Raw genomic sequence first — 128955 nt, 5'->3', positions numbered from 1 at the left:
GAAATATTTGGCCTATTACAAAAGTTAGACCTCTCATAATACGAATGAGAATAGTAGGTAAGACATAATTTCCAAAAAAAAATTCTAATTTTCAAAATAAAGAGCGGTGACATTTGGATTTGCAGTTGAATGGTTGCCTATAGGCTATTTCTTCAGAATCAATTAATCAAAGAGAAATATTTGGCCTATTACAAAAGTTACACCTCTCATAATACGAATGAGAATAGTAGGTAAGACATAATTTCCAAAAAAAAATCTAATTTTCAAAATAAAGAGCGGTGACATTTGGATTTGCAGTTGAATGGTTGCCTATAGGCTATTTTTTCAGAATCAATTAATCAAAGAGAAATATTTGGCCTATTACAAAAGTTACACCCCTCATAATACGAATGAGAATAGTAGATAAGACATAATTTTCAAAAATAATTCTAATTTTCAAAATAAAGAGCGGTGACATTTGGATTTGCAGTTGAATGGTTGCCTATAGGCTATTTCTTCAGAATCAACTAATCAAAGAGAAATATTTGGCCTATTACAAAAGTTAGACCTCTCATAATACGAATGAGAATAGTAGGTAAGACATAATTTCCAAAAAAAAATTCTAATTTTCAAAATAAAGAGCGGTGACATTTGGATTTGCAGTTGAATGGTTGCTTATAGGCTATTTCTTCAGAATCAACTAATCAAAGAGAAATATTTGGCCTATTACAAAAGTTACACCCCTCATAATACGAATGAGAATAGTAGATAAGACATAATTTCCAAAAAAAATTCTAATTTTCAAAATAAAGAGCGGTGACATTTGGATTTGCAGTTGAATGGTTGCCTATAGGCTATTTCTTCAGAATCAATTAATCAAAGAGAAATATTTGGCCTATTACAAAAGTTACACCTCTCATAATACGAATGAGAATAGTAGATAAGACATAATTTCCAAAAAAAATTCTAATTTTCAAAATAAAGAGCGGTGACATTTGGATTTGCAGTTGAATGGTTGCCTATAGGCTATTTCTTCAGAATCAATTAATCAAAGAGAAATATTTGGCCTATTACAAAAGTTACACCCCTCATAATACGAATGAGAATAGTAGATAAGACATAATTTCCAAAAAAAATTCTAATTTTCAAAATAAAGAGCGGTGACATTTGGATTTGCAGTTGAATGGTTGCCTATAGGCTATTTCTTCAGAATCAACTAATCAAAGAGAAATATTTGGCCTATTACAAAAGTTACACCTCTCATAATACGAATGAGAATAGTAGGTAAGACATAATTTCCAAAAAAAAATTCTAATTTTCAAAATAAAGAGCGGTGACATTTGGATTTGCAGTTGAATGGTTGCTTATAGGCTATTTCTTCAGAATCAACTAATCAAAGAGAAATATTTGGCCTATTACAAAAGTTACACCCTCATAATACGAATGAGAATAGTAGATAAGACATAATTTCCAAAAAAAATTCTAATTTTCAAAATAAAGAGCGATGACATTTGGATTTGCAGTTGAATGGTTGCCTATAGGCTATTTCTTCAGAATCAATTAAACAAAGAGAAATATTTGGCCTATTACAAAAGTTACACCTCTCATAATACGAATGAGAATAGTAGGTAAGACATAATTTCCAAAAAAAATTCTAATTTTCAAAATAAAGAGTGGTGACATTTGGATTTGCAGTTGAATGGTTGCCTATAGGCTATTTCTTCAGAATCAACTAATCAAAGAGAAATATTTGGCCTATTACAAAAGTTACACCTCTCATAATACGAATGAGAATAGTAGGTAAGACATAATTTCCAAAAAAAATTCTAATTTTCAAAATAAAGAGTGGTGACATTTGGATTTGCAGTTGAATGGTTGCCTATAGGCTATTTCTTCAGAATCAACTAATCAAAGAGAAATAGTTGGCCTATTACAAAAGTTACACCTCTCATAATACGAATGAGAATAGTAGGTAAGACATAATTTCCAAAAAAAAATTCTAATTTTCAAAATAAAGAGCGGTGACATTTGGATTTGCAGTTGAATGGTTGCTTATAGGCTATTTCTTCAGAATCAAGTAATCAAAGAGAAATATTTGGCCTATTACAAAAGTTACACCCCTCATAATACGAATGAGAATAGTAGATAAGACATAATTTCCAAAAAAAAATCTAATTTTCAAAATAAAGAGCGGTGACATTTGGATTTGCAGTTGAATGGTTGCCTATAGGCTATTTCTTCAGAATCAATTAATCAAAGAGAAATATTTGGCCTATTACAAAAGTTACACCTCTCATAATACGAATGAGAATAGTAGGTAAGACCGAATTTCCAAAAAAAATTCTAATTTCCACAATATCGAGTGATGACATAGGTATGTGCAGTTGGATGGTTGCCTATAGGCCATTTGTTAAGAATCAATCAATGAATGAGAAATATTTGGCCTATGTCAAAAGTTGCACCCCCCACAATACGAATGAGAATAGTGGATAAGACCGAATTTCCAAAAAAATTCTAATTTCCAAAATAGCGGGCGGTAACACTTGTATGTGCAGTTGGATGGTTGCCTGTAAACAAAATCAATCAAACAAACAGAAATATTTGGTCTCTTTCAAAAGATATCCCTTCTAAATCAGAATGAGAATAGTAGGTACAACAGAATTTCCAAAAAAACTCAATTCCAAAAAAAGCTAGGGGTGACATTTTTATGTGCAGTTGTGTGGTTGTCTGTAAGTTATTTAAACAAAATCAATCAAAGAAACAGAAATATGTGGTGTCTTACAAAAGTTACACCCCTCCAAATACAAATAAAAATTTTAAGTAAGACCGAATTTCCAAAGAAATTCTTAATTCCAAAATAGCGAGGAGTGATAGGGTTTTCTGTAGACCACATTATTATTAGTAAAATCGAATTTCTAGAACACAATTCCAGTGGAGAGTTTTCTATGGGTCTTTTAAATCAAATCTATTAGAAAACAGCCCCTCTAAATACGAATGGAGGTAATAATCTTCAAGCGAGGGATGGGAGCTTCGAAAGGGTGTGAATAATCCTTTCAAAAGGTGTCTTCAGTTTAAAAAAAATTTTAAAAAATTTAAGATAAGATCGCTTTCATTGAATATCAAAAAGGTTTAATAATCTTATATGGGAGAGTTCAATTTCTTAAGATAGGTCTCATGAGAGTTTCAGTCGTTCATAGAAGGTTTCAAGAAACTTTCTGGGAAAATTTCAAGAGAGTTTTAATCGAGATCCAACAAACTTCAACGTTCTTAAAAGTATATTCAAAAAGGTGTCAAGGATGTTTCAATTGACTTTCGAATGGGTTTCAAGGGAATTTCATCAAGAACGTTTGAAAAGTGTTTGCCGAATTTCTTTTTAAATTATTTAACCTAACTGTTATAGCTAAATTAACTTGAACTTTTTTGAAACTGTACATAACTAAACCTGAGATATTTCGAATAGAAAATCGGGGGTTAAATACAAAACCTAGTTGGTAGGTGGAAATTTGAAATCTCTTACGTATTATAATGGCCAATGATTACTCTAATCTTATCGAGATTATGTGAAATTACAAAGCCTATCGTCCTGCCTCATTTGTACTATACGTTTTTATAAAGTAGAAATGTAATCATTTGATTAATCAGTGAAATAGGTTTGACTTTTAGAAATTATGAAAGGTTACAATTCATCATGCCCTCATTACGTGATTAACGAAAACTAGAACTGGTTGCAGGTTATATTTGCCTTAAATCTTTGTCAGAATTTGGGATAATATTCGACTGTGCCTAATTTCTCTAATGCATGATGTGTCCAAGTTTCATTTTTATTACTAAGCAATGTTGTACCTATTTAAAATGGTGATGACAATAGAACAGCGTTTTGGCTGCCAACCATGACCAATTAACTACTTACCCTTGAACGCTATCGAAGGTCACTTAACCTTGATTAAGATAGCGAACTGCTTCCCTATCAGTCATGCCCCTCCATTCAAAAACAGCCTACAAGATGTAATTGATTGATTAAATGCTATCAGGAATACGTTATTAATTTTATTGGTATAGCTATAGAGGGTGAAAAATGTCACGCGGTTCCCTACCCATAGTCGCTTTAGTTCAACAGTGGGCATCAACCCCTACAAGCTACGGTATTTTGCAACAAAGACGTTTCGAATTCCGAGAATAAGGTGAAAGCGTCAAAACAGAAACCTTTCCCCCTTCCACGCAGTTTGCCAGGTAATATTATTAGCATGGCGGCAAGAAATGCAACACAGTTGGCATAAATTCATTTTAAAAATAAGCGCGCGGTGCAGTGAACTTTTTGTAATTGGCATTTTCGATCGTTCCGGAAGTAGAATTTTACGATTTATGTCCATTATTCTTCAAATGCGTGTATTTTTAGCTCTATTAGTTCCAAATCGAGGCTAGTGGTGTAGTAGGTGACGTCAGTCACACAATGCAAGGCTCTGACCCCAAACGGTACCAGTGGCTACGGGGAAAACCCCCTTAATTGTTTGCCAAATTATGGCAACCGCTGGAAAGCCTTGGAATGACAAAAACACGCGGGTAACTCGTGTTTTTCAAATCGACTTCTTCGAAATTGGCAGACAATTAACCCAACATTGCACCATGGGCAGATTGGCGTCATCTATTTAATAGCTGATCTGAAATTAAATTCGAAGAGGCGTTTCGTATGCGATTGTTAAAAGCTAAGCGAATTCGAAAACGGTTTCTAGGAATCGGATTAGAAATTAGCGGGTCCGTGAAGTGAGCTGGCCATGAAAAGCACAAACAACGGATTTAAGTTTAATCGTTTGTGCTTCGTTTGTGCTCGTTTGTGCCGTATAAAGTAAGTCAGCAAAACCAACCATTCAAAAATTATGGGCAATTCAAAATGGTCAGCTGACTTCACGCTCGAAATTAAAGCACAAACGACGGGTTTAATTGCAATCGTTTGTGCTTCGTTTGTGCTCGTTTGTGCCGTATAAAGTAAGTCAGCAAAACCAACCATTCAAAAATTATGGACAATTCAAAATGGTCAGCTGACTTCACGCACGAAATTAAAGCACAAACGACGGGTTTAATTGCAATCGTTTGTGCTTCGTTTGTGCTCGTTTGTGCCTTATAACAAAAGTCAGCAAAACCAACCATACAAAAATTATGGGCAATTCAAAATGGTCAGCTGACTTCACGCACGAAATTAAAGCACAAACGACGGGTTTAATTGCAATCGTTTGTGCTTCGTTTGTGCTCGTTTGTGCCGTATAACAAAAGTCAGCAAAACCAACCATACAAAAATTATGGGCAATTCAAAATGGTCAGCTGACTTCACGGACGAAAATGAAAGCGCAAACGGGGGCTTCAGGTTCAATTGTTTGAGTTTAGTTTTTGCCGGTATGTCCGATATAATAAGTCTTTAAGAGAACCTGTAATACCTACACAATTATAGATATAATGCATGCACAAAATTGCAGCACACCTAACATAAGATGCACGAATTCAAACAGCTGTAGATTTAACCATAGTGTAAAGACTTACTTATTTAACGTATTTAAGTAATTGTACATAATATATAACTGTATGTAAAGTTTTATGAAGAAATACAATACAATATTTTGCTTTTCCATTAAATAGTGTTAACGATTTATAGGAGTGTAGGTAAAAGAAGTCCTATTTGGGGTTATGCTTAAATTTTCCAAAGGCTGTGCTAAAATGTTCTAATTATTACGATTCTGATAGAGATTTATAATATACGTACCGTCAAATAGTTAAAGTTAATAAGTTGAAACAATACTGCTGTTTAAATGTTTAAACTTATTTAATATATAGTCACAATTTACTGCTTTTCATTTCAGACTTTTACTACATTAGATATGCCAAAATTTTACCACTATTGTTTCAACTTATTAGCTTTAACTATTTGACGGTACTTATATTATAAATCTATAAAACATTTTACCACACCCTGATGATGGCCATAGACCGAAATCGGTAGCTTTAGAAAATATAAGCATAACGCCAAGTTTGATTTCTTATTACCTACACTACACTCCTATAATAAAGAAATAAATTCAAAAAAATATGGAAAACTTTATAAAGAAAAGATGTTAACGATTTCCGACTTAAGGTGGCGCTTACGAAAAGTACAAAAGTACACTTTCGATTTCCTCAATAACAAATTTGTAGAATCGGAGTTCGTGAATTGTCAATGTAGGTCAAAAAAAATAAAGAAGACTTGCATGAAATTCAATATGCGCATGGCTTTAGCCATATAAAACGCAATTCCAAAAGTTGAGCCTAATCGATCAGCATTCACAGTGCCCTTTGCGCATCTCGACCATTTACAAACCGAATTGCAAACTTTCTTATTTATGGAGGTATTTAAATGAAATTTGATACATAGCCACTTGGAATAAAAGCAAATGTAGCGCCAGTTTCCAAATTTGGTTTTGCACATACTATACCTAGTCATACCCAGGACCTCGTTTTCTATATTTGTTTACACGTTTCTTTATTTTTCAAAATAGCTTAGAGTGTGGAACAAACAATTAAAATTATTTAAAAAAACGTTATTAGGATTCTCCGTAGCCTTTACAACAACCACATTTTATCAGTTCATTTGATATCTTTCTTAGTTAAAAAAAATAATACTCAGGCATTGTACGTTTTCCAAGATGTGTAATAACCTTTCCAAAGACGATCAGAAATTGAGTATTGTTTTGTCAGATTCTTAGGTCAGTATGGGTTGTGCATAAGGGGGTTGTTGGCCTGGTGGGTTACTTTAAAAATCAGCCATTTGATATTTAAAGAAACAGTATTTTTTATTTTTTTGATCTCTTTAATAAAAAAAAAGTTTTTAAAGGTCTGCCTTATTGTATATTAAACAGCGGTTATTAATTAGAATGCATTGTTGAAGATATATTCAATTACTTTTTTATTTTCAAATTTGTTAAAGGGCTATTAAATTATACAAAACTAGACGGCGGAAGCACTATTACAAACATTTGAAAAAAAAATTAATTCGAATAGAGTATAGGGACCCTAACGAAACGTTTCCGACTCTCAGGTTATTTTTTTTTGTGTAGTAGATATACATACCTACAAGATGTACACGTTAATTGATTTTAAAATCTTCATTATTAAATAAATGTTATCATATTATATTACGTATAATAAAACGAGGTAGCGTGATTATGATGATCACAATGATAACACTATTAAGAAAATAATTACCGATCTAATAATATTGAAATATAAGAATGAACGTTATCGCACTACTTGTTTCAAAACTTCTGAACGAATACCATGCAAGTTTAGTGGTGAGAAGAAAAACTGTAAAAGCTGGCGTCGACTAGAATCGACGAGTCAACTAGAATGGAATTGCAAAAATCAAAATTAAATTTCAGAATTTTTGCATCAAATTCATGTGTTGGCCATTGAGATAATGCTATTAATTTTGTTTCCAATGATCTTGGTACATGAATAAGAATAACCATTTTCACATGTTTTGATCAAAGTCCATGTGGTCGCCAAACATGCATCAAATTCATGTGTTGGTCATTGAGACGATGCATCATGCTGTTGAACTTTTTCCCATCGATCTCAGTGCAAGAATAACGATTTTGACATGTTTTGATCAAAATCCATGTGGCATCAGAAAAATAATTTAACATCTTTGAATCACACACATGCGGTTATCAAATGTGCACGTGATGTACTCTTTCAGCACCAAGATAATGCGTTTGAAAGCTTTTACAACTCCAAATTCATGTGTAAAGAATAATTTTGGGTACATTTTGTTCTAATATTGAATTATTACACTTCTAAGAGGCATAGGGAATAATCTAGCGAAAGTCCGAACTCGATATAAGTATAACCTAGGGAATGAAGTATGTTGATTTCTATTATATTGAACCCGCAGTTTTTCCTGTTTCCGCTTCACTCGAAGTCCGATAACTGTTGTTCCTGTTGAACCAGCTTTAAGAAAATCAATAGCGTCCATCCTTAATGTCCAAAGTACCCGTACACCACGGACAACAATAAAAAACTATAAAGCTGAGGAGGCTGAGGATTATAAGTTTGTATTTTCATTTTGTTTATCCTTTGAAATTTCCTGTAATAGGCTTTGCTGTTGGAAATAAATTATTATTATTATTTTTTTTATTATTATCCTTAATAATGCAACAATGTTGACAGTGGAAGGTGGAGTATTTATTGAAGATGGATGGTTACTCAAACTGACAGATATACACATTGAAATTTAATTAAAATACTCAAGATTAAGGACACAATTGTTAAAAAATTGTGTGTATGGTTGGTTTTGCTGACTTTTGTTATACGGCACAAACGATTGCAATTAAACCCGTCGTTTGTGCTTTAATTTCGTGCGTGAAGTCAGCTGACCATTTTGAATTGTCCATAATTGTTGTATGGTTGGTTTTGCTGACTTACTTTATACGGCACAAACGAGCACAAACGAAGCACAAACGATTGCAATTAAACCCGTCGTTTGTGCTTTAATTTCGTGCGTGAAGTCAGCTGACCATTTTGAATTGCCCATAATTTTTGAATGGTTGGTTTTGCTGACTTACTTTATACGGCACAAACGAGCACAAACGAAGCACAAACGATTGCAAACCCGTCGTTTGTGCTTTAATTTCGTGCGTGAAGTCAGCTGACCATTTTGAATTGTCCATAATTTTTGAATGGTTGGTTTTGCTGACTTACTTTATACGGCACAAACGAGCACAAACGAAGCACAAAGATTAAACCTAAATCCGTTGTTTGTGCTTTTCATGGTCAGCTCACTTCACGGACCCGAAATTAGCCTACGTGTTTTGTTTTGGCATACATATTTACGCAAATTTGTTATTTTTTTGGAAAATTTAAGAATAAAACAGTAAAGCACCTTTGAACCTAAGAAATTACTTACAAAGTAACTCAATACATTTTTCTCAATCCAGATTGATTTTTCGAAGTAGCTCGCAACAAAATTTAAAAAAATCATCAAGAGTTTAAAGTGTCACAGAAGTGCGTAGGGGCTTTAATAATTTTCCAATAAATCTTCAAGGCAGTTCCAGCAAAATATAAAGAAAGTTTCAAGAAGACCCAAAAGTGTTTTACAGGAAGTCTTGTGAAGATACTTTCAAGAGAATTTGAAGAGCATCTGAAAAGATGATGAAGAAAGTATTAAGACGAGACTCACAAAGGTTTCATAAAATAAACATTACTTTTCATATAAAAGTAGGTACATAACTAAGTTTCTAAAATAAATTAAGTTACTTTAAAAGTAACTTAGTTTCTCCTAAGTTCCTTCTAAGTTACATTTTGTTTAAATGAAAACGAAACATAACTATTTCTATAGTAAAAATGCCAGTAGAAAAAAATATTTATCTTGGAGAGAAACAAGCGCTATAGCCATTTGTCTTTAATAACACTAGCACTAGATTCTAGAATCTATTCATGTCACATGTGATATCCAGTCAGTAGTCAGTCACGTGCCATGTAACTACCTTTTTGTAACTCAAGGTCCTTTCTGTAACTCAAGTTACTTCTGTAACCATAGATACTTTCCTAAAGTAACAGTTACTAGTTACTTCGTAAAAGTAACTAGTTCCAAGAAATTTTTACGTTATTTAAAAAAAGAACTAGTTACAGGTAACTTAAATTAAATTAAGGAACTTAAATAAGTACTAATTACTCTCAGCTGTGCCTCCTTCGCCACCACCCCTCGCGCTATAACGTTTAGTCATAATCCGTTAAAATTAGGAAAAGTTGCAGCCTTTTAACATACAAAAGTGGCCGCCATTTTGTTACAAAATGATGTAAATTAACCAACTTGTTCGAGATATTTAGAGATATTTACACCAACCCATAAAGTTCGGTCAAAATCGGTTCATAATTACGTAAGTTAGTGTTTCTTGGAAGTGATATATAAATGCATAAAAATTCAAATTAATTCACGTCAATTCAGAATAATTCACGTTAGTTTAAATTGATTCAAATTAATTCTCACTAATTCAAATTATTCCGCTTTAATTAAAATTATTTCACGTAAAATTCACGTTAATTCACATTAAGGCTCGATAATTCTGATTAATTTATGTTAATTCAGATTAGTTCACGTTAATTCGAATGAATAAGGGCAATTAAAAAAGTTAATACCGAAGTCCTTTTAAGGCATACACCGCTCAAAATGAGGGCTTTTTAACTTCAACCCGATTCTTCAATTCAGTAGATTGAGTTGATTTCATTGTATTACTAACGAAATTTTCGGGTCACAGGTAAACATTTTTGCTACTTTGGTCCAAAAGCAATAAAAAAACGTAACACTTAAGTCTTTTCAAGGCGTGTACCGCTCAAAGTGAGGGCTTTAACTTCAAGCCGATTAAACTTTCTTCGATTCGTAGATCGATTGGACTTCGCTGAGTTACTCAGCAAATAGCGAAACATTTTTGTTATTTAGGTCCAAAAGAAATTAAAATCTTAATACCTAAGTCCTTTCAAGGCATCAACCGCTCAAAGTGAGGGCCTGAACCCGAAACTACATTTCTGTAGAGTAAGTGGATTTTTATGAAGTTTTGGGGCTGTAGATAAAAATGTTTAGAAATTTGGACCAAAAGCTGCATGTTTATGTTCTTGCGATTCATATGTCGCTCAAAGTAGTGGCTCGAACATCAAACCCCTTCAAATGTTGTTACTTTCCATATAGGATTCAATGGATTTCTAACGAAATTGGAGGCCAAGCCAAACATTTTTGGCATTTTCGTCTTAAGGGCAATATCCATGCTTGTCTTTGCCGAGCACGTACAAAGTAAAGTAATATTCTAAAGAAGAAAAAAAAAGGTTCAAACTACGAAATGTACTTCGTCCAAAGAGAAATACCCTTTACGTGGTCATGTAGCAACATTACAAAGAATTTGGGTATCTAAAAGATCTCCATCTGGTACCGGAAAACCCAGGATTGCCCTGAAACCGTGCTATAACGAAACGCAAAAGAATTCAACAATCTACTGATAACGGCGATAAGAGTTACAAATCTCTTCCACCTCAAGTTTTGTTATCACACGATGACATCATGGAAACACATCTTAATTGTTGTTAAACAAAGTTTATCGATAGCTCTTTATTGCCTGCACTCTGCAAAAACGTAACAAGTTTATGTAGGTACAAGGCACCACAACTATTTGCGTTCTCGGTTAGCACAATTACTGTTTATTTGCCATCAATTATCTATCCAGTTTCTTTGAAATTGGCATAAGTTATTAAGTTGTTAGGAAGGTAATTAGCAGTGGAACGCGGTGCCTTTGCGGCTGTATTACCAACACGCGGGGAGGAGGAGCAAAAGATAAGGAAAAATGAATCTTTTTGTAATAATCTCTTTTGATAAGAGTGTCTGCCGCAAAGTATGAATAAAGTTCACTGGTTACATAAACGGTCAATGTAACATTGGTGACGCACTCGAACCTAACCAGACGAGCTTTCAAAAAACCTACCACTCCTAGAATTTCAGAAACGTTTTTGGAGTAAGGATTTTGAAAACAGTTCCATTTTTGAATCTTAGAAGTCTTAATGGAAATCCTCTCACCTCAGTCCCTTGGTACATAGAGGGTGACAAAAACAGGGTGGGTTCGAGAATATTACGCATCTAAATCAAGCGGAAACTGACCTACCACAAAAAATATTTGTTTAACGCGTATGCTACATATCGACAACTTAGGACTTTCAATATTAAACCAGATAAAGTGAATCGTCCAATTAACCCAAATTGCCTAAACACGCACTAGTTTCGATCAATGTCAAGGTTATCCTCCACGATTATTTTTTTTGATCATTCCAAATTTTCGCATCGCACGTTCTTGGCACGCGAAATCTATTAGACGAAAATCCGTGAGTGTGCGACCTTTGCACTTGACATTTTACATACTACAAATATAGTTCAAGTTTTAGCAAGGACAAATTAATTTGGGTTGATTAGTTTATTGAAATGTACAAGTGCACTTCTGATATTTATCCCTAATCGTAACATTGGACCAATTTCAGCTAATAGATAGAACAGTAAGTGGTTTTCTTACGCCAATTGCATAATTTTAGATGTACGTAGGTAGAGTACCTACACCTTTACACGTGTGGTACCCAAAGTCCATATTTATTCACCAAATTTGAAATCTCTACATAATATTTGTATAACGTTTAGCTTATCCTGTCAACTTCCTCGATGAAATATTTGTCTACCTGTAAAAAAATGACATAGTAGGAGAGTCTGAAGGAGAGGGGCACATTTGGCTACTACAAAGCGAAAACTTCCTATTTCTAAAAAAATAATTTTGTACAGAAAAAGTACACTTCCACACAATTCAAACAAATGCAAACATTTTTTAGACTCAAAAAAGCATAACCCAAAATAATTATGATAGGCAACTTACCATATAGGTACTGTGTATGAAACATACCGGATTGCTTGCTAATTAATTTTGTATCCTACATTGAGATAAGCAATTCTAAGCAATCACCGTTTATCTCCAACTTGAGTTTTGATAAAAAAGTTAGATTACAAAAATTCCATATGCGGCTTTTTTCCTAAAACTATTGGGATAGCAATAAAATTTTCCTTTTAAGATATCAAATAACTTCAGAAATTTTGAATTGAGAGTTGTCTTGTCCTCCTGTCCTGCTTCAAAAATATTTGTTTACTAAAAGCATAGAGTAAATTTACTCTATGCTAAAAGTAAAGTCGATCAAAAAGGGACTTTGGATTCAGTTCGAGTGGAACTAATTTTCGTAATAGATTTTTAGCTGTACGCTACACAAAAGCTGGATTTGTCTCTATCTAAAGACTAAATCAAAAGCAAAAAAATGAATTTTTAATAAATAAAAGTGTATATTCTTCTTGCAAAGTTCATCAAAAGAGGGCGTACTCCCAGATCGACCGGGACTAGTTTTCTAATAGATTTTGATCAAAAGACGCATTTGTACGTTTCTCTTCAATACGCGATAAAAAAAGAGACCTTTTCTCACATCAACCGGAAAATTAATTTTATTGATTGATTTTTACCCCCAGCATACAAAAGTTGTATAAAAAGGTGTGCCAAACTCTTCTTAGCTCAAACTAAAAATCGCGGTTTTGGGAGAGCGTCTTTAAAAAATTGTAAGTGTAAAGATTCTATTTGATCAACTTTTTATTGATCCAATTAGAGAACATGTTGCCAAATTCATAAATCTTCTTAATAACCGATTTTTATATGACTAAAACTGACTAACTCTTTTTAAATTGTTGTAACTATAACAACACAATTCTTTCAAATACGTCTGTCGCCAACACATAGCATCATTAAATGAGCCGCTCCATATGAAGGAAATTTTACATAAATCATTTTTATTACCGCTATTTTCCACATTAATCGGCTATTTATTATTTCTGTTCCGAATTTTATGTGTTATACTCGGACAAAAACGAAACTTACCTTTATTAAATTAAAAAAATGTGGGTAATTTGTAATAAGACCTGACACAATTTTTGTAAGTTGTACAGGGTGGTTCGTGGCTCACCATTGGTCAGAGATACAATGTGGGTTAAAAGTACAAAGTTGCTCCTTTTCGCAAGTAATAAAACGCATTTGAAATTTTTGAAAAATCTTAAAAATAACTATGATATCACCGAAAAACTGAAAATTTCAAATTTCGTTTCCATTTTCCCTAGCTTAAGCGGTCGGAGTTGGACAGTTCCCGTTAGCACCTTCTATATGGGCTCTTTTTCTCGGCGAACCTGAATCTATAACACGCTAGATGTAGAGGTTAGACGATACTACTTTCTTATGTTTCAAAAATCCGTCCCGTTTTTCGTTTCCTCGGAAAATTGTCAATGTACAGATGGATTCTTGTTCTCTAGAAGTTGCTTAAAATGATCTAAAACATCGACATTCATGTCCAAATCGCAAATGATCGCAATAGCCACCTATCTCGAGTTAGGAAGCTAAAAATGAGTTTTTGATAAATAAGTGTAAATCCTTCTCCGTGAAGCCGATCAATAAAGGACGTTGGCTCAGATCGACCCGGACACAAATTTTCTTAATGGATTATGTCCTGAGGGATACTCCGTTGATTGAAAATTGTAAAGGATTGTCGCGATTTAAAAGCTAAATCAAAATTATTCATTGAAAGTATAGTATTTTTTCAGCAAACACACATTTATAAATCTGAGAATCTTAGAATATTCACATTGAAAGCTTCCTAACGTCTTTGAATATAAAATTTTATATTCAAAGCTAACGTGATGAAAACACACGGCGCCATCTTCTGAGAACATTTCTGACACAAATTCAGTAACCTTCTCTCGTAAGTGAAGTTTCTAGGACCACATTGAGCGAGTTCGTTTTTCCAAATGTAGATAGCAACCGCGATTGCGAGAAGGACTAAGAAAACCTCTTCTTTTCCCTCCAGTCATTGAATTAGGGAGTTTTAGTCGAAATTGCAATGGGGAAGTAACGTTTCCATTTCTGCAATGTAACTTGGTAACGTAATGGACTGAGGACTGCCGAATAGAATTAAAATCTGCCAGTTTCGGATTGACCGAAACCGCAACCCCACGTCACGAATTAGAGACATTAGGAAAATCTACTGTACACCCTTATCAGATTTAAAAATCCTTGTTGAGTTATACGACCTGTCGTAAAAAAGCGAGTTAATGTGCCATTAACCGTTGTCGAGGGTTAAGTATAGAGGGTTTAGATAACTTGTTTGAATGTCCTTTTAGCGCATTTCACTGATTTCAAATTTCAATTTCAAATTAATTTTCTTTGTTTGAGTATTGTTAAAGTTCGTTATTCATCAATCGTTGATGTGGAAGTATTTTTTTAACGAACTTATTGTCCACCAAGCTTTTTTGTCTTATTTCTAACATATTTAGTTTTAGCCATAGAGAAAGTTCGGTTCTCAATTTCCGAATAAAACTGCATTTTTTGACACAGATTTATTTGGAGTAATCGCAATATTTTCCTTAGTTTCGACAGAATGACATAAAATTCCCCAATTTGTACTTGCAATGAATAACGGAATTTCATTCAAAATTGGCTTTTTTCCTTTACAATTTTCTTGTCTTAAGTTTCCCCAGTTTTCACATGATATAAGTAACGAATGTCTTATAGAAATTGTTTTTTATTTTCTACATTTTCTGCAGAACTTTATGTAATTTCTTCGTTTAAGATAAATAAGAGGAAGGATTATGTATGTATGTATCTACTAAAGGCTTCCTAAGCCATCTAAAAAAAGCTTCCTCCATTGCTTAAAGATCGCAACACTTATGGAATAAGTAACAAAATTAAATTAAAAATTGCTTTTTATTTTTCAGGTCAAATCCACTAATCTATCCTTACATTTTCCTCCAGAAGTTCGTCTAATTTTTCCGCGTACCTCATATTTCCTAAACGTAATAAATATGGACCTGCTAAAAGGCTTCTTAATCGCCAAATACACTATCCTTAGTTTCCGCAATATTGCATAAAATTCCTAAATTTCTATATGGAAAAATCCGATAACTTGCTGAAAATTGCGAGCTTTCATATATCCTTAAGAACATGTGTACCAATTTTCAAAGCGACCGGACGTTTCTAAACAAAGTTATCATGCACACGGACAAACAGACTGACAATTCGCTGGACAGCAATACAAAATTATAGGTAACGTAATATCACCTATGGAAAATTTATATGGCGCAATGTGATAATTTATAATAATAATAATAGGACTTTATTGGGCACAAAAGTTGCAAAATAAATGGTAACGAGAAAACTTGGTTTTATAAATCAGAGCGTTTGTTGTAAAACGAACTGATATCAAGAAATGTGAGTAATCAATCTAAAACCCTCAAATATATTGAATAAGAAACCAGTCTCGGATAATAACGCGTAGATTTTAATTCATATGCTATCAGTTAGGCCGTGTCCGCGTTTCGGAATGGTTTACGTCACGATTTGAATTGACTGCAATGACTCATTCGACAAAAAAGGTATGACTTTTCTAGATTTTATATGGCATCTAAGCGCCTAGCCTTGGTCAGCAGCGGTGTAGCTGCATTCAAAGGCCAAAAGACCTAGGAAGCGACATTGTTTCCCATTTCTTCTCGAAAATTAAAATTTGACAGTCCAATTTGGACGACTGATTGCGTACTATGCATAGATATAGAGACCTTATAAGGCTGGAGTATAAGAATTAGCTTACGTACGTAGAGGAAGTGCTGCCTGTCGTAAAAAATAGCAAAAACAATGTTAGATATCGTTTGACCATTACAAAATAGGTTATTATTTGTTTGCAGGGAACACTTTATTTGAGAAATTTCCGAATCTTGAGATATTATCCGGATCCCTAAAATCGAACTCAAAAATTCTAACCAGAAACACTCCCTAATATTTATTTACACTTGAAATACAAAAAAGTCTCCTATTTTTTTTATTATACACAAAACTTCATTAGAGAACATTTATAACTGAAAATTCGTTTTGTATTCTTTAAAAACAAAGCAAAACATCCTGCATCTTTCTTATTATATGTCGCCAGCTAAAACCCTCGTAGAGAATTTTCCCGTACTCGACCGTGAACCATAATAAGAACTAAAAAATTCTACCGAGGAAATTTCTGTAGCACTTAGAATACGAGAATATCTCATTTTTCTAATTATAAGGTCCCTCATACACCTCCATTACGGAGAGTTTTAGAACTATTGAAGTCTTGTTCCGAAATTCAGTCCAAACACATACTCCCCAAGAGTTTTTGTGTTTTTTTAGTGCGAAAGTAAAACCCTGCAGTCAGATCTTTATTATAGAAACTTCCAGAACCCTCCAAGGGCTATTCGGAATTCTAAAAAAAACTCAAAAAATCAGTCCTTTGATAGTGTAACCTTAGCCGTTGGTGATGTATTTGGTATTTATTTTTGGTAGAATTGTAAAGTACTGTATAAAGTGTGACATGCTCCTTCAAAGACACTGAAACTTTTTATAATGAAGTTTTATACCCTTATTGCAATGCTTAAAAACTATTTTAGTAGATACAAATAGAAAAAAATACGTATAATTATACATACACTATTCGGAGGCAGTCAATTCTTTCATTTTAACCGGATGCAATGAACAATCCTTTAAAAGCATCGTCAAGCTTTTAGAATCTTTAAAAAAAATGTCTGATTGTTTTTTAATCACTTTACTTTTGAAGCTAAAAACTACGTTAAAAACCATTTTGTAGCCTTATACAAAAGACATAAGGCATTAGTGGCATTAAATCCCTTTAAAAGTTTGGTTTAGTTTCAAAAAGGGTTGAGCTTAAGGGTAAACAAGGTAGTGTTTGTGTATCAATACACGTTTTAACGCCTATATCTCACTTAATTTTTGTCGTACAGAAAATTCCCGCAAAATTTTGGAATGAAAAAAGCTAAAATTTTATACTGTACCATTTTTTACGTACCTCCAGTTGATATGGAGTTATGTGCAGCGGCGCTGCTAGACTTTAGGAAGCCTAAGACAAAATCCGTCGAGGAGGCCTAAAAAAAGTACAAAGTATAAAATATAACGACACTAAAAGAAACTGTTGAACATACTTTCCATTTTACAGGAAATTTGTGCAACAGGTATTCTCGCACGATTAAGGGCCGTGTGTGCGGGTGCACCATCCTGTTGAAAGCAAAAGTTTCCACCTTTAGTTTTTTTGCGTGCCATACATCGTTGTAGTCGTAATAAAAAGTGCTACAGTATGTATTGTTTTACGGGTCATAATAAAAATAAAGTTGATGGTACTTTGTCCGAAACGAAACCCTGTATATTGAAAATCTTTCAACGTTGTCTTGTAGAGCTCTAAAAGTGGCAATGAAATTCAGAATTTATTCAGAAATCTGAGATACTTGGTAACGAAATACCAAAATCTCTAGTTTTAAGATATTCAAATTTAAACATTACGATACACAATTTTTAACTTGAAGAGGTTTTGTGCTTCGGAGAAGTAATAAAATGTAACTTTGTTTTCCCCAAAAATTCGAAACCGTTAGAACATAGAATTGCATTTTTAAATGAAAGAATTGGCTTTTTGTCGAGTTTTTAAGAAGCACTTTTGACTTTGTAAATTTTTCACGCGATTTAATTTATTTCATTCATATTTCATTTTCACGTAATTTCCTTTTAAGTTCCTCCTAAACTTTTCTGAAAAATCCTTTAAATTCTTCTCAAGCTCTTCTCATGTTTTGTAAAAGTTTGCAACGATCTGTGAGTTGTAGCAAAAATTGTAACGTAAATTTCCATACGTGATTTATTTATTTACAATTAATTAATAATAAATATAACAGTCCCTAAATAAATTGATTTATAACATAATTTATTTTATTTAGGTAAATTTATGACATACTAATGATCATTTCGTGTCGGTGTTGGAACTGCACTTAAATAGCAAACGGAAAGTTTCTATAAAAAGTCACAGAACTTTCTCGAAAAAGTCTAGAAGGTGTATCATATTTCAAGGATAGAATGCGTCGGATCCTCTTTCATTCCTTATTGGCGGTGATTAATATTTTATCGACTTCACGGCGCCTGCTGGCACCCTGACGTCTGGGGTATTCGCTACAGTATAACTGAAAACAATTTTTTAATAAATAAAAGCGAATTTATCACAGGTCTAGTGGGAAATCATTTTTTTGTGAATTTTAAAGTGTATAGGGTACACAAAGTTTGTCACTATCCCAAGGATTCATTAAAAGTTTTATCCAAAAAGCATGTAAAGGATGTATAGCGGGAAACTAATTTTCTTGATATTGTTGTAAAATGAACCATACACCAAATTGAAACACCAACATTCTGTAGTTAATCCTGATGCATCGTACTTATACATTGCTAGTTAAAATCTGAGATAAAAGCTTACGTCGCTATGTCCTTAAAACAGTTCTGAAAGAAATTCAGTGACCTTCTCGCAGATAGCGTTTCTAGGTTGGACCAGTGCGTTTTTCAAAATGTAGACAGAATTATGATTCCTGTCAAGGATTGGGAAAGCATTTTCTTTCTCTTCGACGAAATGCCATTGGTAAAATTAACTAACATTTCCAGTACAATTACATCTAAAAATTAGTACTACTTAACCAGAGTACTTTGTGGTGTGAGTTAAAAATGTTAGGTATTCTCAATCCAAATCCTTTCGAAATACATGTGAGTCGAAGTGCTAATCTGAACCTAAAACAGATCAAATTATAGTTAGTGTTATATTTTTTCAACGAGATTAGATGCTATAGATCAAAACTTTGGAGACCTCAGGAGCAACAGGGAAATCTTTTCCGGCCCAAGTAATAATTTGTACTTCAAACCCTTTGTTTAAAATAAAATGACGACGCTTTTACTAGTTTCCGCAAAATTGCAGCTTCTCCAGTTTTCTTATGAAAGTATTACCTTGAAAATTGCATTTTGTTTTTCCTATACTGTTGTCATTTCAACCAAATTTTCAAAAATTTGTCTAATTTCACCACCCCCCTCATGTTTTCTACACGTAAGACGAGAATCTATTAAAATACTTCCTTCAGTGAATATGAGCCGGATTAAAAGTCGTGTTCCCGAATGCGAGCCGAGTGTTAAAAAACTCCCCTATGAAAATCGTATGTGATTCTTCGTACCTTGTTACTTTTTTTCATGATTTAACGCGTAGTAGACAAGATCCTATTTAGGAGTGTAACTCTACCTACACGCGTTTATTATCTTATTAAGGGTGAATCAGCCTAATAGGTATGTCATAAAAATGAAAAACATCCCTCGAATATTACGTTTCCCTACGCCTTTATCTCCCTCCGGAGCTAATTTATATTAAATATAGCTTTTTCCCCCTAAACCACGATCGCGATCGCAATAGTAAAAGTATCTGCGACATTTCGCATTAAACCAAAATTATCCATTAAAAACCTTCATTTACGCTATAAGCGTATTAGTTTTGCGAAATGAAATTAACGTCGCAAATCCTCTATTTTCACGTTTCGCCCTTCAAGAGCGTCCTATTTTAATTACGTTACATCAAAGTGGACTTACCGGGATCTACGCCTGAATAAACATTAAGAGTTTCGATTACATCCTTTGAGTATTATTCAAATTAAGTTTTGCTAATGAATACGCGTGTAAGATTATTTCGTCCAAAACCATTGAAAAAAAAACCATTTCGAAACTGCGAACTAAATTTCTAATTTAGCGAAATGTATACTGCCCCAAAAATACCCACTTTTTACCCATGCCATCAATTTTGTTTGAAAAACGCTAAAGGGCATTCCGGTTATGAAATTAACGTCAACTTGAAGTATTTATGGAATGGCGAGAGAATATTTTCAAATTTTGATCCAAATAGAGAAAATTTTTTAAAACCATTTTTGTATCAATATTGACTTTTTTTATTATATCTTTGAAAAGATTTTAAAATGTTATTTTTTTAGATTAAATTATACAGGGTGTTCCATTTAAACAAATCAGGTTACGTCTGATAAGTTTTTTACTTAACACCGTATACTTACATATTTTGAAAACGGCCAATTATTGAAGCAATTATTATAAACAATCTTCTGTAATAAACATTTTTCTGTTTCCCTTTTAACTAAAAAATATACGATAATTCTAACATGACAATTTTTTGATTTTACCTTGAATCTATTAAGAGAGCGAATTTTGATACTCAAAAAGACCAAAAGACTTTGTATTGAATTTGTTTGAACTTATTTATTGTGTTTTTGAAAAGAGACTAATATCCTTTCAGATTAAACTATTTTGGTATTCTATTAAAAAAATTAGGTTAGGCCCGATAACTTTTTTACATGACCCCACTTAGCTTACACTTAGTTTAAAAACGGTAGATTATTCAACAATCATTATAAGCAATCAATTTCACCATGTTAAGTTCGAACCAAAAGAATTTATGAATTTTTAAAATTTTTTAAATCATTTTTGATTCTTTTTGAATCAATATTGAATTTTTTGAACTTTTTAAATTACATTTTGTAGAGATTTTAGTATGTTATCGTTTTAGATTAAATTAGACAGTATGTCCCAGTTAAACAAATGAGGTTAGGTCTGATAACTTCTTTACTTAACCCCGTATACTTATATATTTTGAAAACAGTATTAAAGTAATCATTATAAACAATCTTTTGTAATAAACCTTTTAACTAAGCAGGCATAGGATCCTCCTAAAATTGGCAATTTTTTTTAAAAGTTCCTCCGTATTTCTTAAGCGAACGAATAACTAAAAAAGTTCTACCCAAAAAGAGCAAAGAATTTATGAGTTTTTATTTTTTTAAAATCATTTTTGAATCTGTTTGAATCAATATTGATTTTTTAAACTTATTTATTATTTTTTTAAATTAAATTAGACAGGGTGCTCCATTTAAAAAATGAGGTCAGGTTCGCCAACTTTTTTTCATGACCCCGTATTCTTATTTTTAAAAGGCAGATTATTCATTAATATCATTATAAAGTGTCTTTTATAAGAAACATTTTTCTTTAAATCCTTTAAATAATAAGATATAGGATAATCCTAAAATTGACATTTTTTTCATTTCATTTATTGTTAAATAATTACATAGTCTTACGATTACTTAGGTACTTACAATGTGTATGATGAGATATATCATATACATAACGTGAAACAAACAAACAACTATTAAAATATAGGTACATATAAATTATAACCATTACCACTATGTATCATATTAGAAAAGAACATTAAGACTAAGGATGTGCAGTAAAAGTGAGAAATTCGTTCACAGTGTAGAAGCAATTATTGAATAGCAAGGTTTTTGAGTTTTGAGTTGGACCCAAAGACAAAAAGAATTTATGCATTTTTAATTTTTTAAAAATTATTTTTGAATCTTTTTCAAGCAAGATTAGATGTTTTCAAATTATTAATTGTATTTTAGAAACTAGACTTTAATATTTTAAGTGTTTCATTTAAACAAATGAGGCTAGGTCTGTTTTGCAAAATTTCTTTACCGTTTTATTTATCAAAGCTGCCATCGTATGGAGCGTTGAATAAGGTAAACCCTGTGTACTAATAGCATTAGCTAATAAATTCTTTTATTTTTCTAATAAAATTCAGGTGAAATCAATATCAGCAGTGGTCGTTACTTTTACTGTCTCCCAAGCCCAATTTCTTCCATCCATACTTCAAAGCTTTCTAACGAATCGTTGAAGTATGAAACTACTTTCACCCAGAATAACGATATTTGTGGTCTAGTCTAGACACATTTTATAATATAAAACAACGCTGCGGGAATACATATGTATTTACAAAAACGAGTGTGATATGTTATTACTTTAGCTAACGGGACGAATGTCGCCCTGTGCGTTGTATCATTTTTTTTAACAAAATAAATTACACATTCATGGGATTTCTTGGTAACGCGTTCCAAATCGTTTTAATGTAAATGCAAGATTTACCAAAACAAATCCTGTTATTTTCGGTGGCAATAATGTTACTCTCGCCTTTGCCATTATCTGTATATTCTCGACAGTTACATGGAAAATAAATCCCTCACACAGCGATTTAAATAACAGGGCCTGTTTCATTCATTCATTATCGATTGCCAATTTTCGAATTCCGGGAAAGTTTCAACGTCGTGTGATATATGGGATGTAAACGCGGGGGTGTGTTACACGTAGTCTATTGAGTCTAAGTTTGAGGGTGGCTATATGAAGATTCGCCCCATTCGTATATTAAAAGTGGGGAACATACCTACGTGGTAAATGTAATTCCATTTGTAGACGATTCTGATTGTGTTTCAATTTAATGTAGCCTGTAAATTTTTTCAATTTTTGTTATTCCTCAATTCCTTGGTTTCAAAAATATCCAAAAAATGGCAAATCATTCCCAGGCACTCCCTGACCATTAAAAATGATGAAAATTTTAAATCTTGTACGTCCAAACATACAGAAATAATAGAGAAAATCTAAGAAATGGTCTATACATATTCAAGATTCCTAAGATACCCAAATATAGAAAGTACCTCAATTTTTCAAACTTGACAAGAAATTAAAATTTGTACCTCTCAAAACCACCAAACCTCTAAAGACACCAATGTTTCTTTTTCTGATGTTTTAACGCCCTGCACTTTCCGCGGCACCATTGGTTGAAGGATGGAACGGTGCACCGGTCAAATCACGAATTCAATTTGCTTTTAAATAATTTTGGAATTCTATTGATGTAAATTGTGCTGCATTATCTGACGTGATTTCCACAGGTAATCCAAATCTGGCAAAACATTCACGTAATTTGTTTATGGTTGCTGCAGTTGTAGTGCTAGTCATCTTCAAACATTCAATCCATTTTGAATGCGCGTCCTGCAACACTATAAAATTATTATTAAAGAATGGACCAAAATAATCGATATGTACACGATACCACGATTCTTTTGGCCATTGATATGGTTTTAAAAATGTTTTTGCAGGTGCTTTGCTACATTTTTGACAGGCCTCACAATTGCGTGCCATCTTTTCAATTTCGTCATTTAACGAGGGCCACCAACAATACGATCTGGCTAACGCCTTCATTTTTACCATCCCCATGTGACTTGAATGTAATTCCGCATTTCTTTACGTAATTTCATTGGAATTATTATTCGATAACCCCACATAAGGCAATTTTGTTCGGTCGTTAGCTCAAGTTTACGATTTGCATATGGTTGTAATTCCTTATCCACTATCTTACATGGCCAACCCATTAATACATAATTAAGAATTTTTGATAATAACGGATCTTTACGAGTATGCAATTTGATTGTTTTCCACGTAATATTAAATTCACTTCCTTCAAAATAGCGTAAATAACTCGTTTCTGCATCTGCGTAATTTCCGTTACTTTCAACCTTAATTCTTGACAAATAATCAGCTTGATTCTTATCAGAACACACATATTGAATCTCATAATCGTACATACTTAATATTTGTGCCCATCTTTGCAATCTACTTGCGGCCATCGCAGGAATGCCTTTTTTCGCTCCAAAAATGGACAATAAAGGTTTGTGATCAGTTACAAGAGTAAATTGCCTACCAGATAAATATTGAGTAAATTTTTTTACTCCAAAAATAATACTAGCTGCTTCTCTATCAATTTGAGAGTATTTTTGTTCAGCGGCATTTAAAACGCGAGAAGCGAATGCAATTGGTCTCTCACTCTTATCTGGATAAACATGTACTATTACAGCCCCTATTGCATTTGCTGATGCGTCGCATATTAGCTTTACCTTTTTATCTGGATCATAATGATCTAAAACTTGCCCTGATAACAGCATTTTCTTAGCTCGATCGAACGCATTTTGACAATCTTCACTCAAATTCCACTTACAGCCTTTTTTTAACAATTGGTACATTGAATACAATATGGTAGACGCCTGTGGTATAAATCTGTAATAAAAATTTATCATACCTAAAAACGACTTTAATTGTGTCACTGTATTTGGAATTGGCGCGTTCTGAATAACGCAAATTCTTTCATTTGACATGTGCAGTCCTTCACTATCAATAATGTGTCCTAAATAACTAATGGAGTTTTGGAAAAATTTACACTTTTCTTTCCGCGCGGTTAATCCGCTTTCCTGCAACTTCTCTAAAACTAAATTGAGCCTCAAAAAATGTTCATGTTCGGTCGTCCCGGTAATTAATAAATCGTCTAAAAAACATACTACTCCCGGAATGCCTGCAATTAAGTTATCCATTAGTTTTTGAAATAACGCCGGTGCATTACAAATTCCAAATGGAAGTCTAGTTACTTTAAATAGCCCCTTATGAGTTGAAATTGTAACTAATTTTTGTGATTCCGGTGATAACCTGACCTGCTGATAAGCATCTGATAAATCAATTTTAGAAAATTGTTTACCGCCCCGCAACTGTTCAAAAATGTACTCAATTCTGGGAAGTGGATAAACGACTTTTTCAAGCACCGGATTTAAAGTTAATCTATGATCCCCGCACAACCGTATTTTATTATTCAGCTTCATTACTACCACGACCGGCGTAGCCCACTCACTATTTTCGACAGGCACTAACACACCCCGATTTTGTAACCTTTCCAGTTCCTCTTCCACTTTACTTTTAAACGCAAACGGTTTTGGTTTAAAATATTTAGGTTGACAGTCACTCTTGATTTTTAAATCAAATTCACCCTTTTTAAATGTTCCTAGTTCGTCCCGAAACACACTTTGAAATTTCACCAAAATATTCTCGACATAAGGTAACGTTAAATTATGAATATTTGCAAATCCCAGCCGCAACAATCTCAACATTTCTCGCCCTACTAGTGGTGGACCTCCATTTCTTACGACGTAAAAATGCACATTTTCAAATGTTTGATTTTTATATGTAACTTTACACCCAATTTTCCCGATAGGTACAATATTATTCCCAACATAATCCTTTAAAATTAAATCGTTTTGGATTAATTTCCGATAAGCAAACAATTATTTATTATACAGATTTTCCGAAATAATCGAATGCTGCGAACCCGAATCAATTTCAAAGTTAACAACTTGGTTATCACATTTCAGTTTAAACAGAACATCTTATCGTCTCGGGCAGTTCTCATTTTAAAGAAAAATTCCTCCTCCGTCACCTGTTCACTTGTATCACTATCACTAGCAACATACTTTTGTGTGGATACCTTCTTTGTCTGGCACATGGAAGCAAGATGACCTTTCACACCACAAATATTACACGTGTAGTTCTTGTATCTACATTTCTGAAATGCGTGATTATTACGGCCACAAACCTTACACTTTAAATTAGTATTTTCTGGAGAATTTTTAGAATTTCCCGTCGGTTGCCGCCGTTTCTGCGATTTCATTTTATGCACCGCCACTTCGGCCTTAGTGGATACACTTGGTTCTTCCGCAGGAACATTCACCTGATCTCTGGTAATTGCTTCTTTATTTTGTGCTATTTTGACCATATCATCCCAAGTAGCACTGGAAGCATCCTCTTCAAATAGGCGCTCCATAATTACACCCGGTTCCAAGCCAATTACAAACTTATCAGTTAGAATTACTGCTAATTCTGTACCGAATCCACATGAAGCAGACAAACTTCTTACCCTAGCTGCCCATTCAGCTACTGCTTCTTTTGAAGTTTTTCGAGCACTGTAGAATTTGTAACGAGCGGCATATAATGCACGCACTGGAGTTAAATGCTTTTTGAATATTTTAATCAAATCGGCATCTGTTTTTGATTCAGGTTGGTCCGGAACACACAAACTTCGAATTAATCTATAAGTGTTTTCCGCAAAACAATTTAACAACACCGCACGTTTGCGTGTGTCACTGCTGATTTCGTTTGCGATGAAAAACTGTTCCAATCGCGACAGAAAAATTGAAAAATCACTACTTTCATGATTAAATTCAGCAACTGTGCCCAACAGTCCGACATTTTGAACAACAGTTTGAACCTTACTTGCTGATGGGTCCGGCATAGTTAATTAATTATGTAATTAACCAGTGTCCAGCACACGATGCACCAAAATCCTCGTCGCCACTGTTATGTATTTGCCAATTAATACTGATAGCACTGCAGAAGAATAACACGTACTCAAGCAATAGTTTATTCAATACTGACTACGTGTAAGTATATTATAATGGCCTTGCTGATAGCAGTCCATAACAGAAATGATCTTCAGTTTTCACACGAAGCGATGCAGGAATAATATATAATATACAGTGTGTCCCAGATCGTGTGGGATTGCATGGGCAACTTTGTTATTATTAAAGATAGAGAATTGGTTGAATGGGCAATGTTTTGCAGTTTTGGATACTTATTTAAAATTTCCTTATGGAAATTCAAAATGTCGCATAGGTTCGACGTAAATTCAAAAAAACTAAAATTGGTCATATCCTTTAATGTCTTATATCATCGAAGTATAAGAGATATAAAAAAAAGTTTTATATAAAAGTTACTGTCTTTGATACGCCTAATTTAGAGTTGATGTCAAAGAAAATTCAAGATGACTACCTTTGAGGAACATTTACCAACTTCCTAAAGTTAAATGGGCGCCATATTGGATTTTTAGATTACTTGATAGATTTTTTAATTCTCTTTTCAACGAGCCATCATAACATAAAATTGAAAATAAGATACCAGTTATATCAACGGTTTTTTATTTTAATCAAGTGGTCTGTGATGAATTAAAAAAAAAACAAAACAAAATCTATTCGAGGCAACAAAACAATGAAAATAATTTACACCAGATGTTTAAAATACTGGCCATTATTAGTGAAACACACTTCAAGACAGTTTAGTTTAGGCAACGTGTTGCCATTGATTATTATTATTATGGTAGTGGTGTAACGTGCTCTTCGGCGCGACAACTCATGGGGTAGGGGTGGGTTACAACAAACTAATGAAATATACACAATAGGTACAATATATGCAGGGCGCCACGCCGGCGAATCTCCGGGGAAGACTAAATCAAAGCAATTATTCGGAAGACACTCGGATACGTTAGCATACATATATATATACATTTAATTAAGTACAAAACATGCGATGGACGACTACAAAATAATATAACAAATCCTGTGATAGCTTACAGACTAACATACAATACAAACACCCTCGCATCCACGCAACCACTCAGCAACGCTCACCCTTATGTTCAGATGGTAGGTATGGTAGAGATGAGATGGTTCCGCTTCCGGTGAGTATCTAGTGTGATTACAGGATGAACTAGATCCTAAGTTGGGGTTGCAGGTGGTGCAGCAGGTACGGGCAAGACGGCCAGGAGCTAGCGAATAATCCCAGTACTCAGTCACGTTGATGGCAGCGTTCGCAAGCCGATGGAGTGGCTGATTTAAACGGTTAGCCAATTTCCAACCGAATAATGACGTATCCCGTAAACCGGACTGTGTAAGAAAGTACGCTTATAGGTTAACCCGCAATACTTTGAATTATAATTAATACTCACGTCTCTATGAGACTCCGTCCCCACAAATCCGAGCCCAATCCTTTCCAGTTTGTGAGGAATGTCAATAATACAGCTATCCGTCTAATATAGGTAATTGCGACTAAATTACTGCTTACTTAATTGCTTGGTAAACGCAATTACACTTCAAATTCAAATACGACGTGCTTGAGTAGACCTCACGTTCAAATAAAATAATCAAAAATGTGTATGCTTTACAATGCCCGCCTGCACTTGGCGATAAGCAATTTAGTTTAGCGAAGTTTTCTTTATGTAAATACAGGCTGTTCCACAATACGCACACCAAATCTTAATTAATAACGTCACAGTGGTAGCTACTTCCACTTGACTTTTATTTTTTAATTAAGTATTTACTTTTATAATTTAATGTACTGCACATAATTCGTGAATTGTGACCTGAGCAGCCAGCTTGTTGGTAAGTAGCATAAACAAAACCTTTCTTTGAAACATATGTTGTCGAGAAAAATCCTTTCAGGATTGGAGAATTTGTAAATAATGGTGAGCAGATCCATCGAAGATTACCGGTGCAACTACATGACTTCCCATTATGCCATAAAACACATTAATTTAAACAAATATTACTTGATTTCGGCGTCAAACTACAACATGTAGGTTTTCCTGTGACGGGTAGTGTTCATTATATCGATTTGAACACTCCGCAGTTAGAAAAATAAGATTCATCTGTCCATACTGGTAAAACTGTTAGTTTCGATATTCTTGCGGATAAACCACCTACAAAATGTTACCTGGGACAATGCATCAATGGTAATACATTGTGTAAAATAAAGCGAAGTGTCTTGAAATGTGTTTAACTGGATAATGGCATGATATTTTTTCGAGGGGATAGTTGGTAGTTATACCACCATTTGTAGGTATGTAAGTATGGATAATAAGATAGTCAATAAGTGATGTTATAAAAATCAAAATTTGTCTAGGCCTACTTATATAAAATTTTGGAGGGAGTTTTAATGCCCAAACCCCCCTCTCATGAGTGCGCCCCTGATTTTTTAAACGTCTGATGTAATTGTTTTCATTGTTTTGTTGCCTCGAATAGATTTTGTTTTTTTTTTTTAATTCATGACAGCCTACTTGATTAAAATATAAAAACCGTTGATATATCTGGTATCTTATTTTCAACTTTATCTTATGATGGCTCGTTGAAAAGAGAATTAAAAAAACTATCAAGTAATTTAAAAATCCCATATGGCGCCTATTTAACATTAGGAAGATGGTAAATGTTCCTCAAAAGTAGCCACCTTTAATTTTTTTTGACATCAATTCTAAATTAAACGTATGAAAGACAGTAACTTTGATATAAAACTTTTTTTTATATCTCTTATACTTTCGATGATATAAGACATTCAAAGAAATGACCAATTTTAGTTTTCTTGAATTTACGTCGAACCTATGCGACATTTGGAATTTCCAAAAGGAAATTTTAAATAAGCATCTAAAACTGAAAAACATTGCCCACTTAACCAATTATCTATCTTTCATAATAACTAAGTTACCCATGCAATCCCACGCGATCTGGGACAAACTGTACATTATATAATAAATACCTAAATAAATAACACGGTAATTTTAAGAGGTTGCCATGGCGCGATTATCTCTTTATTTTGCAACTGTTTACTACGCTAACATAAAGAGGATAAAAGTGGAAAACACGATACCACGACAGCAGAACTATTATAGGAGCGTCGAGCATCATGAAGTTACCGTGTTATTTATTTAGGTATTTATTATATTATATATTATTCCTGCATCGCTTCGTGTAAAAACTGAAGATCATTTCAGTATCATTCAAAGGTAGCCTTTTATATATCGACCCGTATCTCGACAACGGACCGTTGTAGTTCATTGCCGTGTATGGATTTTAGCAATAGATTCGTACTATCAACTTATTCCTACATTACACATTACAAAGCTATTAGTCTGTTACATCACACACCGATGTGGTGGAGGCGAGAATAAAAATGATCCTAACCCTTTATAGTACCTACTCTAGTGATGAAAGTTCGTGACGAAAAGAGCTCCCATCCCCCTCTGTAAGCGATATGTCATGCGACCATTCGCTGGAAAGCCCTCGATGCTGCATCGAATTGTGTCGTCCCGTCCCGATCCCCTTAAGTCTCCTTCGTTTGTTAGAATATCTGAAAGATTTTTTGAGGGATTTTGTTTTTTGTTATGAAATTGTTGTGGAGGCGTTTGTGCCTCTAGGACCTTGTAAGTTCTTTAAAACATTTATTTTTCATTTGCCTATTATATGTCAATTATATCTGTCATATGTGATATATGAAGCAGTCTATTACGCCCAAGGGCATAATGAGAGGGCATAATGGATTGTCATCTCATTATGCCCTCAAACGGCCTGTCAAATTGATTGACGGAGTTATATTATGTCATAAAAAAGATGCAACTTGATTCGTATGGAGCACTTTAATGTTGGGCAAACAATAATCATGACATTTGTATATTGGAAATGCATTCTTTGGAATGATGAAAAATAAAATGTTATATGCACCTCAGGCATTACTCAATATTTAACCCTCGGGTGACTTGACTTACAATCCCTCTGGCCGGAGGCCCTCGGGCTCTGTCGCCCTCGGCATAAATATCGCTTTAATGCCCTTGATGCATAAATAACTATTAAAGGTTCTTGATTCTTCATGCTACATTAATTGAAAAGTGTTTATTGATTTCTAAAATGTTCTACGGTCTTCTCGGGTCTAGTTATGACTCCATTATTCAACTTTATTCAAAGCAAACGACGATTTTACAAATTTCTCATGAACCTAGAGTAGTCGTCTGAAGTGACTCGCAACATACGGACACGGCACAAATGTATCCAGTTGGACGCTTACGGATACCATCGCAAACTGCGGTTAACTGCCCTCCCTCGTCTAACAAAGGTCTTTCCGCACAAGGATTCATCCGACCTGAAAAACGAAAGTCATCCTCTATAACACCCCCATCTAAGCTCCCATTGCCCAATGACTGCATATTGATCCATCGAAAAGCTTTCATTGTAAAACAAGCAAAAAGAGTGCGGATCACGGCATCCGTGCGAGTGACAAGTGTCATAGAATACACATGTCCAGCAAGGTTCATCTTCATACATATCAACCCATATTCCAGAACACTCTTGCCCCGGACAAGGGTCATTACTTGCTGTAATTGGCCAAATGGTAGTCCTGGAATAGTTTAAACCCATGAAACCCATTTGGTGCGATCGAGATACTTACATTTCAGTGGAGGACTTATCCCAAATGATCACCTAGAGAAATAAATAGTCATTTTTTTTTAATTGTGAAAGTTCTCGTGTGAGATCGAAGGGACTTCAGCGCATTTTTGTGTGGCAGGTCAATATTCTCTTAGCCACTTTTGACTCAATCATCAATAAGATCTTGTCGAAGGCTACCACATTCCATTTGTCTTCCGACGTCCTCTTCACCCTCAATTCGAGTTTGAAGTTTTTACTCCACCATCAGTTTTCAGATTGTTTTCAAATTGGTGCCGTTGGAAAGATCTTTTAAGCGGACACAACAACTGCGTGTTTTTTCTGCGAATTTTGTTTCTGAAAGCTCGAATCGCGATCTCTCTTTCTCGTGTCGCTAATAGAGCTATGAGAAGTGCCCCAAAAATTGAGAACTATTTTGTGGAGGGTTTTTAGCAAAATTCATCTAAATGCGAATTGTGGGTGAACGGGACGTCGAAAGCGGGTACCGACTAAGGGAATGTGGTAGCTTGCGACAAGATCTTGTTGATGGTGGCTAATATAATACTGATCTGCCACACAAAAATGCGCTGATCTCCCTTAGATCTCACACGAGGGCTTCGCGTCGTGCCCTTAAACTCGTTGCGCGTGCTTTAAAGACTTGATTATACACTTGCATCTTAATATACTATTCCAACACCTGAGTGAGCTTTGGTGAAAAATCGCAAATCTAATTATTCGAAAATAGTATATTAAGATACAAGTGTATAATAAAGTCTTTAAAGCACGCGCAACGAGTTGCAAGTATATCCTGGATATTGACTTTTACACAATCATAAAGTTTAAGAACCTCATATTATTTTATTACTCTACATAGGAACTTTGCTGGGAAGGAACCAGAAATCTTTGCGGAAAAGGCCTAAAAGACACATAAAAGTCATAGAAGCACGGTCAAGGGTCTAAAACGCTCCTGAAATTCTCAAACAGTTTTATCCAGACTCAGTTTAAAATTTGAATTTAACACCTAAATTCAGACTTGAATCCAGAAGTAAATTTGAAAATTTGGAAATTCGGTGTATAATACCTGGAATTTCAGAGTTGGAAAGCCTCCACGTATGACACACTAAAAAACGCTAGATTAATACTTTAAAATTGAGTCTTTTACAAATGCGAACTTCCAATTCATTTCGAGGCTCTATACAATACAGGCGAAATTCTATAAATAAGTAGACACAATAATTGCACATTTTCGTCGGGGGTGCACTCTTGATTTTGTCACTTAGGAACTGTAAACAACATATCATTTTTTATCCCAAGGCGAAATTCTCTTAAAGTAAATCCTTTGGTGTTTCCCTTGCAGTAATTCATTCTGATAGAGGCGAGAAGATGTTTTGGGGCCGAATTTGCGCGAAGGCGTGATTCCTTGAGGGGGAAATTTCAACATTGTCCCTGAAGTATTATTCGGAACACATGAAATAAGTTAAAAAAGAAAGATTTCTCATTTGAAATTTAATTAGTTAAACGTTCAATGGAAATCATTATCCAAATTCATGTGTCCAATTGGATTCAACATTAAATAAACATTTTTCTGTAAAAATGGTTATGAGGTGTATTTTGTTGTTATTCGATTGTAACGTAAATTAAGAATATTTCATTCGGGTTCATGACTGACAACGACTCACAAATAGCAGAAAATGCACTGACATGAGGACATGAGCAGAGCATGCCTGGAAATCTGTCCGCTATAGAAACCCGATTTGAATCTTTTCCAAAATCTGGCTATAAGGTTTTAAAAAAGAGTTCAGGGGAATTATTTGAAATATTAGAAATGTTCATAGAAATCGATTTGAAATCCTTCTTTATTCTATTACACCTTAAAATCCTATCGAAATTGCTGGGTCTTGCCAGAAAAACCTTGAAAAACGTTTTCGGAATTTTAAGAAAGCGCTTTAGAGATCTTCCTAGAAATCTGAAAAATTCTTAGAGCAATTTTCTGTGAACATTCTTTCGATCTAACTTAAAATTTCATTAGAAATATTTTTCTAAACGGACTTCACTTGGAATCTTTCAGCTGTCTACGGAATTTTTAGAAAGGTTTTTCGCAATCTTCACAGAAGTCTCTTAGAAATCTTATTGAAAAACCTCTTAACAATTTTTTAGGAAACATTCTGCTAATTATGAAATATTTCGATCTTCTTGAAAATATTCTGAACACTTTTTTTAAAATCTCTTGATATTCTTGAAATTTCCATTGAAATCTTTTTAAAACTCTTCCTCGAACTTGAACCTTTCAGCAAATTTTCGATGAAATTTCTTAGAAAAGTTTTTTTGATTTTTTAAATAGTCAAAATTTTTAAAAACGGTAGCTCTCCCGGCAGCCGTAGAAGTTTTAAAAGAACATCTTCAAACAATTCTAGACTCTTTTTTCTTTAGAAATCTTTTTGAAAATATTTCTAATTAACACTTTTTTTAAATTTTGGGTCTTTACTTTTACGAACCCGGATCGAACCAGGGACCCTTTGTACCACAATTGAGGTTCCACATCAGTGCGCCACACAGCAATGCATTTTTCAATTTTCTTGTGGTGCTATAATAAAATTTGTGGGTTTCGAGTAAATCACATCCACATTCTTATTCCTACGGACGCCATATTGGATTTTCATAGTACTCGATAGAGAAAAAAATTATAAAACCAGTGATACAAAACACTTACATTTTGGAATTAATGTTGACTGGAAGAAAACATCGATAAATATAGCTTGCTACTACCTTATAACGCAACCATTTACTAAGCTATTTCGGTTTTAAAAAATGCGCTTTGCACAATTTATACTTGTTTCTACCACATTTACAGGAAAACCCTATGTCATGAGTTATCAAATCGTTCAGGGGAGTTCTCAGCATTGGGACTGAGCATCTGAAGTTTTTTTTGGATGCATTTTTTGTTGTTTGTTAGTTACCACCGTCAACCAATTGTTGCAGCACCACAGCTGACAATACATTTGCTAAATATGCAAAAGGGTATGACATCTGATGAGATTTACTGGTCTTAAGTCTAAAGTGAAACCTCTGAAACAGCAAAAAGTTAAAGTTCTTGGAATTTTCTTTCACAGGTTAAGATTTTTCTTAAACACTTATATCTTTCAAAATGTGCATCGGTCAGAATGTTCTTAGAAACCTAACTTGCGAAAGTTTATGAAATTATCGTTCTAATCCGCAGCAGATGTTATATTCTTTTTAGTTTATAAACGAAGCGCAAGAACAAATCTGGATTGATATGTAGTAGAGATTATTCTAACATCTCAAAACGAAAGTGGGTTTTTAGCTTTCAGATTAAAGGCTGCATCCAGTAAGATTACCAGTTCAGCTCTCAAGTTGTAAATTATAAGCCCTCCCGAGTGCTGCCTTAATTTTAACGCTCACTTCTTGTAAATTTTGGCTTCCTCTTGGGGAAGAGTGAAAGAGCCAGCGTCTTTTTATTCGGGACGAGGGAGCAACCGCCATACCCTCAGTTAACAATGATCTGGAATTCGTGGAAGAATCCTGTTAACTATTCTGGTATTTTGGTTTAAATGTTTCATGCCCTCGCGTATTACAGAAACACGAACTTGTCTGCAATTCAATTATTGCATTGTTTGCTGTGCTGAAGGTCCACATAGTTCCAGATTGCTATTGAGCTTCTTTAAATGCATCAACAGCGACATTCGCCGTGAAAACGTACGATTAGACTCAGCTTATTGATCGAAATCCACAAAAAGCAATTAGTAATGTGCCAATCAGTGACAGCTGAACGATAACTTCCGCCCTCACACCAAACTTTTAGGAAAGAATGCAGCTTATGCGAGAGGGTTAACATCGGTATTTTATTGAAGGTATGGCGGTCTTAAACTTCCGCCCTTTGTGTATTATCCTCAGCGATTTTTACGTTCCTGCCAGACTAACAGACAAAGGTAGTTAAACAAACATCACATTGCTTGTGATGAAACCGTGATTGATGTTTGTTTTAGAAACTAATTAAACATTTCAATAAACCAATAGCTAGTTAATTAAGCAGGCAGGGATGGAAATCTAATTTGAATCAATCAAATTCAACACTTGGTGGTTTGCCGTCTTGGGGGGCGCCTTCATATATGTCATTTTATTGGAATAATAATTCGAATGGCACGTAGGCTGGCGTCACAGGATAAATGGACAGGACATACGTCCTGCGCCCTGCTCGCCACCCCCGCCAAGCTTTTCTACTATATAACCGACGTCGAGCGTCTGCGAAACCCGAAAGCGCACTTCGCTTATGTTAGAGTAACGTACCAGGTTTTTTTTACACCAAAAAAAGTACGTGTTGCTTTAAGCAACAGCCGTTACTACCCTTAGTTTTCTTTTTACACGAGTTAGTAGTATAATGCGGTGCCCTCCCAAGTTTTTGTTTTGCTGTGGAATTCTGTGGTTCCTGCTGTTTGGCGAGGTAAGTGGATTATTATATCGGCAGATAAGCCGGTCAATTAGTGGATAATCTGTGAAGAGCGGCGGCGTCGGGGAGATTTTAATTAGCGATCTAGACTCAGGTAACTATATAAGCGCGAGTAGCTTTTTGTTTTTGCCGTAATAAGGGAGATTAAATACAAAATCCAGTAATTCCCGCTAGTTTACTGTAAATTAAATTTAAATAGCGGTTTTCGAGAAGAATGCAAGCTACTGTGAACTTATCTCGTAGTTTATAACTTTCCGCAATGTAAACTGAAATGTCAGTGTCGCGCTGTGTGAATTTTACAAATTCCAAAAGAGCAATGGTTTGTTTTTAAAAAAAACGGGACGATTCTAATTAAATTTGGGTTATTTTTAATTGTGTTAATGAGGGTTGCGTAACACTTCTGAACAACTTTAATTTTCAAGAAGAGAATTAAGCTTCGAATGTCTTGATATTTTAAAGCATTGTTTGAAGAACTTTGATATGTTTTGTGACCAGGGGGGGGGGGGGGCTCAGAGGCTCAAGCTCTTTTAATTCTGCTCAAGATTTGTTCCTTTGTAAACCATAAAGAGTGCGTTTCTACAATCAAATTGCTCAATTATTGAAATTTTGGCATACACTAGGTTTCAGTTTCTGATTCCACTTTCAATGAATTGCGCTTAAATTAAATGGGAGATCGGGATATTGAAAGCTTTTGATACACATTTATTTGGTTTAATTTTCAACAAGGATAATTTGGTCCCAAATCACCATGCAAAGTAAACAGGTTTTTCTCCCACTAACGTTTCGCTTTTACAAAGTTTGTGATTATCGAAATTTTAACAAACGAGCGATAATCCTCTTAATCTAACACGCAAGCTTTCAGTTTCTAAAGTGCTTAAATTAAATAAGAGAAAGCTTTTGACAGAATTCTAATTTTCAGTCATTTTCACAAAGAAAGCTTGGTCTAGTGTAGAAGTTTTTCCCAGCGACATTCTTATTTCTATTTAACAACATTTTCTGTTATCGAAATTTTGACAAGCAAGGGAAAATTCTCTTAATTTACTTCGCCGGGTTTCCTCTTTCAATGAGAAGTAGTATAACAGACCGATTTATTTCAAATTTGACTGTCCACGGCTAGCTCATTTTATTAAAATTACCTGAATACAATTCCCGTAGTAAAGAATAAATGGACTTATCTACTTTTTACCTGAAACGACCTTCGACCATTTTGTTAGCAAAAGGATACAAATGAATACCGAACGATATTTTTGGCACGATCTTTCTTATATCCTTAAGAACATGACGTGTACCAATTTTCGAAGCGATTGGACGTTTTTAAGCAAAGGTATCGTGCACGCGGACAGGCAGACAGACAGACGGACAGACAAAGGAATACAAAATTATAAACGATCTTGAGAATTTTAGTGTCACTGGTTTGGTAATTTTTTTCTCTATCGAGTGACATAAAAATCTAATAGGAAATAAGAAAGTTGATGTGATTTACTCGAAACACGTTATTTTAGCGCCATCAGAAAGCTGAGAAATAATTACTTAGATTTTGTCGAAACTATTTGTTAATAACTTTGAAAATAAATGAACGCTAGCGCATTTTCAAAAATGTAATCTTTCGGTTTTTTGGCCATAACTTCGTTGTTCGTAGAGCTACAAGAAACTCTGAAAGGGAAACTTAATCTACATATCATTCTGCAATTCTTTGCCCATTTAAGCGACTTTGTATCTCTTACGGTTTACGAGATCCCCATACTAAACCTCGGAAAAAACTCACCCTGTATATAAGAAAACTCAGTTAGAAGATTTTCGGCACTTATTATTGAACTTAAAATAAAAATAAAATAAAAAAACAAAAACAAAATAGACTGTTACCAAAAAATAATTGGACCGAATGTTTAATGATATTTCTACTTATTTTTTGAATGTTAAAATTTGTAACTCATCAAACTTAAAAACGATTTGTACTGAATACAAATACCAAGAATTACGGTTTACCTGTATAATGTGCGAGGAGACGTTTCTGCTCCTAATTGAAGCTTAAGTTGCACGAATTGGCTAGGCATTCTTTATTAGGATAACAGAAAGGATGAATTTCCCAAGCCTTTTTTTGTACATTAGCTTCCGTACTTTTGTATTAGGGGATGTGTTTCTGTTATTAATTGAAGGTTAAGTTGCACGGAACTTCTCACTAGTCAGAATGTGCGCATGGGCCTTCCTTATTTATGTGGGGAATTTAGTATGCTGACTCTTTTCTTACACTTTAACTTTTTCAATTTGCACATACTATGCGAGGAGGTATTTCCTCTCTTAATTGAGGGATAAATTGCATGTAGTTTTTCCATCATAGGAATAAAATGTGCAAAAAAGTCTTTCTTATATTGGGCGATAACCTTATACCCTGCTTTTCGTTTTATACTTCAACTGCCATCATGATTTAAATGAAATTTGTTACGCGTATTTTTTAACAGGAGAACCGAATGCGTAAAGAGATTATCTTCAAATTGGTCGCGTATCTTTTTTGCATTTTAACCTCTATACACTTTAAAAATCTACAAGAGGAGTTTTTTGAGAAGAGAATCCGCGAAGATTTGTTCACGTTCTCTTCTTATAATAGAAGATACTAGCAGATAATATTTTCCGAACACAAATGTTGAAAGGGAGGGGGGGTATGGAGTACCCCACGGTGCTACGTTCTTCTCCCAAAAAATACCACAATAGTTCTGAGAATTGAAGACTGAACATTTTCAGTACGCACCGGGGGGGTCCCCTACATACAAAGGTTTGGTTTCCTTTTTCCGAGGACTATACTTGTACGCCCCCACATTAAATGAGGACTTACCAACTTTTCCCCTAAATTACCCTTTCACTGTCATGGTAGCCTTCGAAAGAAGGTAAACTGAATCTTCGTGTACGGGGGTATTCCATACGCTCCAGCCGCCCCGGCGTTACGTTCTTCTCCAAATATATCACGAAAGTCCTGAGGATTGAGGATTGAACGTTTTATCTAATAGAACTAAACTCTGCCTAACCCTAGCTACCCTAATAAAATTTAACCCTCGGATAAGAACGGCAGGGTTACTGTTAGTACTCGAAATAGGAAATGATATTCAAGTTTTTGTAAAAGCTAATGGAAAAGTTATTCTGAGAAAGAAATTTTTCTCTTTTTAAGAAACCCGGATATGTAATTGATGCGTCACCTTTACAAGAAATCTGTGGTTGTAATGACATTTAGTGCGCCCTGTATCAGTATTAGTGTATTGATCCTTTTGTACGAATTCAACGTAGTTGTCACTGCAATTTCTATCCTCTTATCTCGATCTCGTTAAAAGTGAAAATTCAATTCCCGATTTTCAGTATAGAGTGATCGGCGCATCCGGCATAAAGCTTCAAGAGCGTCTCACGGATAAACGCAGACGTGCAGTACCTATTCACAAAATCAGCTTGGAATGAAACGTGAAAGCAATTAATATATTAAGGTAGTGCTTTTTTGTTGATTAATAATACATTGAATCAAGGGGTAGGAGTATTGATAAGCCTAACACAAGGAAAAGTAATCGGAGACAACCTTTCATTTCTATTTTTAGCTACAATCAGTCCATTTGAGCTTGTAACGTAGATTGCTTTTGTTGTCCATTTTCTAAACGAGCTTTTATGATCATACTTTCTAACAAATGCCGGTGAAAAGCCATTACACGCAAGGAAAGTCAGGAAAGGAGAATGCTTCCGAGGGAAAATTTTAACCAGCGAAATAACCTTCTCTAATGTAGCTGTTTCAATATGGCAAATACAATTAAACTAAAATTATAACGCTCTTCCTTTCGGCATTATAACATTTAGACGAGAAAGCTTCTGTCTGTCCGTCCATTTTATATAAAATGTCATCAATTTTTATCTTTAAAAGGTTTTTTTTTGTATTGAACTTTGGAATGGTATACTGAAATGTCTTCTAAAAGGCAACGAATGCAGGAAATAGAGAAAATATGACAAATCCGTTCAATACCACCGGAAAACGAGCTGTCCACCTACAAAGAGGGCGAGAATTAATTGGCGACTCTGTTGCCTGTTAGAAAATTGCTATTATACCACAAAACGATATAAACTTTATTGTTGAATTGCCTCTTCTTACGATAAGAAGCAATATGTTATATTTCAATGTTGCCAAGTTTTGGTTGATATCAATGTAGTGAGTACTTATTAGTCTGACAGGTAACCTGCAGGCATCAATTACCTCCCCTTTACTGGTTTCAAATACCACTAGCTGGAAACCATGTAAAGGGTTTTCAAATTAAGTTCGTTTGAGTGAAAGTGAAAGTTTTCGAGTTCTAAACGTCCCAATTTAATTAACGGTTAATCAACTAATTCCTTGATAGTTGTTAATCGATTTTTTGCCTCCTTTTTTGAACATGGAGGGCATGTATGACAAATTCCACCCACTGTAATTTCTTCTCCTCTTTCAATTTTGATGAGACACTCGAATAAATGATACCGATCTTTTCTCCCCCATATTACAACACTTGCACTTTTGTCTCCTGATCCGGGTACTTTGGTGTTTTTTACTTTTTTGCAACGCACATGCGATTGATTGAAACAAATTAATTAAATATACGTAACACGGCCCTTGATCTGATCTTAAACTAAAACATTCAGTTTTATAACGACGTATTAAAATCTCTAAACTTTACGAACAGTAAGACTGACTGTATTTAACAAAAAAAACGTTCCTCAAGACTGACTGCCAAACACAAAAAAAGCTTCGTTTAACGTCTGCCTTGTTTATTTAACCACTCTCCTATTTTATTAATTTCACTACTTCTTCCCTGCTGTGTTTACATTCCGCTTATCTAAAACCTAATTAGCTTTTACGGAGATAAATAATTTTTAAAATAACGCAACGCAATTAGCTCCAGATGTTCCTAATCTTTCTGTAACATAATCTACTCTACAAATACAAAGCGATTGTTAAAAAAAATTAAAGTATTTTCATCCCCTGGAAAATCGACAACGTAAAAATTTTTTACAAAGAGTAGGAAAGCGTGAAGTTGATTGCTTTTGAAGGACAGAAAAATGGCCGTATCAGCAATAGTTAAGGAGATATTCGAATGCGAAAAAAACGACTTTTTCCCGTTTTTCTTCTTTTTTCCTTTACAACAATATGTTCTGCGAGTTTCCGGCCAGGGGGACTATGATCCAGTCCAAACCGTAATTTGATTGACTATTAGTGTTACCTTGCTGCTTCCTACTAAATTGTGACCAAGGTGTAAATCCTTTGAAGGGTTCTCTCTCGCTGGTTTCAAGAGTTCCCCAAGCAGGCTATTGGTGAATACCCAGTTTCTCAGCAACGATTGACCTACAGTCGTTCGGAATGGTTGTTTTAGCTGTCATTCTAACCCTTTTGAATAAAGAGGGTTCAGAGCGGTTGCCAATTTGGTAGATAGCAAATACATAAAAAGTACTACCTGTGGCATGGAGGGTGCAATAAGAAACCTCCATACTTTGAAATTGCCCATTCAACTTAATTGAAATTTCCAGTTCGTGACTTGTAAATGTATTAAGCAGATACGCAGATAGCACAGCTAAACCCCCATTCAGTTTGTTGGTAATGGAGTAATAAAATCTTTAGATGCAAGTGCTTACAGATTGTTGGTAATGAACTCGTAAAGCGCAAACTGCACAGTGCACAAACGTAGGAGGCTAACGCTCGTTTAGTTAAATTGAAAATTCTAATTAACCCATTTAAGTTTCCATACAACATTAAATAGCTAATGCAAATAATATCTAATGAATTCTGTGCAATTCAATTACAGTTTTGCTTCGTTAAAATTTCAGGAGTATTAACTTAGCAAGCAATTTCGCTAATCGACACAAAATTTGTAATGATCGTTTCGGTAGAAGCTCGATATTTGCACATTTTGGTAACAAAAATTAATGATACATATTATAAGTTTTTATCGTACCCTCATTTCTCATTCATGTAGCCCCCTTTCATACGTAGGTAAATTACTCCCCCTCCCTTTGCACTATGTATTTTATATTGCCTGGTATGTAAAATGCTGACGTGTGTTTCTTACACTCGAAGTGCCTGCCTACTATTTATAGTAACAGATTCTTAGAATTCGTTTTCTCGGGGTAGCATTGTGCAATTTTCTTTAAAAAATGTTATAGTTTTCTAACGTATCTGATCACTAAAGAGCGAGTTTTCTATAGGTCCTCCAAGTGACATGTGTAGCACCTATTAGCGGATTTTGATTGCTTTTAAGCGAAGGGGTTATTTAATACAAATAATCAAATAAAGAAGGGTTGCTTCTTAAAAAGATTTTTCCAACACCAGCGTTTTTTTTTTCTAAATAAGCTGGGGCTATTGAAAGATTGAACACGTCTCGATGGAGGTGACAAAAATATCTAAGCTAAATTTGGTACTTAGAATTTATTAAAAAATTCAAAAAACCACAATTTTTGGTTCTACTACCGGATTTGGATATCATAAGTTTCATTTCTCAGATTAATTCGTTTGCTCTGACATTTACTAATATCTTTTGAAATATCTTGTGTGAGTGTTCCTAATGAGGGCCAGTACTTCAACCGGCACTAACTTAGTGCGTAGCGAGTACGATGTGTCTAAAATATGGAACAAATTCATTTAAAAATCAGGTGTTGGGTTAAAAAAATATCCTCGCACGTGTCTATCATAATTTTTCTTGCGCATTTTTTGCACTGGAGAGAAAATATACAGGGCGAGTCAAATCCATTTCCTTTCCCACATTGTTCTTATTTTCTTTATTTATTTTATTTTTGTTTTCCTATTAGTTGTTTTTGTGGGAATAAACATTATTATTATTATTATTATTAATTCTGTGTCAAATTCTATGCATAATAAAACTAATTCGAAAATGGATTAAAAAAATTCTGTTCCATTTAAAAAATCCGAGCAGATACGCGCACACAGCCGTTCGTTACATATTTAAAAAATCAACTTTGGTATTAAAATTTACCTTTTGACTCAGCACCCTGTACATTTTTTCTTTAGTGCAAAAAGTGCACAAGGAAACATTATGCTAGACGTGTGGGAGCATTTTTTTTACCCAACATCTGATTTTAAATTTAATTTCCATATTTTAACCGCTCGCTGTATAAAGATTGCACCTTTCATCATGCGCTCAAATGCGCCGTAAACAGAAATGTCTGCGCCAATATACACTTTTAATAGTCCTTTACCGTATATACATGGTGAACATTTTGTCTGAAACATGGGCTATACTCGTATCTTCATAACAAGATTTTTTCAAAGAAACTGATCATGGTATACAAAATTATAAAACGTTTGCTAACTTTCTATGTACTTTAAATGTGTGGTCAGTGGCGTCGGTCGAACGACGGCTTTTCTAAGATCGATCCGAAAAACCTTTTTTCACATAGATAATGGATTCTAGGATTAAAAACTGAGAGTTTTCAAAATTTGTCGACTGCATTAAAAGTTATGGACTGAAACTTATTTTTGAAGAATAGCAAAGAGTCGCTGCACTTAAAACCCGATCCTCAGTTCCAAACAAAGAATTTTTATGATAGATTTTAACCTGCAGAATATAAAAATGCCGAAATTTTGAAAAAGTTTCAAAATTTCCCGATTCCATAAAAAATTAGGAGCAAAAAATTGATTCTCCAAAAAGAGTAAAGAGTAAACTTTCTGTACTTAAAATTAGTGGAAATCCCAAAAAAGAGTAAAAAGTAAACTCTCTAAACTTAAAATCGACCAATAAATGACTTTTCTCAGACCATTCTGAAAATTTTTTTTGTGTAGATTTAGGTCTGCTGAAACGAAAACTACGGGATCTTTGACAATTTGGGCGAAAACCGATTGAAAAAGATCAAAACCCGACTGACATTTCAAAATTTGACAATTGCATCAAAGTTTATGTGCCTTTTTTGAAATCTCAAAATTTGTTTTTGATTTAAATGACATTTTTTACATAGTGATGAAAAATGAAAAATCGTATGAAAAGTGGTACTTTTTTTCACGATTTTTACTATGCGTTTCCATGGAGTTTAGTCCTGTCTAGTGTCTATGAACAATAGCATCCATTTTTGAGTGACAGTTAATCGCGAATGTCAATAAAATTATTCAATTGTGCTATGCACTATGCAAAAAAATTTCGTGTACAACACGGGTTGAAAGTGTCATTTTGCCATGAATTTGCTTGATTAACTCGGGTTTCGCCCTCATTAATCAAACTGTAAATTCATGAAAAAAAGTATCTAGTTGTACAAATAACTATTTATGATTGGTACACAAAATGGTGCAGTTGTGGGCGGGCGACTTGTTTTCCCCAAATTTCCATTCTTTGTACATTGTACAAACGGGTTAAAATCATGGTAATTTCGGTTCGAAATCCATCTAGCTGCTTTTGCTTTAGTTTATTTACTCCTGTTGCTTCCCTCCAAATCTATGTGTATACACTCGCAGATTAATTACACATCGCGTCTTATCTTAATATTAACGCGTCCTTCTCCCTAATGCTTCACAGCTTAAATGGTAATTCCGTAAAGTGGAAAATTAAATTTTTCCCCGAGAAGGTACTTTACATGTCATGAATAATAAGCTCAGTTAAGCGGGAAAATCGTTTACGTGCCCGAAACTGAAGCTACACTCTTTATGTTTTCATTTAATTCCGCTCCCTTTACTTTTTCAAGAGTGTGTACTTTTATAAGCTCACCGTTTTTATGTCCGCGCGCTCGTTATTTGTAGATGACCTGGAAAACTCCTTCAGAAACAAAGGAATTTTTCTTTTAATACGTTATATACGTGGGGCGGCTTACGACGTTTAGTCGTTGATAAAGCATATTGCGCAATCGAGAATGGAAAGACCTTAGGCAAACCCAGAAAGTATAAGCATTTCGACTGATTGCAAGGGAAAGCCCCATCGGGTGGAAGAGATTAATTGAAAGTAAAAGTTTCCTCCTTGCGAACTTTTCAATTTCATATTTAGTGCCACACATTTTTTTAAGATGGAAAGTATGGAAACGCGAAAAGTTCCGTATTTTTATAAGGGAAAATTTATTGGCATGTCGAAAATATCTTCAAATCACCGAGAGGTACAAATAACGCGAAGAAACTTTCGACAATTAAGGTCATTTCTCGAAACTTTGCCGAAGGTGGTATTTTTGATAAAGTAAAGCATTGATAGAATTTATGGATAATTATTTGTTTAAATAAACCGAGTAATTTTCTTTGTAATTACAATCAAATTTCTAAAACGGTTTCCTTGCAACTTATTGGAATTATGAGAGAATTGTTCACATTTCGAGATTAGAAGAAGCTAGATTTCTGAAAAATTTAAAGAATTTTACCGGTAATGGTAATTCTAAATTCCAAAGGTGCCAAGAAAACCGCAAGCAGATTTCCAAACAGTCTAAATAAAATTTTGATTAATGTTTCAAGAGGGTGCCAAATATGTGTTTTTTTCTTATCCAAAATATTTTTAAAAGGCGACGAAAGTAAATGTTACAAGAACTTCTAGTGTTGAAGATTTACTGGTAATTTTAAGAAACATTCCATGAAGTCTCAAACACCCGAAAAATCTTTTTATACGGACCTTTTTGAAATAGTTTTCTGGAATTTTCTTAAAAAGGTTTCCAGAAAATGCTGATTCTCATTGTAATTCATTTAAAAATCTTCTTAACAACCTTTTTGGAAGTCGTAGAAATTTTGAAAAATACATTACGTATTTGCCTTTGCTTTTAGCTTTTTCGTTCGATTTTAGAGCCCAAGCATATTTTTTAAAATCCGTTGGACGGTTCCAACTCTTCTTATAGTAGCGAAATCTCATTTTTTCAATCTCTTCAAAATCAATTAAAAATGTAATTTTTTAGGGCGATTTACCCCACCCTTTTTTGCAGTCGTTTGTTTCCTTTACTCTTTTTGTAGTGACCAGATTTTAGTGATAAGGTTTTTTTTGGGAATCGACAAGTAAAATGCATTACACAATGTTTGTCGATCGACTTTAGGGGTAACACTATCCCCTTGTGTTGAATTAGAATTTTTTGTAGTGGTCTGATACTGATTTTTGATTTTTGAAAAAAAATCCGCTGTTATATTCGTTATGGCTGGCTGTCTGGCTGAGATCTCAGCAAGTAAAATAGCTAGAGAATTTAAAATATTCACTAAAAGCTTTTTGCTATAGTGTAGATGTGCAGGCTCTAGTCTATTTTGAGTTTGCTAATAAAATACTGATCTGCATTACCAAAAATGTGCTTTCATCATGCATATGCTGATTTATAACTTGTTTTATTTAAATAATTGTAAGTTGAGCAGATATTTTGGTTAGACATTTTCCAGTAACATTTAGCTATAGACAATTACGTTTCGGACAATGGTCCGGCATTTTCAAATTTTTAATATAACGCGCATTCTAAATCGGAACGGTCCAGAAGTTGGAAGCTTTCGATGGGTTCAATGAAAAGGACATGTTTCTATACATTGAAACTGATGTTGAGTTTTAATGGATTATTGTGGTAAGTTTAGAATGAAATAAAGTCGCGAGCTCCCTTGTAAAAATGATGAAGATTCTAAACTGCACCCCTTTAAGACCCTCACCCCTACGCATAGCAACAGTTGTCAGATCCCCATCAACGACGCGCTGAAAACTGTTTCGTTCGCGTTTCTTGTTTTTCCCATCGCCTCGTTATACTTTCATATTTTGTTGATTTATCACTTCCGAAACTACATTTTGTTTCATACCCTTACTTGATACCTTTCGTGCAAAACAGGTAGTAAGGGCCCACCCTCAGGCGCCCTTACAGCATGCATGCGTAAACAGAGATTTGTTTACCGATCAAAGTAGGACATTTAATAAACCCCAATCTAATATCACAGTTTGCATCATCGGAGTCTTATATTGGATGAATCCAAATATTAGGATTTCTATATTTGCTTGATGCGGCGAGGCGACTTTTCAAAGCGTACGTGATCGTTAATAAAATCTCTTTCTCTCTTTCTCTTTCTTTCATAAATTTGTGTAGACTGCTCTTTAGTATTTATACGGTCAAGCACAATCTGAAAAAAAAACAGCTTTGCTTGCATAGCATAGCGTATCTGTGAATTTTCACTAATTAGAAGTGAAAGCTTGTTGGGTCGCAGTCAGAATAATTTGGAAAAGTTGGTGGAAAGAAAAAGTTGCACCACTTAAAAAAACTTATTGCAATTCTGAGAAATTTTCCTCCACGATAATGAACACCTATGGTTTTTCACTGCCAATACCGGTGTCGCTCTCAGTTTATTTCTTTCGCCCCTTCTCTTTTCGTACTTTTATTGGACTTTCTCTTCATTTACCTCTCTTATATTTATTATTATTAGGTTGCAGTGTCCTTTGTCATTTCTGCTTTTCAAGTCCTTTGAGACGTTGTAATTGATTTTTTGACAGTTGATGCATTTTAAGAGGTTCTTATCCTTCGCGTGGAAAATATGACGAATATGGCAAAATTAGACATATTTCCAGAGAAAAACACAAGGTAAGTTTGTTGGAAGTGAGAAAAAAATGTAAAGAATGCAAAAAGCAGTTTTTAAGGGAATTTTGTTACTTATTCCACATAGAAATTGGTGAATTTTATGCAATTTTGCGGAAACTAGGAAAATGTAGCGATTTTTGGGTAAGGAATATCTTTAGGTATTATTTTTTTGATTTGTTGTAATTAAACATTGGGGAAATTTAAGACAATGCATTTTTGCGGACGCTAAGGAAAGTGTGAAAAAATCTTGAGTCCCGAACATATGGGGAACACGGAGCCATTACACGAACTTTTGGAGAGGTTTGGGTGAAAATGATAATAAAAAGAAATTTTTGCAGGAATTCTGTTACTGATTTTATACAGAAATTGAAGAACTTTACACAGTCTTGCGAAATGTTCAATTACATATAATACAAAGGTTCAAAAATCGTTATTTAGGTTAAATTCTTTGAGAACGTACCAATTAAATTTTATTTTAGGTACTTCTTCTGTTAAAGCTACAGTTAATTATTAATTATGACACTGGTTCTTAAAGAGATTCAACCATTTAATTTGATATTAATAAAATAGCACTGTACCTCGTAAAACGAACATGTTTGTAGATAAAGGTGTTAAAACAGAATAAGCTCGGAACGGCCTTCTTACATTAACTAGGATATGGAAACTTACTCAGTAGAAAAGTATATTCAGAACCTTCTGAAGACAAACGTCTGTGATATGTATTATTCAATGAAGATTTTTCTTCTGGACTGAATTAGTTTCTCTCTTTTTACGTTACCTACAAGCAAAAGTTTGTTTACTGTCACCAACGGTTAAAACTAACAATTTATTTGAGGGAGAAATTTCCACTATGCACATTTTCATTAACGTTTAACAAATGCAGGCGTTGAAACAGAATTTCTGTTAAAAATTTATATGTCCTATCGTCTTTTGCTGTTTAATCGCGTAACTTAAAGCGGAATGTTAAGACGAGTTTCATGAGTACAATGGTATACTCGTACAATTCATGGGTTTGTTTTATTTAAGTCCACATCATATTTTCTCAACCAAATTTTACTGGAGATCCTCGCGAAATTGAATGCACTTTTAGGGCCGTTCTTGTGCAATCCACTTGCATTTGCAGGTGTAACTAAATAGCACTAATTAAGAAGACCAAATATGATATAATGCCAGACATCTCGGGTCGAAAAATTTCCCAAGCCCATCAAGAAACAAAACTTTTAAATTTCAAAGATTCGCAATCTTTAAATTATTCTACTCTAGGGGAATTTTTTGACACTAAAACTCGCATTCGGAAACATGACTTTTAATCCGGTTCATATTCAATAGTACTGATGGTTGAACTCTTAGAAAAATTGATTGGCGAAGGTTTGATATTGCTGTCTATTTTCGTTGTCGACGGACGGACAAAACCAGGACATAAAGGGGACTTCTTTAAAAAAATTCCCCTAAAAGTGCGAACAGAAAGCAAAGGAAGCTTTGGAGCTTAGCTAGATCGCTAGATGTTATGATCGCTTTCCAAAGACGTCTGGATCCCCTCCAGATATTTTTATGCCTTTATCTGCGCCTTACGGAACGGTTCTAGGTCAAGTACCTATAGCAAGTAAATGTTTTCTAGTGTCTTGCAAATCCCTAGGCACTAACAGGTACTTTTCTGAACTTTATATCGCTTCCGCAGAAACTCCCATCGCCCTTTCAGATGTATTCAGACATTTCAAGGTACCACTCCCTTTTAGCTCCCTTTTAAAGGTTGCACTCCAGGGATTTCTCGATCTTGCAAAGGAGCTCTCTCTAGAGCTTCTGCTGAACTAGCACCGGAGAAGTTCAAGAAGACTCTCTAAATTTCTAGGAAGGCGTGGACATAAACAAACGGGAAAAGGTCAGCAAGTTCTCTAAAACCTTCCAAATCCCTTTCATAGTTCATAAGTGCTTTCCAGGGCAATCAAATCCCTTTTTTGAACCCTTTAGGCTATTTGTGAAGCTTTGTAAATTGTTATTAATGCATTCCTGGAAGTTTTCAAAGATTTCGAGCAGTTTCAGAGCGTGTAGGCCATTTTCGCATCATTTTTTAGTAGTCGTTTCTGATCTCAGAAAGGGATGACGATACATCGCTGCTAGCAGGCGAGTGCTCTCGATAACCTTTGATTGCTTTGGAAAAGGAACTTTTAGGTAGTTCCTTTTTTCGGAATTGGTCGAGTCTAGACAGCTTTAGAACAGACCTAAAATAAACTATAAATCTCTGGCAGACTCTGCAATGCTCTGGACAGGATATAAAAATTTTTTTTGGGTACTGTGGAGTTCTGGACGGCACTCAGTTCTGAGGAGGGTCTAAATTTCCTAAAGAAAATGTCCGGAAACATCGGAAAGTCGCGGGGGTGCTCTGAAAGTATTTAGAAAGCTCTTCCCGGAAATGTTTTCCAAAATAATCCAACACTTTTTGAAACGATCTGAGCTTTTTCTAAATGCGGCAGTTCTTCCATTAACTTTTTCAGACCTCCAAAACACTTTTCTAAAGCGTTCCAAATCCTCCAGTGAGCGCTAGGAAGCTCTCAAGGGCTAAAGTAATTTCTTCAGCATTTCCATCCTTTCTTGGCCAGTTTTTGGTCACTTTTTGAGTTCCATATATCAATTAAAGAATACACGGTGAAATAACAACATTTGTGTTCTCAACTTTCATCTCGAATCTAAAATGGGTTCACCATTTTGCTTCTTCTTAACCATAAATTTGGTTGCATTTGGTGTGGCATTTTGAACCTACACTTTGTACAGGGTAGCTCTAAATAGTTTTCTTCAATAATCGCAATTGAAGTAAGGGACATAGGTAGGTACCCTTTTCAGAAAGAAGAGCACTCGAATCGCGATTTGTACTAAATATGCTGATTTGACACATTTTCCATTACTGAAAATTGCAAATGAACAATGTGTATTTAAATGTGATTTGCATCAACAAACTAAAAATGAGTTTCACCCTAATAAACACGAAACCTGTTGCAAATTCGCTGTCACGTTTCCAACTAATTCAATTTTTCCGCGCTCGCCTGTCTAATTTAAATTTCTCCCAGCTGCCGCACCACTCAAATTTGAATTTTTAATTCTCGCAAAATTATGAGACTCACTTAATTTTTCCTTTCAGATAAAGTCGGAGGATACACCGATATCGTCATGCGAAATCGAAAGACTACTGAAACCGATCCTGTCACCTCCGGAGGATCGCACAATTCAAGCTCAAGCGTTGCGTATGCGGTTGATGAATCTAATTCGACAGGGGTTGGATGAGCAGGTTGATAATGGGCTTGAGGAGAAGGGTTGGGATGATATGGCGACGAAGCGAAGTTTACAGTCGCTTGCGCGCGAGGGGTACCTAAGGCCGAGTGAGGAAAGCGCGGATGATGGCGACTTGAAGAGGAGCATTCAAAGCTTAGCCCGGATGAATCAGTTTCCCGTTCAGAGTGACGACCTGAAGCGCAGCATCTCCTCGTTGGCCAGAAACGGCGAGCTGATCAACAATCGCAGGGAGATGGAGGAGCTGTTGGACGAAATCAATGCGAAAAGAAACATCGGCAGTTTGGCTCGAGATTTCAATTTTCCCTCCTACGGTAAGCGATTCCTCGGCTCTTTGGCTCGCAGCGGAGATCTAAGCCGATTTGAGTCGGGCAAGCGAAACATCGCCTCCATTGTTCGCAACGGCAAACGTAACTTACCGGAGGGTTACGACGATTACAAGAGAAACATCGCGTCTTTAGCGCGAGGCGGCGGTAAATTCGTCGGAAAACGTAACGTCGCGGCTTTACTGCGCCAGGATAATTACGTCAACGAGCAGAATAGGCACGATACCGACAGCACGCATAGTCCCGACGTGGAAGGGGAGGAGGCGACCGAATCCAAGCGGAATTTGCCTTCGATAAAGGCAGGTTATAAGCCCAAGTTTAAACGGTCAACCCCTTACACTGGCGATTATACGTTGAGGAGCAAAAGGGAAACAGACTACTACGACGGGTCTAACGAGGAGTATCTTCAGCCTGTTTATCAAAACCAGAACAGTCGGGAATACGACGAAATTTTGCAGGCACTCGCAGAAGCCTACCCTAACAATGACAAGAGATTTTTAGGTAAGTGTCAATTTCTTCTCCTCTTGGTGTGGTAAGGGTTACTTTATACCGGTTGAGTTCGTGTGGGACTTTAATTTGACCATGTAAAGTAGAAATTCGCGATTTGTGTAGTGCACAAGTTTTGGTGACTGGATTGTGCTTTGTGTTCTGTCAGTTCCAGATTAGTAGGAGATTTGGTTCTAATTTGGATTGTAGGAAGCTCTCGTTTCACAGTTCAGACAACTTGTCAGCTGCCGCTGGGAGAAATGTAAATCTCCAATGGTCTCAAAAAGATTATGTGTCTTCTGGCCGTTTCAATAGAAATTAAATGATATGCTGATTTGTCTTTCCAGGGACACGATTGGAGCAAGGCGCATTTGACAACTTTTTTTTTCAAATTGTCATTGGTTGCGGCAAGAAGTTTTAGAAATAGTGAGTTTATCATAGACAGCTTCCACAACTTTAGTTGGAACTGTCGACGCTGAAAAGATGTTACTTTCCTCCAGGAGGAAGTTCCTGTGCCCTTATATTCTCCTAAAATGTTTAGATTCTACCACACAGTAAACTCCAAAGCCTCCATCCCTAGTAAAAAAATTGGTAAACTAAAATCGATTCATTGGTAATTAACGGATATAAAATTTAATAAGATTACGTATCTTTCTTCCTCCCTGGCAAGAGAGCTTTCGGCGGCAGTGTTAGATATTCCTACAGGAAAGGTTGCAAAATGAGAACACAAAAAACGCACTCCTAGGGCAAATAAGTAAATTCCGAAAAACGAAGCGCTTAGATACCAGGTGTTTAGCAAGACTGGTCGACCGTATATTCACAATCCTGGGTATGAAACTTCAAGGCGGAAAACGGGTGCTTCGTTACAGAGGCGTATTTTCTTATAGAGAATATTTCAGCGGCGAGTTTTCGGGGGTGTTCTTGTCTGATCAGACTAATCATAAGCGAATTTTTTAATACTATGGGCCCTTTCAGCTGCGCCTGTTAACTAGTGGTGAATATTCTTGATGGAGCAGGCGACATCCTACATGATTTTCTGGTCAAATTAGTCAGAATGGGCGATTCTTCCGGCTGTTTTTTTTCGTGTACATGTCTGAGGCGAGCTTTCCTGTGAAAGAATATCTCTGTGGAGTGTGGCGGATACTATTCCTGAGAAAATTAACCAAAATACACGCTTTTCCTGTAGGTACATAGTCTGCGAACGTAAAGAAATTCTCTTTTTGGGTAGAGAGGGTTCAAAAAAGTGCGATTGGGAAGAAATATATCCATTGGTTATGTAAAAAAAAATAAAAGCGAAAACGATGTGTCGGAGAAAATGGTGAAGTCGAAGCAAATATTTGGGAAGCAAAGTGTCGGAAAAGGGTACTCATAAAGGTCAAGGAGAACGTCAGGACGAGACATATCTTTTGGTGATTACAAAACTTTTAGTGCAAATATGTGCAGTAATGTTATAGATATGAATTTGATCTGTTATGGTATTTAAACTAAAGGTCTTCCCGTTTCACACCAAAAATGTTTTCGGATCTTCCTTCAAAAACCGATTATTTATCATTACTGCAGTAATTTATTTAACTTTTTATCACTCGAAAGCAATTTTAAATCGCACTTTAACTACTCGTATTCCTTTTACTGGAAATGCTTGGCGATTAAAAAACGTTCCTCCCGAATTGGAGAAAACTGGAACTTTTTTTTGGTCGATGCTAATTTTCATCAACTTTTTCTGGTTGTCAGAAGATGAATGCCCTTTCCCACTATCCTTAATGACTTAATCCAAAAACAAAATGGCAAATTGCTACTTAATATGGACGCGTTAAAAATTCAATTGGCTCTTGCAACCACTCCCAGCGAATTTATCTCGTGGCCACTAAAGGTACCTTTACACTATAATATATCTCACATGATTTTTTATATGATATGTTATATAACTTCTCTAAATTAAAATGTTCTAAGTTCCAAGATTGGGCTACTAGTTCAAAAGTTACAGCCCTTTGAATTTTCTTTCGAAATTGGTTTCTAGTCTATAACTTTTGATTGAGAAGTCTGATCGAAAAAGTACAAATTGTTTTGGATTCTACGCACCAAAATTAATAAGAAAAAGTGTTTTCCCGAGAAATTTTGGTGCAGTCGATTTTTGGAAAAAAGGAAGGTTATACACTGCCTTTTTTTTGCCCCGAAAAAAAAATTGTCTCAGATCGTCCCGGGAAAAATTTTTCTTATAGAACGTGGCCTGTAGAATTCATAATTTCAAACAGTTCCAAGATTGGGCTACTAGTCCAAAAGTTACAGCTAGGGAATGCAATTCCGCAGCAAAATCTCAATCTCGGTATTTGCGGGATCGTTAGATGTTAATCCCGCGGGAACCCGGTATTTGCGGGATCCCGAAAAATTTTAAATAAATCACAATAAGTATTCAACAAAAAAGTACCTTCAGGCTAACTTAGAACTCAAAAAAATCACCTGTAAAGCACAAATAGGTGAACTTCTAAAGTGCCTCAAAAATCATAGTACATTTTTAACGAAAAAAGTTTAACAATTATTTTAAAAATAATTTCTCCGTTATGCGTTTCATTAACAAAGCAAACAGAGTCGCCCCCTTGGTCGACATTAAGGATGAGTGTACCCTTATTTGAAAGATTACCCCAAACATTCGAAGGGTTAATTACCAATCAAGACACTATTTGACAATGTGTGTCTGAAAACACCACTACAACCAGACAACCAATTACCAATATACTCGTAAATATTTATTGCTCGATTTATTGTTTATGTAATTTATTCTTTCATTAGTATACCTATAATCATTGATTATACACACATATAATCAGTGATATAATCAAAAGTTTACTGGCTTACTCAAGTATTCAGCTTTTTCAGATAAGTACAACAGCAAAATGCGAAAAGTAACCATAAAAGGGCGGGATCACTTGAATATTTAAATGTCATTTGTCATGCAGAAATAGAAACATCCCTATTCCACGATTTACGTATTATTTCCATATTATTTCCTTATGATTTGTCTTATGACAGCCATAATACCAAAAATAGTATAGTGCAAACACAAATCTAAATGCTTGTTACTTATCATATGACAAATCACATGAGAAGTATGATAGTGTAAAGGTACCTTAAGACAGGTAATCCTATCTTGCTTCTAAATACTTTCGTACCATCATTTTAGGGGATTCACCTCGGGATTCACTATCAATCCTCAATAGTTTCATCTAAAAATTTAACTCCGATGTATGCTATGTAATTTTTAATATATAAAAATCCTTTCTAAGGCCGGCCATACACGTGCAGACATGAACAGCGGAGGTTTACCTCTTGAGATCTCATTTTTAGAATGGTTATCATTTTCGAGCATGCACGAACAACCCTAAATACTCTCATACAAAAATTCAACCCCAGTCTGTTTTGAAATTACGTACCTTTTAATTCTAACTTATATACCCAAAGGGATGACACTTTTGTGGAGATAATAAAAATTACATTTTTAGAATTTTCGAATTTAGAATGATCATTTCTAGCTTGGTGCTTATCTACTGCAAGGTTGGCACTTGTGGATATAAAATATTCTCTTTTTTAGAGTGATTTGCTAACAACCCTAATACTTTCATATAAAAATTTAATTCAATCTGCTTTTAAATTGCGTAATTTTTAATTAAATTTATTTGTAACGTGTCACTCATCCTTTGCAAGAGATGACACTTTGGCGGAAATAAAATTTTCTCGTTTTTAGATTGATTATTTTATAGGATCTACTAGCAACCCTTAATACTTTCATATAATAAATATTCCATTTAGAGCAATCGCTAGCAACTCTTTTCATATAAAAATGCAACCCCAATCTGTTTTGAACTTACGTAGCTTTTAATGAAAATACCTTCCAACTTATCCCTTTATCTACGACAAGGGTTGACATTTTTGCTGAGATAAACTATTTTCATTCTTAGAATTATTATCCTTTAAGAGGATCCATCAACCCTAAATACTTTTGTATATATGTACTTGGTTTTTAATGAAAATACTTCATAATACACAGATCAAACAAACAAACATAATAAATACTCCGTTTTAAATAAATCGACGGATTCTATGTAATATTTTCGTATTCTCTACACACTAATCCACAGATTCTAAAAGGTTGATAAAGCTTTCATAATTACTTAACGTAATCTGTAGAATCATTACGGTATTACAGTTTATGATTCTACAGACCCGAAGGACGTAAAGAGATTTTCATTTCGCTTTTATAATTTTTGTAGTTTCCGAATTCTGCAGTTTACACAATCACACAATTTTGCAACGTACACGATTTCAGCCATGACCACTTCACATTCAAAAAATAGTTCGAGGCAAATGCGGGATTTTTGAAAAAAGGGGCCCATTTGGCGGGAGAAGGTAGTCAGGTGAGAGCGAGTTCTCCATTGGCACATATTGCAGTTGTGAATATTCTAGCGACGACTTATCTTGGAAAAGATTCTTTCAGAGTTGAGTTAGGTCCGTGAAGTTGCACGTACGACATGAAGATATTCAAGTCATCCACACGCTATAATTTTGTGCTCATTTTGTGCAATTTTTTTCCGTATAATATAAATTTGGTGCTCAAGCCTGTAACGGAGATATTCTCGATTCTCAGTCTGTACTTCCAACTTCATGTTGTTCATTTCATAGGAGGAGAACAATGCAAGTGCACGTAATTTAAAAACTGTTAACGATACCCACTAAGTTTTATCAAATATTGAAGGGGTGGTTGCTTTTCCCTTGGTGTTCAACATGGGTGGATGAATCGGTTGGCTTGGATTTAAAGGGGTCTGTTATTTTGGGGACGGGGTGTAGGGGCGGATTTTCACGACTCCAATGTTTGTTTTCGATCGTCGAGCAAAGAAGGGCAGAGTAGGTATACACCCAAAACCAAAAAGTTTCTATCAGAAATTGCCGCAAGAATCAGGACGCTAAGGTTTAAAAAATGGAATATCCAAATAAATCCTGATAAATGCCAAGCCAAGGTGTTTACATTACGAAGATTCAACGATACTCCTAGTATTCATGTCAATAGTAAAGTAATATCCTGGATGGACAAAGACTCAGCCGCTAAATATTTAGGAGTACATTTAGACACCCGACTAAGCTGGAAGTACCATATAAACCAAAAATTAATTCAGAGTTATAATAGGCTAAAGCAACTCTACCCGCTAATAAACAGAAAATCAACCCTAAAAATAGAATGTACGGTCTTACTATACAAGAGCTTATTACGACCTTTAGCATTATACGCTTCACCGGTTTGGTGCAACACATCTAAAACAAATATGCAAAAACTGCAGCGATTCCAAAAAAAGGTGCTGCGTACCGCTGTCAACGCACCATGGTATATTAGGAACACCCAGCTACATTTAGAGTTAGGAGTAATGCCTATCCAAGAATATATTAATAAATGTGCCAAAAAGTTTATTACTAACTCAAGTGCGTGCAGTGGTGCGGTGTTCTATGAACTATTTCAACCAAATATCCACACCAGACTCAAACGCAGGTTACCCCAAGACGTTATTTTATCAGGCGACGAAGAAGATTAACTTATTATTGGTTAACTTTCCTAGGGACCGCTACTTAGTCTCTCTAAGTCACGATACACAGTCATACTGAATCTTATCACTGCTATGTATAACAAACTTATGATTGTTGATCTGGCAATAAATTTATTAAAAAAAAAAAAGGACGCTAATGTCTGATATCCTGAATGTTAGGTTTGACAGAGCTATCGATTGACACTTTAGTGACAATTCGAAATTCTCTATTAACTTCGTTGGAAAATCGAGCGGTACACTCCCGTGCTGGTCAGGGTAGCAGTGTTATGCACAGAGTGCATTTTCCACGTTTCTTCGCTCACTATTGTGGCAAATTTGATTGGGTTTTGCCACGCTTAAACTAAAGCTGAAATCTACAACGATCAAAGCGTACTTCTTTTCGATTTATTCTGTCCGTAGCAACCAATTTGTTTGTACCCTTTGTAGCGTTCGTCAGTTCCGTAATACATTTAGCTACAAAGCTGTATTTGTCCATAATTGGAAGTACGCTCTACTGAAAGGTATCCATGGTCCCCCGTCTACTCATTTACGAGCATAATGCATTAGTAAGCGATCAATAGCTCGAGTCACGAAGCGGTACACGTGCCTTTGACATTCAAAATAAAAAACGAAGTTGTTTAATGCTCGTAAAAGTTAAATTAGATCGTACTTTGATGAAAAGTGAATTTATAATTAGGGCACTCGGCCGGAGAATTAAATTAATGTATTTTCAGAAGGGGATGGCCCTCGGGTTGCTCCCAAATTCATATTGAAGGATGTTGTGTAATTTTTAATATTGTTAAAAAGGTTCGGTTGCGAGAAGCGGTTGGCCATCGTCGTTGGTCAGATATAGAAATCCCGATAAAAGGCATATCGGGTCTTTAGCTCGTTTAGGTTGGCTACCCTCATTTCGAAGCGCTAGAAGATTCAACAGATCTGGTAGATCGACTAATTACGAAGAATGCCCCCCGTGCAGGTCAGATGTGTGTGTTTTGTACCGTAGATAGACTGTGCATGAATAGATAGACGAAGCGACTTGGAACCACCCTAGATTCATAACTCATTTTACGTGTAAATCAATAGCCGTTTGATAAATGGCACGATTACCATCTAGAAATGTATTCCATTGTTGTTATACACTACTTTGTGGAGGTAAAAGCATGAACAATGGACTAACTCAATTATAATTTCTAGGGAGACTACCTCAGATGGGGAAGCCGAAGACGACCCCTTCGCCCAAAACGCGGAGAATAAACGATTTCTACTAATTCCAGCCGCCAATCACCTACTTCTACGAAAATTCCCCATGCACACCTTCCACAATTAAAGATAGCAAGAAAAGCCCGTACTATTTTCATACGCCTTACTAACCTACCCACACTTCTGGGCACATATCTACCTTCCATATCATTTTAACTAACCTCCCTCCTTTTCCTCCTCCATCTGAATTCAATCAAGAATATCAAATGAAACATATTCAGTAGGACATATTTTAAGATTAGTATTAGACTAGAGGGTGAACTGTACGAAAAAACTTTGGGCCATTTGATGAATTTGGTTTTTATTTTCTGGTACGCAACCGTGGCGGCTGGATTTAAAGAAACGGTTTTCTAACTTATGACAATATTGGAAGAATATTTGCTGTGTCAGACAATAGTTTTACTTCCGACAATAAATGTTAAACATAGACAATAATGTTATTGACTTTTGTCTTTTAGTATTTAGTGGAAAAATATTAAACTTATATTAAATAAAAAGATGTACGTATACTTAATGTAAGAGAAAGTCTAATAAAATATATTATCAACGCGCCTTTAAATTTATTTCGAGCTTTCTGAGGAGGCGCGCTTTCAGTTCAAAGGTAAGTTGGATGGAAAATTGTGGTTTTTATTTAGTGGAAAATTGAAAGAAATAAAATCTGCATATGAATAAAATTACAGCGCGAAAAAATACCGAAAAAGTTATCCGCAATCGTTAGATTCCTTTCAGACAGTCAAAACTGAAACGTTTTGTTGTATGAGAAAGTTTTCCTTTGTCATTACGTCCCGATTACGACGGAAGCGCTCCTACATATGTATCATGCGTATATATCTCCCCAGCTAAGGGGGTAGCAAAACGAGGTTTCGTTTGATCAATTTGAGATATGGAAAATCGTTACTCCGCACGCATATTAAAAAATTCCGTTTCGCGCCTCCAAATTAAAGCCCCTTCAGACGCGCCCGGCATGTTGTTATTGCAGCTTGGGAATTCTCATATTGTATTCACATAGCTCGGTCTGTAAATGTTGAAGTGCGGAAGTTGGAAGATTGAATATGAAAAGTAAAGCTCTAACTTAATTGGGTTGTTATCTGCCACTATAGAAACTTTTAATTAAGAACCAATAAGGAACCGATGGAAATTTACATGGAAAAGCTCTCCAATATAAATTGAAGGAAGACGGCCTGTAGTCTATGATGCGAATCCTTTCTGTAGTTGACCCCTTCCGTGTTATATTTTTAATTAATTTTGCTTCAATTTCCAATTTTTTTCCAAAACCGATACTACTGAAGTTTCCAATTATATACCTTTTATAACACTTGCATTTTAAATCGTTTCTAAGGTTCATTTGAACTAGTATGTCGTCTCATATCTCCTTTATACAATACTTAAAGTACGCTGCTTAATTTTTCGTACCTATTATAATTTTGTTGATTCTATTACCATGGTTACCACCTACACCTAGCTTGGGAGACATTTTTCTTCCATGCTAGAATATTCGAAGTCGGATAAAATAAACTTTAGTGTTCACTTGAATCTTTTTAGAACATCATCTCTGGTATGTTATATTTTTGAAAAAAGAATTAATACGCCATTTTCTTAGATTAAAATATACAGAGGGTGTTCTGTTCAAAAAATGACGTTAGGTCTGATCGTTTTTTACCGGACTCGTATACATATTCTGAAAACGACCGCGTATTCAACGATCATTATACAGAAACTTCTGTATTTCGTTTATCTAACAAAATATAGTCATTCTGAAATTGACAATTTTTTGATTTGCCGAATCTTTTAAGCGAGAGCACATGAGCACGCCTATACTGCTTTTTTGATAGCACCAACAATGTAATGGCCTACATTTTTATTACAAAATTAATTCCTTTTTACCTTCTACCGGGTGATTCATTAGAAGTGATGATCGCTTGAATTTCGCGCGTAAGGTTTTAGTATTTTTTGCATTATTAGATTGACGGTTTGAATTTCGTTAGTAATCTTTTTCTGACATGAGTGTCATTTAAGAAACCAGTGTCGCCGTTAATTGTTGTGTGCCATTTGCGGTTTATTACATTTTCCATTTTGAACAATTTTTAGAGTTGATGCACTAAAATATGTAAGAAACTTGACTGTATCTAGTGTTAGTTTATAATTTGTGGTAAAACAGAAGCAGTATTTGTAGATTATAAATAAGTAAACGATTTACTGAAAGCACGATGATACACCACTGCAATTAAATAAAAGATCATCAGTTAGTACTAACTTCATAATTTATTTGATTTGCGGGAAATTCAAATTGTCCTCACTTCTAATGAATCACCCGGTATAATGGGGTAGTATTTGAACGTAATTTAAAGTTGAATTATTTGGCAGTGTATTAATTATTAAAGTAGATAAAATTATTCCAGCATGGTAAGCAATGAACTGTATCGCGATCAATTGTGATTTATTAGTCACTAAGTTTGTATAAGGAAAGCATTATTCATTCGCACACAAACTCCGTAAGCGGGTACATGTATTAGTAGCGAGCAATTGCGATTTGTAATTTAGCAATACGAATTGGTGATTTTTTAAGAGTAATACGGGCTAGATGAAGTAAAAAGTCGGGTGGGTGTAAAGAAGAGTACCTATTGAACAACTAACAAAAGCATGGTAATAAAAATGTCCATTCATTGTGATAATAGAAAAAAAAGAAGCGTTTTCACCCACCAGTATTAAATTTTGGAAGAATTTCTACCAAGAAGATAATATTCAGCCGAAAAAGTACAGATATCCCGGGATTCTAAACCGCTACGCAAAATCTTCCCGAAAGCCGATCTGCGGAAATTGTACACCAAGCGTTAAAAATTCCATGTGCTTGAGGTCAGAGATTCGTTACAATTAACAAGGTAAATTTTTTCGTTACTAGCATTTTGCATGTGAACTAATTAACTGATTTATTTTTGTAATCTCATTTCGAACATCTCTTGGTATTAGAAAACTACATTTCCTGGCCGATTTGTTTTTACAAATCTTCTGTATGTCCTGTCGTAACAAGGTCTTAGCAGTTATGACTTTATTGGATTTTACAGGCGAAAACCCATTAGAAAACGTCTATTTTCAGTTTATATCCAACAAAACTACTTCAATTTTAGAGGCAATTTTAAATTTACGATACTTTTCTTCCGGTAAACCTGAAACCAAAGAAATGGGTTTGGTAGCTTTGCCTTTTTTATAGTGATAAGATCTTGACAGATGTGTTTTTGGATTTTACAGACCACTATAGGTACTTAGAGACCGTCTTTTGAAGGAAAGATCTTAGAAATCCCCCTTGAAGCCTGTCTGGGACTGAACCCCTCCCACCCTCACGTTTTTCCGGTGTACCTACCCGCATTTGGCGAAGTTAATCAATTCTATGCAGCGATTTCAACCTCCCTTTCGAATACAAAAGGGTGTTCTGAAATTGTCCAAATCGGGCCCCCTCAACTGGACAACCATTGACTATTTTGTTCTTTGGGCCAAACATTTTTGCAGGAATAGCTTATATTAACAAAGGATATGTACAAGAAGCATATTTAAGTGTATCATTCAAGCTTTTTAGGTTATATGTGGTTCATATGGGGGGTTTTTCGGTTCATCGAGAGCGAATCCCACTCCCTATACTTGGCCCACGTCGACCCGTGCGGTTTATTCTCGACGGACTTGCCGTCGAAGCGCTTAATACATATGTATCATGCTTATATTTCTCCCCCAGCTAAGGGTTATCAAAACGAAGTTTCGTTTGATGAATTTGCGTTATAGAAAACTGGTTATTCCGCGTGTATAATAAAAAAATTCCATCTCGTCCTTTCAAATTAAAGCTCGTCCTTTAAATTATGAAGTGAGGAAATTCAAGGAAGATTCAAATGAGTTTTAATATTCAATTTGAAAAGTAAATATGAAAAATAAAGTTCAAACTTAATGGGGTTGTTATCTGCCACTATAAAAACTTTTAATTAAGAATCAAAGAGATCGATGCAAATTTACATCGAAAAGCTCTCTAATGTAAATTGAAGGAAGATGTCTTGAAGTTTGTGCGACCCCTTTCTATAATTCATTTGTACCCCTTTCCCGTTATATTTTTAATTAATTTTGTTTAAGATTTAAGTTTTCCACCAGATCAGATGGAAAAGGACGAATGTAACAAATTTTGACTGGTAGAATCCACAAAACAAAAAGTGCGAAGGTCCGATCACTACAAATAGAGATGGGCTTATTAAACCCATTTAGGAAAGGCCGTTTTTCTAGTTCTGTACAAACTTTTTTGATCAATTGGTTTTTACAAATCGAGTTGATCGTTCTATTTCTGTTTGTAGTGATTGTGTAGACCAACAATTATCAGAAAATCTCTTTTTTCGTTCGACTACGAAAAAAACTCGTTTTCCTTCATTTACAAAACGCGTTGTTAGCTGTATCTCTATCTTGGTGTTCACGATTTTTTGTATTCTCGGCGTTTATTATAAAGCGCTTTTTTTCTGCAACAAGTTTTTTGTTTGATTATATAGGTAAGATGATAATTCGTGCCTTGTGTACAAATGAGTTGGTCTCTCCTGAACTGATCTTGGCTATGCCCTTTTTTGGATTTTATAGACCAAAACGATTTTTTTTCTGTTCCATGTGTGGACATTTTTCGTTCCCATTTTTCATGCATTCATATTTTGTTGTTGTGGTAACGTAGGTATACGGGGTGTGCCAAAAATGCGTGACAGGAAAAATATTTTTCCTTAGGTAAATAGAAATACACGTACCTATATTGCATTTTCGTATTCTCCAGAAAATTCTAGACATGTTTCATGTAAATGCCTTATATCTATCGTGAACAGTTCACCGTAATTAGGAATATGTTTCCAGAAAATGTTGAAATTGTGCAGGGTGGTTCAAATTCGTGGTTCTCCTTTGGGATCTCCGTAATGGTGATATGTGTCGGTTGCAACGGCACAAAGTTGCCCTTTTTTGTGATTACAAAGACGGATTTTTGAAAAAACTTTAAAAATAACAGATATACCCGAAAAGCTGAAAAGCCCAAATTTCATTTTCTTAAGTTAAGTTTGAACGCTAGGAAATGAATTGTTCCCGTTAGCACCATTTTTCGGAGAATCAGTCTTTGGTATCAGAATGTCATAACACACCAGATCTAGTAGCGCGAGGTTCTTTCTTATGGACGCTCAATTGGATTTTACCGTATGAGATAGAGAACAAAAAGAGAAAAATAATAAAGTGTCTCACTTTATACTTTTACATAAATTTACAAGAAAATTTTCAAAATCAAGTGTTTTACATTCATTTCTCCACAAAACATCTACGGGTAACCAAATCTTGCTTAATCAACATGGCTATATGAAGGCGATGCATTGAAATTTGTATCCTTTACCTCACTCCGTAAAAATCCAATAAGGCGTCCATAAAAATAAGACATTAGTAGCCTGTAGCTTCTAGGTGTAACGTGTAATGGAAATTCTGGAAAGAGATTCTCCAAAAAAAAGTATCCCTGGAAGGTGCTAACGGGAAGTGTTCATTTTTGACGGTTTAAGCTAGGGAAAATGAAAACGAAATTTGACATTTTCAGTTTTTCAGTGATCTCAGTTATCTTTAAAAATTTTTCATAAATTTCAAATGCTTTTTTAGTTACAAAAAGGAGCAACTTTGTCCCCATTTAACCTTACGGAGATCCCAATGGTGAGCCACTTATTTGAACCATCCTGTACAGTAGGAATTTATTTATCATTTGAGGTACTGCAGAGCTGTTCACGGGGGACACTCCTAGCATTTGGTAAAATAATTTCAAAAAACAATTGTAGCAATAAATTGTTATGTTAACATTTGAACGTGACTCTTCCGTGAAGAGTTAAAGATAGGTATAAGGCATTTACCCGGAGCGTCTCCAGAATTTTCTGGAGAATCCGAAAATATACGGGTATCTCTGGAAAACGGTTTTTTTTGGAGCACACTGTATACCCAATGTCAATCCAAAAACAAAATCTACGGGCCCGAGCGTATTGCCGAACACGCCTCCAATTCATTTTTATTGAAATCATAAAGATTCTTAAAATTGCGTTTTCTTTCGTAGAGGTTCTCTAGAAGGTTTGAGGAAAGTTTTTTGATAAAATCACTAAGGGTCTAGAAAGACCTTTAAGATTTTTAAGTGTTCAGGAGTATTTTTCTTGCTGGAAAAAACTTCACCGGTCACGGCCACATACCCTAGAAAACCGGCTCGGGTGGCGCAGTTCAATTGAAGCTGGACTCCTGTACTAAAGGTCCCTGGTTCGAATCCGGGTGTATAGGCGCTAACGGGGTTGACGTAATGATATGAGTGGTGTTACAAAATGGCGAGTATTACTTTATGATAAAAATACAAAGCCTTTTCAGTATCTCATTCCATTAGTTTTTAGAAACCACTTTTAAATGTTCTACAATCTTCAATGAAAGCTATTCAGGAATTTTCTTAAAAATCTGCTTCAAAAAACTATAAACCTCATAATATTTTTTTATGAATATTCCTGCAAATTCTTCTTTGAATACTTTGCTTAGAAATCCTCCATGTAAGAATCATACTAGAAACATTCCCGGGAATCTTCTCAGGAACCATCGAATAACACTTGTAAAAGTTATTATTACTAAAATCATTCGATGTCTTATTTTGGAAATCTATCTATTTAGAAAGGCATGATGTTACTGGAAAACTTCTTAGAAAGGCCTTAGAGATCATCCTAAATGTCTTCATACAAATCCTATCTAGAAATCTTGCTAGAAGTCTTACCAGAGATATATTAAGAATTCCTGCGAACCCTCTCCGAACAAAATATTATTTAAAATATCTCCCTTTTCAGGAATCTATTCTTAAACCCCTTTTAAAATGTTTCTGGAAGTTAAATCTTAGATGACCGAAATCTCAGAAATGTCCTTCAAAATATATCTACAATTATTAATAGAAAGAAACCTTCTTGTAGAATTTTTTTGGAATTTTGAAAATAATCTTTTTAGAGGTCTTCGTAATCTTCCACTTTTTTCGAAATCTTCTCGGTGTTCCTGCTAAATTCACTCTCGATTTGCTTTATTTTTGCCTTAAGCAAATACTTCTTCAAATTAAATTTGAGGAAAAAATCATCTTAAGAAGTTCTCCTTTAAATATGTCTAGGAGAAATCTTCGTGGAAATACTAGGAACCTTCCGTTACAAAGAGGAAAAACTGATCCCTCCCCAGCCTCCCGTTTTTTTATCACTGATCACTTGCATCTGCTGCCTGAAATTATTCAATCCGATTCAGCAGTAACTAACTTCTCTTCGGAATCCCAAAGGGCGTTCTGAAATTGTTCAAATCTGCCCTCCTCAACTCCACAACGATCGCTGAAGAATTTTTTTGTAAATTTTTGTATGCTCTTTGGGCCAAAGAATTGTTGCAGGGATAGGAAAAGAGCAATTTTTAACAGAATACCTTATATTAATGAAAGATATGTACAGAAAGTATTTTTAAATATAACAAACAAGCTAAGCCCAATAATTTTTAGCGGCATTAACCGTATACTGGGAGGCACCAAACATATCGTTAATATTATAAGACAGGTTTTCCGGCTGCAGGTTCATCGGGAGCGAACCCCACTCCATATTCTTGCCCCACATGGACCCGTGCGGGTTACTTTGGTTCGCCTTGTCGTCGACCTCCTTCATCCGGTGCATCATCGGGTTGTTGACTTGGGAGTGCGCCTGGGTGTGCGCGTGCGCCATCGCGTAGTTCGCGTCGAATATCGTAGCGTAATCGGCGCGGGCGACGTCCTGGCTGTTCGAATTGAACGACGTCTGCTGGAGCATGTTGTAGTTGACGAACTGGGAGTTTTTCCAATCGTGCTGGGCCGCGTCGGACGTGTACTGGCAGGTCATATTCGCTAAAGGTAGAGATGCGAAGCTGAGCGTCGTCGCCGGATTGCCGTTACCGGCGTGCTTTCGTAATCGCGCCCTTCGGTTGGAAAACCACACCTGAAAGCGTCATAACGGCGTTAAATTTTAATTGGTCTTGTTGTGCCCGCTTGCCTGTATTCGAGCTTCCGTTAATCCGGTCTGTTGCGCTAATTCTTCCCTTGTATAAACATCTGGGTACTGCGTCCGACTGAACGCTCTTTCTAGTGCTTCCAATTGCTCGCCTGTGAATGTTGTCCGGGAACGTCGTTGTTTGCGTTTCAGGGGAATTCCAGGTTCCGACTCGGTGTCACTCTCATCTTCTCTACCTGCAACAATATAATAACGTCATTAATTATTTGGATATAAATGCTGCACGAGATAAATTTTAATGCCCACTCCAGAGTAGTTACATACATCCATCTCCAAGTAATAATCCATCATAGTCATCACTGACTAATGTTATTGTAGGAAACAACGTTTTTAAATTGATAGCATACCTTAGGGAACATAGCGAACATATTTTTACATTATGGTTCATGCTTTCCACCGAATTCTGATAGCTTTTACAGTCATGAACTGAGATGCACTGAATTCCTAAAATAGTTCCCCACGCGGTGCGAAAACTGAACTTGCATATTGCTAAAACGAGAAGCCCTAAATACATTTCATAAAATGTAAACGCATACAGAGTCCCCCATAAATCAATAATAACGTAGCAACGACGTCATAGTAACCGTAGAAATTCTTTAATAAAGTTCAATTTTGCTTCATCCTTTCGAGACAGCCACTGGATGGTGAAATAGAATGGCACAAACGTTCGAAGTTTTCGAGTTATAATTAGAAGCTATGAAAAGTAACGAGCCGGTATTTCGAATGCGCGAAAGAAAATTCTGAGAAAGGAAAGTATCTCGTAATTGAAGTTATGATTAGGTCACTAAAATCCATTGAAAAACGACGTGTCCTGGTCCTTCTGGAAAATTAAGCTTTCCCTAAATGACAAAAACTGTCGAAAATTTCAGATCGAGTTTTGTCCTGTAGGGGGCACTACTGTTAGAATTTCGAAAATTGGACGGCAGCACCAAAATTTCGACTTTGAAATTTCACCCAAAAGCGACAAATTTGAGATTGGCAGGAAAATGACTTTTTCTTATACAGGGTGACAATTTGAAAACTTACCACCCCCCATATCTTAGTAAATAAACGAGATATTTAAAAAATCAAAATCCGTTTCGGTAATTTGGAGGGGGAATCACAATGACATAGTTGTCGACGCACCCCCTCCAACCCCCTGCGCCCCAGCCACCCCAACTTTTAAATCTTAAATAGTGACCCCCCATGTGTGATACGTCGTTGGAAAGCTCTGAAAAAATGCTTTCCAACCATACCAAATAGCATTACATTTAGGTTAGTAATTATCGTGCAAATCAAAAAATAAACATGGAAAATCGTATTTAACTTGAACTTCCAAAGCCGACTTGACAGCAACTCATTTTTGATCGCCAGTTATAATCTATTCTCAAACTCTTGTCGAACCTTTTCAAATGTTGGTTTTGCAATATTTCGACATTCTTGAATTATTCTCTGTCTTAGTTCGTCTATGTTCGCCGGTTGCGTTTTAAATACGACAGATTTCAAATGTATCATATTAGTTTATTTTTTGATTTGCACGATAATTACTAACCTAAATGTAATGCTATTTGGTATGGTTGGAAAGCATTTTTTCAGAGCTTTCCAACGACGTATCACACATGGGGGGTCACTATTTAAGATTTAAAAGTTGGGGTGGCTGGGGCGCAGGGGGTGTGCGTCGCCAACTATGTCATTGTGATTCCCCCTCCAAATTACCGAAACGGATTTTGATTTTTTTAAATATCTCGTTTATTTACTAAGATATGGGGGGTGGTAAGTTTTCAAATTGTCACCCTGTATATTTTAGCCTGCAGATTTCAAAACGACTAGAACTTTCAAGATTGGACCATTACATCAAAAGTCTTTCCTTTTCCTTTGGACATGGGTAGCCGTCTAATATTGAAAACTTTATTTCCGGTCGGTACTCATTATACTTGTAACTTTATAGGGATATCGAAAGCGCGTGGTCAGGTGACGTGTATCTGTTTTTACTTATGTACGTTGAAATTACAAGAGATTACGTATGTATATTATTCATTGGCGAATGAATCGCCAGTGAGTGCGCTTGTATGTGCTCCATTAGTAAGAAACGTGTTTATATTCCACGTGGAAAGGGTGAGTGTTGATTACCTTCTCGATAGACTACGTGCCCTTTTGTGGCAAATAAATAAATCAAAATACACAATGATTACAATCCTTTAATTTTGGAGAAATGGGCGAATGGTCGCACTTTTTTGAATACCTTTCCTATTTCAAAGGGAACTGGTGTGACCAGATTGTTCAGTGAATTTGATCGAGTACTTTTTGATTGTAATAATTGATCGATAAAGAGTTTTTTCATTTGTGAATGAAAAAATAAGACATGTGTTTAAAAATAGTATATTAAGTAACAAGGGATTAAAAAGAGTTTTTGTTCCTGAGAGAATGGTTTAAAGCCGAGGGCTTTAATATTCTTAAGGGAACAAATTGAACTGTTCACAAAAAAAAAAAAAATGAGGGATTAAAATTACCTATTAATGCACAAAAATTAGTGATTAAATTCAATAAAACAATGTAGTTATTGGAAAAAATCAATTTTTTAAGGTTTTTAGGAATCAAATTGACCATTAGCTTTAAAACACCTTGTAAAAGAGCGATCAAAATTTAAATCATTTTCATGTAGCATCAAGCCAGTATTCTTGAGACTTTTTGAAATACAAATCAACGGAGTCATAGGTACGGGCCCAAAAGAAAAGTAGTCAACCGTCAAATATTTTGAAAAATCTTGAATAACTTGAAAACGTAGGGAAATGTGATATCAAACGACGTAGATTTTCATGTAGATTTTGAAAAAGCAATAAAATACAGGGTGTTTAAAATTAGAAAGTTATTATACACATCCGGTTTCGATAGATCATGAAAATCTATGTTTGTAAGTATGCAAATTGTCAGATTTAAATTATCAATGAAAGCCTGAATACTTTTAGGTAACGGTTTGCGTGAAACAGCCTGTCACCCTCTCACTACAATTCCTCTTTCTTCTGTTGTACACTCCATAATAATTGAAAATTAAGGGAAACTTCCATTAAAGCCTTATTAACCAGAGTGAAGTTAAATTTGGACCCTTTCAATGCAAGTTTGTGATTTTCGTGCACAAATTTATTTAGGGGTTCAACTGACGCACCCTGTACCTGTTACAGACTTTTTGTCATTTTCAATTCAAAAGAGCATCATATACCACGTATTAAATTTGGTTATTGGACAACTGGAGTTTTTAAGAAGCGAAAGCCAAGTAGAGTCAAAATCTTTGTATGTAATCGTACGTTCTGTCTATCGCTCCGGGACTACCACACCTCTAGAATGGATAGAGATTTTTGAGTTTTATTTTTGCCAATTGGACTGTTTTGGTATGTCTCGTGCATGGACAAAATCAGAAAGACAACACAAGAGTTCAGTTAATGTTTGAGTAAATTGCACAAAATGCATTTATTTCAAGAAAATAATGCCTTAAAAGAAAATTAATCCCCAAAAAATTATGTTTCTGTTTTTGGAGATAAAACACTGCAGTAGTTTATCTTAGCATTCCGAATTTCAATGGGGACCCATCGAAAAAAAACTGCAATCGTGCCAAAAGACATTGATGCTCTTTGTCAGCTAATAAAAGAAGATAGACAGGGTGCATAGAGGGAGATTCAGACAAACGTAGTTATCTCACGAACTAGTGGGAACAGAATCGAGACAGTTTTAGGCATGTCTAGTGTAACGGGAAGTCGCTTTAGAATTTGTAGTTTGTTTAGCATACCAAAATTTACACATGTACCGCTTCATAGCGAACGTGAACGAAAGTATGCCTGACGATAACCAGCGATAGCAAGAAACTTATTGCGGATTTCTCCGGAACCAAAAGTTTTGCTCCGTTCTGTGAAAAGCTGAGCACGTGAAGTAGGATTTCTATTTGTTTAAAAAGGTACGGGAGTCGAGATTTTTGTTCAGAAAATAGGTCCTGGTGCGTGAATTTTTCAATCGGTGAAAATTCATTCTAAGTTCTAACCGCAGCATACAATTTTAAGTGTGCTGAAATTGAGAATTTTTATCGAAGATGTAAAAGCAGGCGCGTACAATTTTGTGTAAGAAAAATTTTCATTTCGCTTATGCGTGAGGGTTTGCGGTCGAGACTCCAGAACCAAAACGTGCAATTATCGAGTGAAATTTATCCGAATAGTAGAGGAATTAGCAGTTTAACTTTGGGTCAAATTATAGTAAGTGGCGAGAACTTCTAAATGTGTCGTGCGTTAAAACCGGACTTCCGCCTAGTTCGTAGTAAAGCCGTTTAGTTCCGGACGATAAAAATCGACGAGAATTAACCTAATCTGTTTCGACACCTCAGGACGAAATTTTAATTAATTGACATTAAATCTCGTCATAATCTCAACAAAGAAGTTTATTCGTATCGCTAAGAGTAACATCGGCAGTATCCGTGTTATGTTTTTACTCAAAATTGCGTAGACATCAATGAGAATTGGAAGAAATTAAACACTGAAACCTTCCACATACGTCTGAATTTAACGTGTTAATAAGCAGCGACTATTTTCAACACATTAATTTCTTCCAATTCTCGCTAATTGTAACGGCTGATTAAAAGCAAGTTTCTCATTTCGCATTTCGACAGCACCTTGTGCGATAAATAACATTCGGCAGGAAGTTTAAAGACAATTAATCGGTGTATTTACCCGCAATGACACCTAGTTAATAAATTGGGAAAAATTAATACCAATCAATTTCTGAATATTAGGTACTTTATGGTTTGCTTGGATTAGTAATACATATGGAGATTTGTGGTTTGCATTAATCACGGAGTCAGTTGTACCACACAGAAGCGACATGTTTTCATATTTCTAAAGGGTTGCTATAAGAGAATAGTAATTTTTTTGATTTTTATAAAGTATTGGTCGGCGATTTTCTTGCATATTAACTTTAGTTTGAGGTAAATTTGATATTCCTAAAGGATTCGACTCATGAGAATTATTGGCATGAACAGACTTTGTTACATATATGAATAAGACTCGAATCCAAACAAAGAATTTGGACATTTTGTTCATTGATTGGAATTTTACATTTAATTTTAGTGATACCATTCCATTGGTTGGATTCAAATTTTGTTTAACATTCAGAGGTGTGTGTATATTTTAGAAAGGAGAATGTACCACTAATTTACTATGTGATAAAGATGAATTTTAGATAAGAATCGAAGTTAACATAGAAGCGCGATCACGAAATAGGCATCGCATTGTTTGTATTTCTTTTATGAATCAGACTCGTAATTTATATTCAACAACGTATACAGTAAAATGGAATTTGACCGCCTTTGGTTTTATTAATATATGTATAAAGTCATATGCGTATTTTGAGATCGATCAAAACAGAGTATTAGATTTTGAATTTAGGTTAATAAGGGCGAAACTTCCGCAAGGTAAAAACATTCTTTATACAGATCTAGCCATGTGTAAATTAAAAAGTAATTGTCACATTAAAGTTTTTCCAAGTGCCGTAGGGGTCGAATTTTATTTTATACAAAGCAACGGAAGCTTGTTACTAGGACTTAAGTTTTCTTAATTTTTGTAGATGTCCGTCAATTCAGATTTGTGCGAAGTTCGTAGTGCCCAGATAAAATTACCTACTAAACATTTTTTTTAGTGTAATTAAGTCCTAAATATGTTGTAGGATTTCCTCATGTGGGCTCGTAAATACCACTTCTAACGGCTTGTTGAGGACTCAGAACAAGAGAAGAATAATAAATAATAAAATAATTTATATGTTTGTTTGTTAATTTTTGATTAGCCAAAATTTAAACATGAAACTTGCTCTACTTTAGCAATCATTTTGGGTCAAAGAATCCCAAAATTTGATTGAGGAAAGGATTAAATTGATAGAGAAAAATAAAATTGGCTTCGTTTGAATCCACGATTAACCATTTGGGTCATTATTTTTATGTGCACTTTTTGAAAAAAATAGATTTCGCACCCGCCGACCCAACTTTCTCTTCTATGGACGATTTTTTCTGAAATTGTAAGGGAAAGTGCTTCATAAAAATATTAATTAAAATTTAAAAGTAATCAAAACGCAGACTAAAAGGCGCAATAAAATACTACGCATCCGCAAACTTGCATTGTTTATTTGGGACAGTTAATGTGGTAATGCGCTTTTTTGTAAATCTGTGACACGACATTTCTTGTCTTGTCTTTGTTGGTTCTCTTGCTAAGTGTGTATTTTTTTCCTTCAGGCAGAAGGAAATAGTGCAGCAGAGAATGCGTCGAATGTAACCCCGGTGGACCTAGCCCCCCCACCATTGTGAATCAATTTAAGAATGGCTTCAAGTTTAGAGATGGTTGAGCTGATGCAGTGGTGCTTTTAAAGTACGTAAGCTGTCGCTTCATTGACCTACGGTGCGAGACCAAGTGATTAAGCAAAGTTGTAGGTTCACCACAAGTGAATTGTTGATGTAGTGAGATCTCTTGTTCACAGTGCACCGATCTTCCCAAATGGACGCATCTTTGATGTCTCTTGACAGTTACAATACAAATGGAGAAGATTTCTTGATTGCGGTATAAGTTCAATATGAAACTCTCCATCTTATAACCCGTTACAAGAAGGTACACGGGTTGCTACACAGAAAATTGGACGTTGCCATTGACGTACCCCATATCCATGTCATCTTCATGCAGCTATCGCGGAATCTTACACCAAGTTAAATGTTGTTATCGGTGTTGAGCAGTAAGTAGTAAAACAAGATGAGGTCGAGACGATTGCATAATTATTTCGGAGCATTACAGTATGGTCTTCACCGGCAGATCATTGATCGGCGAAAAATCTGGTACTGGAGAATCGGAGGATCTGCAATGAATCCTGATGACCCTGCCTACTCCATGGCTGATATCAGCTCAATGGATTGGTTTCGGAGAAGACAATTTGCACTTTCCTGGAATGAACTTCCACCTCGCAAGTCATCAATTGGGACTCTGTCAATAATTGGCGACAATTCTCACGCAGGTCCACTCTAGGTATGATCAAAACTTATACAAACTTATAAAAAAATTAAACCATTTGAGTCACTTGAAAGAAATTACTTCTTTTGAGTAGTTACACACCTCGGACGTTTTCGGTAAATAGTTATTTATTAAATAACACGATAAAGGGATATTTTAACCATCGAGTAAAAGATGTTAATTACTTTCACGAGAAGGTTAGTTTCCCTTTATGGTCGTGTATAACACAAAACTTTATAGCTCTATAGCAAAAGCCATATAAATCGTTGTAAATCATCTAACAATCCTGAATTGAATTTAGACGACAAAAATAGCAAGCGTAGATTCTGCTGCCGCGGTCATTTCCATTGAAACGGCATTGTCATATGTTGTGAACGTCATGTTATATCGTTTGAAATAACCGAAAATCGACTACACCAAAAATGTTCGGGAAACGACTTATTTCTATTAATTTAACATCGTAGATTCCAAAATGTCTCGTATTTTTTCGATTAGACCTCAGAATCAAAATTTATAGGGAAAAAACCAATTTCGTGGAAAAATTCAAGGGGCTGTAACTTTTGATCTAGTAGCTCAATCTTCAAACCGTGAAATTATGGATTCTACAGGCCACACATTCTATAAGAAAATTTTTTTTCTGGGTCGATCTGAGACCATTTTTTTTTGAGCCTCAAAAAAAGGCAGTGTATTACCTTCCTTTTTTACCAAAAATCGACTACACCAAAATTTCTCGGGAAAAGATTTTTTCTTATTAATTTTGGTGTGTAGAATCCAAATTTTTTCGAAAAAGTTTTCAAGAAAGTTTTTTGATTCAAAAAAGTTTTCGAGAAAGTTTTTTGATTCAAAAGTTTTTTGAATTTTTCAAAAAAGTTTTCAAGAAAGTTTTTTGATTCAGAAGTTTTTGAATTTTTCAAAAAAGTTTTTTGAATTTTTCAAAAAGGTTTTCAAGAAAGTTTTTTTATTCAAAAAAGTTTTTTGATTTTTTCAAAAAAGTGTTCAAGAAAGTTTTTTGATTCAAAAAAGTTTTTTGAATTTTTCAAAAAAGTGTTCAAGAAAGTTTTTTGATTCAAAAAAGTTTTTTGATTCAGAAGTTTTTGAATTTTTCAAAAAAGTTTTCATGAAAGTTTTTTGATTCAAAAAAGTTTTTTGAATTTTTCAAAAAGGTTTTCAAGAAAGTTTTTTTATTCAAAAAAGTTTTTGATTTTTTCAAAAAAGTGTTCAAGAAAGTTTTTTGATTCAAAAAAGTTTTTTGAATTTTTCAAAAAAGTTTTCAAGAAAGTTTTTTGATTCAGAAGTTTTTGAATTTTTCAAAAAAGTTTTCATGAAAGTTTTTTGATTCAAAAAAGTTTTTTGAATTTTTCAAAAAGGTTGTCAAGAAAGTTTTTTGATTCAAAAAAGTTTTTTGAATTTTTCAAAAAAGTTCAAGAAAGTTTTTTATTCAAAAAAGTTTTTTGAATTTTTTAAAAAAGGTTTCAAGAGTTTTTTGATTAAAAATTTTTTTTTAAATTTCAAGAAAGTTTTCTTGATTTTTCAAAAAGTTTTCAAGACTCCGTTTGACATTGTCTTCTTATTGTACCTTTGTAGCAAAGTAGGTACCTAATTAGTAATTAATTACAAAAGGCCTGTTATAGGTTAGGTTGAAATGGGCACCTTTCGCTGTACCTATCCATAGGGAAGAGGACCACTTAAAACAATACAAATTTATTGTAACGTGCTAAATTAGAAAGTGTAATTTAAGATTTTGTTAATAAACTTACTCACCATCAGAACAGTACTTATTTAGCCTTAACGCAAGGCCTGATCCACCTTCATAAAGTGGTTGAAAATAGAAAAACATCCCTCAGAGGTAGTGGATGTAAAAACACTTCACACATTCGTGTATTCCGTCCAAAGTAGTAATAGTAAACTCTATTTCAATAATAAACATGATGGCGGCGTTCGCGATCACTCCGTGGCCTACGGTTCCACCTCCATAAAGTCGATGGCAATGGAAGTAACGTACTACAAGATTTCCATGAGACAGTCCGTGTGCTTCGTTCCAAGACTGGTGGGAGCAAACTCCATTTCCATAAAATTGTTGGCAATAGAAGTATTACTACAACATTTCCATGAGACAGTTGAGGTGCAAGTATTTCACACACCTGTGGTAGTAGTATTAAAACATGATGGCGGGAAAGTGGCACATTTCCAATAGCATCGCTATTAGTCAGTGGCCCACGGTTCAATCTCTATAAAGTCGTTGACAATGGAAGTAGGTATACAGTACTACAAGATTTCCATGAGACAGTGGAAGTTGAAGTATTTCACACACTCGTGCATTCCGTTCCAAAACTGGTGGGAGCAAACTCCATTTCCATACAGTCGTTGGCAGTAGAAGTGTAAATGACTAGAAAATTTCCATGAGATAGTGGAGCTGCAAGTATTTCACACACCCGTGTATTCTGTTCCGAAGTGGTACTCCATTTTAAGTAAGTAATAAAATATGATGGCCAGAAAGTGGCTCATTTCCAACAACATAGCGATCACTCCGTGTGGCCCACGGTTCCATCTCCATAAAGTCGTTGGTAATGGAAGTGTAAAGTACAAGATTTCAATGAGATAGTGGAAGTGGAAGTATTTCACACACTCGTGTATTCCTTTCCAAAGTAGTTATGAAGGCATAGTAACCTTTTCTAAGGATGGAAAAGTTGCACATTTCTAACAGTAGCGCGATCACTCGATGGCGTACGCTTCCATCTCCATAGATTCTTTGGCAATATAAGGGCACAATAGCTACAAAATTTCCATGAGATAGTGGAGGTGGAAGCATCCCAGACGCCCGTGTATTCCTTTCCAAAGTGGTGGTAGCAAACTTCATTTTAGGTAAATAATAAAATGCGAAGGCGCGGTAGCCTTTTCCAAGGACAAGGTGACACATTTCCTCGCACATTTCCAACAGCATCACGATCACTTGATGGCCCACGGCTCCATCTCCATAAAGTCGTTGGCAATGGAAGTGTAAATTGCTACAAAATTTCCATGACATTGGAGGTGGAAGTATTTTACACACTTCTGTATTTCCAACAGCATCGCGATCACCTCTGACCCACGGCTCCGTCTCCATAAACTGCAAACGACTACAACATTTTCACACACCCATGTATTCCGTTCCAAAACTGGTGGGAACAAACTCCATTTTAGTTAAATAACAAAACATGAAGGCGTTGTGAACTTTATAAGGACGAGAAAATGGCACATCTCCAACAGCATCGCGATCAATCGAAGGCCTACGGCTCGATCTCCATTAAGTCGTTGAAAATGGAAGTGTACACGATTACAATATTTCCATGAGATAGAGGAGGTAGAAGTATTTCACACACCCATGTATTCCATTCGAAAGTGGAGGGAGCCAGCTCGATTTTATTTGGTAACGTTTTCCAAGGACGGGAAAGTAACAGCACTCGGTTGCCCACGGCTCCATCTCCGTTGCTATTTGAAGTGTGATTGCCTCCATAAAATCCATCAGAAGCAATCGATGAAGTATTTGACGCCAATGTGTTTTAACTTCTTGCTGCGTCACCAAATCTGTCATAAAGGCATTAACTCACCCTTTCCACGTGGAATGAATGTAAACGCGCTTCGTACAAACTGTGCACTCACAACCGCACTACTCGCGATTCATTCGCAAATGATCTGCGTTTATGTAAAAATAAAATTGTAACTGCGACATAGATCGACAGAAAAAGATGAAGGTCACATAACCACGTGCCTACATTAATCCTCATACACTTATACAGACTGTTTTCACGCTAAACGATACCTAAAAGTATTAATTAAATTTGAAAATGTGCACACCGACATCGTTTTTTATGACCTATTGAAAGAAAATTTTTGACGTTTGACTGCTAGTCTTTTGAACCATGGGCCTATGAATCCGTTGACTTGAATTTTAAAAAGTATTCCAAAATCGACAGTACCTACTGACTTGATGCTGCGTGACAATGATTTAAATTTTGATCGCTCTTGTACAGGGAATACAGCAGGTAATATAAGGAATATATTAGATCGATGTAGAATTTTTTTGGCATTTGAAAGTACAAAAAAATAAAGCATCTTTCATTTGAAAAAATCAACTTTTTAAGGTAAGAAGTTAATAAAGTTGACCATTGTTTTTTAAAACACCCTGTAAAAGGGCGATCAAAATTTAAATCAACACTTTGAAATTCAAGTCAACGGTGTCATAGGTACAGGGCTTAAAAGAATAGCAAACGGCAAAAATTTTGACAAATCTTGAATATTTTGAAAACCTTTGATGCTGTATGAAATTTGGTATCAAACGACTCAGATTTTTATGTGGATTTCGAAAATACAATGAAATGCAGGGTGTTCTTAAGAAAAAAATGAAATGAAACGATCATGATAATATTTTCTTTCGATAGATCATGAAAAACTATGTTTCTGTAGATATTTTCAGATTTAATTATCAATGAAAGTCCAAATACTAACGGTTTGCGTGAAACAACTTGTATACAGGCTATCGCATTCGACACAATTCACTCTCAACAGAATGTGATATCACCATGCGGTTTTCAACAAATATTTCACCACCGAGGGCGCACATTTGTAATTTTTTCCCTCCTCACTTTATTCTCCCTCCACTTCCCTCCAACTTCAAAATCTAAAATAGCACAGGAATGATTTTCCTTATAAATTTTCGCTTGTAGAATCCAAATGTTCCCAGAATTTTTAAGATTGAAAGTATTAAATCAAACGTTATCGCCCTTTTCTTTTTCTTGGGAGTAGTCTGTTTTGGAATTTGCAGACCAAAATCTACAAAAACCAGTTTTTCCCGGTGAGATTTGGACGGGTCTACAGAATTTATAGGAAAGTGTACACGTGCCGTTTCACCGAAAATCGACAATTATTAAATCTTCCGGACCTTTGCTTATAGACTTATGTATGTAGAATCCAGAATCTTCATTATTGAACCAGTACATCAACAGTTATAGCTATTTTCTTTGGAAATCGGTTTTCTTTGCCCATAACTTTTGATGCAGTTGTCCAATCTTGAATTCTTGAACGTTTTGAAACTACAAGCGAAAATATATGTAAAAAAGCATATTTCCCCCTGGAATTTGGGCAAGTCATCTTTCAACAGAATTTATAGGCGATTTAAAAGGAGTTGACAAAAAATCGGTGAAAACCTGTGTTGGAGAAATTTTCCATTTTCCAGGAAATTTGTCCGATAGATATTCTCGCACGATTAGAGCGTTATGTGCGGGTGCACCATCGTGTTGAAACCAACAGTTTCCAACGTTTTTTATGTGCTATGTATCGTATTCGTAATTAAAAAATGTATTCAACACAGTATGTTTTTTTACCATATAAAAAATTGAGTTTAAATGATGATTTCTCCTAAATGAAAATGTCTCAACAGTGCCTTGTAGCTTTGAAAAAGTGGCAATCAGAAAGTGTGTTTTTATTTTTCTGTCTGCTCAAATATCATCAGAAAAAATGAAATCTGTAAATTCCGGTTGTTCCAGGATATCTTCGGAAGTAATCGGAATTTTTTTTAAAACATGATAATAAGTCCCCTAGAAAGCTTGATCGTATCGCTATGTGCTCCTAAATGCTCAACAGTGCCTTGTAATAATAAGTTCAGTCGAGCTACTTAGTAAGCTAGAAGCTTGAATCGCTTTGCTCTGCCGCTTAATAATAAGTTCAGTCGAGCTACTTAGTAAGCTCAACTCAGCTCGAAAAAGACACAGGTCGGCTCGAATGAAGTAAGTTGAACTTCGAGTCGAGCTTTCCAGTCCCTATTACTGTAAGCGCATATAGGACCTTCGTTTCCAAATACGAGTCCATTCCACAAATTAATTTGGGGTGATGACAAAATCATGGAAGCAGCGGACGAGTGACTTTGCGAAACTCATTACATTAGCATTGTATTCCGAATTTACACGTCAATATTTAATCTAATCCAATCTGCCCGTTTCGTAAAGTGCCTCATGATTAATGACCAAAATCCGATTAAAATGAAATCCTGAAGTAAACGATATCGTTCTGCTTGTTCTCGATTTCTATATGCAATTTCCCATTGTTTAAGTTACGAATGAATGACCCATTTAAAATCGAAGCTATAAGAAAAATGGAATCGATGTTTACTTAATGCGGGGAAAAGTAAACATTTCCATCGCGTTTCATGAAATATAGGTTCTCCGGGGAATAAAAGAACGCTGATAAGCTTTCCTGGTAAGGTCGCGTCTTTTTTTCTTCTCGTGCCTCCGCAATCAAACCGAAATCATTACTTTATAAATGCAAATTCGGTATAAATTTACTTAAACCGCGTTCGTGAGACAGGTGGTGGTTCAATTTTAAAATGCTTTTCATACGGCGAACGCTGGATTTTATGTTTGCTCTTAAATTATGAAATTAGGCATACACATCGCGCATAAAATTGAAACGAAAACAATCCTTATAAATCCGTTTGTCGGCATAAAATACCGCCGCGATCATTTCGAAAAAAGCTCACTTGTTTCACGGCGATTACGCTATTGTAATACTGTTTATTTTCCCACAAATTGATACGTAATTGAATACGAACACCTAACAACTCAATAATGAGTTTACTCAAAGAGCTAAAAGCGCAAAACACTTAATTTTTGCACTAAATCATTTTTCGCCGGTTCCGGTTGCAGTCTATCAAATGATTGGGAAAACGTCGCCTGTCGTAGATTACAAAAGCTCCTTTCCCGCCAACAAAAGCTTTTAGGCCTTTGCCAGTTTAATGCGCCCTTTCTGATCTAGTGCAGTGTTTTACGACGTTTACGCTTTCATATAATTTCTTGGAGAGAATGCTTTCGTAGTCATAACTCACGTTTCGGAAACTGTCTTTCGTCCATTTGAGATACCCGTCCATTTCGTAGCTTTATCTAATTTTTTCGAAATCCATTCCGGATTCCGCGTAGCTCTCATTACTTTTATAGATAGGATATTCTGCCCTTCGGGTTCCTTTGAAAGAGTCTTGCATCTTTTCGATTACCTCGCATTAATTCGTCCAGGGGTCCCTCTCGCCTCTTCTTTTGGCCACATTAAAAGGCCTCTGAGGCATCTGAGTACCCCACAAGCTTCGGAGATTATTTTAATCTGGCTTTGAAGTACAACCTCAGAGCTTTTTATATTGAGCTACAGCCTGTAGGCCCCTATACGATCAACATGTTTCGCACCCAACGTCCAAAAACGTTACGTAAGACGAGGGAAGGCGCAACAGTACCTACGTAATGGAAGGAGAGCTTCTCTTTGTTTCCATCTTCCACTATGTAAATGTCTGCAATTAACGTTTGATTATTATCGGAGCGGAGGGCGAGAAGGCTCTCCACTTTGCCAAATTGAAATTACTTTCTCGGTACAGTAAATTAACCCGAGCGCCCGTTTCCATTACGGAATTCGGTGCTAACGAATATTTGAATTATTATTATTATTCGCTTTAAAGCTCGGTTTACGATTTACAATAAACCGAGCGAAGTACATTTAATTAAATTTCCCGAAACGGTCTACCAAGTGCGCTGTAAAAGCGTACTGGCCTTTCCTTTAATCAGAAAAATCTTTACATACAACTTTAAGCATGGTAGGTTGCCTGCACGATGGAGCTTTTTATGTCTGAAGACGAACGTTCACAGGTTTGTATGCAACCCCTTGTACTTAAACGGGTAGTTTTATTTTTTGCCTAATATACGTTTTATTAGGGTACTATTCGCGATTCAAGATCTAAAAAAATTGCGGAAATCCTCCCCCTTTAAACACAGTAAGTAATTTATTAGGGTGCTACTTGTTCTTGAGTCTTGTTCTTCTACATTTATATTCTATTGCAAAATAGGGTTTTCAGTGATTAAAATTCACTTCGGAATAAATTAGCTGTCTCAAATTTGACGTCATAACTATTTCATTTTGCAGTATGCCCCGGAAACGCTTATTTACACTGAAAAATGGTCGGCCCTCTGTTAAATAGTTCCTTTAACATGGTAAATTTTAAATTATAGAGGTTTTCAAACTGGAATAACAATGATCGAGTAAATTTTTAGAAACAAGCTTCGTTAACCATTAAAATTACTCTAAAACTAGGAAAAGCAATTATAAAATTTGTAGATTTCTATCTCGAGCTTGGTGGCTATTGCGATCGTTGCTTTTTATGTTAAAATTTCCTCAAATGTCGACGTTTTAGATCATTTAAAGCAACTTTTAAATAATAAATTTGTTATTTACAATTTTTCGAGGTAAGACAATTCTGAATAAAATTTAAACGCAAATAATAGCAACAATAGAGGTCTTTTCCATAGAAACAGCACTGTATTACCTTCTGAACTTAATTTTATTTCGTACTGCGCGTCCCATTTGAAATAAGAATGATAGACATCATCATCTGTTTCACTTTACCTACCTCCCCTGGGGATTAAAGTGATAACTTTATCTACCCTTACGGTTACAGAGCGACTTAGCGTACTCATTCAAACCCATTAAAATGCCAATTTAACATCTGCTACTGTGCGATCAAAAATGAGTTGCTGTCGAGTCACCTTTGGAACTTTTGTTTACATGGGAAATCGTATTTAACTTGAACTTCCAAAGGCGACTCGACAGCAACTCATTTTTGATCGCCCGTTATAAAATACAATAAATATTTTGTTCGGCAAAACGGGTATTTTGATTTCGTTAAAATTTTGACAGTGTACATTAGGTATAAAGGGTGTAAAACTGTCGAAATCTTTTTTTAAATATATGTTTTTAGTACCGTGAATAGTACCCCACATTTATATTAACGAGTGAATGTTTCGAGTGGTTACCCATTTAAAGTACCCATTCACAGAGAACAACGTTGCTTGACTGCAGACAATAAATGAATTAGTAATATTAACACCAACAAAAATTAAAAAGCGTGTGAAGTCGCAACAACTTGGGGCCCGGTCCGAGGTATTTACGAGAGAACGTATCATAAAAATTATTGACTATCGCGAACCAATTAGAAATATTAATTTAATAAAGGGTACATTTCGTTTTTGTCCGAGTATAATAAACACGGAATTCGGAACAGAACGATATATGATAGATAGTTATATAAGATAATATTGAAGCAAGTACGAGTATTTTTACCTAGAAAAAATAGCGGTTTCAGGGGATGATTACTGCATCTGCATAAGCGAGACTAATTGGGGTGTAGCGGTAATTTCTTTAGCGAAATGCGGTAAACTTTGCGTCTATCAGTTTCGCAGTGTCTTATATTTGAATGTCACCATTCATTTATACATTTATATACATTATAGGGGGTGTTCCATTTATGTTGAGACAGTGGATTATCGCGGAAAGTAGCGAGGATATAAAAAAAATTATTTACATAAAATATTCTTAATATAGGAGGGCCCATTTCATGATGCTATGCACATTTTCACATAACTATCCCTACTTCGGAAAATAATAACTTTCGTGGGAAACGATTTTTCAATGCACTTAGATACACCATTTTTTCTCTTCCAAAAGCGCGATTTTTGGTTTGAGCTAGAATGCCTTTCTGTCAAGAATTGGGCACATTTTTTATATGGTGTTTACATTAAGGTAAGTATAAATTGTGTACAAATCTTGCGCAGATAAAGCGCATTTTTTAAAACCGAGATAGCTTAGTAAATAGTTGGGTTATAAGGTAGTATCGATGTTTACCTTCTTGTAAGATGATTAGTTTTCACATCGCCAGGAGATGTGTCTCGTTTAGATAATCTTTCCGCCCTTTGAGAGTACTATCCTCCGACACTCCGTTCTGCAGACATTTAACAATAACCTTCATTTGAGCATTGAATACAGAAGTAATACATTGGCACTGAGAGTTGCCACATGATCGGTAAAAATTATAACTTTCTTTGAGACCTTTCATTAGAGTACCATGAAGAATGGAGTTTTCCATACCACCAAGATAATCGGTTCCTTCTGGGAGCTAGGGGGGATTGACCTCGGTGCTACGTTCTCTATAAAAGTTTTCAGGAAAATATGATCTGATAATCATCCCAAAACTACTATGCAAGTCTTGAAAGCTGAAACGTAGCGCCGGGGGCTCTAATGGCATGGAATACCCTCCACCAAAATGAGATTCAATTGACCATTTCCAGAAACTCACAAACCACCTAGCAAAGGAGAACTGGAAACGTTTTCACCCCAGTACTATCATGGGGGTTGTTTTCTAGAAAAAAGTCCTAGATATTTGTATTTTTTTAGTTGATGGTCATAAGTTACAAAATTTCGAAGAGAAACAAATATGACGCTACATAAAACCCCACTCCTCCCAGTTGCCTTACTTCCAACACCTTTTTGAAAAGGCAAAGGAACTGGTAATCAATATTTATATGTAGATCAGTCGAACTGAACTAAAAAATCCACAAAGAAAAAGGTAAGGTAATGCATTCTCCCCAATGGAGGTTCTATAAAAGTAAAAGGGTAGTAGACCGACTACAATCCAGTGTTGAGAAGGATACATTATCATATTTCCTGCAGTTTCAGTTATAACTCACTTCAGAACTTAACGACCTTATAAGTGAGCATCCTGAATTTCAAACAAATCGTTATCGCGCGGTATTTATATCCTTATCCATGCATATTAAACTCTTTTGTTAGTGACATACAACGCACTACTGGACGTAGAAATTGGGCATGTAGGTTCCTTGGGGATTGTAGGATAGCACTAAGAGGATTACCTACCAGAAAATCCTACAGGGAAGAAAAACAAAATTGTCTTTTTAATATAAAATTTCAATTTTCATGACGATTTCAAAACAATCCGAAATAAAACACTCAAGTCTTATCTGTGATAAGCCACAATTTCTTAAAATTCCATGGTTCAAAGAACCAGTAATAAGTTGATACTATATTGGAAGAACGCTTATAAATGACGCTCTTTGCTAATATTAATAGTTGATTAACAATAAACCATGGTACTAGTGTATATAACGTTTATGGTTCTTCTTGCAAACCAACTAGCGGCACAAAATTCCTGCCTCGATAGAAATGTAAATGAATATCAAAAAACTGGCAAGTGTACTTCTAAATAAACCGTTGCTAATATTTTACATCAGGCTATTATTGGAGAGAGTACGTTGGAGAAATACCATGTGATGCAATACCTGGCGGTTTTAATAAGTCTGGGAACCCCACATATATCGGACAAATGTATCATAAAACATTGGGTCTGCTTCCATCGACAATACATAAAGGTTCCACACAGTTGTTAGCCTCTGGTGGTGGAAGCTCATTTACATCCGATACATTTGTGAAGGTAACTATATACTTTAAACTTAAGTAGTCGGTGCCCACTACATTAGGTATATTTTAGATTTTGTGCAGCCCATACCACGACAGATATAAATGGATGCCTATTGAAAATTCAAACAGTCACTTACTAACAAAATTCCATTTGGTAGTCGGAGGCAACGAGAACGGATACGTTTTAAATATAGGGCGAGTAAATCATGAAATGGAAGTCGTTATTGGTAAAGTATTTGCTTACCACACGCCATACCGAGGTCTACACATACCGTATAAAGGAATGGAGGCAACATACCAAAGTTACGAAATTTTAGTGTTTGATTATAATTGTTATTATCAGCCATGCATCAGTATTCGTCCTCTTTCCAGAGAAGTAATTGACTAAGAAATGAGCTTATGTATTATTAGCTACGATCCTATTAAGATTTTAATTTTCAATATGGCGGACGTTCACACGCGCAGAGGCGTACATACATTTAACATATTTATAAAATATAAGCGCCACAAAAAAATTCATCATACGACCAATAAAATAAATTTAATTTGCCTTCCACCTACCAACGACGCAGCCAAGTTTCATTCATTCGGGACCCACCACCAGGTTCAAGAGTGGTTGATGATGCACAAGACCCTTACTGATTGGGAATGGCATCAAACAGAATCGGGTTTGATGCCAACCAGGACAATAATGCCCCTAGCCCTTCAACTACTCCTGAAAAATCCCTCCTGCAAGTGCAAGAAAGATTATACTGGGTCTTGCACTTGCAGGAGTTGCAGGAAGGCTGGGATCAAGCTCTACACTCTGCAAATATTGTAAGAGGGAGTGAGTGCACGAATGTTCCACCAATCGAGGATGTAGAAGAAGATTGAGATAACCTCGATGATGATATTGAAGAAGTGTTTGACGACCTCAATGAAGAATGTCTCTCCTGCTATTCAACTGGGTATCCATCGTCGAAGTTGATATTGATACTGCTGGACCCTCAAAGAAGAAGCGTAGGATAACTTAAGCCCAACAGTGGTGGTGAGCCTAGTTACAGTCAAATAATAAAAGGTTTTTTTAATGAACCTTGGAAAGGAACCTTGTATCTTGGGAGCTTTTAGACCTACAAAATTGGATTAGGGCTCAAACTGTCAGGGATCTTGTTTAATTTAAAAAAGTAATAGTCAACTTTTTCGTGCGAGCCTTCTTATGCCATTTTTTTTGCACGCCACTAAAAAAAATAAAAAAAATAGCGGTTTTTCAGCAATAACCCAGCGCGCTTACATTTTACAAGTGCTGAAAATGCAACAACGCACTAAAAAAGCAAGTTTACCGCAATTATTGCAATTTCAGCGATTGTTTTTGTAAAATATGACTGGCCTAATTAGATTCAATTAATTGTGGATTGTTGATTTTATCTCAGTAACAAATGGTTTCGGCAACCCCGCTTCCAAAGTGTTGCCAATTTCTCGCCCTCAATAAACGATATAGGGAACGCAGTAGCGAAAAAGTGAAACTAATTAAATGGACAGGAATATGGTCACAATAAGTTGTAGAAGGACAGTTTTCCCGTTAATTCTGGTCGAGAATGTTTTAGTTGGGGAATCTCGACCCAATTTTACTTAAATATTGTGTAGAAGCAGAATCAAATTTGTCATAAAGAGTGTAGGGATACTGTGGGAGCAAAGTGGCTGCTAATGGTATCTTACCTAAAATCAAATTTGATTTAATTTAATCAAAATCTAATCGGACTTCGAACAGCTATATAATGGAGTAAACGTAGTGAATTCCGAGTCGAAAGAGAGAAGAAAAGCCCGATTCCGGGTGGGCTTTATATATGGTCTCGCCCAATCTACAATGACCGAGACTGTTCCAAATGTCTTTCATTTCCCTTTTAATAAAGGTAATTCGCGATTGTGTATATTAAAACGAGGCCGTGTTTTAATAATTAGAATAACAGGCGATGTTATACAATTCGAGGTTTAAGTACGTAAAATATTGGTATGAAGGGTGGCTTGAAATGCCGCAAAGCGTTGTTCTCTTGTCAACTACACGAAATGCTCTGAATGCCGCAGAATGCAGTCAATTGCTTGTGAAAATACCGCCTTCCCAAACATAAATGGAACAAAATCTTTTCAGGAATAGAATTTACAGAGTGTAGACGAATTATCCGAAACGCCAAGGATTTTCAAACACCCCATTGTTCGGTCCACGTCCTTGAAAGTTTCTTAAAAAAATCGCGGAAACGCTAGATTTCAATGTTAAAAATCGTCTTAAAAGATCAATGAATCAACGTTTTATAAGCCGGAAGGACGTTGACGATATATGGATCGGTAGGACTGAAAGAAACTTAACATATATTAACACTGTGGTTTCACACTCTCTGGAACAGGTCGGCCCCTTTGACGATCTGTGGTCCCACCAATTCTACAATGGGGCCCATTGTGCGACCAGCGGCATCTTTGGCGGCTACACTTTGGGCGGCCACCCTCTGAGTTTTAAAGATTTATGGACAGTTCGCTGTTTATAGGTAATGTGGTACAACACTTATGCGAAGGTTGACAAAAGTCGCCTGTCAGATTACTTACTTGGCATCGGTCTACTTTTTTTCTCTGTTACGTTAATTTTTTTGATTTGATAAATATGTTCGATAAAAAATGCATTAAGCAAAAATGCGCTTTCGGGGCCGATTAAAAAAAATTTTGACGTTTTAATCCCGTTTTCGTTAGTCGAGTTCGATCGTCGGTTAATCTAGCGACAAGGGGATTATATTTCGTCTTTTTCCTGTTAGAAATGGAACATTAACCGGGAGGCATTTACAAAATAATAAAATTGCGAAAGTTTGTTAATGACGTTCTTCTAACAGAGTACGACACCTCGAGAACAATAACTTCTTGTGTGGGCTTTATATACCCACCAGCCTAATTGATTATGATTAAAATACTCAAGGCAAACTTCATTTGCTCTAATCGATGTAGTGAAAAATTAGGGAAATTCCTCCAGCGCACCCTTTATTTTAATATTAGAATCGGGGAGCAGTTACAAATTTGCCAATATTTACATTCTCGAAGTTCTTGACTAAAATTTTACCGCGTTGCATGCACCCTCGTTTTATGAGAAAGTCAAATGAAAAAGTGTTGAGGTAGGTAGACGAATACTTCCCTTACAGGCACAAGTTATCAACTGACATATTTACAGTTTGCGGTTTTAACTCTCATAACCTCAGAATTTGAGATATAATCTCAGAAGCCTTTTGTTTTCACAATATTCTCTTCATTTCCTCAGAAACCTCCTTACCCATATCTCCTCCAGAATTCCTTTTAACTTCCCCAAAGCATTAGTTAATATTCTTCAAGTGCTAGCGAAATAGGCAGTTACTTAAAGATCGGTTATTATTTTCTAAATCTTTTTGTTTGCTTTGTCTGCGTTTGCTTCGTTTACATTTTCCAAGAATATTCCTTCAAAATTTCCGCATAATCTGAAATCTTGAATCTCCCATAGTTCATTTTTATTTTCCCGAGAATTTCCCTCTATTGCGCCATATCACATGAGAGTTACGAAAACTGAGGAAGTTGTAGGAAGTAACTGACTATCGAACACCACAACTTCATGAAGGTATTCCCTCGGATCATGATTTATCTCCCAAACAGTTAAACGGTTTCGGAAAATCTTTGGGTAAGTTTCCAAAATTTGTAGAAGTTTTAAAAATTTCTATAAGTATCAAATTATATCAAACGGTAGACATATGATTCAGCATGCACGAGAAAATTTTAAAGAGTTTTAGTATTTCAGGGAGTTTCTAAAAATCGTCAAAGATATTTCATAGAATTTTAAAATTTTTGAGGAATTTTTAGGGAGGTTTAAGCGATCTCAGTATTTCAAAGGGTTTCATGCAGGCTCGGAAAGTTTTAAGAACATTCAAAAGTTCGAAACTTTAGGGGATTTCAAAAATTTACATTTACAAAAACTTAGAAAGCTTCTTCAACCTTCCGAAACCTGTCAGGGTTTTAAGATTAGTGATTTTTAAAAAAGTTTTAGGTTTTGAAACGTTTTGAGGCGTTCGTAAGTCAGACGTTCGCATGTACTTTCGGATAGATTAAGAAGTGTCCAAATGTTACATAAAGACCATTTCAGAAATTGAATAGGAGAACCAGCAAATTTTAAAGAGGTTCGGATTGTTTAAAAACGCATAAAGTTTCAGGTAGCTTCGGACAGGAGCAAAAACCGACAATTTCAAAGAACTTTTGGAGATGGTTGGTGGAAAGTCTTTTAAAAAAGATGCAAAAAGTTAAAGTGAGATAATGCAGAACCTGAGAAAATTTTAGAAAGTGTTACGTTTCTTCCTTTCCGATTCCATTTAAGAAACCTTCGATGTGTGCTCTTATTTAAATTCTTACGCCATGTAGGTATTTCCTTTGTAAACCCGTTTAATAAGATGTAAGTAATACCTATAGTCCAGTCCGTTGATCTGTGATCTTCAAGCTTATTATATCTTAATTTGTTTTGTTTGTCTTCTCTATGTATAATTGTAGTTTGTTGTTTACCTTGACGAATCTTATATAGTTTCTACTATTATTGATAATAAAGTATTGCTTGATTGATTGGTAGTAAATTTGTCATTACCCTTTTTCTTTATTTGGTTAATTATAATCGATCACTTATGCGTGGTATATAACCGAACCATGTAGTGTAGTCCATGTTTTATCGTTAAGATTTTATGATTAATTTGATTTATGTGTCTATTCGACCCCTTTAACGATCCAGATAAATGTCTCATGCTCAATTATCATTAATTTGTTCTCAGTACAGTACCTACCCAAAGTTTGTGTCAGATGTCTTTGTGTAAGTAGTCCTTTTGGAAGTTAAGGAATTTGGTCGTGGCCATTATTTGCCTTTAGAATTTGGAGTCTGAAGTAGAGATTGAATTTTTTTTATTGTGCCAGGATTCGGAAATTTAATAGGAGAGTTAACTAGGTTTAAGGTGTTTTGTGTATGGTTCATTTTTGCCGAGCCATTGCAAACAGCAATATATTGAATGCAATGACTACTTTCATATGGTTTTTCCAAAAAAAAATTTTGATTTCCTGAAAGGAAGCGCCTGGATTTCTGTTCGGGGATTGATGAAGGTTGCTTTGTCTGGGAAAAAGATTCTTTTACTGAGGGCGAAACAAGTTAGGTGACATTAAGGGCACACCAAATCATAGCATGCTAATCCTAAACACGATACCATACGAAAAATCAAATGCACTCAACCCAACCCTTTATCTGAGGTAAAAAGGAGTAGATCGGCCACGCCCTTTTCCCTTTAAGTAAAATCCCTTCGTAAATGCTTAAATCGTCCTAGCAAATGTGTTACAAAAGCTGCTTTTTTGTGCAAATTTTTGGACACCCCTTTCGCAAGGGTTTTCTGGGTTTGTAGTAGGAAGTCCCTTTGGAAAACACCTTCCAAAGCTTCCTATCTTGGAATTTTCCTAAATGTCATGTCGCAGACCTTCCTCTAAATCGAATATAATATTCATAAGAAGCACCTTAGAAAATGTCTTTGAAATCCTCTTAGAACATAGTTAGGACGTTAGGACTTCGAAGTCTTGCTAGGATTCTTCTAAGTACTCTTAAAATCTTTTTAGAGGCCGCGTTACAAATTTAATATACTTGGAGTAGTCTTAGATATCTTTTCGGAAACGTTTTCGCAAATATACTCCAGTCATTCTAGGAAATATCGAAAAAATAATTCATTCGTGTATTTCCAATTTTTTCGGGAATGTGTGGTTAAAGGTGTCCTGATAAATTGTGTAACAGTCCCGAGCGAACACAATCCCGTCTCAGAGAAGGGAGAGGGTTGAAGGTACAGTTTTGAGGTTTTTTGGATGTATCTCGAAAATAGTGGGCCGTAAGTAAACATTTTCTTATCAAAATCGAAAGCTTCCCAAAAAAACGCATCGCTCTTGAAAGTAATTATAAATTTCATGTAATAAGTATTCAATTAGCTTTTGTTAATTATAATAAAAATTTCATGTTTCTGTATATACGGAACATCAAAACAATGTCATGAGTAAGGATTTCTTTGATTTTTTAGGAAAAGCCTTAGGTTTTGGATTCGTTATACAAAAATTAAAGAATTTTCTTTGGAAACGTATGTCTACTACGCAATTTTGCGGGGTAATTAACTTGCCAGAAAAAAACTTCTAGCACTTTTAGGAATTTTTGTTAAATCTTTAAATTCACCCTCTTAAAAATCGTCCTAGAAGTCGTTGAAAAGCCTTCCTAGGAAAATGACGGAAGTTCACTAAAAAGTGTTTCAAGAGACCTTTACGGTAAATTTTGTACAGGTTTCTTTGCAATATTTCTAAGGATCTTAATTTTCTTAGAGACTGTAGATATAGGAGTAACAAATGAAATTCATTTTTTCTTAATGGAACCATAACGCTTCCATTATACCAATTCTTAAGACCCGCATCTAGTAGGAGAGGTGCATTGGGGTAAAAGATGATTCACTTTTTTTAAATGGAAATGCTCGATTTGAATAACCAAGAATCCGAATCAAACAAAATATCGTCGTCTGTTGGTTTGTCGGTCTTTCTGCCTGTACTCTAACACCCGGCTAAACGGCTGAACCGATTGGAACCAAATTTGGTACACACATTCTTAGACATAAGAAGAGCTGAAAAGCTTTTAGGAACATATGTGCTCATTTCATTTTAAAAACATTACTTGAGCAACAGAAACCTTTTTGGCAATTTTATTAGAATTTTTTCCTAAAAATCCTCTTGGATAGAGTATTCTTGACCACCCTGTTTGGATTGTTAGAAAATACTGTTGCAAATCTTAGAAGCCTGTCTCTGAATTTGACTAGAAGCTCAAGGATTATATTTAGAATTACAATAGGGAATACCTAATATTGCAAATATACCAACATATTTTAAATTAAGACCAAATAATTTGACAATAAATTGTGGCAAATGACATTCAACTGTATAGCGAATTAATTTCAGTACTTTTGAGTAGATACGAAAGCGAGAGCAAGCACGTGCACAAGTAATAAGGCAAAGGAGTAAAGTACTTACCACATAAACGTTGCCAGTTGCGACACCCACATTAATAGTACTTAAAACCTTAAAATCCCGCCCAATTACAATTTCCAATTAAATTCCTTGTTCAACAAAGTGATTTATTGCCGCAAACGTAAATTTAATAAATATAAATTAATTTAGACGTCAATAAATTTTGCGTCTAATCAAAAATTGCTTTCGTCCTCATTGTATTCTTAAATATCTGGAATTAATTTCTGATAAGGTACCGTAAGCTAAAGGCACAAAATTAAATTAGTTTTCTCTTTGACAGAATAAAAAATTAAGGAGAATCGGTTGAAATTTGTCGACGATAATCGATTACATGTTGGCTACTAAGCGAAAGCAGAAATGATTGATTATTGAAAATAGTTAATGTTAAATTACACGATATACCTACGTACATCAATATAAAGAATTAAAATAAATTTATCAATCCGGTAGACAAGTGAAATATATAGTGCATCAAAGTGTTAAATGACGAATGTCTACCTTAAAAGATGCTGACCTCGGGGGGCGGACCCCCTCGATCCTTTCGAATAATATATAAATCTCCTCCGAGGGAGACGAAAGAAAATTCAAATTTTTGTAATTAATTAGTATATTATAATACATTACACGGCCGAATCTTATTAAAAGTAACTACATGCGTAAGTACGGTCATTAATTTTTCTAAAGATTTATAGCCACGTTTCCCATTTATGACGCAAAATGCGAAAAAAAGTTTATTAAACCATTCATCTTGCTTGATATGTAACACTAGAGCACCATTTAAAAGCAATCACAGTTAAGGAAACAAATAAATTACCGGGTAAACGTTTAGAAATTGTTTTTATTATGATGAGCTACTGCGCGAAATTACCAGAAGGCGTAATGTGAACATTAAAAGTCTCATCAGCGTTAAATATATGCGCGGGGAAAATGAATCTCGGCGTCTCGACGCCTCTCAGAACGAGCAAATGTACCAAGTTTCAATCTAAAAATGTTACGTGCATGGGTGGTTAAGAATAGGTACGCTACTCCAATGCAACCTTTTGATGTTCTAAAATTGAATTATCATGTAATTCACAACGTCTTCTGTTCCATTTGCAAAATTGCAAAACGTAAAATGTATCGGCTACGCCTCGGTTTAAAACATTCAACCGCGGTCTAACGGACACATTCAAGTAACAGACTTCATATATTCAAATAAAGCACTTGTAGACTATCTTATAAAATTGCGTTATTCCTGTAAGACACTTGGAACATAATATCCACTAGTAGCCCCCCACTAAAAGAATTGTCATTTCCAATATTAGCCCAGCAATACCCCATGATATTGCAGAAACAACCATCAAAAACTTAGGCTTCAACCTAGCATTTCCCGTATCGTTTCTTAGAGCGGGCATCCTCGGAGTTTAATAATAGCCATATACCTACTCAATTTCCGTTAAGCCTACATTGTTTTACCTACAGATTTTGAATTGCAAACCTCTCCACTATCAAAAAGTACTGAAGCATCATCCAGTACAGAAAATGCAATCTGTTTTGAACTGTTAACATCAAAATCTATAAGAAATTTAGAAAGTTAAACGTATCAGGGACTATCTTAGCATTTATCTTTTTTAACCGATCGAAGAAACCAAAAGTATATCTAAAAAAATTCAGAGCAAGAAAAGGAGTAAAAGAAAATAGTATAAAATCTTGAGGGAAACTTTGATGGAGTTCATACATCCACAAAGGAGACGTTCTAGGTTGATTTCTAAAAATATTTCTAAAAGATTCTTGAAACGCTTAGCATGTCCACGAAGTTTTGGAAAAATAAAACATTTGTAAAATTCTTCAGTTGTTTTTTAAGGGTTTTAGAAAGACTTCAAGATGATCTTTAGTAAATATCTAAAAACATTTGAAGAAACAATTCTGGATAGGAAAAGAAATAACCGTAAAATATTTAAGAATGTTTATTAATTTTATGTTGTAAATTGTTTTTTTGAAGCTTGTACCCCTTTGTACGGCCTCTTAGGGAATGTGAATGTTTCTGATAGTACTAGAGATCAACCCTATTTATTAAAAAAGAATTATAGTTTGAAACCCGTTTTGGGTAGGTATTATATAATGTTCTTAGACTTTAGGGGTAGAGTTCACGGAATGCCATTTTTTGTAGTACAAGAGATAAACCGTAATCTTCATGTTTAAAGAAAGAAAGAAATTAGCATTAACGTTGTGGCTGTAGCTGAATTTCTTTAATTCAAACGGGGGTTTTGATCCCCTTGTACTGTGGATAATGGAATGCCAATCTTTTAGTTAATGCTAGAGACCAATTGTGCCTTTCTAAAAAGAATTATAATATGAAACATTCTTTGTGCGGGTATTAGATAAACTAAGGGAAGTTTCTTGTAAACGATTTCAAGAAACTTTTTACGAATTTTGCTAAACACGTTTACAAAAATATACCATGTGATTAAATTTCCACGTATAAGTAATAGCTTTAAACCCAGGCAGAGTAAAGGTCTGATGGGGTAGATCAACTTGTGCCCAAATTACCCTTGGATCGCTAGCCATTAATACAGGCCAGTTATTAAAACTCCATAAAAATTGACCTGTAATTAAATTTCCACGTAAAAAAGTGACAGTTCGGCACAAACCTAGGCAGAGTAAAGGTTTGATGGGGTAAGTCAACTATGCCGAAATTCCCCGGGATCGGCCCGGCATTAATAGAGATCTGTTATTAAACTTCCAAAAACAGTGAACCAATTAACTTACCCCATCAGACCTTTGCTCAGCCTAGGCTATAAAGCCGAGGTCGCTAGGCATTAATAGAACGCACCCCAATTTTATTTTGCGAGTTTTGAATAAAATACTTAAGTGATAATTCGAGCTCAGCATGGACATTCACTTGACTCGGTCCAAAATTAGACGTACTACTTTAAAGAGCAGATCTTAACCCTTGAGGCGGTCAGCGAATGTCTTCTTTGTAATTCTGGAAACTAATCGAAACCTCAGGTAAATGAATATATTAATAAAAACAAAGGCGACCAAGTTCAATTATTCTTTACACGTGTTTGAATGTAAATTATGAATGTGATTCATAAAAAAGAAATCCATTTCGTGATCACGTGTCCATGCTAACGTTGATTATCATCTATAATTCAACTTTGCCACATAAATTACTGGTACATTCTCATGTTCAAAATATACACACGCCTCTGAATTATTATTAATAGATACAAAATACGTTCATGCAAATTGGTCTTATTGGTCAATTTCTTTAGGAATATTAAAATTACTTCAAACAAAATTAATATGCAAATTCCTCAAAACAGTGGGCCACAAATCCTAAAATTTAAAATAAATTACAGTAATTCGCGGGGATGAGATTCCTTTGAGGTTATAATAGGTCTTCTCTCCTCTTGGAAAATTGTGCTCCCTTTAGAATTGCTTCTGTATGGTACAGCTGACTCCATGATGACCAAACAAAAATGCCCCTGCGTATTGCGAATCCGAACAAACCGACTTTAAATTTGAGAAGTAATACTTGAGATCGTTATTACTTATGCACAGAAATCAAATACCAAATGGTCCACAGTGTTGATATTATATTTGCCTAGTTTACTAACTACACTCTTAGAAACTTGCTTTCAACCGGTCTAATTGAAATATCGTCCTAAGGTGTAACGAAACGAATTATAAACTTGAAAGTAAACGTAACTCTCCCCATCCCCCCTCAGCCGTTTTAGCGCACAATTAAAAATTGCAGGGAGCTGACTTTTGTCACGAATTCGACTTTAAACCCGAAATTAAACTGTTAATTAATTCTTTACTGCTATTCGGATACATTTCACTCGATAATCGCACTTTTCGGTCCTGGAAATTCCACCGTACACCTTCACACATAAGCGAAATAAAAACGTCAGTGCACTTAAAATCAAACACGAAAATCAGCACGATTTTTCAACGATAGGGAAATTCATTCGAAAACATTGTACACGATCGTTCGCAAATTCGTCTTAAAATATAATGTTGAACGCACTGAAAACGTTTCGACTCGCGAATTCAAAACAAAAATCTCTCGCTCTCCCACTTCTTACGCTCTTTAAACTCGCCCGTTAGAACCTCTGAAACGGGATCTATTTTATGAACGAAACAAACTTGACCCGCGTACCCTTTTAAACGAATATGAAACCCGCATTTCCGTCACGTGCTCGTCTTTTCGCAAGACGGAACAAAACTTTTAGATTTGAAGAGATCGTGGCCACCGCCTTCGCTTTTCGCAATACTATATCGTTTGTTAGCACCAGACATTTTTTCGTTCATGTTCGCTATGAAGCGGTACATGTGTAATTGCTGAACAAAGTATTAGATAAATGTTTTTACACCTGAAGGGCAGATTTTACCCCTTCAGTACTCTACTACTTGAGATAAATGGCAAGCTTCTAAAGAACGTAATGTCTAAGGTACTTAAGTATCTAAAAATATTCATAAAAGGTTTTTTTAACGAGATGTGTAAGTACACGTCTTGGAATACTTTTAACACTTCTAGAACGTTCTTTGAGTATTCTCGACAAGGTGTACTGAGAGGTTTCTGACGAGATTTGCAGTAACTATCTTCTAGTTGATTTTCCAATCATCGATTAGGATTTCTGTTTACATTTGCAATATTTTAGAGAAGTTCCAGGAAACGATTTCAAGGAGCTTTCTAGGAGTATTTTTTAAAACGCTTACGACAATATCTCCTAAAATTCTGAAGCTCTAGAAGAATTCCTAAGTTTTACAATACTTGTACCTCAGAACAGCTTAATTACTTAAATAGTACTTTCGGCTTAGATATAACGAGGTTAGAAACCCGACGGTACATTGCCTCCACAATTGTTGTCTTCAAAATTTTACACAATTTGTTATACTCTTCCGAATTACTTCAAGAAATTAAGCTTAAGGTAAGGTTTTGTAGTTAACAAATTTTCGCTTTTGATACATCTGATTAGTTTGTATGAAAACCAAAAGGAAGCCTTACGAAATAAAATGTCACAATCAAAAATGATACCTTAATTTTAATGTGATCCTATGTGCATTGGTTTTCGTGTTCAAAGTCGAGCAGAGGCAATTACGAGATTATCGTTGCATGGAAATGCTAATATGTATGTAATTAAATACATGAAAACATAATAATTAGTTGCTTGCCAAACCATAAACAAAAAAAAGAAGGTGTGTAGCACGTGGGATAAAAATCGAAATACAGTATTTTAATGGAAGGTTCTCCCAGATTTTTACTTGGAAGAACGCAATTGTATGTTTAGTATGTTCAGGGGCCCTAATGGCTTGATTAATTAATTCATTTGTCTTATTTTCTATTATAAGACTTGTCAAGAATTCTAAAACTTTTTAGGGTGAAGTAACTGTAGCAAGCACGCTGTCACTTTCTAAAGTGGTTACTTTGAAACCTATTATAGAGTCCGCAAATGTCTCACGAACTTGACATTCGATCTAGTTAACTTCCTACCCCACATTTTAGTCAAATAAAAACTTCAAATAAATAAGCCGGTGTCCCATATGGACTAGAGGGGCTTTGGTGGCGGCAACAAAAAATAAAGGTCCCACGAACACGTGTTCGTAAAGAATCTGTGTCATTAACATATTAACCTTTCTTTGAAACTGTGCCGCCCGAGCTCGATTTCATTGATTCATTCTCGTTTTAACCATTTTAAAATTCACGCAAAACTTACCTCCGAGTATCCCATCAATTGTATAATCCTTTTTGCAGTCGAGCTCATCACGTCTTCCACCACCTCGCAATAATCTGCTAATGGAACTAACGCTCGGCGGATCTGGAATACCTTCCTGTAACAAAAAAAAACACATTTTTCTCCTCGCACAAATTATAAATAACGGGCAAGTGTAAATTATACGATCGAAGAAAATTGAGATGTCCACGTGTTTCGCCTATTTTTATTGTGCGAAATTATACATTCGCGCGCCGAGCCCGCGGCGAGTTGTGTGGCGTAAAAATGGGGTTAAAACAATAACGGACGGTAAATATTTTATGAAAACTGCTACGCTGACAGCAATTTTCCAAACCTCTTATTAGATTGTTTCTAAAAGCGTCTTTTTCCGAGCAAGAAAGCAACTGGTCCAATATAAATCGTGATTTTATACACCTTCTTCGTAGCGCGTGTCCTTTCTATTTAATTCCCGGGCATAGGCGTGCTTAGGCATTGTTTATCAGGTTTTGATTCCTTGAACGCAGTTCAACACTGATCAAAAGAAGCATTTTTAGTGAAGTGATAAATGAGGCTAATGATTTAATGGCAAACCAATTTAGTACCGGTTTCAATTTTTTACCACAAGATTAAAACTTCGACATTTCCTTTGAAACATCCACCCCTCTTTAAGTTCGGTTCTATATTGAAAATTCTGAAAATTCGCCTCGGTGAAAACATTATTTGTACTCCTGAAGTTCAATAAGTTACAAAACAATATTCTTCTTCTAGTACCCCGGTATAACAATAATATAACAATGACAGTTTAGATAAATTTAACTGGCACGATACCATCAAATAAATCAGCTTAAATTTATGCGAAGAATTATAACTTAGTTTTTACCTTAGCAGATTCAAGAAACAAAAATGACAATTTATTATATTTTCCAAAATTTTTGTATAACTATATGTTGATCGGTACACAATATGGCCTTTTGTGACTTTAAATTGTACGTTTGTTTCTAGTGGTGAAAGAAGTAGTGGTACATATTTTGTTCCTTGCGGTACACATTAGTACAAAATGAGTATAAAATTGTGGCACAAAATTTTGTACGAAAATGTACACCTGTGGTGGCGGAGTTAAGTTGAAACGACGCAACGATATGGAATCCTGTTTATGACTACCATATTACAATGATTGAGGATGTACAAAGAAGTTCTTGTGGTTCAAGCAGTATGGTCTCTAACTCCCAATATAATACAGGCCATTTATGCGCAAACGGGCATCTAGCGGGAAAGTTGTGGGGTAGTTTTGATTTCTTTGATTTTATATGTTTTTTGGGGAGCTGAATCCGAATCTGAGGTTTGCCAACAAAATTTCATGACGCAACATTGAAAAAAATACAAAAGAAGTTGAAACAGATATTTTTTTGGCAGTGTTGTGCACCCCACTATTTAGTTTTTTCCTCGATCAACCGTTCGAGCTCAAGCGCCAGTTGAAAATTGGGGTATTTCTCCCACTCCTTCACAGATGAGCCATGGTCCATTACGTCACCGTGTACCTGCGTTTGCAGTCTCGAGACCCTCCTCCCATACACATACATACACACCCTCACAAAGTTACACAGATGGACGGACGGAGAGACCAAAATCATGAACTCGCTTTTTGTGGCTGGTTAACATGTAAACAGATAAGAAATAAATCGGGTTCAGTTGTTAGCAGACAAATTTAAGCTGCAGTTACCCCACTCCGAGGAGTACGTGATTCTTCAGAACACCGGAGCAAGAGGAATAATGCCGTTGAATAGGAAATCAATATACTCCTTTTGCCATTTGAATTTTTTGAATTAATAATGACCACAGCGCCACTTTCCCAAATTCAACAATAATTATCCAAACATGCTAAGGTAGGGTTTTGTGATTTCTTTATCTGGTTCGAAAGAGAGTGGGAATAGTTTTAAATAACACAGATAAGTATTATAGATTATAAATAATATAATAATATGATATACTGTTGTTCGTTAGAAATTAACTTTTCATACAATTCTGGACTACAATAAACAAACACCTTGAACGTTATAAAAATGAGAAAAAACCACCCTTACATATAAAATTCAAATAATAGTCGGTAAATGCAAGGAATTCACTTATTGACAATGCTTAATATTAATTTAGGGTTTTAGTGCGAAAAAACTATGTTTTGTGGAGATAGCCGAAATACGCCAATTTTCAACTGGCGCTTGAGCCCGAACGGTTTATCGAGGAAAAAACTAAATAGTGGGGTCTGTAGGAAATTTTGTGTACTTTAATTTTGAATAGGAAAGTTATTTTCGAAAAGTTGATAGTTTTCAAGTGGTAAGCACAACACTGCCAAAAAATATCTTTTTCAACTTCTTTTGTATTTTTTTCAATGTTGCGTCATGAAATTTTGTTAGCAAACCTCAGATTCGGATTCAGCACCCCAAAAAACATATAGAATCAAAGAAATCAAAACTACCCCACAACTTTCCTGGTAAAAATACAATTTAACTGGATTAATAGGGTTTAGTCAAGCTTTGCTACTTAACACATTTAGTTTACACTCCTGTCAAAGTCAAAGATTATGTGCTTTGTTAAAACCAAGGTTAAAACTACTACACCAACTTATCCACAATCAACTAGATTGCTCAGAGTGATTGCAGAAGCTTTCATTTAACATTCCTAGACAAAATTCCAGACACCCATTCCATTTTTCGTTCCTACAGCACGCACCAACATTAGATCACCAATTTACACAACGTGCGCAAGTTTAAACGATATATCTCCACTCTCACTGGAACCATACTGGAACCCCCGAATTAAGAGTAATTTCAATGTTAAATTTACCCATTTTCGTTTAATTAGTTTACTGTTTTCTAATTATTACTTTGTCATAAATATAGCCTATTTGTTTTGCTATACATCGTTGTTCTATATTTTCTGCGTTTTTTATGTTCACTTAATTTTATTTTAGGATCTACTATTATTACTTATTCATCTTGATAATTATTGCTACTTTTGATAATGTTTGCTTTTTTTATCACTTAGCATTTATTATTGTAGCTATGCACATTCATTGTAATGTTTCTACATTGTCTTAGAATTGGCGTGTTTTGCTGTTAGACAATAAATTCATTATTGTTATTATTATTTTAAAAAATTCGTACCTGCAGTACAGGGACTAAGATGAGTGCAAAGTAACGGTCTAAACTCTAAACACATACACTAATCTCATTAGAAAGGATTACAACATAATTTGGTTGAAATGATATTTTCTTATATTTTAATTTTCAAAAGTTACAGAGATATTATACTAAAAATGCAAACCTTAGCTACAAAATCAAAAGTTGTGCAATTTTCTCCCTTTTTTAGATCATGGATTTTTAAACATTATATCGTGTAATTCTTTTATCTTAGACGGTCACCTTCATACACCACATTATTATTCCCACCACGAGTTCTGGACAAACCAGACTAAAGTGTTCTTTATACTACTAGTACTCGTACTATGCTATGCGATCAAAAAAGGCCTTTGGAATTTTTGTTTACATGGGAAAATGGAACCGTGATGGGAAATCACATTTAACTTGAACTTCCAAAGGCGACTCGAGGTCAATCCTATTTTATGACACTTCGGCAGCGCCCAGTACTAATTAAATCACCTTTTTTCATTATTCCTTACGATACACTCACACTCACAAAAATCTACTCTTCGACCTTATCACCTTTGCTATACATCTTTGTGTTACAAAATTACAATTTGATGCTATAGTGTATAACAATTAGCTTTTTTAGAAGAAACAATTTATAAAGTTTTGAAATTTTGGTTTTGAACCCTCAGTAGGGACTCCGGTGGAAGCTTCATCCCCTTTTGCCCAAAAAACCACCCCAAATCGTGACCTCGTGGTTTGCGACTTCTACGAAAAAATATTATAGGACTTTTTATATGCTACATTAAATTCTCTATAAAAATGTATCTTACTTTTTTTTGCGTATCTCCCACCCAACGCTTGTAAATGACCTTGGAAAATAAGCAGTTTTCAGCGCGAAGAGAAAAATGCACCCAGCGCCCTTTTTGAGGCGATTATCTCGAAAAGTATTAGTCTGAGCAAGAAGATGTATAGAATTGAAATTAAAGAGAAGTTCTTTTTCTACAAGGTGCATATAAACATTTTTCTACAACTGTCAAAAAACCTGTCATTGTCTGACGAATTTCGAAGCGCGAAGTACTAGATTTTTAAACGGTTAATTAATAAGTAAGGTTGCCCTTGACAACGTGCGCGAAATCGTCAACAGTGAAAAAAAGTATTTCGCGCACGTGACAAAGTTGAACTTAAACAGCAAATTTAATTAACAATCGGTTCAGTTGTAGAAAAAATATTGTATATAACGCTAGCGCGAAGTTATTTCGCGCATTTGACTGATATTTTGACTCGGCTTCGCCTCGTCAAAATACCTTCAGTCTCAATGCGCGAAATTGAACTTCGCGCTCTTGTTATATAAATAACTATTCTTTGCAACCCTTTAAAAGTTTAATATGATGGTAACTGACGCATATATCTCAAGCAAAGAGTACCCTATTCTTTATGTCTATTGTCTAGAACGTTTACTAAAGATTCAAAAATAGAAAATGCATTGTAGACAAAAAATTGTTCTTATTTATTTATTTATTGTCCCTCTTGTTCTAGGAGATACGCAAAAAACAGTAAGATAGAGTTCAATGAAGAATATAAAAAGTCCTATGACATTTTTTCGCAGAAGTTGCGGTTTAATTAACTTTTAAGCGGCCCGTACACGATCAAGACTATTGACAATATTTCTAAATAGTGACAATAATTTTGAGATTGCCTCTTCGGTATTGATAGTTTGACGAAGGTATTGAGGTAATCTAGAAATTATTGTCAATATAGTAAAGAAATGGAGGGGATTTGCGTCCCGCGCTTCCGCCAGTACTTTACTATTAATAGGTTTAATATGATGGTAACTGACGCATATATCTCAAGCAAAGAGTACCCTATTCTTTATGTCTATTGTCTAGAACGTTTACTAAAGATTCAAAAATAGAAAATGCATTGTAGACAAAAAATTGTTCTTATTTATTTATTTATTGTCCCTCTTGTTCTAGGAGATACGCAAAAAACAGTAAGATAGAGTTCAATGAAGAATATAAAAAGTCCTATGACATTTTTTCGCAGAAGTTGCGGTTTAATTAACTTTTAAGCGGCCCGTACACGATCAAGACTATTGACAATATTTCTAAATAGTGACAATAATTTTGAGATTGCCTCTTCGGTATTGATAGTTTGACGAAGGTATTGAGGTAATCTAGTGAAATTATTGTCAATATAGTAAAGAAATGGAGGGGATTTGCGTCCCGCGCTTCCGCCAGTACTTTACTATTAATAGGAGACGACAGGTAGCCGGCATTTTAGATTGCTTTACAGAGTAAAAAACATGTGTGTTACTGAGGAAGTTAATGATAGTACTGTTATGGAAGACTGTTAAGTGAAGCCAACAGTGGTGAAGGCGTTCCAACAGCTATTTCTTCACCCTTTTTTTCAAAATTAAATGCAAAATAATCGCGGTAGGTACATTCTTTCTTCTTGGCTTAAAATATAAAACACATGATGTTAAAGTCAAAAGCGCCCTCGGGAAAAAATGTATTCTCATCCTCATCCCCACAAATCATGATACTATCCCCTATCATCCTGTAAGTAGATACAGTGTCTAACGATGAGCTTAGTCGATTCTCATTCGGGAATATAATCCAAATCGATTTCTGAAAATGTGTTCATGTGGGTTATTCAATGAGTTTTGTTACAGCTGAAACATTTGCAACTTTATGCCACTGCCTGTTGTACCCGCATACTCAAATTTTGATTTTTTTTATTTCACGAAACAAATTGAGGCAAACCAATTTTTGGAATTACTCATTTAATAAATTGTCTTTCTATAACCCTTTAATTTCAGGATTCTATTAACAATAACAAAAACAAATTTGGAAAATTAGTTTTATTATTATACATACTAAAGTAGGTACGTAAGTTGTTATATGAAAAAACACAAAGTTTTTGTATTTTCAAAACTGTCAAATTTGGTATCAATTGTTGAACGCATTTTTTTGGACAGTTTTGTCATAGTTGATATAGGCGTCTGTTTTATTTAAACCAATCCTGAAAATAATGAGTCTGTTTCGTTTACCTTATAAAAGGCAATTGTTTTTGTGAGAAGGTAGATTTTCCAAAAGTTTCGAAATAATTCAAAAACCAAAACGAATTGTTTAATCATAGACCGATTACAATCAAGATACAAGCAATTACCCTAAAAAAATGGGTATAGGGCAAACCTTTGAGAAGCATTAAAGTGTAGGTACTAAATTGGTAGATGTGGTAAAACGAGTGGAACTTTGTTTGCAATGGAAAGAATCTTGGAAATAGTTCCTTCAAAAACACCAAAACAACCTATAGCTTCATCGAAAATGGATACGAGGTCTGTTAGAAAAGTCTCCTACCTTTGACTGGGGGAAAAACTGGTATATCCGGAGCATTGCAATTCTTTATACAAAATGATTAAATCGACAAAGGCACTACACACTAACTCACAACGCTGCTTGCAAACGACTGACGCTATCGACGGGCAGGGAAAAATTTACGTATACGACAGTGCAAGGCCGGCTTATGCAAGCGCGCTTGATTCATACGCATCAAATGATTTTACTAACAGACCTCGTATAATTATTATCTGATTTTGACGTCAGCAATTCTTTAGTACATTCCCGTGAAAATAGAAAATTCAGGTTACAGACCGTTCACCTCCATAAAATTTCGCACCGGTATTTTTAGCCCCGTAAAGTATTTGCTCCCATAATATGTTCATTCCCTCTAAATATCTTAATTTACAATGTTCCTTCACAGGAATACTGGTTGGGATGGGTTTTCTTAGGAGTCAACTTTCCACGGTCAAATTCTGTTGAGCGAATGTAAGAATTGAATATTCTAAAGGAAATTTTACGGGGGGTGTGGGGGGATTTACTAGGGGCGAGCTTTCTAGTGAGAGCCAGTCATTCGGGATCAATTTTCTAGAATCAATCCCCGTATATTCCTGGAGTGGTTTTAAGCAGATTTCTACGGTTCCAAAAAAATTTTAAGATTCCTAATACGCTCTTGATGCTAGAAGGATTCTTACTCTACATACGAGTATAAGAATATTTGCCCGAACCTTTCCATGAAAATAGTTTTAAAAGGTTCCAGTTCTAAGAAAACTCCCCAAAACGCACCTGAAAAGATTTTTAAGGTTGCTAAACGCAAACAATATTCTAAAAAAAATTCTTTAGGTACCTTTCAAGGAGGTCTTTGGAGGAACATTTTCAAAGATTCTTCAGAAGGTTTTGTGAGTTGCAGGAGGATTGCGAAAATATATTCTTAAAAGACTGGTCTCGTTAGGTTTCCACAAAAATTTGAGTTACGATTTCCAATGTAGACTTCGAGTACCTAAGTTACCTTACGCGATAAGAAAATGTCTATAAAATTACGAAAACGTTTCCTAAGGAGACATTAAAACGTCCTTTTAAAAATAAGTTTTAGACAGTATTGCAATGTCTCATCAAAATTCACGCAAAATGGACTGCTGATTTAATTTTTGAATGCATTCATTTGTGTCCATTTGATCAATGGTTTAATTTTTCATGAATTTCGGCCAATATTGAAACAAAGCTTTCCCAAAGCACTGTCTAAAACCATTTGAGTTATTTAAGTTAACAAATCTGATTGAAAGGAAAATTTGAAAACGCTCTGGTCATTCCTCTTCACGTCCATCAGACAAAGAGCCGTAATTAATTTTAGGTTAACCGATCGGAAAATACAGTAACGACGAGAACAACACAAAGGGAGAATAAATAAGCGAAAGTCTCATGCTACATTATGACGTTGCCATTGGAGACTGTCAGCGTGGAGAAAGACTTTCTTTGTTAAACGCTGGATAAATGTCGCCGATTCGGCACTATACATTGATCGTATACTACATTCATTAGCCTTTACTGTGAAAACCTCGAAAGCTACTCCTAGCGTAGTGTACAGAATTGCAACACTGCGAGCATATTTTCGGTTGCGATTGATGAGCTTTCTCTGCGCATAAATCACTCGTAAACTGACGGAAGAGTAATCGCAAGGTAGAACGGTTTAATCGCTGAATGCATATACGTCACATTTTCACTTAAAAGGGCTAAAAATCATTTATTCATAAACTTCGAAATATTCTTAAGTACCTAATAGGAAGAAAAACGTAACTTACTCAAAACTGTTCATTTTGGAATATTAAAAGAATAGAATTAAAAGAAATAGTCAGTACGCACAACTCTACTCCAAACAGTTATAGAATTACAGAAAATCTGGAAAACTGTAAGGGACCTGGAAGTAAGGGGGCCATTTGTTGAATGAAGAAATTTTCGGGAAAAATAAGGATATTTTGATGAAACTAACCTCATTGAACACGTAACGCCCTTGATACAGTTTTGGATTTTTGCAGAAGCAGAATTCGATTTTCGATTTTTTCGGGTTAATCTATTAGAACTGTGTTTTTTTTTAGAAAACCTTAGAATTATGTTCAATATCTTTCCAAAACTTCGAAAAATTACCGCCTTAGAAATATTTTTTGAGTTTATAAGTTGTTTTCAAGGAACTTCTTTGAACATTGTTTTCGGATCTTAAAAAGCGCCATAGAGATATTGAAAATCTAAAAATCTTGTTAGAAGTTACCCTAAAAATATTCGGGATTTTTTACTGTCGTGAAATTAACATCACCATCTCTAGAATTGTGGCTGAATTCTGACTACTAATTCAAAGGAGACATAAACTAAGTGGAATATGAGAAATCTCTGTGAGTAACTTGTTACATAATTCTTTAATGCTAATTATAATAACAATTTTATTTTTATGGATAGGTGGACACCAGAACAAAGTTCCGTTCGAACTACCGATATTGATTTTAAAACATAAACTATAATTCTCCTTGTTGCACATACGTTTCAATAACGAATCTTGTATTCACGCGTCGTCTAATGGAAATGAAATTCTTAATATAATTAGCGGAGGATGATTAAGGTCTAAAATTTAGATCGATAGTCTACTTATCTACTACATGCAAAGGGAGATGGTTTTACCACAAAATTAAATTTGTATCTTTAAGGATCCTCAGATCCTTTATGGTTTTGTACGGTTGTCCGCCCGTTAGTCTGTGTTCGCTATAACTTTTAGTTACATCCCCAAATATCGCTTTTAATTTTTATCCGTCCGCCCGTCTGGCCGCCCGTTCGTGTGCGCTATAACTATTTATAAAAGTGGCCGATGGTGTTGAAATTTAGAGTGCTCAGTGCGGATACTTTGGACAGTAAGGTAGGACGTTATTTCAGGAGGCTGGCTCAACAAGAACAAAAGTTATAGGACATCGAGTGAATTTTGACCAAAACATGTCAAAATCGTTATTCCCGCACCGAGATCTGTAGAAAAAAGACCAAGAGCATTATCTCGATGCCTAAAACATTAATTTGATTGATTCAATGTTCATATTCTGACTGTACGACACGCCTTAAAATCGTTCTATCATTCCAAATTTTATACTCTTTATAGCCTCTGGAATTCGAACGACGCAGTTTTCCAGTGAATTTAATTGGAATTTTGTGAGCGGAGAAAAATCTATTAAAAACATTCTTGCAAGTCCCATACAAATTTTTCGAATATATCTTGCTAAAAACCTTTGTGTATGTCTTCATAAGGAAATAACGTACGTTCACTAGAAGTCTTTCAACAATTTTCCTGGACCGTTTTTTTTTCAATGAAAACGTTGAAAAGTTGAAAAGGGAATGGATTTCTAGTAAGAAGGCCCAGAAGGACGACATGTATATCTTCCCGGACGTAAAATTAATTAAATCACAACTTGGAAATTAGCCGAATTCCTACTGTAAGCTTAAAAATTGATTAAATCCCAATTTTATAATGTTAAATATACTAACAATTTCTTCCTTTTGCTAAGGAAACTTCTCGATCGTGGTGGTATGGGAGTATTAAGAACGTGAGGCGAGTTTTCTTGGGTACGAGATTGGGAGATGGGTGAGATTTAGAGATTTGTTCAAAGATTACTTTTGGAATTTACCCATGCGTTAAATCTTTTGTAAATTTCTCCCCAAAATATTAGCCCCTCAAAAAAAACTGGCGTTTAAGAAAGATTAACTTGAGATGCCCCCTGTTCTTTCGCATTCCCATTAATATTCACAAATAAGTATTTTCACGAGTTTCTCTAAACAAATTTTTATTAGGTGCGCTTTCTTCATCGCGATTTGTAATGTGATTTTCATTTTTTCAGAGAATTTTCCTTTTCTATACTTGAAAGGTCGCATTCAATTAGCATTTAAAACGCTAGGCTTGTTTGAAAATTCAAAAAGTATGATTTCGTAAAGATGAAAAAACTACAGGTTTACAAATGATTGGCAATTTTTTCACAAATTCTCAAACGCTTGGTTCCCAAATTATGATTTCCTGAAAATAGCTATTTGTGTATTAAGAGCGCAAAATGATATATTGTCGATTGAAAGAGACAGTTGACGCGCGACGAAGGAGCGCGGCAATCTCTTGAAATCGACAATCAATTTGCGCTCGAATTACACACAAGATTTTTTCTACAATCGAGCAGTTCACATATTTCCAGAAATTTAAATTTTTCACTCAAATCATATTAATCTTATGCCCAAATGAAAGATGTCATTTACTCGTTGTCATTGGATACTCTGAACAATGCATATTTGATTTATAGTTAATAATTGGGAGAGCGAGCGTTTTTAGCGCATTTTTGCAAATTTATTTGTAAAAAGTAGCTTTTAATCTCACTTTGGCTGGCTGGCTGGCTGGCTGGCAGCAAATGTGGGCGCGTAGAAGAACTCTTGTAGAAAGGCAACGGGTGTACGTGTATCTACAGGGCCGTGAAATTTGTCAACCTTAGGGACATGGCTACTGCGACATCTGGGCGGAAGTATACTTTGTTTTTTGTCCGAAATTAACGACCTTTTGCGAGGCGTGCGCGCGCGTCTTCGAGATGTAGTCAACTTCGGGCGCCTTTTACTTTCCGTTGCGAACTCACGCGGTTTAACGTTTCGTAAATCTCGAATCGCTGTCTCTCTTTCTCGTGTCGCCAATAGAAGTGAATTGCGAGTGAACGGGACGTCGGAAGTGGGTACCGTAAAAGGGAATGTGGTAGCCCCCGACAGGATCTTACTGATGGTGGAGTCAAATCTTTAAAAGCGAATTGCGGGTGCACGCGGAAAGTGGGAAGCGGTTAGCTACTAGCCTTCGACAAGATCTGTTATTGATGGTTGAGTCGAAAGTGGCTAATAGAATACTGATCTGCCACACAAAAATGCGCTGAAGTCCCTTTGATCTCAAACGAGGACTTTGATAATTTTTTCTATTTTGTCGCTTATAAGCGACAAAGTGACATTCCTCGAAAAAGATGACGTTTGCGTTGTCAAATACGAGCGCAAATGCCTACTTTGGATATCGATTGTAGGAAAAGTACATATCTTTTTAAAAAGCTATTACTCAAGAACAATGAGCAGCAGTTCCAAAATGTCTGTACATTTTTGATACATCTCTAAAACGTAGTTCACATTCCTGAAACATTCTGAAAATGTCCTACACATATTCAAAATTTTAGATACATGTTAGTGGAAATCAATCTGCCATTCCCTCCCCTTTTTATGGCGTCACACGTACTGCGCTGTGATTGGCTGTGCCATTTTGTGGTAATAAATTCAAATTTGTGCGGGAGATTTGAGGCCAATAGGGCCCTAATTGAACTGTAATTTTGTTTCGGGGTGTTATCATGACACATTTGAATTTCAATTTTTGAATTGTCGGATGCCGGTCATTTTGTGTCGATTTTGTTCCTGAGGCCTAATTGGGCCATTTTATAATTGTGGAGTACTGTACTTGGGTTGTGCCATTTTAAACAGAAAAACATAAAAGCAGCAATTTAATTATTTCGGCTCTTGCAGAATTGTCGTTGTAACGGATGCGTACAGAATTCTTTGGTAAGAAACGAAGATGATGACCGGTAGGTGAGGGGCCAAAACTTCAAGACAAAAATATGAATGAACAAACTACTGTCACTAGTTTAATACTGTGCATAGGTATATTTTTACACAAACGAAGCAATAAGTTACGTTCCTTTTGAGTTACATTCATTGTCGAGTGTGATACATTGTTCCATTGATAAACATTTACAGAGGCCGTTCCCAAATTGATGTAAAGACGCACGTCTACGACAGAAAGACGTAAGGGGCTTACGATGATATCCAGGAGTTGATGATACGCACTTATTATTTCGGTATCGGAAAATGGTGGAATGATAAAAGCACTATAGCAGTTCAAATAAATCTTCGAAACGCGAAGCAGTTAATCGTACGGCAACCGAACCCGATTTAATTTAAAGCATTTTAAGCTAATTTACTGCAACAAAATGGCTGACATCCTGAAATTCAAAAATTCAAATCTGCCGCACAAATTAAAATTTACCACCATAAAATATACCATTATAATATCTCGAAACAAAATCATCACACCCTGTATATTTAAAATGGCACAGCCAATCACAACACGATTGCAAAATTATCGAGCAAGTAGGGTCCTATTGGCCTTAAAACCAAAATCGACACAAAATGGCACACATCCGGAAATTCAAAAATTCAAATCTCACACACAAATTCAAATTTACCCCTTCAAAATGCGCAGTACGTCTGACGCCATAAAAAGTAGAGGGGATGTCAGATTGATTTCTACTCATGTCCACAACATTTCCTTGCATTTCCCTTAATTCTCAAATATTTCTTAAACAAAATATGGGTTTTTCACCTTTCTAACATTTCCGTTTCATTTCCAAAACTCTATAAAAATTCCTCCAACATTTCCCACTGTATTTATTTTTGTAGTCATATAAACCTTTTTAGGTTTGGCAGTCATAAATAAAAAAGTACATACAAAATGGGCTATCCGAAACGGTGTTTCAATAGCTTGTGAGCACACAAGTTTTTTTTTCTGAAAACCGTTTCCCTAATGTAGAAATTTCCAAGCGATTTCTTCAGCTTTCGGTATATGTTTATAATAAATACATTTTTTGGACTCTGGCTCAACTAGTATTATTGTATATTTTTCTTCGTATTTTGAATACTATATGCAGAAAACCGCATTTCCATTCAAACTGTTTGCAAGAATATACAACTTTCGAGTAAAATCGTCCTAATTTCCCTCTATTATGTCGGAACGTATAAACGGATATAACGTCACGTTGGTGAAAATGTTGCTAACTTCATTAACCCAACTTTCTTGAAGTTAACAAATTGTTACTTATATGCATAAATTTTAGTTTTAAAATGTTGGTAAAATTAAAAACCTGTTTTGTTTAACAACATAAAATGTGAACGATCTCGGACACAACTCATCTTCAATTCGCCAAATTCTTGTTTTATAATGTTGATCAAAACAAAAGAAGAAGTTGATTAAGGAGGGAAATTATTGACCGACACACATGGAAATTACAAGAAGATAATACAGGGCAACTTTTTACAGAAAGAGGACTCTTTGTAGAATGTACAAAAGTAAACATTCTTAGCAGCTACGGGAAAATAAGAAAGAAACGGGAAAATTATTCTAAACAGAGTAACGCAGTTTAAGGAAATGTATGGAAATTTCTGATAAATTGAAGAGATTAAAGCCTTCCAAGATTGTTGCAGTAGTGGCCATATTGTTTTCGGAAATTTTACATAAACTGGGGATTTCGGAACTTTCGATTTTATACTTTGCTATGCAATAACGCAAGATACTTGGCTCCGGATGGCCATCAACATGCCGAAACTCTTGTCAAAGGCTATAGTAAACCATACAAATTTTTCGGCCAGAATTTTTTACTTGTTTTGCAAGGCTGAAATGTTATAATACTTTTCACAAAAATGTGGAAAAATGCGTTTACATGCAGAAAAAATTACAGAACAAAATGTGGTGCGGAACTAATAAAATTTTGGCTTCGTTTTCTGAGCGTCCTATAGAAGATTATTGAACAATTACGCAAACTAAGGAATTTATTTACACTAATCTTGAAAATAGGTCGCCTGTTTCGCTTACACCACATAGGACAATTTAATTTGAGAAACAATGCACTAAAATCAGACTGTAAAATTCTTAAACAGTTTCCGCAACCGAAATTCGAGAAAGACTCGTTATTTTGCAGACCATCAAAATTTGATTTTGCGGGTATTTCTGTAAAGAAATTTTATGACCCGCAAAATGCTGTGTCGATCAATGGAAAACTAAAGTAAACCTGCTATACATTTCTCCGTAGCTACCTTGATGGACAGGTTTTTGCAATTTTTGAATCTTTTCCAAAATTACAAATTACAGTCGGTGCATAATACAATAATGGACTCAATTCCTTTGAACGTGAAGAAATTGAAAAATCTCCATAATTATCATGCTAATAAAAAGCAACTCAGAGAATGAACTCACCTTATTCACCACCTTACGCACCCGCTAAGAAATATTTATACCACCTAGCACACGCTGCGAACACTAATACTCAACTGAAACAATTTCTGTACGACTTTCACCCCGATAATATTGATAAGTCACCTTGTGAGTAATCCTCCGTTTGTAGATGTCTCATATTGGAATTAATAGTCATTGCAATAAATTGTATACCTACAACTAAAGCTAATAATCAAATACAAAAAAAGATTCTTAGTCTTACATATCGGACACTAACTCTAAATGAATTCCACGTGTACTCCAGCGTTTTAGTTTACATTTAGCTTTACCTTTGCTTAGATTTACTAAAAAATATCCAGTATAATCAACACCAAAATGGAAAAGGGTCTCGTTAATGGCAATTCTCCCTTTTTTGAGAAATTCTTCTAGTGTCTTCACAAAATTGCGGGTGGAAAATGTGCTTGGATCTCGTGGTCAGCACGAGGGTCAGCATATCTACAATGCTCTTGTTACGTTAGAATTTTGTAAAATTTCTGTATAATCATTGAATAAAAATAGTGTTTTTATCTCGGTTTTTATTCAATGGTATCTATGATCTAAGTCGATATATTTTTTTATAAAAGAGACATAAGTTTATTTTAAATTTCACTAGATGATAATTTCTTTTTTTGAGAACCATAGGTATTTCAAGAACTAGTTATCTAATTCCTAATCTGCAAAATGCTGTCTAACAATAACATTAGGTACCAAAATATTCCCCTGACGCCTCCCGTAAAGTGGACGAAAATGTTGACGGAATGTATCTGGTTCCAAATTTAATGTGCCTCATTGTACTTTCCATTCCCCCTGCCGTTTTCGGAAAATTCGGTTTCAAAAAATCACGGCCAACTTCGCGAGAGTATCGAAATGATTTTAACATTGATGATGATTCCCCCTTCAAAGTTCAATGTAACTCAATGTAGGCAAAACCCTCTTTCATTACACCCTTGACGACTTAATGTAATCTGTAAACGACCACTTTTACTTCTCTGCTCGTTTTCAAATTACGTGTCACGAGGAATAAAAAAATTTAGTTTTCCGATTGATTACGATTAAAGGTCCAATTTGCAACCTTATTTATAGTAACAGAAAAATGCATACCCTATTCGTTTTTAAATTACGCTTTTTCAAGGAAAATTCATTTTGCGTTGCCCTATTCACTGAAAGGGTTGTCTATTTGCGAAGCGTTACATTCGTTTATCTTTTCGATTTGTTATGACTAAATAACATATTATCCTTAATTATAATAATAACAGAAAAATGCAGCCCCTGGTCGTTTTCGGCTTTTTTAAAGGAAATTTCAAGAATTTTTGTCCCTCCGATTGATTATGGTTAAAGATTCTATTAGTAACCCTATTTACATCAACATAAAAATTGACAGAAGCATATATCCCCTATCCATTTTAAAACTACGTATTTTTGAAGAAAAAATTTCTCCTACTTTGCATGCATTCCCTGTTGCGATGATCAGAGATTTTTATTTTTCGTTTGACTTCAATTAAAGGGCCCATTAGCTCTTTTACTTTACGTACTTTTCATGAAAAATGTTCCCTTATGTTGCACGTATTTACTGAAAGGGGTGTCTATTTTGTGGCGCATCAAAAATTTCTGTTTTGCTGACTGATAGTAGACCCGTAGGATTAAAATTCAAATCGGATTTACCCAATAAAAGGTTTTATTGTTTTAATAATGGCTCTATTTGTTACCCAATATGACTATCCTAGTTCCCCCCTCCGTAGTGGAGTTGTGCTTAAGTGGGAAGGGAAGGGGTAAAAATGTTCCTAGAAAAAGGGTAATTTTGCGGTTTTACGGTTATTATCGTTGAGTGAAGGAATCTGCTTTCTAAAGCCTTCGTAAAATCCAAATTACAAAGCAGCACGAGAACATTGCTTGAGAACTTACCTACCATTGTGGGTGGGACACCAGATGGATCCATTCCTCTAAGGATGGCAGACTTCAAAGATTGGTTTCTTCCTCCAAGGAACCAGCTTCACAGTGTCCTCTATTCACAATTTTCTGAAATGCAACAAGGGGTGTGCAGGTGGTTGTGGATGTCGGAATGCTGAGATGAAGTGCTTAATAGTTTGTGCCTTGCAAGGGCAATGCATAATTTAGTGCCCTAACGGCCGGTTGCAGGAAATCGAATTATAATCAAAATCCTAGATTATTTGCCAAATCTGAGTTTAAACAAGAATTTTGACATTTGATTGGCTGCCTACTGCAATATAAAGCCAATCAAATGTCTTAATACCGGATTAAACAATAATCCTGGATTTTTTTTTGTGCAACTGGCAACCTTTAATTTTTTAGGTTGGATATTGTGAGTCATTTAGAAGGATATAATCGTAACACCGGAAACATACCCTTTCTGCAGGTACATTTTTACCCTCCACCACTTAACCACTTAAGCACAAGTCCGGGGAGGGGGGGGGGCTAGGATAAGTCATATTAGGCGACAAATGCAGTCATTAAAACAATAAAACGTTTTGTAGGATTTAAATCCGATTCGTCTAACTTGATGGCCTAATTATTAAACGGTATAAGTAAGTTGTTCATGGATCTCTATAAAAGGGGCTGTGATTGTGGAAACTTCATGGGTTTTTAAATACTAGGGGTGGTAACTCCAATGTAATAGTACAAAATTTGTTGTTGAGTACAAAATGATGGTACAAAATTGGCATGAAGCGGTACTCTTGCCATTGTGGCGTTAAATCGCAACCGCAATATGGATTTGGTCCTCACGGGTAAAAGGCAGTGGTGCAAAATTTTATACCCGCTGTACTGATAGGTACAAAATGGGTTCTCAATTACCGCATTAATGATAGATAGATAGATAGATAGATAGAACTTTATTGCTCTTGAAGTACAAAGTATACTTATAGCAACTGAGTTAAGTTTTTGCTTATTATACCTAACAAAAAAAAACATAAAAAATTTGCTTCATTATAAATGCCACAATAGTATATTAAGTATGGAGAACGGTAAGGGATTTTTACCGTTCGAAGACAATTGTTTGGAGGAGGAGCGAAGCGACGACTCCAATTATTGTCTGAGAACGGTAACCCTTAACGTTCGACGTGCTTATAACATTTTTTGCGCGATCGAAATTAACATTATCCAACCAATATAACTATGCACTAAGAAATGAACGAGCAGAATAAATCGAAATGATCAAAGTGGTATGGTGTACATCACTAGGCAACCAGTTTAAATGTCAAAATTGAAATTAATAATTCCATAAAAATGTGCATGTGTCTGATGTAGTTTACTAGCTTTGCACATCCTTTATGACTTTATGAGCGTCTTGCTATAGGAAACAACAGCACAAATTGTACGATTAATGTACCTAACAATAATTAAAGATTAAATGACTGTAATGTAAGACTGTTGATTTTTAAAAAGGCGTCGGTAAGTATTTTTGCTGTTCTGTTTTTAGATCGGTAAGTAATTTTGGCGTCGTCGTAATCATAGCAACTGGTAAATGCTACGTACTGTCATGGAAACACACATGGTAAATAGTCAGAAATGACCGATCGCGCAAAAAATAAATGTAACCTAGCAATTAGTTATTAATATAATATATGATTATACAATTTGAAAAAAGAAAATTTGATCATTCATTTAAAATAAAGCTTCTCAAGCGAAGAATATTTAAAAAGTGATGGACTACAGCTTTCACATTATCTTAAATTTGATATATCATCAAGAAAATATAAAAGGTTTTCAGCCAATCGTATTAGTAATTGGCAATCCAAATATTCGAGAAACAATCGCAAATAACTCTGAGCCATTTTAAATAAACTAATCTTAAGAAAATTTAATTTACGGTTCTGCGCTAATTAATTTATTAGTTGTTGCACTGGCGATAAATAAATTGCTTCTTTCAAGTATGTTCAAATACCTATGCATACAATGTTTAATTTAGTTAATAGAGATACATTTACATTTTCGTTGGCGCTGAGATTAGTGCCAGCGAAACGCGAAATTTATGGGTGCGTATTTATTTTTTCCAACTATTTCCTGATTTATCACTTTCGGCGGATTACTCAAAATTTATTACGATTGAGATAAGGGTGGCCGATGTGGTAAATCTCCATTAAAAAAATTTCAATTAACTAATGCCAATGCGCTCTGATGGTTAGATTAGGTATAATCAGAAGGTTCTCTTACCCCAGGAGGATCCGCTTCGGGCGTTGGCGAGGTCAAGTTTAGATCGGCTTCCTAAAATTGAAAAGATACGTCGCTTTATGGAATAATTATTTTAGTAACGGTTTAATGCTACGCCACTGTTAAAACAAGAACTCGAAGAAAGGTGGGCGTTTCGATGCGTTTATCGGCCGCGAGCGCAATGTATTAGAGAAACTGAAGATGATATCGACAGATGTCCAGGCCGTAATTTGAGGGCGGTACGGCACGTTCTTCGTGTCAGAGTCCCACAAGAATGCGTTATTATTCTGTTTTGTCCTCTGGCACGCGTACTCTTTGATATACACCGCCAACACCCAAAGCGCCCTGCTTTCAAGAACGGTTAGCATCGCGATTTTTATCTTTTCCTTCTTGGTAGCATTTACGTACCCGCTAATGATAATTAATACGTACCTTGACCAGTCTCTCTCTTATTTCCCACGAAAAAATTCCGGGATTTTGACGCTTAAGCTGCTCGATCCGATTTTCCACCTCTGGGGTCGCGACGCGCGGTTTCGATCCGCCGATTACGCCCGGTCGTATGCTTCCAGTCTCTTGGTAGCGATTCAAAATTTTTGATACGCATCCGTGCGACACCCTCAATTGCCGCGAGATAACGCAGGGACGCGTACCGGCGGCCGCCATTTCGACGATCTTTAAACGTATGTGGTTTGGAAGTGGACGGCCGTTTATGAACACTCCGCCAAGCTGGTTCACACGGCCCTGACCTGAAACGAAATTTATTAGAAAGACGTCTTAAGCCAATGTTTCAATGTGTCAAAAGCTCGATTGTAATTCAAATATCGTTTTCTTTCACATAAATACGTTTCACTATGTACGTGTGATGAATTTTCTAAAAGGAACGAATACTTGCTGTTTTTCAGAGGCCTGCCCGGGGTATCACTCATTCCCATTATTTATGGCGAATTACTAAGAAAACTGCTCGAAGGCGGATTATCCTAACATTGTGCCCTAGACTATGAATATTTTAAGTGCATCCCCAGTTTCTTAGTGGCGAAATTAAGGGCGCGCTGAAAGCTAATAAAATACAGGTAGTTGCTAACATTTTTTAACATACGTTCGTCATTGTAAACAACTTTCAATTGCTTGCCCAATATTCAATTATCGATTAGATTAGTCGGTTAGCCAAATGATTGACTTGGAATCGATTAATCTATTTCGACTAGTTAAATCTGTCTCGATTTAAATTACTGGATTGGCGATTGTATTGATATTTTCACTTTTACCTAACAAACTTGACAGAATTTTAGTGGTTCTTTTTTGCAGGATAATGTCCGACCTGAATTTTTGGCACAGGATAGGAAGCAACATATTTCCTTGGGGAGAGTAAGGGTAAAGTTTCTCTGTTATGGCGGCTTTTCTTGAGGACAAATGTTTCTAGTGCGGTTTTTCGGGGCGATTATTTATGGGGCTACTGTTTCGGTATTATCATTGTCATTTGAACCAAATTCCGATAGGTATATTTTCTATGTTTTCTAATTCCTCGGTATACTTAAGAGTCTTCTGTACCCACTGCACCCAATGTAAATTTCCATAGGAGCGCCCGCCATAAAAACTCTATTTGTTTTTAACAAGAAACAATTTTTTTTGAACTCATTTTATAAATTTAGACTTTATCTACCAATGTTGATATTTTTTTTTTAGTTTATAAGCAACTGTACAGAATTCGTTTAAAGATTAGATGTTTCGCCACGATTTTGCGCTAATATGTTTTATTTTTTTCCTCTTCTGATCAAGACGATTTATGGAAAAAGTAAACCGACAGTTTTTTAGATAAATTACTTCTAAACATGACCCCAAAAAATGAAATCATAATTTTTGTAAATAAAGTCTGTATCTTGGGGGGCGTTAAATCAACAATTTGAGTGTAACAAGTGGCGCCGCTGCACAGTGTCGGTGGGAACTAACTAAGGACCAAGACAGGAGTTGACAAAGCAAGAATATAATCTTATCTCTTGCAGCTATAATCATCTATACACTATAATGTAAAAAAGTTGCGCTTAGGTAAAGAAGACTCTTAACATTTCCTATGCGTCGTACAAGAATTGGACCAAAAGCTTCTTTTTAAAAATTGCCACACTTTCTGTAATTTCATTGATGAATATGAAAATTTCAAAAAAATAAGAAAATTGGCATTACGCAGTTTACGCATGCGCACATCTACTTATCTTCTTTGACAGGGCAGAGATTTTCCGGTATATCAAAATTTGGCTTGTTAAAAAGGAATAACAATATGACTCATCTTTAAAAACATCTATATCAAGTGGATACGTTTAGTAAATTAGATTTCTTTTTTTGGAAGCTTTAATCTTTGCCAATTTAATTTTCTCTTAGCTAAAATTTGAAGTTTCTTTGAGAATCTTGACGTAATTTTTAATTTTTAAACCGGCCAAAGCTTTTCCAGAAAGTTAACATTTATTTGGAAATCTCAGTTTTTCAAATGAAGGATTTCAGAAAAATCATAGTGAAAATCTCGACGTAAGTTCTTGAATTTTGAAAAGTTTCTTTGTTAGGGCGGCATTTCTTTAGGACGAATGTGGGCTACTATTTCGTTGGTTCTCCTATTGCATAGGAGACGAATTTGCTCAAAAGCTTCCTCCATTGCTGAGTTTCCATACTTTCCGTAGTTTCCGCAATTTCCATTAGAAGTAAGTAACCAAATTCCTTTAAAAATTAAACTTTCCGATATATTTTTGTATATTTTCTATTTGCCCCGTATACTTAATATTTCTTATTAAAAATGACCACACTTTCTGTAATTTCATTGAAGAATCTATGGCTAAAATTTCAAAAAAATATCTCTATAAATAAACAATTGACATTACACAGTTTGCGCTGGCGCACATCAGATTTTTAGAATATGCGATAAGCTCGTCGTTACTAGAAGCATGCGCATGCACACATCTGATTCTTACAATATGCAATATGATTGTTTTTACTAAAAAAATTTATAGTTAACATTAAAAAAAAAACCGTACAGGACTGATGGCTTTCGGAAAGATCATTGTAAGAATCTCGACGTCTTTTAATTTTTAACTGGAACAAAGGTTTTCCGGAGTGTCAATATTCAGCTTTTTAAATATTTGCGGTGGATTTTATTTTGGATGCATTTCTAGAACCTGCATTTCTAGAACCTATATGCTTCCTAAAAAATTCATACTTGCAACTGCTTCAAGTATCCACGGTTGCATTTACTTTAAATGAAATCGTTTGAAAAAATTGAACTGTGAGAATCTGGACGTAAGTTTTTAATTTTTTGAAATGTTTAAACTGAACAAGAATTTTCCGTTGGTTTTACTTTTTCAAATATTTGCGCTGGGTTTTTCGGTGCATTTTTAGAAATTGTACATGAATGAACGGTTTTTGAAAAATCCATGGTTGCATCTGAATGAATACGTTTTAGAAAATTGAATTTCTTGTTTTGGGAACCTTAATCTATGCCATTTTAATTTTCTGTTCTGAAGTAACTGTGCGAATCTAGACGCAAAAAAACATTTTTAGATTTTTTGGAAAGTTAGCATTTAGTTGGTTTACGTCTCAACTTTCCAAATTTTACGTTGGTTTCAGTTTGGATGCATTGAACGCTTACTGGAAAATCCATATTTGCATCCTCTTTAAGTAAAATAGAATATCCGTTTTTAGAAGCTCTTTAATGTTTGCCAATTTTCATTTTTGTTCGGTACATTATGCAGAAACTGTGAAACGACATAAGCTCCTAAAAGAATTTTTTAATTTCTAAACGGATAAGAAAGATGTTCCAGAAAGTTTCTTTGAAGAAGTTTTTCCTTGAAGGAGTAGAGATTAATTATTGACATAAATCATTTATTCATAAAATTAAGCCTTGCTAGTTCCTACTTTATTTAATTTATACAGGGTGTAACTCATGAAAGCTGTTAAAGGCAGAGCTCTTAAAGACTGCAACAATGGAGGTTCTAAAACGATCTAGAAGAATATCGGAGACTGACTGTATGAAATTATTAGAGACTTTTGGACTCTTCGAAGTCCGTGAAACTCTTTGGAGGCTCAGCTGAACTCTGTGACGAAGAAAACTAAAAGGAAATAAGAAATCCAGCACTACGGCTCCAGCTGCTCTCGGTGGTAGGGGTGGTTCGACCATACTGAAAGAAATAGCTAGAAATGCTCAGAAAATTTAGGCGCCACTAATTTTTCGGTAGTTCCAAGCCGTACAGGAAAAAAATTAGAAACCTGCTCCTGTTGGACTGGAAATGCAGGGGTAAAACTATAAAGAAGAGAAATAGAGAAAATAGCGGGAAAGAAAAGGTATTTATTCAAGGAAATCCAGAAACTAACACAGATATTGTAGGGCGAATGATGATGATTGATAATGGCACGGAATGATAACAGGGAAAATAACGGCAAAAAAAAAGAAAAATCAGTACGAGATCTCGTCTCACAGTAAGACAATAAAATTTGACAAAATTACTTAATATGATGTAGGGTGGCTGAATTAATGTGATGGGTTTTTTTTAAATTAACTTAACGGTTTTTTGTTTTTTTAGGTAAATAGGTAACTTGAAACTTGGACTTAGCTGTTCTGGCTCCTGAAGTTGTCCAGCAGTTGTCCGGCGGACTTGGCGGTTGTAAACCAGTGGCTAAATGCGGGGAAGATTAAGGATAGGGATGAGGGTAGAAGGGAACAAAGGGAAAAGAAATTTGAGGGCATCGAAAGAAGATTGAAGACTGAAGACGGATGACTGTAGATTGAAGACGGACGACTGAAGATTGAAGACGGACGACTGAAGACTGAAGACGGACGACTGAAGACTGAAGACGGACGAAGACGAAGATTTCTTAGTAGTAGATAGGTACGTATAACAAGTATAGACAAGTAATAACTAAAAATACAAGGCCCTAGAACAAAAACCCAACATTACAAGCTAAAACTATCACGAAAAGGCTACTTACGAGATGGTGTGGGCCTTAACGTAGAGACAATATATAGATATGCATGCTCAATTAAATTGGTGGACGGTGAAATAACGCTCGGATCCTAAGAGACAACGAAGAAATAGAAAATGATAAGAAAATTTTTTTTCCGGGTCGATCTGAGACAATTTTCTTTTCGAGCCTCAAAAAAAGGCAGTGTATTACCTTCCTTTTTTACCAAAAATCGACTACACCAAAATTTCTCGGGAAAAGACTTTTTCTTATTAATTTTGGTGCGTAGAATCCAAAACAATTCGTACTTTTTCGATCAGACTTCTCAATCAAAAGTTATAGACTAGAAACCAATTTCGAAAAAAAATTCAAAGGGCTGTAACTTTGGAACTAGTAGCCCAATCTTGGAACTGTTTGAAATTATGGATTCTACAGGCCACATTCTATAAGAAAATTTTTTTTCCGGGACGATCTGAGACAATTTTTTTTTCGAGCCTCAAAAAAAGGCAGTGTATAACCTTCCTTTTTTACCAAAAATCGACTACACCAAAATTTCTCGGGAAAACACTTTCTTATTAAATTTGGTGCGTAGAATCCAAAACAATTCGTACTTTTTCGATCAGACTTCTCAATCAAAAGTTATAGACTAGAAACCAAATTCGAAAAAAAATTCAAAGGGCTGTAACTTTTGAACTAGTAGCCCAATCTTGGAACTGTTTGAAATTATGGATTCTACAGGCCACATTCTATACAAACAACTAAAACACTTACACAAGGGTTGAAATCCGGCGAGCAAAGGTAACATATATATATATATATTGGTTGTAGGTAAGTTCGCAAATACAAATGTGCCTTCTCCTCCACTCTTAATCCCCAAAATAGGGTTGGTTTCTAAGGAAGAAATACCAATTCCTTGTAATGAGTGGAGACTATATGACGAGGGTAGAAATCCCAAAATTATCAGATAAAAGCGGCTGCAAAAATTCCGCACCTCACAAGCACACCATAGAATTGACAATTGACCAAAACGGAAACGAAAACGTAGAAGATTTTGAAAAAAACGAACAGTAATACCAATAATTAAGGAACATAAAAAGTTAGCGGGAAAAGAAGAATAGATTTTTGAAAAGAGCGGGAAAGAATAGCGTACTACTTTACCAGAACTGACAATAGATGACACTGGAAGCGGACCAGAGGCGTAACATGGAATAAAATAGTACACATAAGCTTCGAAAATTAGAATAGTGAAAACAGTAAGGAAAGAAAAAGCTTTTAAAGCGTGAAAAGGTAAATACAATTGTAAGAAGAGAGCAGGAATCCAAAGAAGTGAAGAAATCGAAAGAAGAAATTTAAGAAAAGGGGCACGCCTATGTGAAGAAAATCAAAACAAAATAAACAAATTCCTAACCTAAAAATCAAAATAACTAAAGCAAAACTAAACTAAAAATGGACCTGTAACAACTCGTCGAAACTGTTATAGACACTTCAAAACTCTTGGAATTTATTAGAAACCCAAACGTTTTAAGCACCAAACACTAAATCTATATGAATAGTTCTAAAAGACCCTTGACGACTTTGTAAAACCTTTAAGAGTCTCAAAGGTTAATAAATACCTTTAAAAGCTCAACGCTTCAATATTCTTAAATGATAAATACTCTTAGATTTAACAGTTTCGGCTCTTACCATATACGAGAGAATATCACCTTCTGAAAAAACCTTGGAGACATTTGTAAGCTGTTGAAGGCTTTTAAGGATATGCTTTTACAGAAGTTTAGGGTGCTAAAGGGAGTCTTGGGATTCTTTGTTAGCAAGCTTTTAAAGACTCTCTAAAGCCCTTGAAGGCTGACACATGACACACTCTTAAACATCACGAGAACAGTTCTCACATTTTTATAGACTAATACGCCATGTATCTTTAAAAACTTCTGGCGTAAACGTAAACCAGGTAAATATTTTGAAACTTGTTCATTTTTCAATTATACATTCCACCAGCATATAAGTTAATGGTGCAAAAAATGTTGTTGTTACACAATATAATTTCAGAATAAAAAGTGACAAACAAAGAGAGGAGACTTAATTAATGTGATTGTCGTGGGACACGTGGTTTGTGACTTGTCACATTAGTTTGGTCAATAAATTCATGCGGACGAGTGCTAGAAAATAATTTTAATCTCGCGATTACAGATGAATAAATTTTCATTATACGTACGTACAAACCCAACTCGTCACCCTATTCTCCTCTTTTCGAAGGTAACGCCTACGCGTTATAGAAAATTGCACAATCCCTCGTCCATTAATCATCGCAGGCTCCGAGTTACCTATTTAAAATATTTTCGGCATTAACAGATTTTGTAAAGTTGAAAGCCGTTTTGTGCGCGACCGCACAATATTAGGGCTGATAAAACTGCCACATTATTACTCCGCTGTAAGTAGATAATATTCATCCATACTAAAGTGTCCACCAAGAACTGCATATTAAGGCAATTGCAAGCTGTAGTTTTGGCGCGTCGCCCGATTTATTCCACAAGTGCGCCCAATCAATTGGAAACGCTTTTCATTTAGAAGGTCTGTGATAAAGTGGAAATTCGGAAACATCTGCTTCGAATGGTCTGCTTGCTTGTTTTTCTTCGATATAAACTGTGTAATTGTGCTAAACCGTAGTAGGAAAATGGAATACTATGACTGAAGATTTATATTTAACGACTTTAATACAGATTTAGTCATTCAAGTTAATAAAATAATCACCGAGATTCAGTCTACAAAAGTGACTGTACTGCAAGGTATAGAAAGAGGTCTCATCTTAAAGCAGATTTCTGTTATGACCTGCCACAATTTTCAATAAATCTGTCCATTATCCAGCACGCTTTGAAACATACAAAGTCAGTTCAGACTTATCTAACGTTAATTATGAGTTCACCAGTGATTCCTCCCAAACCTATCAGAGCTTGCTCACACGTTCCTCATAGATGATAAAGGAATTCTACAGATTTTGTTGACAGGTGCATTGTCAGAGATTTTAAAGATTCATAATTTCTCTCATTTCATTGATAGAGAACACTTTTGTATAATTTGTGGTAAAAATTTTAGAGATTCTTCAAAGATGTTTTGCAAATTTTGAGTAACTCCTTGTGGGACTTTTATTTATTCCTGAGACTCTACAATATTATTAAAGCTTGCCTACAGGTTCTTCAGAGATCATTAAGGAATTAGGGATTTTGTTGACAGTTCCCAAATTCTCTTTCTTTTAAAATTGGTAGAGAACACTTTGGGATATTTTGTTGAGCACATTAAAAATTCATGAGCGAATTTGCAGGTATTTTCGAGGAATGAATCCGAGTTCGGGTAACAAATTAAAAAAAATAGTAGTAGTGGAGTTGTTACAGTCACATCTGGTGAAAGACAGTCAACAAAAAATAACCGGAAATTAAAATAGATTCCTCAAAAATTCTAGTATGTTTTAGGTATATCGTTTAGAATGTTTGATCAATAATTTAAAAGATTTGTTTATATTCCTTGGGGATTATTCGTAGGATATTCTGTTCATCTCCTGAAATTCTTCAGAGATTGACAGATCGATTCCCAGGAAAGGGTATTTTAACATTCCTAAGTTCTTTATAAAGTTTTTATAGATTATCTTGTAATATTTCTAGATATTCCCGAAGGATTTTTAGGATTTCTCTAAAGATTCTATAAACATCCATTAAATTAAAAAGCGTCTGTCGCCAGGATTTGCTCCTGAAAAGATCCTCCAGTATAGTTCACTAAGAAACTAGCCCTAAGGCGACTTTCCGGTTAAGAAAAAAAAAGTTTAACGTTTGTTATACTCCCACAAAACTATCCTTTAAAAATTCGTTCACGAAATCTTACTCCTAGGCTAGTTAGATATAAGGAATAGTTCAGTAAAAGGAAAATTTTGCTCAGGAAACAGTGTGACCTGATAGATATAAGTACATATAGGCTTCCAAAATCGTGAAAGCAAGGCCATCGCAGATCGACCGAAAACTAAACAATCGACCCGTAATATTCCTCGGTATTGTTTCCTCCGAATTCGACAACTCGTTGAAAACTCACTTGTTGAATGTTCTGTAAACCATGCTTTCGGTTGGAATTCACATGTGGAAAATCTGCCGCTGTCTCCAAAACTACAAAAAATGCATGGGAAATATGAGTGAAATGACATGGAAAATATAAGAAGGCATTTTTCTTAGAATTTAGCAAAATCATATTCTTCGTATAGGAAATCTGAATGTTACGGAAAAACTATACACATTTCTGGAGACAAATATAAAGGAAACTATGAAAAAAATGAAGTCAATTCCAAGATAACTTATTTCATATGGAAATTGGTTGGGAAACTAACATAATGAAATGTTGGGAAGACTAAGGAATTTAAAAATATAAGGGAAACTTGGTTGAAGCGACAAGGAAAATGTAAGGTAATTTTTATGTTAGTTGGGTTCAGGGGAAAATATCAAAGGAGCCTTTGAGCAAATTTTTATCCTTTTTTTTTAAATTTTATTGCCTTTATCTTACACATACGAAGTATGAAGGATACTAGAAAATTAGACGAGCTTCTAGAGAAAAATGTAAGTAAAACTTGATTGTTTCAAGGGAAGTCTGTTAGATATTTCATACAGAAATTGGGGAAATCTAAGAGAATGCAATTTTTGGTGAACTTAGGAAGAAGTGGCTATTTTTAGGGTGTGGTATATGATCAAAATTCATGTCTTAAGCATAGGAAATGTGGAGAACACGGAGAAATTAGATGAAGTTCTGGAGAAGAGCATAGGGGAAGTCTATAGATTTAAATATAAGCAACGGCAATTTTTAAGGGAATTCGGTTACTATAATCTCACATAATATTACAATGAAATTTTGGGTGTAAGCTACAGAAAATGTAATAATTTTTAAGAAAGAAGCCTTTGGGTTCTTACCCTACGCCTAGGCAGGTAAACAAATCGTTATGCCTTAACTTATTTTCCTTTGTACATATAAATAGTTCATTATATAAAATTTCAGGAAGTAGGTACTGATCAATTCATCAAAAATGCGATACAATTACTCGCCGATTTCGGAAAAGTGAACTGAACTGCAATATTCCGGGCAATCTCTACCCCTTGCACATTTTCATGCAGGATTTACTGGAGTATCATAGCAGTTGGGGCAAAGGTTAGTGAAATTAAAAAAATATTAAGGACTCTGGGATGTTTCCACTGAAAGCATCGAATTTTTTAAAACGTTCATTTTAAAAAGCCCAGTTTACTTCGGTAAATTTTCTAGCTAGGAAGTCTCCTCGAAACTAAAACCGTTGAAAAAGTTGAGAAGTATAAAAGCTTCCAAGCAAGAAAAATTAATTTTCCAAAATATAGAATTTGATTTGATTTTCAAATAAGCATTCATTTATGTAGGTTTCAAAAATATGTGAATCTAAGCCTAATTTGCGATTACATTATACTAAAAAGTTCAATTTTCCGGGAAATCTTTGGTTCATTAAAGACGAATGTATGACGAAGAGAAGATGACATTATGGAATTACCAAATATTGAGGGTACTACATAATAAAGGAGGTTGGCATTTCCAATTGCAACTATATATCTTTTCAGCTGATTTTTAAAAGAATTGCCAAGGGTATTTTTCAAGTTTTTAAAGCTCTTTATTGCCCTTGTAACCGCCGAAACTGTTAAGTGTTAACGAGTTTTTATCATTTATAAATTCAGAAACATTTAGGTCGAAAATTTGCGGAAAATCTTTTTTTTTAAATGCATCCAAACTCCAAACTAAAACCCAGGAAAGAATTTGGAGAGTTGAAATATCAACCAACTGAACGTGAAAGATTAAATTGAATTTTCCGAACCGTCTTCATGTGAAGCGGATGCCGGCAAGGAATTCCCAGAAAACGTGCAGTCTATAAAAATCCATACAAATTAAACCCCGTGAATCTTTGAAAAGTGATAGCTGAACGTTAACTTTCCGGAAAATCTTAATTAAAATAATTTTTCCAGATTTTCACAGTTACTTCAGAATTTACTAAACAGAAAGTAAATGTGACAAAAATTAACACTTCCAAAAAGAAAATTTGATTCTTCGAAATGTTTTCACTTGCAACAGGTGCAACAATGGATTTTCCAGAAAGCTCACGTATCGTTTTTAAAAGTGCATCAAACTAAAGCTCAGCGAAAATATTTGAAACCTTCAACGGAAAGTTAACTTTCCGGAAAATCTTTGTTTCGTTTAGTAACAACAATTTTCTTTAGTATGCCATACCCCTCGGCTCTTTTTTGCTGGGTGGTTTTAGCTCTCGTTGCTTTTAATATAATTTCCCACAAATTGTCATCGAATTTTACCTTAGTGGAAGTATGGCCCAGTTTTACATTCTTCCTCAAAACGTAAAGCGCCAATAGCACTTACACTATAATTTTTGGAAAGGGACCATCCAACGTAACACCAGGAGTCTGTGGGGCATGGAATCTTCGTCAGGAAAGCAAGAATCAATGGGCCTTTATAAACAGCCATTACGAAAGCTCTTGGAGCTGTACTTTTAAGGTAAAATGTAGCATCGGGGGGTCTGGGGCGTATTGAGTACCCCCAAGTATACAAAGATCTTATTATACTTTATAGGGAAGGGAAAATTGAATGGATCTTTGTTCCTTTGTTGGATACTTTTAACCCTCGCCTCTTTTAATATGATTTTTCAGAAATCGTCATCGAATTTTACTTTGCGGGGGTTCTCCGCTGTAAGACGCTGGAGTTATAAATAAATGGAATTCGTTCGTCGGAATTTTTAACCTAACGAATAATTCAAAATCTGCGCGTGTAATTTAAGTAGATAAATCAATCAAATCCCACAATTGAGCATCCCCAATTTTCTTACTCAATCCATATAGCCTGAAGGTTGGAAGAGGTTAGCTCGTCCTTAATGATTCTTTAATCACATTTTATAAGGGGTGGGCTTGGGTAATTTGGAAGTCCATGTCGAATCTCGACAACTATAATTTGTAGTTAGATTAGCGATTTCGCCTCGGGGTATAATGTGAGTGATAGATGAATGCATCCAGCGTTATTAATTATGTTATTTTGTAAACAGTCCGTGCCGAGAGTATAAAATTTTCATATTAAATTGGCAATACGACCTGGAAATTGTTTAGCGTACCAGTAATTTACGCTTCTAATTTATTATGCAATTTTTCAGACGTTGCACAATTAAAAATTAATTATTGCGGGAACGAGGCGCAATTCATTAATTTTAAAAACTATCTCGGCTAGAATTAATTAATATCGTTTATATGCATGCGGTTTTCTTTTTGAGAACGGGTTTGAGTGATGTCGAGATTTGAATCGAGAGTCTGTCTCCTATAGCAAGTTCTATCGGTTACAAGATTATTACTTCTCAAATGAAAGTTAGTTAATAGACGGTTCTATAGTGCACTGGCTAAATAATTAATAAGATAGATCTTTAAAGGTAGCGTGTGACATTGGAAATCATAGTGAATGGTAAAAGATTGATGGCGATCTTCGTGTTGAAAGTAATTTTCACTGGTGAATGTGGGCAGAAAAAAAAATATCCGCAAAGCAAAGTAGTGTTCCTATACGTTGCTACTGCCAGTTGAGATCTTTGTCTTTGATGACTACATCAGAAGTTATGAGCAAGAAACCGATACTAAAATAACAAAGGTTTTCTCAGACTAATCAGAAAAAAATTCTAATTGATCTTGGTCTGTGGGAAAACTGGTACAGTTTTGAAAATATGACGATTGCGTTATGAGCAAGAGACCGATTTCTTTAAAAGGGCAGAATTACTTTGCATTTAGAATCCCTCGAAAAGGGACTTTCCCGAGATCGGGAAAATTAGCTTTTCTTGTCGATTGTAGCATTGTATAAAAAGAAGTACTTGCGCTTAAACTTCCTTCGGATCAAAGATTTTTCCTATAGATTTTGGCCTGTGGAATCGCAATCTGCCAGAATTTTCAAAATTTGACTACTGCAACAAAAGTTATGGACAAGTAACTAGTTCCGCTATATGAGCTGTCTTTTCACATATGTGGAAACGGTTCGAAAATTGAGTTTCCTTATTTGAAAATTTAATCTTTGCCAATTTCCTTCCTCGTAAACTTTAAAGTAATTGTCAGAATTTGTGTAATTATTAACGAGAACTAAGACTGTCCGGAAACATTCATTTGGTTGCTTGGATGTATTTTTA

The 128955-nt window shown here is 35.2% G+C and overlaps 2 protein-coding genes and 1 long non-coding RNA gene across 4 annotated transcripts; 2 read left to right on the top strand and 1 right to left on the bottom strand.

Annotated features, from left to right (window-relative positions):
- The first annotated feature begins 35406 nt into the window (after positions 1-35406).
- On the top strand, positions 35407-58567 carry LOC116179205 (neuropeptide-like 1). 2 transcript variants are annotated; one of them, XM_031498925.1, is made up of 4 exons: positions 35407-35603; positions 50233-51208; positions 57568-57736; positions 57955-58567. In XM_031498925.1, exons 1-4 carry the CDS (start codon positions 35541-35543, stop codon positions 58085-58087), a joined length of 1341 nt encoding a protein of 446 aa, XP_031354785.1. In that variant the 5' UTR covers positions 35407-35540; the 3' UTR covers positions 58088-58567. The 2 variants fall into 2 exon arrangements, with proteins under 2 accessions (XP_031354785.1, XP_031354786.1); XM_031498926.1 differs by lacking the exon at positions 57568-57736.
- A 6884-nt stretch (positions 58568-65451) lies between these two features.
- Positions 65452-116752, bottom strand: LOC116178314 (protein gooseberry-neuro-like). Its single transcript, XM_031497779.1, has 6 exons — positions 116671-116752; positions 116253-116593; positions 115824-115874; positions 97102-97216; positions 66054-66247; positions 65452-65999 (listed from the first exon to the last, which is right to left on the bottom strand). The coding sequence occupies exons 1-6, from the start codon at positions 116750-116752 to the stop codon at positions 65514-65516; spliced, it is 1269 nt and encodes a 422-aa protein (XP_031353639.1). The 3' UTR covers positions 65452-65513.
- Positions 68095-74836, top strand: LOC116178563. Its single transcript, XR_004146864.1, has 5 exons — positions 68095-68165; positions 72310-72500; positions 72552-72800; positions 72860-73087; positions 74704-74836. It is a non-coding gene; the product is annotated as an uncharacterized LOC116178563 (long non-coding RNA).
- Positions 116753-128955: the final 12203 nt, after the last annotated feature.

The sequence above is a fragment of the Photinus pyralis genome, unplaced genomic scaffold (assembly GCF_008802855.1).
Source record: "Photinus pyralis isolate 1611_PpyrPB1 unplaced genomic scaffold, Ppyr1.3 Ppyr1.4_LG8, whole genome shotgun sequence".
Lineage (NCBI taxonomy): Eukaryota > Metazoa > Arthropoda > Insecta > Coleoptera > Lampyridae > Photinus > Photinus pyralis.
The sequence above is the reverse complement of the archived record's forward strand: the minus strand, read 5'-3'. Positions and strand labels throughout refer to the sequence as shown.

Bases quoted from the DNA above. Each gene is read 5' to 3' on its own strand.
- LOC116179205 (XM_031498925.1), top strand. From the start codon at position 35,541: ATGCGGTGCCCTCCCAAGTTTTTGTTTTGCTGTGGAATTCTGTGGTTC. The intron at 51,209-57,567 runs GTAAGTGTCAAT...ATTGTTAAAAAG, and splicing joins CAATGACAAGAGATTTTTAG to GTTCGGTTGCGAGAAGCGGT. The intron at 57,737-57,954 runs GTCAGATGTGTG...TATAATTTCTAG, and splicing joins GAAGAATGCCCCCCGTGCAG to GGAGACTACCTCAGATGGGG.
- LOC116178314 (XM_031497779.1), bottom strand. From the start codon at position 116,752: ATGGGAATGAGTGATACCCCGGGCAGGCCTCTGAAAAACAGCAAGTAT. The intron at 97,217-115,823 runs GTAAGAGAACCT...TTTTTGTTACAG, and splicing joins CCGAAGCGGATCCTCCTGGG to GAAGGTATTCCAGATCCGCC. The intron at 66,248-97,101 runs GTAAGTTTTGCG...ATATTGTTGCAG, and splicing joins AATTGATGGGATACTCGGAG to GTAGAGAAGATGAGAGTGAC.